The following is a 144,179-nucleotide window of genomic DNA, read 5'->3' as shown; positions in this document are numbered from 1 at the left end:
CCAGCGCTTGAGTGTAAACGACGTTCTTCAAATGCCCCCACAAGAAGAAGTCTAGTGGCTTCAAATCCGATGATCTGGTGGACAAAGAAACAGGGCTTTCTCGTTCTATCCATTTACCTGGCAGTTGCTCGTTCAGATTGTTATGAACGGGCGAAGTCAAATGTGACGAAACTCGATCCTTTTGCAACCACATCGTCAAACGATCGTGCAAGGGCACATCCTTCAGCAGCAGTGGGAGTTCCTGACGCAGAAAGTGCAGGTAGCGTGGGACCGTCCAATGGCCCTCAAAGGAATAAGGTCCAATCAGGCGATTCCCCAAGATTCCACACTAAACATAAACACACCATCGTACTTGTTGGGCCGTCTCTCGCACCCAGTGAGCATTGTCCGGACTCCAATAGTGCATGTTGTGGTGAATGACCTTCCCATTATTGTGGAGGCGCGATTAGTCCGAGAACAAGAAATCCGATACGAATGCTGCATCATTGTCCAGCCTTCCTAATAGCCTCCGACAGAACTCATGCGAGCTTCAAAATCCCTCCCATGGAGCTCTTCGTGTAGCTCAAGGTGGTATGGGTGAAATTTATGTTAATGCAGTATTGCCAGATGGACGGTTGGCTGGTGTTCACCTGTCATGCAGTCGCCCTTGTACTGATGAGTGGATTGTTACGAGCTGCCGCCAGAACGAACTCTTCTGTTTCACTCTATATAACGGACCTATCGGGGACTGGTGTCTGGTTGGAAGGCGTCTATCAACACGGTGGAATGTCGTACCAGCCGTATGATGCCTGTTGGGATAACGCTCCTGGTAGAAACGTAGTGCCTCGCACACGTTTTGTCTTGCTTCCCCAAAAATGAGAAGCATGTCAACGTATTCCTCTGTGGAAAACATACCGAATGACAGCAGAGATTACAGTACATTCAAGCCCTAACCAGCGGAGTATGCGTCGGAATAAAGTTGAATAACAGCGTTATGCTACTGTTTGAATATGGGAAACTTAGGCCTGTGTGTGCGTATTTAAATAAAATACTGATGCAAATATATTTGAACGATGCAGGATTCGAACCACCACTGGCACGTTCCGGTGATTGTCAGACGAACGCTTAACTAACTCCACTACGCTACACTGCTGGAAACACGCTGGTAGTACGACCAGAGAAGACTACATACGCCATCCGGTTCAGTGTTTACGGCATTAATTACTGCACTCTTACTTAGTTTTATGCAGAGATTCCCCTCTTCATTATATCCGGTCACGAGGAACGACACATTAACATACATGAAAAAAAGACGTTGCTATATGATTTTAAGGCGTTACATTTCGCGAACGAACATTATAACATGACACTGGTGTTCAGAGTCGCGTGAAAAATTTGCTCACTGAACATTAGTACCATACAGTACGCCTGCAGGGAAATTGTTGTATGTCCTCGGCTCTCTTCGCTCAGCGCCTGCCAGCCGCACGCACCCAAGCGTGGATCATTCGAGACTCGACGCGCAGTCTTCAGTGCGCGTGTCTGTTACGTCGTGTGCAGTATATAAGGAGCTCCCTGTCTGTCACTCATGAGGATTCTCCCCAGTGTCGTGCTCCAGAATACACTGAACGTCGAACACGGAGGCTACTCCTCTTAAAAATGTGTCTCGACCAGGTGGACGGAATTCTGGTAGTATGAGGTTTCACCTCAGGTCACTACTCCACTTTCCCGTTCCTTCATCCATGTCGAGCCCCGATTTGTATGCCACACATCCCCAAGCTCACTCAAGCTCCGACACACACATTAGATTATCTAATTGTGAACATAGCTTTCATTTAGTACAAGCTTATGAACTCAGACACTTCAAGTTAGAAGGAACTCTCTTAGCTAATCTATGCTAGTGCAAATGATAGTTTTCAACTATCACGAACTATATCTTTCCCAAGAACTATCTTTTCAAGATAACCGTGAGTGTAAATACATTCAGAGTGTACATAGTGTATAGAAACAGAAACTCTCTCAAGATTAATCATCTACTTGCTTCAAGACAATTTTATGTTTTATTCCTGTACATACTGTAGAATTCTGTGTGAAGCAAATAAATAAGTTGTGTTCTTGTAAACCTTATCTTGTTTACAACACAACTAGCACCCCTATAACCATGTGCACGTTAGTTGGGCTGCAACAAACGTCATTGGAAGGGGTTGCTGAATCACACTGTATGTCAGTGTTAGTGTCAGTGAGTTACTTCAAATTACGTTTCGTGCTATTATAACATATTATATTTCTCTATCTGAGGGAGCAGCTTTAAATGTGCGTCTCGTACCGGTATTGATTTTCTTTACATCGTTATGAATTTCAAACTGTCAGATGGACGGAATTTCTATGTTAGGCATGAATCCTACACTCATCAGGAGACTTGCCATAACAAACCTGTAGTTCAAGTGAGAGATATACTCACAGTATAATAGGGCGTGATAAACCAATATTTTATCTCAATTTGTAAAGTGTTGTGGTATCTTAGTCATGTTTTCATTTGCCTTAAATAACAAATTATATTTTCATCTAAAGCTGTTTTCCACACTAAAGCAGGTGGATATGAAACTTCTCCCTGCTTTTTAAAACTTAGAAATTTGTTATATATTAATTCGACATCTGTATAAACCTGAGTAGTAGGGCTGGGCGAGCTTTAAAAGAATGGGAGCTGAATCAGCATTTTCCCACGAGGTCACTGACCCCTGCCAAGCTCATTGACCCTGTGACGTTACGTCACGAGCACGTGGCCTTGTTTACAAACAAAAGCACGTGGTCTTACAGCCTTTGTGTTTTGGAAAGGAATTTGAACAAGAGAACGTCGCTAATCTTACTGCTGCCATCTTGACAGCTCCTAACCTCACTGCTGCCATCTTGACAAGTCCTAACCTAACTTCTTGCCTACGTAGGGTGCTGATTTGAATAATTGACTGCTGTCAAGATGGCAGCTGCCATCTTGACGGGTCCTAACCTTACTTATTGGCCGCATGGGCCCGGAATTTCAACAAGTGGGCGTGGCTAACCTGACAGCCGCCATCTTGACATGTCCTAACCACGTGCACTTGTTTTACTGCTGTTATCTTCATAGGTCGGCCCGGAATTTTGAACAAGTGAACGTGGCTAACCTCACTGCTGCCATCTTGGCAGGTCTTAACCACGTGCTCGAGCTGGGTGCGGAATTTCGAACGACCCTGACGGGACATAGCCACATGCAGGCGCAGAATTTTTGAAAAAGTGTACTTGGATAACCTCACTGCTGCTATCTCGATAGGTCCTCACCACGTGCTTTTGAATCTAACCTCATTGCTGTTATCTTGATGGGACTTAGCCATGTGCAAGCGCGGAATTATGAAACGAACCCTAACCTCACAGCTGTCATCCTGGCGGGACTTAGACATGTGTGATACCATCTTGGAGGGGCGTAACCTCAGAGGACTCTAGTTTTTAAGGCTAGTTTCCCTTCTCGTCATGCCTCTTCCTGAATTTATCTTGGAGGAGCCTAACGTCAGAGGAGTCTAGTTTTAAGGCTAGCAGCCTTCTAGTCATCCCCGTTTCCCGACACCATCTTAGAGGTGTCTAACCCCAGAGGATCCTAGTTTTACGGCTAGTTGCCCTTCTCGACATGTCACTTCCCCGACACCATCTTGGAGGGGCCTCACCTCAAAGGATTCTAGTTTTAAGGCCAGCTGCCCTTCTTGACATACCTCTTTCTGACACTATCTTAGAGGGGCCTAACCTCAGAGGACTCTAGTTTTAAAGCTAGCTGCCCTTCTTGACATGTCCCTTCCCGAAATCATCTTAGAGGGGGCCTAAGGGCCCTATTTGTAAGGCTATCTGCCCTTCTCGGCATAACCATTCCCCGACAGCATGTTCCTCCTCCTCCTCGTGACGTTACGGAGGTCAGCTCAATCCCTCCTTCTCCTCCTTACAGTTTACAGTTAGATGGCTATGCCTCTTTTCTGCTTATCTGACACAGTATTACGGACAGATGCTCTCGTTTCTATATTACGCTAGTTGGCCCTCCCCTTCGCAAGAAGCCTAACTACACAGTCGGTAAGGCTTTACGTCTCCATCCGACCGAGACCTCCCCTCCTGAACAAGACAAAACATGTACAGGTTTAATCCCGTTACAGAGAAAGGGAAAAATTGTGTTGCAACCTCTACCGAGAGCAACGATTTTTTGTGTTTAGTACATATATAGTCGGTTATCTTACATTCCTAACGTGTTCCAAACAGAAAAATTTACCTTGATTATAAATATATGTCAGGAGGCGGAGGCGGTTTCATGTTGATAAAACAATAGAAATTAACGCGCAGGCAGACGATGATTGCATAGAATAAAAACTCAACGGGGAAACTATGTTTCTCCTTATTTCGCGAATACAACATTAACTTTATGACACAAACACATTAGTTGTCAAACAGAATAAAAAATCATCGATTTAAACCCTGTTGTCTCTGTTCAGAATAAAAAATAATCGTCGATTTCTAACACAGATCTCTATGTTGAATGTCAGCATTAACAAAGAAAAACTCTATTACATGCATTAGAAAAATATGTATTACAGTTATCGATACCATCACTGATCTCTCTCTGATTTAGTCACCGTAACAGAATAAAATATTAAATTTATGACGGAAATACATAACAACTATAGCAGAGTAAAAAATATCGTTATCGATTCGACAACTAAACTCTCTCTTGAATGTCGGAATAAAAAAAAAATCTATATTACATGCTTTAGAAAAAATCTGTGTTACAGTTATAGTTTCGAACCCTGATCTCTCTGTTTAGTGTCAGAATAAAAATCTCACTAACAAATGCAACATATGGAATCGAACCCTGTTCTCTCACTGATTAGTGCTAGAATAAAAATACCTTACTCCTTATTTCGTATGCTGTCTACACATGATTAATGAGAGAAACACACAGTTACAGTAAAAAATTACATATATAGAATCGAACACTGAAACTCTCTGATGTGTAAGATAACAACAGACTACACATGTTAACATACGCACTATATCTTATTTTCGCAAGTATACTTCTTTGATGTTACACGCACACAGCACTCTCCATCGTAAAACTGAACGCACACACACGCAAAATACGGAATTGATTGTTACATAGATAAAATATATTCGTGTGGAACAAGCAAATGCTCTGAGCTAGCCCTTACAAACGTATATTTCATCACTACGTGCAAACACACACGAGGTCTAATTCTCTCCACACTTCATTCACAGATATTGCAATTTCAATTTTTTAGTATTTAATTTTGATTACCTGAGATACTTACATGTGAAAAGGGGGAAAGATTAAATCATACTTCTGTATGTGGGGATGTGTGGTCTGTATGAAGCCAAAGAAAGAAATGAACGAGCCACACTGCAAGTTCTGCCTGCACGTCGCTAGCATAACCGGATGTATGTCATAGTATACGCAGCACTTTGACTCTTACCATACAGTTTCATGAAGTACTGAGAATCATACAGAAATACTTATCACATATATTTTAAAAATTGATGTGTCGTAGGGTAGGGGTGGAGATATTGAAAAAATCTGAAAACCAACGATTTAGTCATAGAGCTACACCCTTGAAACTTCCCCATGTTAGCAGCCGTAAAGATAGTTTTACGTGGTTTCGCATTTTCTGACCAGACAAATATGTTGAGGCTGTACCTTTCTACTCCTCTGTTTGCGTAAAGTAACTTTCTAAATAGCTTCCGTAGAGGATTGGTAGAGATGTTTTCTGCGGCCGTAGGCGACCTGCGCGTCCTGATGAACATGACTCGGGACCTCTATGTCTAAAGGCTACGTTGTACTTCCCATTATTATTATTATTATTATTATTATTATTATTATTATTATTATTATTACTATTATTATTATTTTAAAAGTAACACGGTCTATTTATGGTTAAGATATATTTAGCGGCTGGCGACAGTCTCTCGCACAGCGTTGAGTTGGGGACAGGAAACACGATGTGCATCTCTTATTACAATCCTTCTACAGATACACACAAGTATTGTTGAACAAATATCTCCGCTAATCGTTTTAATACAGTAAGAAAGTTAACAATTTAAAATATTGGACAGGGGTTTTTTAGAGGTAGCATTCTTACCTCTTCCTCGGTGGGGCCACGGGTCCGATCCCTCCTGACTAGGTTATGTGTGAAGATAGGATTTTAACTACGAGCACACTACTGGATTCTGTAGTTCAAATCCCCCTAGTCACTCTACGGGAGATTTGTGTAGAGGCGGGGGATAGATACATCATGTTATCCCCGGTTCGATTCCTAACAAGGGCAGGGATTCTTGCTTGCCTAAACTAAACCCTCATAGCTCTTAACCCCCGAAGGCTTGCAGATTACGGGCGGTGTCGTGTAGTCAGCACGACAAATCCTCTCGTCCGTTAGTTGATTCTAACACTGTACAGTAAAGAAACAAACCCGGTATCTTCTAAACTGGAGGTCAAAACGTTGACGATTCAACTACGTGTCGAGGGCACACACCAATGAATTATTTACCCAAAAGGCAGGGTTATTACAGAAAAGAAGAAACACTGCGCATTTTATACATTTTCCCTGCTACGTAGAAAATCATAGAATCGTGGATATATTTCTCAGCTTACAAGACGAAAGAGCATCTCTTAGTAGCCCCTTGGGTTATGCAAGGATGCAGATAATGCATCGTTTGTCTCTTCCTACATGGAAGATAAGCAGAGTACAAAAGAGTAGCAAGGCTTATAAATTGTCGTTAAAAATATAATCCTAATATTATTCATATTGCCTGCCTATTATCCTGAGACCCCGGGTTTGATTCCCGGCGAGGTCAGCGATTGTTACCTATTGGCTACTTCGAGGTCCACTCAGCTTATATGTTCACAATTGAGGAACTAACTGACTGCGACATAGTGACCCCGGTCCAGAGAAACTGAGAATAACAGCTGTGTGGAATCGCCGTGCTGACTACACGACACCCTCGTAATCTCGTAATCTGCAAGCCTTCGGGCTGAGCAGCGGTGGCTTGGTAGGCCAAGGCGATTGGAGGCTGTATAGCACGAAATTGAAGGTTATTCTAGACCCGGCAAAGATAATACTGTTATTATTATGATTATTACTATCGTCATTATTAACATTGCCAGCCTCTTACCCGGACACATGGGTTCAATTCCTGGCTTAGTCAGGGACTTTTACCAAATAGCTAGTTCGAGGTCCAGTCAGTCTACATGATTACAATTCAGGAACTATCTGACTGCGTGATAGCGACCCCGGTCCAGAGAAACCGAGAATAACAGCCGTGAGGAATCGTCGTGCTGACTGCACGACACCTCGTAATCTGCAAGCCTTCGGGCTGAGCAGCGGTCGCTTGGTAGGCCAAGGCACTTCGTGGCTGTATGTCACGAAATTGAAGGTCATTCTAGACCTCGCAAATATAACACTGTTATTATTATCATTATTAATATTGCCTGCCTCTTACCCGGGGACCCGGGTTCGATTTCCGGCGAGGTCAGGGATTTTTACCTCAACCTGAGGGCAGGTTCGAGGTCCACTCAGCCTACGTGGTTAGAATTCAGGAACTATCTGACTGTAAGATTGTCCCCTATGCCTAGAGAACTTGACAATTTCAACAGCATCAAGAGCTCCAAGGCTACTCTAAAATATAGGATAAGAGAAGCTGAGGTATACACATGGATGGTCGTACCTTATGTGCTGAAATGCTGCAGGAACTGTCTATTTGAAAAATAAATTACTTTAATAATATTATCTACAATCAAATACAGTGCAACGAATAGGACGCCAGCCAAAGAATAACAAATCATTTAACTCCCCTCACAACTAGGTAACTAACTAGTCGTGCGCTCCACGCCGGGTGCTGGCTGTGCAGATCACAGCTCAGCGAGAATTTCTAAGCTTCTTGCCAGGCAGCAGGAACTCTGCCTTTTGCGCATGCGTGCCGAACTTTTCCGATGTGCTGTGGAAAGAACGGCCAAGACATCTCTTCACAGCGATCGTTCGTTCGACCACATAGATTCAGCACAGGTCACATCAGCATTTCGACCGAAATGAGAACGTGGCAGGTGGCACGCTCTCGACTCAGCGATATTTAAAAGGGCATCTCTCAAAGCAAACGGGAAACAAAACACTGTAGCCATCAGCTGTTCCCTCCATGTCCTTTAATACACTCAACTTGCCTATTCCATAGCCACATTTGTAAATCGATGAATTATACAAAACATACTGTTTGTGTTGTCAAAATAAGGACATGATATTGTGACTTGCTTTAATTACAAAATGTCTAGTTTATAAATTGCATTATAACAACATAACATGTAATTTTGCATTTCGACGTTGCTGGTTTTATTACAGTGATTTTTGAAAACGGTGAAACGTTCTGTTTTTGCGGGCTCATAACAAGTGTTTCTGAGTTCGTGAATGTTTTGTCATTGCAGGTGTTATTGTGTGTTTAATTAGTTTTGTATGAGGAATGTGTATATGTGTTGGGGTTGTTTGCGTGTTTGTTCAGCATGAAAAACTCAGTGGGGAGCCTCTTGATAACCATCTATATTTCTAAATATTTTTATTTTTTGGAGGGGGGGGTGGGTTACAGCACACAACTGATTTTCTGCACCAGCCACCACTGGGTATACATCCAGCGTTTTATATTGAGTTTATCATTTTCAAACACAATTGAAAGGTGACAGGTGTCCCGTAGTACGTTAAACTTCGATAAGGTTGAAAAGTAGCAATATCAAGAGCACACCTTAATGATTTGAATTAAGTCAGTTTTATCATCTTCTGAGGAAATGTTACATAAATACGTTACAGATTTGTTTTCTCCCACACATAAAACGAGCGGCCGCAGGACTACCAGACGTAACAATATTTATAACAGTTTGTTTATAGACGGACTTTACTGTACGGGAGTGAGATCTGGGTAGAGTTACAATACCTTATTCATAAGTTAGAAATAACAGGTATAGTCCAGCTCCATGGCTAAATGGTTAGCATGCTACACTTTGGTCACAGTGGTCCCGGGTTCGATTCCCGGTAGGGTCGGGAATTTTAACCATCATTGGTTAGTTTCCCTGGCACGGGGGCTGGGTATATGTGTTGTCGTCATCATCATTTCATCCTCATCACAACGCTCAGGTCGCCTACGGGTGTCGAATCAAAAGACCTGCACCCGGTGAGCCGAACCCGTCCTGGGATCTCCCGGCAGTAAGAGCCATACGCCATTTCATTAACTAACAGACATGGAAGTATAGAGAATGATTGCTGGTATAAACAGTTGGGAAGAAGTGCAGGAGGAAACTCGAAGTGAATAAATAAGTGGAACTATATAAATTAAATATATGATTTGATAAAATCTCGTGTAGTAGCATTTGTTCTCCCTCAATTATGCTAAAACTAGCGGACCACTTTAGATATGTGTTACGGATCTACCTCGGATATACAATTCAGTCACATTCCTTTTCTTTTTTGAACTAGCTGATGTACCCGTGCTTCGCTACGGGATTCTCAGAAAGACTGACTTTATGGTTTTTCTAACTGAAGTCATCATCAGAGTGAGAGTCATCTCCGTATAGACAATGAAGGCCCTTGGAGGGGTGGAAGGTAAAGGCTTCCACTACCCGTAACCTCGGCACTTGGTGGGGTAGAGTGGTTAGCTCTACGCTCGGCCTTCTTTGCCCCCCAGACATTAACCTGGTACTCATTTTTGATGTAGGCTGAGTGAACCTCCGGACCATGTGCACCTCCGGAAGTGGAAACGTAGTTTCTTAAATTTTACGACTTCTTGACCGGAATTCGAACTCACGTCCTTCCGGGCGAACCGAGCACACCTTTACTTCCTCGGTCAGGCAACATAGGTCATTACAAAAACGTCGGTAGGAATGTAGCGACTAAAAGCAATGTTATCATATAAAATACTCGATCAAATAAAACAAAAACTGAACGTTTTCTCACTCTTAACGAACAGTACTACGGTGCTGATCTAACAGGCCGCAGACAGCAGTGAATACTCCTCTGCCATTACTCCGTGAAATATGCACACTGATCATTCCAATCAGTGCTTCAGAGTAGGGATTGAATAGCTGGAATACTATGATAAACCAGTGTGTTACGTACCAGTAGTATCAGAAAATTTATTAACCAGAGGAATGGCATGCTTAAGAAGAATGTTATCTAACTCTCTAGCTACTTCCCGCAAATAGTCAGGCAGGCTGTTACACTCGGTACGACCGGGCGAGTTCGCTGTGTGGTTAGGGGCGCGCAGTTGTGAGCTTGCATCCTGGAGATAGTGGATTCGAACCCCACTGTCGGCAGCCCTGAAGAGGGTATTCCGTGGTTTCCCATTTTCACACCAGACACATGTTGGGGCTGTACCTTAATTAAGGCCAAGGCCGCTTCCTTCACACCCCTAGCCCTTTCCTATCCCGTCGTCGCCATAAGAGTCCGACTCGTTGGCTGAACGGTCAGCGTACTGGCCTTCGGTTCAGAGGGTCCCGGGTTCGATTCCCGGCCGGGTCGGGGATTTTAACCTTAATTGGTTAATTCCAATGGCACGGGGGCTGGGTGTATGTGTTGTCTTCATCATCATTCCATCCTCATCACGACACGCAGGTCGCCTACGGGAGTCAAATAGAAAGACCTGCACCTGGCGAGCCGAACCCGTCCTGGGATATCCCGGCCAAAAAAGCCATACGATATTCCATTTTTTTGTCGCCATAAGACCAATCTGTTTCGGTGCTACGTAAAGCAGATTTTAAAAAACCGGTACATAGCAGTAATCCTATCTATCGGAGATGAGTGGCAACAGCAAACACAAAGCACATCAGAACAAACAATGGTCAATGAAATGTTATTGTTGAACAATTTTATGAACTTTCTCTATTATAGCCCTTCCCATTTAGTTTTCTTTCGAGTCTGCGATATCAGGGCGTCTTATGAAATTATTTATAGCGTAGATGGTAGTTCCTCATTCTCCGACTTTACATACCGATTTTTATTAAGTTCGGTTTACCTATTTTCTCGTGACTCGGTGCTGATATGGACGGAGTAACAAAAATCCAAATTCATGAATATCTCTGTGATCATAGCCGGGAGGTAACAATGTATAAGACATAAATGATCGGAAATTTAATTCTATATAGGCTAACTTTAGTTACGTAGGCTTTATCGATAGGACCACTAATAACACACATTTGAGAATGAAATTGTAGTCCTTCCCCCAAACTACCATTTCACTCAACGTGAATACAATTATTTATAACCTAGATGATAGCGAACTATTCCATGACATTGTATACCGATTTTCATTAAGATAGGACCGCTAATAACAAAAATATTTGAAACTAATATTTTAGGCCTTCTCCTAAACTACCGTTTTCCTCAGCGTCAATACAATTATTTATAGCCTAGATTGTAGGGACTTGTTCCTTGACTTCGCCTACTGATTTTAATTAAGATACGACCACTAATAACATAAATATTTGAAAATTACATTTTAGGCCTTCCCCTAAACTACTATTTCACTCAGCGTGAATAAAATTATGTATGGCCTAGATTATAGCGACTAATTCCCCGACTTTACATACCGATTTTCATGAAATTCTCTTCAGCCGTTTTCTCGTGATGCGTGTACATACATACATACAGACAGACAGATAGACAGACAGACAGACAGAAATTACGGAAAAGTAAAAAGTGCATTTCCTTGTTACTGTGGACATGACCGATACAGAAATACCTTCTTTTTTTCAAATTCTGAGCAATGTATAGACAAAACTCTTATTTTATTTATATAGATAATGAACTGTTTTAAAACTACAGCCAATCAGAGGTAGGTTTTATGAACATTTTACATGTTTTATCTGCTAAAAATAAAAACAAATAACAAAAGAGTGGCACCAGAACATATTTTACCATACTCCCACTTAAGAGGCCACGTGCTTGTCCCTTGTAACTCTATTGGTTCTCCAGAAAATTACGCGGTTACGTATTAAAGCAAATGTTCCTGACATCGTGGCTTTTAGACTTATACATATTTTCTCAGCTGCGACGCAAATATCATGTGAATGAAATATTCAAGCTCTTCATGGATTTTACATCGTGAAATTACAAGCGTGTCGCCTCAAGTTGAAATGCCACACCTTTTCAAGACGCTGCATTGTACTACTAATCACCAATGTCATGAAGAGTTGTGGCAATCCAACTCATGAGCCCAGCGCCACAGTGGGTCGAAATTATTGTAATTTCACGAATAAAATAATCTGAGGATCTTTAACACTCACAATCAGTAAAATATAATTATGGTCACTTTCGGGGAATTTCATGTTCGAATGGGAAAATGATGACTTCTATCATAAAATGACGCCAGGGCGTGCACTTAAAAATCAGTCTTCTACAAGATACGTCCTATGCATTTCTTCGTAACTGTAATAGTTCTAGCAATAATATCACTCTGTGCTCAGTGATAGTGTTGCACATGAGCAGAAATTAACCAATCAAGGACGGGGACCTCACCTAGTATCATATAGAGTCCTCTAAATGTTATTTCTTGTATAGAACATGTTTTAGTTACATTCGTTTTATTACTACGCAATCTGTAAAGCAGATTGCATTGTTGGATGCGCTTGTGAACGGTTGGCTGTTGAGAGATCTCTTGCATTATTGTAGTGAAAAAGTAATTAAAACCGTGATGTGAGTATAATGGTGTGTCATTGCGCATCCAGTCTACCGTAGTGACGTCACGCTGGGAGCAAAGTAGGGAAGGCGGTAACATTTCTCGCGCTGTGGAGAGAGCGCATCGTTCAAAATGTATTTATTTACAATCGAGAGCCTTCAAATATGTTACTACTGTCAATTTATGTAATGAATGCCTTATATATAAGCGTTATAGCTGTAGCAGTTTGTAATTTTTGACATTTTCTTGGACTTTTTCTACGTGAATATAAGAGAATGTTCTTCCTGTTTAATTGTTTTAAGCGAATATAAGATCTTGTGCGCGCTAAGGTTAAAATCACTTCTCGAGGAATTTTCACAGCTGGCGGTAATTGCTTCATGGTTCTCTCTGTCAATTTGTCAAACATGCAGGGTTCCCCTCAAAGGTAATTACCGTGAAGGTCATTAAATTCTTTCTCCAGTATATTTGTAACTTCCAGTAAATCGTCAATGGCACTCAATAAATTTCCTCTTGACATACATTGGAGCCAGTCTGGTTGTTTGTTTGTTGCTTCTGGCTGCTGAACAATTGTGCCTAAGTAGGATTACTTGTTGTTGCGAAACTTGTGAGCGATATAGCCAGCAATGTATTTCAAGCCTTCCTGGGTAATTGTTTCTTTTGATAACATACCTTCAAAAGCTTCAAGCACATTTGCGTGTTCTGGAGTCATATTAAAATATGCCATGTCCACCTCGTTTACACTCTGATATTCAGACTGAACGAAAATATTAGCAGCAGAATGTTTACCCAGAATGCACCACTTTAATCTATGTTTGAAGTCCAAGGGACTTGGATGATCATGAGGACCTCCCATTCCTCTTATATATGAAAAGAAATTTTCAACAACGTCCTGATTCAAGCGATATGTTAATATATATTCCAGGCTGTATTTAGAGACCAGGTACCGATACATTTCTATCAGGGACGCATTGTTAAGTAGGATTCCTTTCGGGAAGGGCAACGAAGACTTATGCTTTCCAACAGTCATTGCTAACACTTGTTCCGTCACCTTGCTTAAAAGAGCAGTCTGGTTTGTCAAGTCTGTGCCAAAAGCATTAACACCCAAATGGGCTCCAAATTTTGCCCACGAATTGAAAAGATCGAACCAGTCATTGAACAGCTGTACCAGGAGAGCTACTTGTTTCCAGTTAACATTTGGCATCAAGCCGTGGCTGCCACAATATTCGATCGCTTTTGAGACTGTACTAGACAATAACTGTGCAGCAGGTCGTACCTTTTGTCTCTGAGATCCAGACACGTCTAAATGGCACCTAGTAACCTTGTGAGCAAGTGTTATTTCACTACTTGATGCGCACAGCAATTTTTCAAAAGCTGATCTGTCTATTACTGCACCATTCACATTGAAACCTTGATCAAGTAGATAATTTCGCACAAGTTTCAGTAAATGCGGCGCATCTGCATAAAAAAATATTTTCAGTGACTCTTCACTAGGATGGTGTATAAAACACTGCTTATTGTATCCAATGTTCAGTCCTAAATAAAGTTTCATATTCCCACCACCCATGTCACAAGTTATGGCAACAGCAGTGAAACCGATATTGTACAATTCTACCAGTAATTCGCGCAGAATTTCTTGTGTCATCACCTGATCAAATTTGTAATAGATAGGTTGTTTCCATGCTTTAACTAAGCCTCTTGCTATGATAGTTTGAGAAGTCTTGTGTGGTCCTACCCTTTGCTGCAGTTTCTTATCGATGCAAATTTCATTCGATATATACATTTCATCAAATACCTGAACAGTTAAACGCTCCTGACTACTTAATTCCTGGGCCTTGGTTTTCATTAAAACAAGCACATCGCGTAGTATACCCTGTTCTACACTTTTTTTTTTGCTAGGGGCTTTACGTCGCACCGACACAGATAGGTCTTATGGCGACAATGGGATAGGAAAGGCCTAGGAGTTGGAAGGAAGCGGCCGTGGCCTTAATTAAGGTACATCCCCAGCATTTGCCTGGTGTGAAAATGGGAAACCACGGAAAACCATTTTCAGGGCTGCCGATAGTGGGATTCGAACCTACTATCTCCCGGATGCAAGCTCACAGCCGCACGCCTCTACGCGCACGGCCAACTCGCCCGGTGTTCTACACTGAAAACATGCCGCCCATGTGCGCAATGTTGAAGGAGCCGTAAATGGGTAGTGATGTGTGTTACGGAGATATCCGTGGTAGGTAGAGGTGAAAGAAGGTGCGGGTGTGAATGGGTTTCAAGCTACGAAATTAACGTGCAATGTAAAATTAATTTAAAATTTAACTAGGTTATATTTTCTTTTCAAAAACAAGAGATAACAATCATAACAGGTACAGAGTAGCAAAAATGTAGGTACAATATTACTGGATTCGGGCTCAGTGCCCTTACTTCATAACTCTTGGGCAATCAGCCCCGCCTTACTCCAAAAAAAATTTTAGCCAAGGGGCAGAAAACCCCATTCATGCCCAGGAGCACTGGCTCCAAACATTACACATAAAGCCTGCACGAGGCATACAGAAACAAATTTCAAAGAGCGATCCGCTCTCAAAATTGTAAGCCTATCACAAGGCCACACCAAACTCTACCTTCAAGCTGTCCTCTAAGGACGTATTCACAGGGGTAAAATACCCAACCTACGGAGGTCTATTACATGAAAAGAAGGTTGATTACATGACCTCTAAAATAACAATTTGAGAGGAGGCGAACTTGCACTCCTAATACACTTTGTTTTTAAAACCTAATCTGGCTCTGGGCCGCTAACGCAAGGGCTAATCCCATACTACAGAGGTGACTTAGAGAAGAACACTTTACATTACATAAACGAAGAATAGTTTGAGAAAATAAGTTCACCTCAAAACAAATGTGAGTGGGAGCTCGAGAGGGTTAGCACTCTCTATCCCAATATGTAGCTTTACAAGAAAAGATGAAAAGAGTAATTACATTTTAGGAAAAGGTTACATGATGGAAATGCTTCGAACCCGCCGCGAGTGTTAAACTGCCGACCTAGCAAGAAAAGAAGTTATTAATAGGCCATTACCTGGTGTCGAACGGCTGAAGAAGAAAGAGGCGCTTCCCGCCTCCTGCTATGTACTTAATACACTGAAAGATGGAACAGAAGTGGCCCGGAGACCCCAAAATCAGCAGTTTAAATACTCTCGCGGAAGTTTCTAGGCGTTAGGGGAATGAAAACACCCGCCCACAATGTTTTTATTGGATAGGACCCCGCAACAGATACAAGTTGGGGGAAGATACACCAGATTGGTCAGAAATTACTAAAAGAAATTCGGGATTGGATAAATCTAAAACAAGGGGAAAAAGAGGGGTATACAGCCAACTTAAACAATAACAGAAAGAAATTTAACAAGAAACAAACTTTTGAAATAAAAATTTCTCCAACAAAATAGTTCTTTGACTCCGCACTAGGGTGCGCTATTGTTGATCTTCAGTAGTGTCCTCTAGAAGAGAAAGTTCACACTTCTTACTTCAAGCGAAACAAAAACACATCAAAAGTGACACAGTTCAAAAACTCAAAATTTTCCACGTGGTGACATCTTCTGAGAAAGTTCAACCTTCCTCCAGAAGAGGAGTTTCAACTGGCGCAACTTTTAAATAAACGGTGTAGAGGTGTACCGCCCGGTACAGACCTCCCCCCCCAAAAGTTCCTCCAGGGGTGACACATGAAATCAGTTTGAAACAAAGTCCAAGTAATGATGTTGATACGAAGATAGATAGCAGAAGCATTTACAAGATTCCTTAATTCAGTTTCAAAATGTTGTTGTTGCAGGTGAATGAAAGTCTTTATGTTTGTAGAATTTGAATTTCTGAAGATAAACTTTTAATACTTAAAGGTGAAGAAACATTTTGCAATGTCCACCAAATATTGTTGTTGAATTCCCAAGTGTAGTTATTGCTTATGGTGACTGTCCATGTAGTTGATGTAGATTGAGTCGGATGGCCAGACCGGCCGTTGCAGCTTGCGTCCAACGGAGGCCGCTCGGACCCCTCAAGTACCCTGAGATACCGCTCGCCCGCACAATGAGGGGAGCAGAGGTGTTGAAGTACGCCGCGCCCGCGGTGAACAGATACAGGCTGCGGGCATGTAGCAGGTCGTGCGCCGCACATCAGCCTTGGCCGGGAGGAGAGCTCCGGCTCGCCGTGCACATGTCGTCCTCGCTGGAGAGGAGGGGGCCCATCCCCCTCCCCAGTCGCTGCACGGCGCTGCGCGGCTGCGGGGGCGCTGAAACATTAAAGCTAGGCGGCAGAATTGTGTTGGACAATCATTTTCTTTGAGGGTACAGGCTTGTGGAGAGGTTGAGGGGCCAGCGGCGTGTAGATATCCATGGCATTTACTATTATGAAGCCACAGTGTAAGGTGGAGCAGGAGACGGGAGCGTGGTAATGGCCGTGGCAAGAACAGGATGGCAGTTTAACGGGTCGGGGCAGGTTATACACAAGGCTTACATCTAAAACCAAAATATTACAGAAGGGGCAGAATGCCTTAAAAGTGAAACTCAAAAAAAAAATATAACCTTCATATCCTTTCAAAATAATATGAAGCAAGTTAACACAGAAATTACACCGGTTTCACCTGGGACAGGTGAACTCTAAATATCCTCTCGGTGGCTGGATTACTTAGCAATAAGGTAACCGGCGTAAGAAAATCGAGAATGATACAAGGCCCATGAAATCTGGGGGCAAGCTTGCCCGCGGGAACAAAATTTTTGACCATAACCTGGTCACCTACCTTCAAAGTGGTGGGTCTCCGTCCACGATCATACCTTTCCCTAACCTTTTCATGAGATACTTTAAGATTAGCTTTAGCCTTCTTCCAAAGATCTTTAATGTTGTCCGGATCTATTGTCTCGGGCAGAATGTCATTCAGAGACCAGAGGTTAGAGAGCGGCGTGTTGGGAACGAACTTAAACATCAAAGAAGCTGGAGTAAATTTGTGAGATTCATGAACCGCCGAATTCAAAGCAAAAGCTAACCAATGCAGGGACGTGTCCCACCTGGAAGGATCTTCATGATGATAGGCAATGAGTGCGGACCTGAGATTACGGTTAACCCGTTCAGCCAGAGATGGTTGAGGGTAATAAGCAGAAGTAGTTACATGAGAGATGGACAAGTCAAAACAGAATTTACGAAACAGATTTGATGTAAAAGCTTTAGCATTATCAGATACAATATATTGACACGGACCAAAAGAAGCAAAAATAGAATTTAAGCAAGTAATGGTTGACTGAGCGGTAGCCAGCTTAGTCGGAAATAACCAGGAAAATCTTGTAAAACCATCTACACACACAAAGATGAACTTGTTGGCATTGCCCTTTGACTGGGGGAAGGGTCCCACATAATCAATATACAGGCGTTCCATGGGGCGCGACGCTTGATGAGAAGACAAAAGGCCTACTTTAGTGGACATGGTGGGTTTACTGATCAAACAAGATTTACAAGCTTTTACGAGTTCCCGAATTTCACCGTCCATACCTTTCCATATGAACATTTCACGAATCTTTTCACGAGTTTTAAAGATTCCAAGATGCCCCCCCAATGGGGTCTCATGATAGTATTTGAAGATCATAGGTACAAGAACCGCTGGAACAACAACTTTCATCAACTTATCATGCCTCGAAGGGCAACATAGAACACCATTCCTCAGAACATAAGGGACAGCATGTTCCCCAGAAGAAAGGGTTTCCATTATCGGAGCCAGCGTAGGATCTTCACGTTGGTATTTCTCGATATCCCTAAAGAGCATGGGAGCATCGGTTAGGATGGCATTAACCTCGGATAGTATGGACTCGGAAGGTGATGAACTGTCGACCGGTTCATGGGTCTCGACCTCGTTTGAAAACATACGGCTGAGTCCATCAGCAACAACATTTTCAGTACCTCTGATATGTCGTACATCGAATTGGAAGGCAGAAATACGGATGGCCCAACGGGCTATACGACCAGTACGACGCGGCCTACCTAAGACCCATCTTAAGGCTTGATTATCTGTCTCCAAGTCGAATTTGACATGTTCCAGATAGAGACGGAACTTTTCTAAGGCAAATAAAACTGCCAAACCTTCAAGCTCATATATGGAGTACCTTGCTTCTTGAGCCGAGAGAGTCCTAGATGCATAGGCGATGGGGCGCCTCCCTAGTTCAGTCTCTTGAAGAAGGACTGCAGCTACCGCCGACGACGACGCGTCGGTTTGGACGATGAATTTCTTCGAGAAATCAGGCATAGCAAGTACAGGGGCATTACAGAGAGCTAATTTAAGGTCTTCAAAAGCGGCTTGTTGAGACGGTCCCCACTCGAATTTGATGCCTTTCCTACGGAGAAGGTTTAAGGGCGCCGCTCTATTAGCAAAATTAGGAATGAACTTCCTGAAGAAATTCACCATGCCAATGAACCTGGCGATACCTTTAATGTCCTTGGGAGGTTTAAAATCACGGATGGCCTGTGTTCTAGAATGATCGACAGCTACCCCATCGGGTGACACAATATGCCCTAGGAATGACATAGAGGGCTTAGCAAAGGCAACCTTGGACAACTTGACAGTTAACCCAGCCTTACGAAGGCGATTCAGAACTTCTCGCAGATGATCTAGATGTTCTTCAAAAGTCTCGGAAAATACGACGACATCATCCAAGTAGTGATATAAGTACTCAAATTTGATGTCGGAAAAGACCCTATCTAGTAGCCTAGTGAGCACAGCTGCCCCCGTGGGGAGCCCGAAAGGCACGCGGTTGTATTCGTATAAATTCCAGTCCGTGGCAAACGCTGTAAGATGTTTAGACTCTTCGGCAAGGGGAATTTGATTATAGGCCTGATTCAAGTCCAAGATGGTGAAGAACTTGGCCTTACGAAACCATGAAAAGCAAGAATGAAGGTCGGGAAGGGGCACAGATTGCAACACCACCTTCCGATTGAGAGCCCTGTAATCAATGACAGGCCTGAAGCCTCCTTGGGGTTTCGGGACTAGAAAAATAGGCGAAGAATACGCTGACTTAGAGGGCCTAATAATACCATCCTTCAACATCTGATCGATGATTTCTTTCAGAGCCTTCATTTTAGGTGGAGATAGCCTATACGGTGGAAAACGGACAGGAATCGAATCCGTGACCTCAATTTTGTATTCAATAAGGTCAGTAACACCAAGAGTATCAGAGAACACCTCGGGAAACGACTGACACAGTTTCCGAATACTATCAGCCTGCTCCTCAGGTAGATGTCTAAGGTCTAACAACATCTCATCCTGGGTAGGCGAAATAGATGAACATGATACAGAATTACACTTTAACAAGGGAATTCTACAATTGGACGCAAATTTGAATGTGCACGACCTACTCTGGAGATCGAGCACAAGACCAGTGTGAGAAATGAAGTCCGCTCCCAATATGATGGGGCAAGACAAACGCTTGGCCACAAACAATTTGATCTTCCATGTAAATTTAAAAACCCGAATTTTGACATGTAAGGAACCTAGAATTTCTAATGGAGATGAATTAGCCGAAACATATTTAACAGGAGATGAGTCATAGTCAGGGAGTTTACAAACAGATTTCAATTTAGAATACCAATCAGCCGAAATAATGGAACAAACACTGCCTGAATCTAAGAGAGCTGTTATAGGCTCGTTATTTAACTCAATCTTAAGAAAAGGAACAGGTGCGGGGGTATCCGCCGCAATCCTAAGACACTCTTTAGGGCATTCAAAAGATGAATTTGAAGGCTGGTCGTTCTCTGCATTTACAACCTGTTTACTAGGGGCTAAGTCTCGGGAAGATGGATTAGTCGGCTCAGCCGACGCCACTAGTCACTTTTTATTATTGGCATAGCTGGAATTTGCACCAGAAGTTGAGCAGGAGGGGGTGCTATTTGAGTTTGGGCAATTCTTGGCGATATGTGAGAAGGCCCCACACTTAAAACAGCCTTGTGATGACCCTGCTCCATTCCTTGTCCCACTTGACTTGATCAGAGGACACTTATTCCGCAGATGGTCAGGCGACCCGCAAGCATAACATTTACGGGGATTGACTGGTCGGCGAGGTGGAGGCCGAGTGTTACTAAAGGAAGGCGGGGGTTCTTTCGCGACACGCAAAGAATCGGCGTATCTAACTCCTTCCGCTGAGACGGCCAATGCTTCAAGTTCAGAGAAGGTTTGCGGACACGCCGCGAAACACAAATATGACCTGTAGGATGGCGAAATACCTTCTACAATAGCCTGCACAATCTGATCTTCAGGAAAGTGCAGAGCAAACACCCTAGTGTAGAATTTGATATCTTGAATGAAATCAGCCAAGTTTTCATCCAAGCGCTGTACACGGTAATAGTACTTCTGAATCAGGGAGGACCTGGCCCTAGCCGGGATGAAGTTAGCTAGCAAATGGGCATGGAAATCCTCAATAGATGATTGCTCGGCAATGGCTCTTACGATTTTATCAGAGAGAATACCAATAGCATACGGATAGATAATTTGCAAAATTTGACATGGCGAAAGAGAAAAAACAAGAGCATGATCCTGAAATTCCACTAGAAATCTTAAAAATGAAATTACATCACTGGTGGTGTTGACGGAAAACTTAGAGATACCTCTAAGCAACATTGCCAATGGATGAGGCAAGCTACTGAACCCAGGTGACGTAGTCGTTAAAGGTTTCAATGGCAAAGAAGTTAATTCAGAGCGGATGTTACCCAATGACGCACGGCGTTCAGATTCGTTGTTCGATGGGGCAGAGATAGTTTGAGCAGCAACGGTTATCCTATTGACTTCTCCCTGAGGAGGCTCTTCCTCGTTACCTACATTCACCGTGGCGGGTTGATCAGTTTTGGGAGGAACTTCGCCGGTTAGCAATTGAGTGACCTTATTAGACAATTCAGAAATAGTTTCAAGGAGCGTATTAGCGTCCTTCCTCTGAACGTCATTCACCTTTAGAGACAACAGATCATTAACTCTATTTGCAAAGTGATACAGCCTGCCTTGCACACGCTTAATTTGATTAGGAGACGGATCGTTTTCATCAAAAAAGCTGACTACAGATGCTAGCCCAGTAATATTCTCGACGATCGTGGAAAGAGAGTCATCAATTTCTTTCTCTCCCAAATTGGGGATGGAAATGGGCAAATCAAGGGACTCTCTAAGCTTGTTGGTGTCGATTGCAACCGTGCCTCCAGATTGCACATTTCTGATAGTTAACTCGTATATCAACTCCTCTTTGCGCAAGTAGTTAAGGAGGAGAACATCGCGAGGGCCGGGCATGATGAGAGAACAATTTTGAAAAACTCAAAAAATTCCAGCAACTGAGAAAATTATTAGAGTTCGAATCAAAGCAATGTTTAGCCGTCAAAATGGGCTAAATTGAGACCCATTCAACCACGCTCTGCTACCACTTGTTACGGAGATATCCGTGGTAGGTAGAGGTGAAAGAAGGTGCGGGTGTGAATGGGTTTCAAGCTACGAAATTAACGTGCAATGTAAAATTAATTTAAAATTTAACTAGGTTATATTTTCTTTTCAAAAACAAGAGATAACAATCATAACAGGTACAGAGTAGCAAAAATGTAGGTACAATATTACTGGATTCGGGCTCAGTGCCCTTACTTCATAACTCTTGGGCAATCAGCCCCGCCTTACTCCAAAAAAAATTTTAGCCAAGGGGCAGAAAACCCCATTCATGCCCAGGAGCACTGGCTCCAAACATTACACATAAAGCCTGCACGAGGCATACAGAAACAAATTTCAAAGAGCGATCCGCTCTCAAAATTGTAAGCCTATCACAAGGCCACACCAAACTCTACCTTCAAGCTGTCCTCTAAGGACGTATTCACAGGGGTAAAATACCCAACCTACGGAGGTCTATTACATGAAAAGAAGGTTGATTACATGACCTCTAAAATAACAATTTGAGAGGAGGCGAACTTGCACTCCTAATACACTTTGTTTTTAAAACCTAATCTGGCTCTGGGCCGCTAACGCAAGGGCTAATCCCATACTACAGAGGTGACTTAGAGAAGAACACTTTACATTACATAAACGAAGAATAGTTTGAGAAAATAAGTTCACCTCAAAACAAATGTGAGTGGGAGCTCGAGAGGGTTAGCACTCTCTATCCCAATATGTAGCTTTACAAGAAAAGATGAAAAGAGTAATTACATTTTAGGAAAAGGTTACATGATGGAAATGCTTCGAACCCGCCGCGAGTGTTAAACTGCCGACCTAGCAAGAAAAGAAGTTATTAATAGGCCATTACCTGGTGTCGAACGGCTGAAGAAGAAAGAGGCGCTTCCCGCCTCCTGCTATGTACTTAATACACTGAAAGATGGAACAGAAGTGGCCCGGAGACCCCAAAATCAGCAGTTTAAATACTCTCGCGGAAGTTTCTAGGCGTTAGGGGAATGAAAACACCCGCCCACAATGTTTTTATTGGATAGGACCCCGCAACAGATACAAGTTGGGGGAAGATACACCAGATTGGTCAGAAATTACTAAAAGAAATTCGGGATTGGATAAATCTAAAACAAGGGGAAAAAGAGGGGTATACAGCCAACTTAAACAATAACAGAAAGAAATTTAACAAGAAACAAACTTTTGAAATAAAAATTTCTCCAACAAAATAGTTCTTTGACTCCGCACTAGGGTGCGCTATTGTTGATCTTCAGTAGTGTCCTCTAGAAGAGAAAGTTCACACTTCTTACTTCAAGCGAAACAAAAACACATCAAAAGTGACACAGTTCAAAAACTCAAAATTTTCCACGTGGTGACATCTTCTGAGAAAGTAGAGAATTAATAGAATAGATAAAGTTCAACCTTCCTCCAGAAGAGGAGTTTCAACTGGCGCAACTTTTAAATAAACGGTGTAGAGGTGTACCGCCCGGTACAATGTGTTCTTAGGTAACGGTATGCCTTTGGACTAACACTTCGCAATGATATCGCTGCTGCTATATCGACAGAAGTCCAACGAACTCTTTTACTTTCACTTTTATTTTCACGGTTCGTTAACACTTTTATTTGCCCTGGAGAAAAGATATGTCCGAATATTGAAGCTGTTCTCTCAGAAATGTCATTTGCCTTTTTTAGTTGTTGTAGTAATTCTCCTTCATTCTGCAATAGCTGTTCACATTTTTTTCCGTAAGTCACTATTTTCTCTTTCCAACAGTAGGATCTTCCTTCTCAAACCTACCAGTTCGTTAGTTCCATTGTCTCCGTTGTAGTCCTCCCTTGCCACAGTTCCATCTTCCCTAAAATCAATATAGACACTTTATTTATTATTTCAGTTGAAAAAAAAAAGTTGGAATGTTACATTTAAGCATATATTTATTGTACCGTATTTCCTCACTCACCTGTTCAAATCAGCAGTCGGCGATCTTAGAAGCTCAGCTACATCCTTATATCGATTTCTCTGTTTTGCCCTCTCAACCCTCCTGTCATTATTGGGAGTTAATATGTTTCGTGCTAGTGGTAAATTCTCAGTGAGAACTGCATCCGATTTTAAAATACGGCTGTTTTTATTCCGATAATTTAGTAGTTGTTGTCTTAGAGGGATTTCAAAGCACGTCGTAGCAAAATGAAGCGAGCAAACTCGACCTAAAGCAATAAGATACTTTTGTATTAATTTAATATAGCATAAATAGAATAACTACAATAATAATTTATCATATATTATAAGTACGTACCATGTTTCAAACTAAATTTGTCATTGCGCCTACATGCGTTTTCCCACACTCTGGCAAGGTCTTCATTTTTCGGGAATGAAAAGTACTTTATGTCTGATTCTTTGGTTTTTCTGGAGTAGCTTAAACAACCTGCTACTGCACAGCCCGGCATTCTCAAAAGTGTGATCCGTGTACATTAACGAGAATACCCACCGGGCGAGTTGGCCGTGCGCGTAGAGGCGCGCGGCTGTGAGCTTGCATCCGGGAGATAGTAGGTTCGAATCCCACTATCGACAGCCCTGAAAATGGTTTTCCCTGGTTTCCCATTTTCACACCAGGCAAATGCTGGGGCTGTACCTTAATTAAGGCCACGGCCGCTTCCTTCCAACTCCTAGGTCTTTCCCATCCCATCGTCGCCATAAGACCTATCTGTGTCGGTGCGACGTAAAAGCCCCTAGTAGCGAGAATACTAACAGAGCTTCAATTTATATATGACACGTATTTCAATAGATAACGCAGGCTTATCACACAAAACATACAGTACAACAGCGGCAAGCCATGTGGCCGTGGAGCCGGTTTCTCGCAATGCTCCCCGCGTGACGTCACCTGCGCAGCAGCAACGCGTTTTCGTCTCTATTACTGACACACCATTATATTCACATCACGATTAAAACCTATTAAAATTTAAATGTTGTGTGTGCATGTTCCATTTAGTGCTATCTATATATTGGTGTTTAGTGCTTGTTGGTAGAAATTGGGAGTAGTATTATTTATTTGAATTTTATAACAAGTAATTCAATTGGTGTTCAGTAGATTACGTTTTCTAGGTTAAGTAGGCTAGCTAGGTGTACTTTATTTCGAATTTAGGTTTAGGAAATACTTTAGGTAATAATATTAGCTTGTTATTTTCCTTTAAGAAATTGCTACAACCTACAACCTCCCCCCCCGCCCCACCAAACGGAACTTCCTTTCCAAATTCCAATTATGTTTCATAATATTTATTCATTTATTTACTGATTTAATTACTTTTTAGATATATATCTTGCAAATGCATTTGATTGCATGTTCCGTGGTCGGATTTTGCAAATACTGCAAAAAAGTACCTTTTTAAATATGTAAGTTTGTAGAATACCTAATATTATTTGTAAAAATATAAATAATAAGCTCACATTGTAAAACACTTCGTCAATAAATATTATTACCGGGCGAGTTGGCCGCGCGGTTAGGGCACGCAGGTGTGAGCTTTCCTCCGGGAAATTGTGGGTTCGAGACCCACTGACGGCAGCCCTAAAGATGGTTTCCCATTTTCACACCGGGCAAATGCTGGAGCTGTACCTCAATTAAGGCCACGGCGGTTTCCTTCCTACTCGTAAGCGCTTCCTCTCCTATCGTCACCACAAGACCTATCTGTGTCGTTGCGACGTAAATCAAATTGTACGTTAATTAATATTAGATATAAAAATCAAATTACTAATATTGCCAATGGACTTCACTTCCTCTTTTAGCTTCATTATCTTTCCATGTTGTCGTAGTTCGTATGCTCAACAATTTTACTCATTTCTCCCTCATCACATCTCCACAAGAAAATCGGAAAAAAACAGCTATCCTCGCGTGTAAGGTCACATCCATGCTTTCATCAAAACATACTGCATACATCTGGGAGTTATCCAAATTAGCTTTAAATTGCTCAGAAACTTCTTCACTCATTCTTATTATTCTATCCTTGACAGCAGTTCAGCTGGCTGGCATTCCTTTAATTCTGTTAATTATTTGTTGTTTGCTGGGGAAGTTCTCAAATAATGTGTCGTACGTTAATTAGAGTCCGCCTCTGTGGTGTAGTGGTTAGTGTGATTAGCTGCCAGGCCCGGGTTCGATTCCCGGCTCTGCCACGAAATTTGAAAAGTGGTACGAGGGCTGGAACGGGGTCCACTCAACCTCGGGAGGTCAACTGAGTAGAGGTGGGTTCGATTCCCACCTCAGCCATCCTGGAGGTGGTTTTCCGTGGTCTCCCACTTCTCTTCCAGGCAAATGCCGGGATGGTACCTAACTTAAGGCCACGGCCGCTTCCTTCCCTCTTCCTTGTCTATCCCTTCCAATCTTCACATCCCCCGCAAGGCCCCTGTTCAGCATAGAAGGTGAAGCCGCCTGGGTGAGTTACTGGACATCCTCCCCAGTTGTATCCCCCGACCCAGAGTCTGAAGCTCCAGGACACTGCCCTTGAGGCAGTAGAGGTGGGATCCCTCGCAGAGTCCGAGGGGAAAACCGACCCTGGAGGGTAAACAGATTACGATACCACGATACGTTAATTAGAAAGGTTATTTCAAAAACTCACCGTCAGAAAGCGGTTTCCCATGAATGCTGTACTATACAGTGAGACAGATGTAACAGCCGCACTGATATTATTTCTCTTCTCTCTCTTAATCTGCTTATCCTCCAGGGTCGGTTTTTCCCTCGGACTCAGCGAGGATCCCACCTCTACCGCCTCGAGGGCAGTGTCCTGGAGCTTCAAACTTTGGGTCGGAGGATACATCTGGGGAGAATGGCCAGTACCTCGCCCAGGCGGCCTCACCTGCTATGCTGAACAGGGGCCTTGGGGGGGGGGGGATGGGACAGGCAAAGAAGAGTGAAGGAAGCGGCCGTGGCCTTAAGTTAGGTACCATCCCGGCATTTTCCTGGAGGAGATGTGGGAAACCACGGAAAACCACTTCCAGGATGGCGGAGGTGGGAATTGAACGTACCTCTACTCTATTGACCTCCCGAGTCTGAGTGCACCCCGTTCCAGCCCTCGTACCATATTTCAAATTTCGTGGCAGAGCCGGGAATCGAACCCGGACCTCCGGGGGTGGCAGCTAATCACAGTAACCACTACACCACAGAGGCGGACTGATATTATTCCTAGGGTAGAAATATGATACAAAAGAACTAGTTTGATTTGTGTGAAGTTCGATAATTTTTTGAAACGTACTCTCTTCTTTCTTCATTTGGCATGGTACAAACATTTGAATGATTAGTCTCGAAATGGCGCTTTACATTAAATGTGTTTTCGAACGCAGGCAATACATCTTTCTATCAGTCCGAATTCCCTTGTCCACTGTTCTTGAAAAATCCGGTCACTAACTTTGTTAAGTTTCTGTTCTTTTCGGCACTGGAAACATGTTTGCAAGGTCCGTATACAAATCCACCAGAAAACGACACTTACACCACTTGCCTTTCAGACCTAGCAGTGTTGCCATAATGCACGTCCGAATGCAGCAAGTATTTAGATTTTCGATATTTATTTCTTACACGTGAAACACTATAAGATATGTATTGTCTGTAGTACAAGACATATATAAAAACATTATTTTGTTCATGTGGCGTGACACCGAAATCATGTGTGCGTGTCACCTAGTGACACGCGTGGCATAGGTTCGCCATCCCTGTGTTAGGGGTTGTAGGATAAAAAGTAGAGTACTATTGCAGTATCGTAGTGTAGTCGTACATTAATTACCTTATTGTTGTGTGATCTTTGAATACTATCCCAGACAATTTATCCCTCCGTTCATTTATTTTTTGCGAACAAGTTATTTTTTTTTATTTTTTATTTTTCCTTAAATGGCCAAGGAGCGCGAGTGTACGAACTGTGGGTGTGGCGAGGCATTGAGGGGTATGAGGGAGGAGTTGGAGAGTTTGAGGGAGATAATTAGGATTCTCACAGGAAGGAATATAGGACTCCCTCAAACAATGTACAGGTTACAGTAGGTGTACAAGAGGGAGGGGAAGGAAAGGGGGGAGTTGTAGAAGACAAGTGGTCTAATGTTCTAAGGGGAAGGAGATTGCAGGCTAAGGGCTCTATTCAGGATCAGAATTCAGGACAGGTGCCTGTGCGAAATTGGTACGAGCCACTCCAGGTAGAACAACAGAGGGAAGATGAAATGTCGTATGGCTTTTAGTGCCGGGATATCCCAGGACGGGTTCGGCTCGCCAGGTGCAGGTCTTTCTATTTGACTCCCGTAGGCGACCTGCGCGTCGTGATGAGGATGAAATGATGATGAAGACAACACATATACCCAGCCCCCGTGCCATTGGAATTAACCATTTAAGGTTAAAATTCCCGACCCGGCCGGGAATCGAACCCGGGACCCTCTGAACCGAAGGCCAGTACGCTGACCGTTCAGCCAACGAGTCGGACAGAGGGAAGATGAGGGACTGGGAAATGTTGCTGAGATGTGTGGAAGTAGGAAGAAGGGAAAGGTAGGAAAATGATATGTAGAATAGAGGATAGGAAAAGACAGGTGGAACAGGGTCATGGGAAGGAGAAAAGGGCGGAGGAAGTAGCTTCTGCAGCTATCAGGAAAGATACAGGAGGGGAGGGGATCAAATGAGGTGGGTAGTGTTGAGGCTCTGGTCATAGGGGATTCCATCGTTAGACACGTAGAGAAAGTGTGTGGAGGAAGGAGAACCAGGGTAGAATGTTATCCAGGAATTAGGTTGAGGCAGATGTTGAGGAAAGTAGAAGAGAGGGAGTAGTGGTAGTGGTAGTGATTCACGTTGGTACCAACAACGTTAGGCAAGCTGATGTAAGTACCAACATAGTTGGAGATGTGTGGGATCTGGTAAATGCAGCACGGGTGAAGTTTAAGGAAGCGGAGATTGTTATTAGTGGAATACTGTGTATGAGGGTTACTGACTGGAGGGTGATTGGGGATTTAAATGAGACTAATGGAGTGGGTATGTGGGAAACTGGGAGTGAAATTTCTAGATCCTAATGGGTGGGTAGGAGATAGGGATCTGCGCTCAGATGGCCTTCACTTAAACCGCAGTGGTACATATAAGTTAAGAAACGTGTTTAGAAGGGAAACGGGGTGGCTTAGTGAGCGATGTTAAGCGAACAGGGAACTGGAAATCAAGTAGGGATGACATAAAATTGTTAGTGTTGAACTGTAGAAGTATTGTGAAGAAAGGAATAGAATTGAGTAATTTAATAGATATATATTTACCAGATATTGAAATAGGAGTTGCATCATGGCTGAGAAATGATATAATGGATGCAGAAATTTTCTCACGGTACTGAAGTGTGTATCGTAGAGATAGGATAGGAATGGTGGGAGGGGGAGAATTCATTCTGCTGAAAGAAGAATTTGTAAGCTACGAAAAAGTTAAAGATGAGACACATTAAATTCTAGGTGTAAAGCTCATTTCTAAAGATAATAGGCAACTTGATATATTTGGAGTGTACAGACCGGGAAAGGGTAGCAATGCCACGGATTGAAAATTATTTGACAAGATAATCAGCTATGTAGGACACGACAAGGAAAGAAATGTGATTGTAGCGGCAGATCTGAATTTACCAGATTTCAACTGGGAAGGAAATGCGACGACAGGAAGCATGACCCACAAATGGCAAATAAGTTAATATGGGAAGGACAGCTGATTCAGAAAGTGATGGAACCAACCAGAGGGAAAAATTTCTTGGATGTGGTACTGATAAAACCAGATGAGCTCTATAGAGAAACTGAAGTAATATATGGTATTAGTGATCATGAAGCTGATTTTGTCGTAGTTAAAAATAAATGTGATAGAAAGGAAGGTCTTAAAGCTAGGACTATTAGGCAGTACCATATGACTGATAAAGCAGGCATGAGGCAGTTTCTAAAAAGTAACCATGATCGGTGGAAAACGGTAAATGTAAATAGACCCTGGGATGGGTTTAAAGAAATTGCTGAGGAATGCGAAAACAGGTTTGTACCTTTAAGGGGGGAGACCCAGCTTAACAAAGGAAAAAAGTAGGTTAATATTCATTCGATTGTTAAATATGCTACAATTGTTGTTGACAATTGCTGCATATATCCCAGTATTGGCATGCTTTCTGGCAACCAGAAGCAACTTTAATAATGTCAGAATTTTAATAATTTTAATATTTTAAAATAAAATGTTCAAAATTTCCCGCGTTTTTAACAATATATCACTGTTTCCCTTATAAATTCCAAGTTTATAAGAATTTTCGTATTTTTCCTTTTTTAAAGTGTATATCAAAACTCCAGCTACAAAATGAACCTCAATCATTAACATAGACTGTGATTTGGATTTTTTGTCACGTTCTTATTCCGAGCACCAGAAAATATTTATAGTTTTTTAAATAAAAATGTTATATAAAATCTAATTTAAATCCTATTGATCTGAACGAGGTACAGATTGTAGTACAACACTATAGGAGGAAACTCTGAAAAATTCATAATTATCCGTGAATCAGTAAGAGGGTTATGAAGGAAACCGTGATATATTGTTAAAAAGGCGGGAAATTTTGAACATATTATTTGAAAATGTTATAATTAGAATTTTTCATTATTGAAGTTGCTTCTGATTGCTCTGAAGCATGCCAATCCTGGGATATATGCAGCATTTGTCAACAACGTTTGTAGCATATATAAGAATCGAATAAATGTTTTCCTATTTTTCCCCATGTTAAGCTAGGTCTCCCCCCTTAAGGGAGGTAAGGAATGGTAAAGACCTACCTTATTATAATAGATAAATAAAGAGACTAAGAAGGAGGTGCAGACTGGAAAGAAATAGAGTTAGAAATGGCTGTGAAAGTAAGGAGAAATTGAAGGAACTTACTAGAAAATTGAATCTAGCAAAGAAGGCAGCTAAGGATAACATGATGGCAAGCATATTGGCGGTCATACGAATTTTAGTGAAAAATAGAAGGGTATGTATAGGTATTTTAAGGCAGAAACAGGTTCCAAGAAGGACATTCCAGGAATAATTAATGAACAAGGGGAGTGTGTATGTGAGGATCTTCAAAAGGCAGAAGTATTCAGTCAGCAGTATGTAAAGATTGTTGGTTACAAGAATAATGTCCAGATAGAGGAGGAGACTAAGGCTAAAGAAGTATTAAAATTTACATATGATAACAATGACATTTACATTAAGATACAAAAGTTGAAAACTAGAAAAGCGGCTGGAATTGATAAGGTTTCATGGGATATACTAAAGACAATGGGTTGGGATATAGTACCATATCATAAGTACTTATTTGATTGTTGTTTGGTCGGAGGAGCTATACCAGATGAGTGGAGAGTTGCTATAGTAGTGCCTGTATATAAAGGAAAGGGTGATAGACATAAAGCTGAAAATTACAGGCCAGTAAGTTTGACATGCATTGTATGTAAGCTTTGGGAAGGCATACTTTCTGATTATATTAGACATGTTTGTGAAATTAATAACTGGTTCGATAGAAGGCAGTTTTGTTTTATGAAAGATTATTCCACTGAAGCTCAACTTGTAGGATTCCAGCAAGATATAGCAGATATCTTAGATTCAGGAGGTCAAATGGACTGTATCGCGATTGACCTGTCTAAAGCATTTGATAGAGTGGATCATGGGAGACTACTGACAAAAATGAGTGCAATTGGACTAGACAAAAGAGTGACTGAATGGGTTGCTATATTTCTAGAAAATAGATCTCAGAGAATTAGAGTAGGTGAAGCTTTATCTGACCCTGTAATAATTAAGAGGGGAATTACTCAAGGCAGTATTATTGGACCTTTATGTTCTCTTATATATATTTATAAATGATATGAGTAAAGGAGTGGAATCAGAGGTACGGCTTTTTGCGGATGATTTTATTCTGTATAGAGTAATGAATAAGTTACAAGATTGTGAGCAACTGCAACGTGACCTCGAAAATGTTGTGAGATGGACAGCAGGTATGTTGATAAACGGGGTTAAAAGTCAGGTTGTGAGTTTCACAAATAGGAAAAGTCCTCTCAGTTTTAATTACTGCGTTGATGGGGTGAAAGTTCCTTTTAGGGAGCATTGTACGTATCTAGGTGTTAATATAAGGAAAGATCTTCATTGGGATAATCACATAAATACGATTGTAAATAAATGGTACAGATCTCTGCACATGGTTATGAGGGTGTTTAGGGGTTGTAGTAAGGATGTAGAGGAGAGGGCATATAAGTCTCTAGTAGGACCCCAATTAGAGTATGCTTCCAGTGTATGGGACCCTCACCAGGACTAACTGATTTAAGAACTGGAAAAAAAAATCCGATGAAAAGCAGCTCGATTTGTTCTGGGTGATTTCCGACAAAAGAGTAGCGTTACAAAAATGTTGCAAAGTTTGGGCTGGGAAGAATTGAGCGAAAGAAGGAGAGCTGCTCGACTAAGTGGTATGTTCCGAGCTGTGAGCGGAGAGATGGCGTGGAATGACATTAGTAGACAAATAAGTTTGAGTGGCGTTTATAAAAGTAGGAAAGATCACAGTATGAAGATGAAGTTGGAATTCAAGAGGACAAACTGGGGCAAATATTCATTTATAGGAAGGGGAGTGATGGATTGGAATAACTTACCACGGGAGATGTTAAATACATTTCCAGTTTCTTTGAAATCATTTAGGAAAAGGCCAGGAAAACAACAGATAGGGAATCTGCCACCTGGGCGAATGCCCTAAATGCAGATCAGTATTGATTGATTGATATTCAGAGAAATCTTATAACCTAAATTGAAATCCATAACCTGTGGGCACAATATGTGATATATTAACTTCAACTCAACCCAACGCAACAACACTTGCTCAAACCTAGTGCTCACACTGCCTGTAAGTGTGTTACCAACAGGACGCCCCGAGTTAAGCGCAACATTTAATCAGTTATAACAATATCAAGTCATATACTGGAAGTTATTAGCTCATGAAGCCACCGACAGGTGACTTATCACTGCAATATTCGATTCTTCACTCAAAGTGACGCTGTGTGTCTCGTGTACGAATGTACCGAAATTGGATATAATATTACTTTTCTCAAGAGCAGGTGATAACATTGAATAGACAGTGTAGTTAATTTGATATGACGGAAGAGAATTGTCCGGAACGAACTGTTGAGAGGTCATTTGTGTAATATCAGGTTAGACGATAATAATGGCGTATGGCCTCCGGAGAGGCCTGGTGCAGGTCGTTTTCTAGTAGACGGCCTGTTAGGCGACCTGCATGTCTGTGAAGATGAAGGCCCTACCTAGGATGATTTCTAATGTTGAACATGCCACACACACCCAACACCCGAAGCATTGCAATTCACCAATGAAGGTTAAAATCCCCGACAAGGCCGGGAATCGAACCCGGCACTCTCTGAACCGAAGGCCAGTACGCTGACCATACAGCCAAGGAGTCGGAAAGTTTGGACGATGACTGAATGTAAGGGGTCGACACATTTAAAACAAATTCGGGCACTAGGGACAATGTACAATGTTGTAAACACAGCCTATTAGTTCAGGAAGGGGTACGATATATAGACCAAAAAAGAAGTCAGTGCTGTTAAAAGGGACAAATGCTGAAGTTGATGCTATGTTTAGCCTTCAAGTGTTATAAGTAGACCTGGGATTTTAATGCAAATGCCTATTTCGTTCCTTACAAAATCACATGATTTTTTAAAAATATGTTGACGTTTCATTATAAATCCCTTACATTAATAGAGTTTTATAGTGCCCTAAAATGCCTATTTGGACCTTTAGAGCCTATTTTACTAGTTTAGTGTCTAAAATGCCTATTTTCTAAATTTAAAATAAAATTCAACTTCTGTAATTTTTACAATCACACAATGGACATCCCTGGAACGAGCAGAACAGCAGAGGGTGGTTTTTTCACAGACATGTGCTATTCCCAGAAAACTGTCACCAGAAGAATGCTGAGTGAAGTGTGGAGGTGGAGGAATAGCTCAGAAGAACAACGAATAGGTAGTAAAGGATGTACTGTGTCGAGTGACGGGGTGAGGGGGAGGATTCTCTAGGAAGAACACGGAGCAGGTAGTAGGAAGGGACATACTGTGTCAAGTCGCCAGTGGAAGAACATCTGTTTAAGTGAATATAGTTCATCATACCTAAAACGAAATCATCTAAGAGTGCGCTTATACAACAATGGCTTGTACAATTTCCAGGGATGACTTTTGATGGCAAGATTATTTTCTGCCAGTAGTGCAATAAACAGGTATGTGCATATATCTTAAATTTCATATTAATCTAAAACTAAGGTTTTGATATTGGCTCCTCCAATTAATTGTAGAGACCTAGTCCAGGTGACCTGGGTTCGATTTCCAGTTCCGGCAGTAGTTTAGATATCTATGAGGTCTGAAAGGGTGTTGACCCAGCATTGTGAGGAAAATTGAGAAGCTACAGTGGACAGGAGTCACAGAGGCAAGGCAATACGGCTGAGGGATGTATCGTGCTGACCACACGCCACCCAATATCTGCAGGCCATGAGCTGGGCAGCAACCATTATTGAAAACCAAGGCCCTTCGGGGACTGTAGTGTTTTTCTTCTTAATTAACTTTAGAGTAATAATGGCTTAATTTAAATAGTTCAAATTTACAAATTTTATTCAACAGCTCACCTTTTCTATTCCTCATCTTAGTCTCTAATTGACATCACTTTATTGTGTTTTAGATTTCACATGAGGAAAAATTTCACCTTCAGCAGCATGCAGATACTGCAAGTCACAAAGCGAAAGCAGCCATGAAAAGTAACATTGAACAGACTCTGCTTACACAAACTAAATCTCCTACAACCCATAATGGTTTCTATGCTGATATGTGTAGAGCCCTAGTTGCAGCAAATATCCCTGGAATGCTGTGCATAATCCGGTTTTCAGAGATTTTTTACAGAAATACACCAAGCAGCACATCCCATCAGCATCTACATTAAAGGAAAACTACTAAGTTATTTGTTACAATGAGGTCATTTTGCCAATCTGCGAGGATATTGGGGAGTCTTGTATATGGTTGTGTGTGGTCGAAACCACTGACTCTGTGGGCAGGTACATTGCTAATCTTATAGTAGAAAAACTGGAACCCAATCAGGCATCTACCGCTCACCTTTGCTCTAAACAGCTTAAGAAATTCAATAGTCAAAGCATTGCATACTTCATCAACAAGGGGTTACAATTGTTGTATCCTGGAAGTGTTGATGATTCTAAAGTCCTTCTCCTTGTCTCTGATGCTGCTCCCTACATGATTGCCACTGCACCTCTCCTCAGAACTTTCTATCCTTCTTTAATTCATATTACTTGCATGGCCCATGCCTTGCATAGACTCGCAGAAGCAGTTAGGGCCGAGATTCTTGCAAAAATACTCTCATTTCAACAATGAAGAAAGTGTTCTATAAGGCTCCATCAAGAATAGCCATCTTTCGAGAGAAACTCCCCTCTATTCCCCTTCCGCCACAGCCAATCATCACCCGTTGGGTTCCTGGGTGGAAGTTGTCCTGTATTATGCAGAACATATTGAGGAAATCATGACTGTGATAGACAATTTGCCTTTAACGGACAACCCTGCATGTGTGTCGTCTGTCAAAGAGCTGTTAAATGACTGTTCCACTGTTCAAAGAGACATTCCGTATATTCAGGCAATTTTTTTATTTATTCCAGTCACCATTACAAAAATAGAGGAAAAAGAAAACAGTCTCAAACAGCAATTTTCTGTAATTGAGGAAGCAGAGAATAACAAAGTGCTAGGGACAAGGTAGGGGATAAAATAAGAGACAAGTGATCTAGTGTACTGCAGAAGATTCCAGGTTATTCAGTGCTGAAAAGGGCACATCAGGTAATGGATGGGGAAAAGGAGAACTTACCAAGTGAAATTGAATTGAAAAATGTAGGTAAATTTTCCTATGCCCCTCTTAACATCTGTGAGTGTGGAGCGCTCTTTTTCTGCTTTCAGAATGATTTTAACAGACAAAAAAGACAGCCTGACTGTGGAAAATTTGGAGAAGATTATTGTTATGTACTGTAAAGGAAACTACGAAAGTACTGTGGGAATGTTCCTCACAAATAATAAACACATACTCCATTCGCGTTTACACCGTTATCGGATGCCTACAGTGCTGTAATCGTGTAGTGATTTTAGTACTAAGGTTTTAGATCAGTACTGATAATGAAATATCATATATTCCATAACTTTTTATCTTGTTTTTGATAAATGTCTTTTTTATTATGTCTCAATTTTGCAGTTATTTCGGTTAAGAATAGGGATACTACGTTTATTAAAGTAAAAAAAGTATCATGTTACAGTTTAATTGTGTATTGTAATATTTTAAAGTCTATTTCCTGCCTATCCACACATTTTAAAAACATATTTTAAGTGCCTATTGTCTCCTTAAAAAGCCTATTTACTTGTTTTAAAAGCCTATTTTAGGAGCCTAAAACTAAAATCCCAGGTCTAGTTATAAGTTAGAAACGTACCTCGTTGTTGCATGACTAATATCGTTTATTTTGAGAGTAATTAGGCCTATAGACGAAAGAGAAAATAAATCTGGTGATATATTACATGATATTCGTTAGATATTTTTCGGTGATCCTTGCATTGACCTCTACATCCCGTTAATATATCAGCCTTTTCGTGACAAAACTTATTTACAATATGTGAATGTGACGAAGTTAGTTTAGATTGACTCAAACACGAGAATTAGGTCCTTCGTCTTAGCAGCATTAATTTCCGTGCAATTAAGTTACCTTTAAACGAATTCGACATACTACCCTAGCATTATTCCTAACTCTGATATATTAGACTAACAATAGTAAAATTGGAAGTGGAGAGTGAATTTACTCCTACATCAGGAGACGGTCCTCTTATTGCTTATAATATACTAATAACGTGACCTCACGCCGTCGCATGAAATTGTAACAGAACACGCGTTGATGGTCAATCAATCACTACTGATCTGTTGTTTTCCTATCCTTTTCTTGAATGATTTCAAATAAATTGGAAATTTATTGAACATCTCCCTTGGTAAGTTATTCCAATCACTACTCCCCTTCCTATAAACGAATATTTTCCCCAATTTGTCCCCTAGAAACCCAACTTTATCTTCATATATTGATCTTTCCTACCTTTAAAGTCACCACTCAAACTTATTTGTCTACTAATGTCATTCCACGCTTTCTCTCCACTGGCAGCTCGGAAAATAACCAATCAAATCGCCATTAGAGTAAGTTTTTGTTATGTTCTAATTTCACGTCCAGTGAATTATGTATGTGATATATTTTATGTCACAATACCTTGCGCAGATGTTAAAAGAGAACGAATGCATATTCCTATTTAAATATATGTAGTGATAGCAGTCATTCAGCGATTGAAAGCAATAAAATTGTGTAACCGTATTCTTGATACATTAATCTCAATATGGAAATTTAGTTTAATATTGTGCTGTGTTTTTAAATCAGGTCTGGAAAGCGAAGAATAACGGACCAGAAGATTCGTCGTGCTGACAATATGAAAAATCTGCAGGCATTCGTGCTGAGCAGCGGTCGCTCGGTTTGCCAAGGCCCTGCCACGGGGTTAGGTTAGGTTTGTGTTTTGAAATGAAAACTTTGAGCCTTGATATTTGAGCAGCATTGTAGCAACCCTTTCATTATTTCTCAGTTTATAGCAAAATTATTCGTTTAATCAATATACAAATATTATTTAGGTGTAGCGAAGAACAAACGTTTCATACAAACCGCAGTACACTCACCGCTACAAGGCGATGACCCGACTCATTCCTCCAACTGGACACCGAGAATTTCAAACTCGGGGACCGGTCACACTGCGCGGAGTCGGCCCATGACTCCACAATCATCGCGAACAAAACTAGAGACAGCAGCATGCTAGTGCCTGAAGACAAAATCAACATTGTTTCACTTAACATTGGTCAGGATGGAACTGAAACACCTACAAGACAAAGGAAAAGTTAGTGATAGAGGTGACAATGCACACTCAATATTAAGAAATCTCTGATGCTACCTGAACATCGTCTCGAAATACCGTTCAAAATTTATCCCACATCAGTTCCCAAGTTCGCCCTCGTTCAGCTGCACCTCGTGAGGTAGTTGGCCTGTGACCTTGATACTCTCTAGACCAGGGCCTCTTCCTTTGGTTGACCAGAGTGCAGACCCCCCCCCCACTCCTCGATTTGGAGCAATAGCGCTTACTCTCTCTTTCCTCACGCCTGTCTCTCGCTCACTCCCCCTGTCTCCCTCTGCCACACTTGCTCCGTGCTGACTTGAGCCGAGTAGAGCCGAGCATTGCCGAGCTTAGCCGAGTAGCCTAGAGACGAAGCGTTGGTCCGAGCTGAACCGAGCGGGACCGATGCACAGTGCACGGAGCTCCTGCGCCTCGATTAGCACGCGTGAGATTTTGGGCGTTTGAGAGGCCCTGCTCTAGACTGTCAAACCTCCTCGCTAAGGTCCCTCGATAACTCTGTGGGAATAAGTGATCATAAGTTTGCAGGTTTGATAACCTCCGAGGTCGTCAACATCTGAACGACGATCAAAAATCTTGACACCACATGTCATTGCTATTGGCATGTTGCAGATCTCTGGAGTAGAACTCAGTGTCACGCACATAAGGTGTCCGTTTTAGTAGAATTCTCCTTTCATTTCTCGATAGTAGAACAATCATAATTGCCAAAATTGGTTCCTAGACCGTCAATATGGCATCACTTGGAAAGGTCTGTGTCACCATAGATGAACCTATAAGATTGTTTGTGTGTACCATCTGGCAGAATAATGAACTACTTTCGAGACTGAACCCATGACTGTGTTTCACTAAATTGTTAATAACAAGACAATTTTGAGCATTGAAAGAACCTAATGCACTCTTTCACCTCTACAATGTAACTTACTAGGGCAGCTACTGCCTGCTATTAGCAAAATATACGTAATGCCAATACTTGTGGTAATTTTCTGAACAAAATAGAATATGACTGATTTCAGATTACAGCACCCTGCACGGCACAGACCTGCAACATATGTTCGAAGACATCAGATTCAATCATACTAGCCTTATGAAACAAGATGCCGCATTCTTCCACGGGAACTGAAATGCATGTGATATAGCAATCAACCACTAGCTCATACTGGAAGTTCCAGAGCTTCATAACTTGCCACCGCGAAGATTTTTTTGGTTAATGAAAACACAGTGGGGCCTCACTAGTTTTAACTGTGGTCGTTGTACGGAGGAGTGTCCTGAAAAAGGTGACCAGTAGGAGAATCGAAGGGGACAGTTTAATATATAATTATAAACACGTCACATTATTTTCATACAAGTACTGAAACACCTCTGTAAAAAATCTGACAATAATTGCACAAACGCAATTAAATAGAGCAATCCTTTATAATAATTCCCTGAATGTTTGTTTGCTTGGTAAATACTGTCCAGCTGAGTGAGTTGGCCTTTCATCGTTCAGTCTGTAAGCGTCTGGGACTTCACTAACCACCACACAGTCCTCTATATGTAACTACCCCTTTGGTTTTGTTTAATTCTCTAACTCTTATCTTTAAATCATTAGAAACATGGTCTTGGTGTTCCTCTACTTCTCTTACTGTCCATTCTTCAAAATAAACTGCCATCCTCCATTCGCCTCACATTACCCAACCACCATAGCCGATTCATGCGTATAGACCCATCAGTTGAGTTCATTCCAAACTTAGCCTTTATTTTGAGTACCCACCATCCAGTGTTCTCACCCTGTTTTTACCAATGTTTATTCTTGCTACTCTCATGTCCGTTATTTCTAACTTAAAAATAAGATATCCTGAGTCTACCCAGCTTTCACTGCCGTAAAGCAAAGTTGGTCTGAAAGCAGACCGATATAAAGATAGTTTCGTCCCGGAGCAAACTTCCCTATTACTGAATACTCTTGATTGCAACTGCGAAATCACTGCATACACTTTTCTGTACACTGCCATCCTGGAAAGGTACACATCCCAAAGACTTCAAATTATCTACCTGCTTCAGATTTGTATCCCCAACCTGACATTGAGTTCTCTTAGATTTCTCACCTACTGATGTCTCTTTAATCTTGCGTAGGATTATTTTCACATCCTTCTTGTTGCACGTAATTTCAAGCTCCAAGATTGCAGGTTAGTCATCTCGTCGACACAGGCCAAAGTGCTTACTACATTTTCACCTAATCGAATCCATCCCAGCCACTTTGTATCCTTCGATAGATGATCCATATAAAATATCAACAACAAATGTGAAAGTGTCAGCCTTGTCGAACCGTTGTATGTACTATGAAACAATAACTCATTCTACCATTAATTCTCACCGCATTCCAATTGTCAACATAAATGGCTTTGATTTATTTTAATAATTAAACTCAATCCCACTGTCCCCTGTAAGCTGAACAATTTTTCCCTCAGTACTCTACCACATGCCTTCTACAAAACATAAACATGCCAGTTTATTCCTCTCGGAGTTTTATTAAATTTACCTGCCGCATACGGACAATCTGATCTGACAGCCCCTTTGTGGTCTGAAACCGCACTTGTTCTCTTCCAAATTACTCTAAACCACTGATCGCATTCTCCCGGCCAAAGTGCCAGTAATTATCTTGCCTTATATACCGCTCTATTAAATACCTCGATAGTTGCTGTAATCCTTCCTGTTTCCTAGCTAGATAGGTGCAATTGTTACGTTTGTTCAATCAGAAGGTACCTTAATAAAATTTGATGCTAACCTCAATTTTCTATTAAGCCATTTCATCCCTGACTTCCCAATATACTTCACCATTTTAGCTCAAATTTTATATATTCGTGCTCCTTTATGACAATGGGGTTTATATACCATCCATTTCACTTCCTAAAGCCTAATTTCCTCTTCGGCGAGAGCTCAGTTTTTCACGATATCAACAGAAGGATTTCCTTTTATGTTGAGAAGATATTACAAATTTTCCTTCTACCTGTCCAGTGATTCCCTGGGATCCATTATGAGATCAAACGATTTGACAAAATGAAAACAGAAAAAAATACAGTTCAATCCAGTTACACGTCACTTCCCAATATACTCACATAAGTTGAAAATGGAACAAAACAAACATCTACTGAGTCTTATTTTATACATTAATAACGGGAAGTCTTCGAGTTTCCCTGTAAGAAGCGAGAGAGCATTGGATCAATGGAATGCTTTATCGTGGCCATATGAGAGCGAGGTCAGAGGGTGTTAACGTTTGACATCCTTGATACTGTAAACGTCATGACCATCTAAAAATCTCATTGCCATTAAATTTACTATAGTAAGGAGAGCGAAGCATCCCCAGTCCAAGACGTGAAGGCCCGAAGGCGTAGATGGTAAAGTCGCCTAACAGGAACCCTGCTCTTCCTACCAACATACTTCACTTATACCAACTGCATCCATTTGGATTTTTAGATTCTCTAACATACCGTAACGATTCAAACTCAAATTTCTAACTTTCCACGCTCCGACTAGAAGAAAGTTACACATTGATATTAGTAAAGACACGCGTTATAGTCTCTAATAAACAAATCAGGTGCTGGTTGTAGAGTTTCTTTGTTTTATGAGGAAGTACAACAAGCCTATCACACTCTATTTGCACAGATCAGACGGAAAAAGCCTCTTCGAAAAATGAAGGTATAGGCCAAAGAACGAAAAGGGCCACGAAGGCCCTGAAAATGAACGACACCCTAGAATTCTCAAACCTAATATCGTCTGTTTCAGAAAAGAACAAGGATTGACGAAGTGAGGTTCGACAGGATAAATGAACGTGAGGAAGTAATGCCAGGACTCAGCTAAGTGTCCTATGTTCGCCAACGACCTCTGACAAGTTAAGAGCTACTGGGGACCTTTCCAGTCACCTCTTACTACAGGCAGGGGATACCGCAGTTATTATTTTTCTGCTCCCTCCCACGTGGGGTACAAACAAAGTTCGTTCGTTCGTAATCTGTTTACCCTCCAGGGTCGGTTTTTCCCTCGGACTCAGCGAGTGATCCCAACTCTACCGCCTCAAGGGCAGTGTCCTGGTGATTCAGACTTTACGTCGGGGATACAACTGGGGAGAATGACCAGTAACTCGCCCAGGCGGCCTCACCTGCTATGCTGAACAGGGGCCTAGGGGAGGGCTGGGAAGATTGGATGGGACAGGCAAGGAAGAGGGAAGGAAGCGGCCGTGGCCTTCAGTTAGGTACCATCCCGGCATTTGCCTGGAGGAGAAGTGGGAAACCACGCAAAACCACTTCCAGGATGGCTGAGGTGGGAATCGAACCCACCTCTACTCAGTTGACCTCCCGAGGCTGAGTGGACCCCGTTCCAGTCCTCGTACCATTTTTCAAATTTCGTGGCAGAGCCGGGAATCGAACCCGGACCTCTGGGGGTGGCAGCTAATCACGCTAACCACTACACCACAGAAGCGGACACAAACAAAGTACTGACAATAATTGCACAAATATAATGAATACGTTAATTTCCCGTATAATTCCTCCCTGAATACTTGTTCAGTTGAATCTAATTATACTTCACTCACCAATAAACTCCCTGGAGTTAAGAAGTGAACATAATAAACACCTGCTAAGTGTTATTTTATATAATTATGATCGAGTCTTTGGGATTCACTGCAAGAAGCGAGAGGGCATTGGATGGGCGGCATGTTTTATCTTGGTCTTCTGATAACGAGGTCAGAGTGTGTTCGCGTTTGCTATCCTTGACACTGTATGCATCATAGTCAACTAAATAACCCGTTTACATTAGATTTGACTACACAAAGGAAAGCGTACGGGACATGAAAAAGCTAGTTTTGGTTTATTGGCAGAAAATTCGCACAAGGTGCATACAGTAGCTCATTCTATGCTCAGCTCAGTCAAACACAGCGTCCCTTTCCTATTTCTTTTGGTGGCAAGTTTTGTAATAGTAAAACCTCGTGTCCTCATCCCGAGGTGGTGCAGCCCATTTTTAGACACAACCGGAATGGAATTAAGCTGCATGCACAATATCAACCACTTACCTGCTCTCCTACCTTTCTTAAATTTCTGGCAGTACCGGGAATCGAACCTGGGCCCCAATGACGACAGCTTATAACACTAAACATTCGCTACGTAATTTTTGTAATTAAAGCCCTGTATACCAAAGCGAGTCACTGAATGTTTTTGGTTCATATCCGTTATTTGTGCACTCGATCGTTGTTACTGCATCAGTAGAAGGAAGTCTTTCATACTATTTCATAATTATAGTAAACGATATGGTGCAAATTTAGATTCGCCTAAATATCTCTTCGGGTTTATTGCTTTGAGCCTGTCTATTTCTTTCAAATATTGCTTGCTAAGATACAGTGGCGAAAATGAGAATGGACGGGTATCCCCGCAAAGTAATATTTTTCGCCATCCTCCTCAAATGCGAACATAGTGTCAGAATGATGTTCCCTACATTAATCATTCATACTAGAGTTATATTATAATTAACTGAAACTTATCAGAACTGGCATCCGTCACAATTTTCTGAAGCTTCGTTATTCCGCTGAAGTTGTAATGACTAATAATATGAGATAAATTTTCAGCTTTGTACATACATCAGGGACATTACTAGCAATGATCGAGTTTTCTAATATCAGAAGTTCGGCCAGTTCTTTTACAGTTCAAAGGTCACAAATTTTATATTTAAAAGTTTGTAACCCACCAATGTACCGGGCACTATCTTCAATTATATTTTCCGCAATACCAGTTTGAGAATCACTCTCTTTCGTCGAAATGTCACTAACATAAATTTCAAAATCATTCTGTACTGAAATGTCACTATAGCAAACATTACACTCCTCTGACTGCTATGCTGCATCCTCATTTACATTTTCAACCGACAGGCCGGATTCGGATTTATCACAATACAGTACCTATTTTTAGAATCTCCACCAAGAATCTCCAACATTTTAACAGATTCTTCCTTTTCACGTTTCCTTTTGCGGTATTGGAAACCACTTAAATACTTAGATGTACCAGTACTTGAACTTATAATATAAACTTATTCACATGGCACCAAGTCAAAGACTGAACTGACCGCGTACAGAAACTTAATTTTCTTCCTGATCTAATAAACTGCGGGTGCGAGATTTCCTTTTTAATGTTGCAATGTCATCAAGAGTCAGTTTTGAGTTCAACAGGAGGGAAGAGATGCCATAATCCGAGCCTACGACCTGCATTAATTGCGGAAAGTACCTAGGCAGACCTGGCAACACTGACTTATAATCAGGTTCACTGTGTTGATATATTTGTGCTGGTGTGTGCATGTTCCGCCCCAGTCCAGCTCACCTGCCAGTTAATACACAGGTCGGTGATTCAGCATATTGTATCAAGACTGCAATATCAAGTGAAACGTGAATCACATCTGTAAATATGTAAATTGGCTCGCTGGCTTTATTTAAAATATAAACTAAAATACGTATTCAGTTATCGATAGGTCTATTGCACTCTAGAATGGTTTTGAGGACCCCCTGAACCCTTGGGTTCTCCGGCACGGCAGGTATAAGCCTACTGCACTATAGAATGGATCAGAGGACCCCCTGATCCCTTGGACCCCAGCACGGCAGGCATAAGCCTACTGTACTATAGAATGGATCTGAGGGCCTCCTGATCCCTTGGATATCCAGCACGGCAGGCATAAGCCTACTGCACTATAGAATGGATCAGAGGACCCCCTGATCCCTTGGACCCCAGCACGGCAGGCATAAGCCTACTGTACTGTAGAATGGATCTGAGGGCCCCCTGATCCCTTGGATATCCAGCACGGCAGGCATAAGCCTACTGCACTATAGAATGGATCAGAGGACCCCCTGATCCCTTGGGTTCTCCCGCACGGCAGGTATAAGCCTACTGTACTATAGAATGGATCTGAGGGCCCCCTGATCCCTTGGATATACAGCACGGCAGGCATAAGCCTACTGCACTATAGAATGGATCAGAGGACCCCCTGATCCCTTGGGTTCTCCCGCACGGCAGGTATAAGCCTACTGCACTATAGAATGGATCAGAGGACCCCCTGATCCCTTGGGTTCTCCCGCACGGCAGGCATAAGCCTACTGTACTATAGAATGGATCTGAGGACCCCCTGATCCCTTGGATATCCAGCACGGCAGGCATAAGCCTACTGTACTATAGAATGGATCTGAGGACCCCCTGATCCCTTGGATCCCCAGCACGGCAGGATTGGGGCTTCTGTACTATGGAATGGATTTGAGTGCCCGCTGATCCCTCGGGTCCCCAGCACGGCCGGCATAAGCCTACTGTACTATAGAATGGAACTGAGGGCCCCCTGATCCCTCGGTTCCCCAGCACGGCAGGCATAAGCCTACTGTACTAAAATAGTTCTATAAATTGTAACTATTTATAGAATGAATCTGAGGATCCCCTGATCCCTTGGATCCCCAGCACGGCCGGCATTAGCCTACTGTACTATAGAATGGAACTGAGGGCCCCCTCATCCCTTGGATCCCCAGCACGGCTGGCATAAGCCTACTGTACTATAGAATGGAACTGAGGGCCCCCTGATCCCTTGGATCCCCAGCACGGCAGGTATAGGCCTACTGTACTATGGAATGGATCTGAGTGCCCGCTGATCCCTCGGGTCCCCCAGCACAGCGGGCATGCGGGCCCGTTAGTTACGTCCCTGCTAAGATATTCCCAGGTAAGCGACAGACCATAAATAACTACTGGTGTTATTTTCATCTTGGATTATACTCTGTCTGTTTCCAGTGAGCTTTGAGGAACTTCGAAAAATTACTTGTAAAGGAACACAATACATAAAGAAGGCACTTGCCAAAGCAGTAGAATATCTCACATTAGTGAAGAACTTAAGAAAACACTTTTAAGTGGCTAACCTGCCAGTCTACAAGTGCTGTGTAACGTGCATGTACTATCTTCTCTCCATCAAAGTGTGATGATAAATTGAAATGTTGTTCCAATTGTAAGCAACGGGAGATAACATTTTCTTGCAGACTTATCTCATAAATGGTTTGTGTATTCCTGTCTTTGTTTGTGAGTAGTTCCCTATGTTACAAATGTGAATAATGCCTGCAGAGCAAATCATTTAGTTGGCATACGAAGTGGGTAGTGTGTGTGCCATATTCACAACTGAATTCCGGGAAGACCGAGTTGAATCATAACATTGTGAACATAGATTTCATACCTGTTTCATTTAAGATCCATCCATATAAAGTGTTTACTGAATGTCTTAGTGTTTTCAACATTTCGTCCCCGTGGTCCAGGGATAGTGCCTCTCACCCAGATGACCCAAGTTCGATTCCCGGCCTGGTCAGGGATTTTTACATAATTTGAGGGTTGTTTCGAGGCCCATCAGCCTAAGTGATTGCAATTGAGGAGCAATCGGACGGTGAAGTAGCGGCCCCGGTCTAGAAAAACAAGAATAACAGTCGAGAGGACTCGTCGCATTGACCATGCGTCACCACGAGCAGCAGTCGTTTGGTAGTTCTATGCCTATCGTGTCTGTAACTCCTTCTTCTTCTTTCCTAGCGTTTAGCCCCTCATTGTGCAGGGTCCGCTTTTAAACATGCCATCCTTCACTTCCTGCGATCAAGGGCGTTGGCGTAAGTGATGGCCCTAATACGCATGTCTTCGTTGATGTAGTCTAGCCATCGCTTCTTGGGACCGCCTCGGGATCGCGAATATCCAGGATCCAATTGTAGTGCTGAGTCTGCAGGGCTTCGGACGACATGAACATGCCATTTAAGTCGTGCTTCTCGCATCTTCTCTGGGATGGGTGCCACTCCCAATCGCCTTCCGACATCTTCATTTCTGATATGGTACAGTCGTGTAATACCCAGTGACCAAGTTAAAATGTCCATCTCCATATCATTTAGAACCTGCTCATTCTTCTAAGTTGTAGGCCAAAATTCCAACCCATAGAGTGCAACTGATCGGACCCTGGATTTGTAGACATTTCCTTTCAGGCGGGCGGGAATTTTCTTGTCGCATAGCACACCAGTGACCTGCTGTCACTTCCGCCATGTAGCATTTACTTGTGCTTGGGTGTCTGGTATGTCTGAGGTGATGAGTGATCCAAGGTATTTAAATTGCTTGCCTTTAACTAGGTCTTGCCCGTCTTCAAGCAACATTGTGCATACCCGATTTTTAGTGATGTTAAGGCGCAAGCCATATTCCCCCGAAATGGTCTTTTCAAATTTGCTGGAGATTTTCCAGATTCCTTCGGGACTGATTTACAAGGAACAAAACATTAGCATATAAGATCGTCCACGGGTATGGCGTCTGGATGTCAGCTGTTACTGTATCCATTCATAGTATAAATAAGGGAAGTGACAGTGCTGAATCTTGATGAACCCCAAAACTGATAGAAAATGAGGGTGAGATCTCTACCGGACAGCGAACCACACTGGTGAATTTGTCATAGAAAATTTGGATCCATCGGACATAGGCTTCTGGAAAATTATGAAATCGGAGGGCTCTCCAAATAACCTAATATGGTATTCGGTCAAAAGCCTTCTCTAAGTCCAAAAAGGCTAGGTGTAGAGGTTTGTTTTCTCTCTACGTTTCTCCACCAGGAGACGAGCTGTATGAATAGCGTCAGTTGTACTGACACCTTTAGCAAAGCCGCATTGGTTTGTGGAAATTTGTACGATGTTTTTATAGGCAACGATCAAGAATACGTTCATCGTCTGACATAACAAACGTATTTGTCGGTAATTGACGCATTCATCAATATCACCTTTGCCTTTCGAGACAGGGACTGTAGTGCTGGTCAACCAAATTGCTGGTATGCTACCATCGTGGAGAATTCTGTTAAACATTTTCATGAGAATCTCAGCTCCACGCTGTCCAAGGATCTTCCAGACCTCGATGGAATATCATCTGGTCCTGGTGCTTTGTTATTTTTCATGCTTTGCATAGCCCCTAAGAATTCCTGAATGATAATGCCTGCGATAGGTCCATAAACTGGGCGTCCACGTACTACCCTGTATTGGTGGATGGAGAAATTCCTCATTACTCAAACCCTTGAAATAATCCATCCACAATGTAATATTAATGTAATTTAGAATATTACATATTATAGTATTGAAAGGTGGACCATTACTACATTAATTTAATAATTACATTGTACTTGCAATTCAATACGGATCAGAACCATGAAGTTTATAACCTATAATCCATCCACCATCCACCTATGAAAGATAGCGGTCTGATCACGTAGGGTTTGATTATTGTTGTCTTTGATTTACATGAAATGACCAGTATCTATGGTCGCTCTCTGACGGAATTTGGCAAGGCGATAAATCTTGTTTTCTCCATCTGATGTATCCAACTGCTTATATAAATATCTTGGTAATGGTAGTTATTTGCAGTAGCGACTGCATGTTTGGCAGCTGATCTGAGTGTTTTATACTGTTGGCGATCGTCACTAAGTCTTGTTTGTTTCCAGGTCTTAAAATCTTCTCTCTTTGCTTTGATAGCTAGCTGAACGTCCTCATTCCACCACCCAGTCTGCTTATCAATGTACCGTTTCCCTGGTTTGGTCCTGCCAAGTGTTTCAGCTACTGCCCAGTGTATGCAATCAGTGATTTCGTTCCTCATGGTCTCAGCTGGCTGGTCAGTATTTATGTCAAACAAACTTAGCTTTGATATCAGTTGCTCTCTGTGCTGTATTAGTTTTCACCATCTTATCTTCTCTGGACCAGTCATATCGACACTTGCTGAACGTAGCTGCCCCATAGTTTTCACATCAAGAACAAGCCGGCAATGTTGTGGGGCTATAATATCAGAGGGAATTCCTTTGGCATTTGTTACTATCTTGAGGCCATGCCTATATATCAGCCAATAGTCAATCAGAGTGGACCTTTCTCCACTGGTATAGGTTATGAAATGGGTAGGCCTTTCTTAAAGTGTGTATTGGCTGTAATTAAGTCATGGGCTTCAGCACAGTCTAGAATCCTATAGCCATCATCATTTCTACTTCCGTAGCCATAGCTAACGTGACACTGAGTGTACCAATCCTTGGCTTCTCCCACTTGCCCATGTAGGTCCCCACCAATGAACAGATGCTCCTCAAGATTGGATGTGAGTGCCGATTTGTTCCCAGAAATTATTTTTATCCTCATCAGGCATCCCGTTTGCGGAGCGTAGCAGGATATTATTCGCATATTCATTATTGAAGAGTCGATCCTAATTCGATCTCATACACGATCAACCTGAGTCACATACTCTCACAGCTTTTGACCGACAACTACCGCAACACCATTCCGAGCTGAACTTGTGCCATGATATATTGCCTTGTATCCTTCACTGATTTCTCTTGATTTTGAACCTTACAACTTTGTTTCCTGAATGCAGGCAATGTCTACATTCCGGCGTCTGCAAGCTCACTGCTTCTTCCAGTGAGCATTCCAACACTGATGGTCGCTAGTCGGAGATGATGGACTCGCTTCTTCGGCCCACTCTGTCCATGAGCGGGTAGCCGTTGCCAATTTTTCACGTCACTCGGACGAGGACGACGCGCGTCGCTTGAAATTGGGGACGCCCTAGCATTTGATCCATTTCGTATGGCCTTTCTTTCATTGATGCAATAAAAACTACTCCAACCGATGTGTCGCTTCACCTGTCATTGGAAGTATATATAGAACTACTGCCATCGTACAGTTTGGCCGCCCCTAACAAGGAGTACAGACACCATTTGTAGCCGCCCAAGCCGGAACAGACGCTACGACCGCTATCTGCCCCTTAATTGGGACACATACCTTCAACTCAGTTCATCTCCAGCCCTGCGCTGCCACTTCCGCCATCTACACTGCACCAAAGACTTTATTTTCCACTGCAGATGCCGTTGAGGTCTTTACTCATTACCCTGATCTAGGGCCCTCCATATGTATGACCCCTGAAGAGAGGGTGTCCTAGTAATTTTGTGTTAAAACTTGTGAATAAACTGAGAAGTTTTATATGTGGGGGTCTTCCGAAAATTGATTACGGATCTAAAGGGTACGTTCTTTTTGTGTAGCTTCGGCGTGGCCCTCGCCCTTGGGTGTTTCGGGTTCGTATTTACAAGTTTCTGTGCTTCCTGATCACTTAAAATAAAGATGTTTGCTTAAGTATTCCCCTCAAATATTTTTGTATTCGTGTGGTAGGATCCTTATATCCGACCTTGAAATTATTATTAATTTTAAAACATGTTCCGATATTTTCAACGTAATCAGTTTTATTTAATATGACTACTGTTCCTCCTTTGTCTGATTTTGTTATGAATGCATTACCTTGTCTGATTTTACGTTGGAGTTATTTATTTGCCTAGTATTATCACGGGTCTTCTTTAATCCATTCATTAGGGAAGGGATTTTTTCTTTGATTCGTATCTCAAATCGTTTTTGACTTCAGCTGGGAGAGTCTGTATAGCCGCTTCAGTTTCAGCTAAAGTAAGGATAAAATCAATACCTTTGTTAGCGCTATGCCGATTAAAATTTGGGTATTTACCTAATGCTTGCAATTCCTGTTCTGCAAAGATTGTGTCCGACAAATTTTTCACTGGGAATTGGTATCTTTCTTGGTTAAGGGTTAATTTAAAATGTGGCTTGTTTTCCTTCTTCGAGTCATGTTATCTAATTTCTAATTAAGAGGTAATTGTTTCTTTCCCATTAAATTATTCACATTATTTCTATTGTGTTTTAGAAAGGACGGTAATAAGGCTGTTGATGCTGACAGGTGTGCTAAATAAATTCATGATTAAGGAAATGTTTCTTTTTGTGCATGAATTTACTCGTAATTTCTATTTTTATCCAATTTTGACTAACCATTTTTTGTATTGCAGATTAAATTTCTGGACGTGCATTATTTCTCTGAGTCCCTTTTAGAAATCTTGGTGCCAGGCCATTTTGAGGCATTCTTTGAGAAACACTATAGCTTTGCTCACTTCCCCAGTTTCACCTGTAGTTTTAGATAGGTGTCGCATTACTTCCTGTCTTCCTTCCTATCCACTTCATGTCCGTATAGATATAACAATCTAAAAATCCAAGAAATATTTAGTCACATAATCGATACCTTTATTTGCCATTGCCAATTTTATAAAATCATTAAGAGTACATGTTTCGCCTGCTTCGCAGTCATCATCGGCTACATTCACACAAGCGTACGTGTAAATAAGGTAAAAGTATGCGAAATATATGGTCTCGTATTAGCCCTGGTAACTTCTCATCGTAAACTTAAAACTTTGTCTATTGGGGGAGGATGGCGGTAGTGAAGGGGGGAAATTTGGGGGAGGGGGGAAGAATGTTTCAAAAGTGATTAATAGCTTGTCCTTAACTAAAATATTGTTAAACATTTTTTCTTTCAATAAGATAAAAACGTCTTTTAAGTCCTTCTTTAGCTTTTGTTCGGAAGCGTCTTTGAAAAAACACTGATTAACGTTTTACCAACTAACTAATTGAGATGCTATTAAAGTATAATTAAAATTTATTCTTAACTCAAATACTAGTAAAAACATATATCAGCCTCCAGTTGAGGACTTAAAACCTTTTATAAGTCCCATTCATGTTTATGCTTGAAATCATGTGGAAAAAGCTGGGTAGCTTGCTTTTATATTGCCAAAAGTAGATTCTTAAAATGCTCTTGGAGCCCAACTTTGGGATGTGCTTAGAATATTATTGTCCATAAACCATATAATTGGGCAGCTTGTGACACGATCTGCAACCCGCGGAAAAAATAGGGATGGTGTTTTGAAAAGTCCTAACTTCAGTAAGAAATCAGAAGCATGTCAACGCAGAGAAGTATACAAGGATTTTCACAATGGGGGCTCACATGAAGGAAACAGGACATAAATTCACCAATATTAAACAGGACCTAGAAATTATAAACAGGATAAACAAGGGAGTCCACCTCTGTGGTGTAGTGGTTAGCGTGATTAGCTGCCACCCCCGGAGGCCCGGGTTCGATTCCCGGCTCTGCCACGAAATTTGAAAAGTGGTATGAGGGCTGGAACGGGGTCGACTCAGCCTCGGGAGGTCAACTGAGTAGAGGTGGGTTCGATTCCCACCTCAGCCATCCTGGAAGTGGTTTTCCGTGGTTTCCCACTTCTCCTCCAGGCGAACGACGGGATGGTACCTAACATAAGGCCACGGCCGCTTCCTTCCCTCTTCCTTGCCTATCCCTTCCAATCTTCCCATCCCTCCACAAGGCCTCTGTTCAGCATAGCAGGTGAGGCCGCCTGGGCAAGGTACTGGTCATTCTCCCCAGTTGTATCCCCGACCAAGAGTCTGAAGCTCCAGGACACTGCCCTTGAGGCGGTAGAGGTGGGATCCCTCTCTGTGTCCGAGGGAAAAGACGACCCTGGAGGGTAAACAGATGATGATGATGATGATAAACAAGGGAAGACTTATTAATAATTTAAGAAACATTCACAACCTTCTTGATGAAAATGAAAACCTGAAACCTGTTTTTCAGTCAGTGACCGGGTCAGGGATGGAATGAATGAAGCCCCATCTAGCGGCGAGGATAGGAATTGTGCTGGCTGCCGAAGTCTGTCGCATTCGTCTGGGGCAATGATTAATGACTGCCAAATGAAATGATATTGGAGAGTTGTTTTGGAATAAAAGAAGACAGGGAAAACCGGAGTACCAGGAGAAAATCCTGCCCCGCCTCCGCTTTGTCCTGCACAAATCTCACATGGAGCATTCGGTATTTGAACTACGGAAACCAACGGTGAGTGGCCAGGGCACTGCCGCCTGAACCACGAAGGCTTTATCCTTTTTGATAAGTTAACGAATAAGGTCCGGAATTTAAACGTTACGAACGAACAAGGACACCCTCTATATGAAAATATACTTAGATATAATGAACTATTAGAAAGGAAGTAAAAGAGCTTAGCAAATAACAGAAACAAGTATGACGTCTCTAATTCGCAGACAGCATCCCCTCCTCCCGAGAAAGAACAACCAGTGACGACACGCCCTTATCTCCCCTCTCCCCGTCGTACCATGGTAGCAAGCAGGATACAACACATCGCTACTGTATCAGATCGAGGACGGAGAACAGTGGCACAGACCCCACACCCAAGACAGTGGAAAGTAAAGACGGATATCCAGACTGGGGTAAGTTAGGACTTTTCAAAACACCTTCCCCCTTCTTTCATAAGATATATTTCTAAATGCCAACACTATCGAAAAATGTTTTTAAATATTTTTACCTATTTTCTGCCGGTTGCAGATCGTGTTACAAGCGACTCAGTTATATGGTTTATGGACAAATAACTTCTAAGCACATCCCAAATTTGAGCTGCAAGAGCATTCTAAAAATCTACATTTGGCAATAAAAAGCAAGTTATCCAGATTTTCCCCACATATTTTCAGGCACAAACAACAATTCATCACTTTAATAATGTTGTTTGCCAGTCTGCACACAGCAGAAATTGGCGTGGCATCTGCTGAACTGCTTTGGTAGGTGATGATGTCACTGTCATGTTTCCATTCAATCAAATATGTCTGTTCTTTGCAATTACGCGTCCATGGGATGGGCCAACAGACCCACCCCCTCCCTCGTGATATATTTATACAGAATCCAGCTTTATGATCTACCATATTTCTGAATGAATTTATAAAGCCTCTTACGGACTAATATTTCAGTACCGGACTGTCAATGAGCAACATTGTATGCTTGTATTGGTATTCGTGATAGTACTGCAATACTGCCGACAAGTATAAGTTTTGTTATTCTTCTATGTTTAATCTGTTTGTGAGTTCTGTGATGGTGGCCAGTCTGTTTACTTTTGTGGGGTAACGCAGTGAACACCGCGCGGAGGGCACAATACTCCGGGCCACACCGGGCGGTGGTCGCTGCGTGGAGGGTCTACTTTACTTACCACATCATGTTTGTCTATTTTAACGGTATATTTATTTGGTTAATTACTAACAACACAGGGTCCAAGTTGAAGGCGACCTCTGTATAGACCCATTGGAAATAAATAAATAAATAAATAAATAAATAAATAAATAAATAAATAAATAAATAAATAAATAAATAAATAAAAAATAAATAAATACTTTTGTGGAGTACGCGCGCAAGTAACCTCTAGTAGCTGCGAATCAAGATACTATTATTATTGAAAGATAATGTGCTGTAATAATTGATAGCTTGTTTCCAAGGAATGAAAAATATGCGTAAACATAAATCAGCCTTAACTAAGCGACGAATTGCAGAACGTTTGATAGGAAAGAGATGGGGATCAGCTATTACGGAACAGAAGGGACAAAAGGTCATGAAATGTTATCGGAATTAGATTGTCCTCATCAAGACAGTGTGGCATCAACTTCAAGCCATGTAAGTCCTATAGCTAACAATCATGACATGACAGGAACTACAATCCCCATAACTTCGACTCAGGAAAAGTTGCATCGTGAAAAACAAAATGCAGGTGAATAATTTTCCGTTCTTTGGAAGAGGAGTAGAAGAAGAGATAAGTTTCCAGAGTTACCAGTATTCGCACAGAAGCTGTTAAGAAAGAAAATACCGGGCAAGTTGGCCGTGTGTTTAGGAACGCGCAGCTGTGAGCACGCATCCGGGAGATAGTGGGTTCGAACCCCACTGTTGGCAGCCCTGAAGATGGTTTTCCGTGGTTTGACATTTTCACACCAGGCAAATGCTGGGGCTGTACCTTAATTAAGACCACGGCCGCTTCTTTCCCATTCCTAGGCCTTTCATCTCCCATCGTCGCTATAAGACCTATCTGTGTCACTTGAACTTTGCTTTAATTTTCCCGCCGGTTTTAATTTTACAGTTAAATCCCATTTCGTCCCAAAATATACTGCCAAATGTAACAACATTTGTATGGTATATGTATCACAACTATATTAGGAAACCTGTGCATGGAATTATTCATTGCAGTAGTAGTGATTTTTAAGTCTAAAATGTTCTAACATGAAAATTACACAAACTTTGGTACGATATATCTCCTTATATAAATTATGCACAGAAAAATCGACATGTAGTGATTTTTAAAGAAGTATTATCTACATAAATACAAATTTCCATTATCATGTTAATTAAATTTCATGAAAAAATGGAATTAAAAATTTCAAAAATTTCAAACAAATTGTTTTGGAAACACTAATAATTGTACTGCACCCGCCCCCTCTCTATATGGCACCGGCGTGGAATCTACAGGGTCGCTGACGGGTCAAGAAGTATGAAATAAATAGGCGCTGAACTAAAGTCAACTTAGAGGCGTACAAGGGAGGAGAAGCGGTGCATATAGCTAAAAATGAGAACACATTCGAATTTAAAATATAAAACTCACAAACCGGTTTACTGAACCTTAATGATGATGGGAAATGACGCATGAAATAACCCTAATGAATTACATTAAAATTTACAAATGTTCGTTGTAGTTTGTTTGGCGGACGTCTGTCCGTTATGCGTGATAGAAACGAGTACGTTCATCGCGAAGCGATGTATCGTGACATATAGCGAATGGTAATTTTATCATAACACTGAGGCTATATTATCGCTAACACATAATCTAACATGCGTCCGACAACACATCTGAGCAATCCCTATTCTAATAAAGACCTAGATTTCCCCATGAAATGACGTAAAATAAAATACACACATATGACACAACATCTGGGTTCGAACCCGACCCTCGCTATCCTGGACGTCGCCAAGCTGATGGACAGAACCACCACTGACCTTATGTACAACCACACATGACATAAAAAAAACACATAAATGGTACATGATATGCAAGAAAAATACATAAAAGGCACTTGATCTTTCTTCTGACGTTGTAGGCCTCCAATGCCTACGTTGAGCATCGAAATGACAACCTCTTGCGATGAAGGCAGGGTCCTGTAATCCCTATCTAATTATACTCGCACAATTAACAACGATTCATTGGCAAACATTACCATTATCGGCGGGTCGCTTGTTAATTATTACACTGCTCTGCTGTGTTAGGTAAATCACATTATTTTTGCCGTTGAAAGAAACCAACTTCATTTCCACAGCCAAGTCCCTCCTTCCTCGCTTACGGAACATTCAAACAAAAAAAGAAACACACTGGGCCAAGGCCAGACGGCGGTTGACCACCCTCATGGGGTCAACACCCACACAACCTTCCCTTTCCAAAGGGAACCGTAACATTTCACTCGGAAGTACATCTCCAATATCCTGCGGCCTTACCAGACTCGCGCAAATCACTTTGAATTAAACACATATCTACCCAGCAGTATCATATCATTTTTTACAACACGACTCCCGTATCATAATGGTAATCTTTGCCTGATTGTTATTAAAATTATTATTATTATTATTATTATTATTATTATTATTATTATTATTATTATTATTATTATTATTATTATTATTATTATTATTGCCGTTCTACATAGCTTACCCGCTACCTTTCTTATACAAGGTCATCGCGCGGAATCTATACAGCAATTACAACACAATTAAGCACTCGCGCGGCAATTAACATCTGATTACTGACTGCTAATTAATCGATGGTCGGCACATGGCTACTTTATCGTCACACGGCAATACATGCATTAATTAATTAATTTTCACACGAATCCATGTTTAACACACTTATTATGATCACTTCCTGGTATATTTAATCACAGAATCAATTTAAACTTATCACTCCCTATCTAAGTATTTCAAAGGGTGGAGTTTTTGTTGTGGGTGTCAGTCCGGCCGTTGAATCTCGCAGCTGCGTGCCTTACGTACTATAGCACTTACCGTTTCACATACCATACACTTATCAAATTAATGAATACTCTAATAACTACTCTCACTGCACTCCCATAAACTAATTATTCCTGGTCTTCTGACGCAACTAAACAACCAGAATCTCCCAAGAAAGAAATAATCGAATGAATCTCAATCCCATGCAAAGCTAGAGTATTATGTTCCCTAAATTATTTACACTCAATTACTCAGACCTGTTGTCGGTTTCCTAAACTAAGGATTAATAACTACGCGCCCATTCCGGCGCTCTATTTCAACAAGACTACATCTTTAATCTCTTATAGCGTCAGTTTACAACAAATATTCCCATCCCTTCTATGCATGCCAGATATTAGAATTTTGTACTCATCTCTATCACATGATGATGACACCTGCGCCAACTCAGGAGGTCCATCCTGAGCTTACTCCTCCTCCATGGGCACCACGGTGGTTACTTCAGTTTCCATTCCATCTTGGAGTTGAAGATCCATTGTTCGATGCTGGTGGAGTCCTTGGCAGCTAATCCTGTGTACACACAACGTCACTGTTTAATTCACACTTCGGTTAACAGCGTTCACTGTGAACGTCCGGTTCACGATCTCGTAAGCTATTACGTAGCCCGCGGTTCAGTACCGAATCTCGTCTATCTCTCGGTTTTCCTATTCAGTCTGCTGCTACGTCAGATTATTATACTACCGTAATGATAACAATATTACTTTACACATTACGGTTTTCTAAAAAGTTAACACAGCCGTCACAGAGATCGAACTATACACTGTTTATGCGAGCTGTATTATTTCACTAAAATAGGAGTTAACTTCACTTGAACAAAGAACTAACGAGGGCTTAACCGAGCGTAGCTTCGCCGCCGATAAGCCTCTAACCCCGACTGAAGCTTGTCCGTTCCTGCAGTAGTTTTTACAAGGGAGCAATAACCCTTCCACTAATTTGCGTAGCGCCTATTCCCGGCGTACTCGAGGTAAGATAGTACGGGTAGTCGGTGACCAGTATCTAGTTGGTGCGATTGAGACATAACCACTCAATTATCCTTCAGTGAATCTCTTTAAATTAGTTAAAATCTTTTCTGCTTCCCCTACCACACGGGGTGAAGTCCCTCCGTCGAGGACGTGTCATGAGAATAACCAGATGGCCTCAGTACTTTTCCACGCAGAAACAACACAGTATTCTTTCTTCTGCTGAAAGTTATCACGGAAGAGGACATTAAACATTCTAAATAAATGTCCCAGTGACATTTATCCCTTTTAAATCGGGAGATGAGCCCCTAATTCGAGTTTCATTGATTTTCTAGATCGTAGGTAATTAAGTTGGCCAGGCCGAGTCCAAGATGGCTCCTATATTTCGTTTCGAAAAAGTTAGTTTCCCCTCATTCTGTGAGTCTTGAGGAGGGATGTCTTCTCTCGAGTGATGTCACAGGGAATCCCCATTCATAACCCCTCCCGGGTCTAAGTTGGCTTGGCTTCATCTTCGGGGCCCCCGCTACACAAAGGATAATACTGCGCAACAAGTCGCAGACAAAGAAACCTCGTAGAATAATTTTAAAAGACACAATTTATATCTCTCAATGGTATGAATATTAATTAGTTTCGGTATGACCTCCATTAATGATATGAATATTAATCATTTTCAGCATTCTTTCCCTTTAATAGCATTGCGTGCGTAATTACAGAGATCGATATCAACCCAAGGTCCTTGGATCATGCCCCTGTCGAGTTCATATTCCCCTCTCCCCGAAAAGAAATGGGTACAGGCACTGGACACATTTCGTCGCTAAATATTCAGTTGACAATATCGATTCACAACTGTTTCCAAACCTTTGCTTTCTGGCGTAGTTCCTGGTTCTCTCTTTCCAAATAATATGATATCTGACGCAATGCTTCACTGTAGTTCTCCAGGTACTGACATTCTGGACAGTCTTCATCCCCAAGATCTCTCTGTGAAAACAAATTCTCCAAACAATTGACCTCTTCGGCTTCCTCATTTGGTCCCGACTCTTCATCCGACACGTCACGTCGATCCTCTTCTCCGTCTTCCTCATCGTCTTCTTCTTCCGTTGCCCCAAGTTCTTCAGCGTTGTCCACGTCTTCTAAGTCCTGTCACGTTCGGGTAATTAATGTAATTCATCTGCTGCGCCTGGGTGATAATATTTACAAATATTTACATACATAAGATGACCGTCGATAAGTTACATCTGCCTTCGGTCCTCCATTCTTCCTCCTGGGTCTGCTATCCCCTCGTCGGTAACCTTCAGGTTCTTCCGCCTCGAGTCCCCACGTGCTTCGAACTCAAGACTTCCACTTCTTCTAGTTATGGGCAACGTGGCAACATGCCGCTTCTCCTTGCTTCCTCGTTTACGTTTCGATTGCTCCACATAGTGTCTGGGTTTCAGAACTCGTCCATCTCTCATCTCGTCTCTCCAGTTCACATGCTGTAGCTTCGAACCTCCAGTATTCCAAGTTCTCCATCTTAAGCATGTCCTTCTTTGACTGGTAAGCCATCCATACTTAATTCGACGCTGCTTGTTGCGTTGTCGCCTCTTGTATCGACTTGACGATCTCTTCCTTTCTGCTCCGTCCTCAGCTTTCATCTCGTCGATCGCCGGTAATTTATATTCTTCATTGCCAGCTAGTTGCTCCTTGAACAGACTGTAGCCCAACTGATGTGATCCGCTACCTAAATCCATTTTCTTCATTCCAGCCGTTTCCATTTTGAAATGTGGTTCATCCTGAATGTCTAATTTCTTTATTCCCTCTATTTCTTCACGAAGTGCATTAATTTGTTCTTCGTGGATCTCCAATTTCACCATCATTTTCGAGCCTTTCTCTTCGCTCCATTCATGGATCTGTTTAGCAGTCTCTCCTACTATTTGTCCTGACACTTCCTTCCGTAACCTGGCAAAAGTTAGTTTCGTATCGGACTGCGCTGCTTGCGATACCGACGTAATTTTTTCGTCCAGGGCCTCAATTACCGCCAATGCTTTCTCCGTCCTTTCTTCAACGATCCTGATATTTATCTGGTTGTCCTTGACCTGCTCCACTATCTCTTCGATCTTCGTGTCGCGGTCATTCGCTTTGGACCTGACCTGTTCCATTTCACCATTCAGCTGATCGATTTTCCCTTTAACATCCACGATTTCGCCATTCACGCGAGTTATGTCTCTCTCGATACTGGTCTCAACCTGACCAAGCCGCTCAACTATTCCCTCGACCTTTATTTCAACAACGGCATTGAGCTGAGAAACCGCGTCTATTTTGTCGCTTAGTTCCTTAGCCCCATTTTCGCATTGTTGTTGAACCTCCTGAATTTTGTTCATTAAACTACTGCATTTCTCCTCGATCATCTGACTAGTCTCGGTTCGGTTTTCTTCCAATTTAGCCTCAAAATGCCTTAATTTGCCGTCAAAGAAATCTAATTGATCTCTGACCTCTGCACGCCCCTGCTTGCATTCATTTTCAAGCGTCTTAATATCGTCCTTCACGCTGTCCCTAATCTGCGCAATGTTCTCTTCCATCCTATTTTCAAGTGTCTTAATATCGTCCTTCATTTCCTCCCGATTCGCCTTTAAATCGTCCTTCATTTCCTCCCGATTCGCCTTTAAATCGTCCTTCACACTGTCCTTCATCTCCCTAATCTGCGCACTGTTATCTTCCATCCTATTTTCAAGTGCCCTACTCTGCGCAATATTCTCTTCACTACTTTTCGTTAAATCGTCCTTCAACTCCCTAATCTGGTCCATCAAAGCCCGCATGGCTTCACTATCCATGTCGCTATCCTTTGAGATGACAGGACCCACCTCGCTAACGTCGGTGTCAACAAACCACAACAATATGTAATTATTATTTATTTTAAAAGAAAAGATTCCTCTATCCAAACGTTACGTTCCTTCAGCTTCACGAATTTTTACTTTAATCATTATTGCAAATTAAGCCTCAAAACGGCTATCATTGAAGCTGCCTAACTGCCTAACATCATTAAGGTTCATGAAATTTATATGAAAAGCAACGGGAAATTTCCGAAAAATGATTATAATAGTAGCCCTCAAATTCAGTTAATAAAGTTGCCGGTTGACCTGTGATTCTAAAATTGGGCTCGATTTTAAATACCAACACATGTGGTATAGTGCCAGTAAATCAACCCATGTCCTCAGCATTGAGGTTCTTCAAACACACAAAGTCATCAGAATCTCAAACTGAACCCATGAAATCAACCTACTGCCACTCGAAAAAGAAAAGTAGGCGTGAGGTTACCTCTTCTCATCCACGGTTATACTAACGTAAAATATATTTCCTAATAGCAGGTTGTTTGGTGACGAAACACGCACCACTGGCTAATATCCGTGAATAGATATTCACTAAGAAAGAGCCATTATTCACTTCGAACCTCACTTACGGGAAATTCATTTTATTGTTCCCCGGGAGTCGAACTAATCCCCTTGAATTTTGGATACGCCCCTGCTTACGCGAATGTCATGGCTCTGCCCATATCATTGGACCATGACTGTGTTCTCATTCATAAAACGATTTAAGATTGACATTAAGGTGTCACTTATTCAACTATAATGAACTGGGCTTCACGTGGAAAAGTCAGAAGCAGACACGGGTTACCAAAATAATCGTGCCCACTCCTGGAAGCCGCACAAGTATGCCTTGCCTATTAAACAACACAACACGCCCCTATCTTCGCATTAATGGTATGCAATAAGTGGGATAATTATGCGCCTATTAAACATCAAAATACGCCTATTAAACCGTAGAATATGTCACACCTGGAGCGTCATTTATATGCCACACATTGGATGTCATTTTATATGGCGCTAAATTTCCTAAATCTGGGTAGCCCTTATTTACGGATATATCAAGCCCCACAGTTCACTTACGCCCTTTTATCTCGCCACACGTTGGACGCGCCATTTTGTATGGTGCACAACGTGTACAAATACCCTCCTAGCTATCGTGACTTAGGCCCCTCTGTTGAGTGACTCGAGCCACACGTTGGATGCGCCATTTTGTATGGTGCGCAACGTGGAAATGTCAGGTAGAATAAATATACGCGCCTATTTAACAGTAAAACACATCCCACGTTGGGCCGACATTTTGTATATGCACCCGCCCCCTCTCTATATGGCACCGGCGTGGAATCTACAGGGTCGCTGACGGGTCAAGAAGTATGAAATAAATAGGCGCTGAACTAAAGTCAACTTAGAGGCGTACAAGGGAGGAGAAGCGGTGCATATAGCTAAAAATGAGAACACATTCGAATTTAAATTATAAAACTCACAAACCGGTTTATTGAACCTTAATGATGATGGGAAATGACGCATGAAATAACCCTAATGAATTACATTAAAATTTACAAATGTTCGTTGTAGTTTGTTTGGCGGACGTCTGTCCGTTATGCGTGATAGAAACGAGTACGTTCATCGCGAAGCGATGTATCGTGACATATAGCGAATGGTAATTTTATCATAACACTGAGGCTATATTATCGCTAACACATAACCTAACATGCGTCCGACAACACATCTGAGCAATCCCTATTCTAATAAAGACCTAGATTTCCCCATGAAATGACGTAAAATAAAATACACACATATGACACAACATCTGGGTTCGAACCCGACCCTCGCTATCCTGGACGTCGCCAAGCTGATGGACAGAACCACCACTGACCTTATGTACAACCACACATGACATAAAAAAACACATAAATGGTACATGATATGCAAGAAAAATACATAAAAGGCACTTGATCTTTCTTCTGACGTTGTAGGCCTCCAATGCCTACGTTGAGCATCGAAATGACAACCTCTTGCGATGAAGGCAGGGTCCTGTAATCCCTATCTAATTATACTCGCACAATTAACAACGATTCATTGGCAAACATTACCATTATCGGCGGGTCGCTTGTTAATTATTACACTGCTCTGCTGTGTTAGGTAAATCACATTATTTTTGCCGTTGAAAGAAACCAACTTCATTTCCACAGCCAAGTCCCTCCTTCCTCGCTTACGGGACATTCAAACAAAAAAAGAAACACACTGGGCCAAGGCCAGATGGCGGTTGACCACCCTCATGGGGTCAACACCCACACAACCTTCCCTTTCCAAAGGGAACCGTAACATTTCACTCGGAAGTACATCTCCAATATCCTGCGGCCTTACCAGACTCGCGCAAATCACTTTGAATTAAACACATATCTACCCAGCAGTATCATATCATTTTTTACAACACGACTCCCGTATCATAATGGTAATCTTTGCCTGATTGTTATTAAAATTATTATTATTATTATTATTATTATTATTATTATTATTATTATTATTATTATTATTATTATTGCCGTTCTACATAGCTTACCCGCTACCTTTCTTATACAAGGTCATCGCGCGGAATCTATACAGCAATTACAACACAATTAAGCACTCGCGCGGCAATTAACATCTGATTACTGACTGCTAATTAATCGATGGTCGGCACATGGCTACTTTATTGTCACACGGCAATACATGCATTAATTAATTAATATTCACACGAATCCATGTTTAACACACTTATTATGATCACTTTCTGGTATATTTAATCACAGAATCAATTTAAACTTATCACACCCTATCTAAGTATTTCAAAGGGTGGAGTTTTTGTTGTGGGTGTCAGTCCGGCCGTTGAATCTCGCAGCTGCGTGCCTTACGTACTATAGCACTTACCGTTTCACATACCATACACTTATCAAATTAATGAATACTCTAATAACTACTCTCACTGCACTCCCATAAACTAATTATTCCTGGTCTTCTGACGCAACTAAACAACCAGAATCTCCCAAGAAAGAAATAATCGAATGAATCTCCATCCCATGCAAAGCTAGAGTATTATGTTCCCTAAATTATTTACACTCAATTACTCAGACCTGTTGTCGGTTTCCTAAACTAAGGATTAATAACTACGCGCCCATTCCGGCGCTCTATTTCAACAAGACTACATCTTTAATCTCTTATAGCGTCAGTTTACAACAAATATTCCCATCCCTTCTATGCATGCCAGATATTAGAATTTTGTACTCATCTCTATCACATGATGATGACACCTGCGCCAACTCAGGAGGTCCATCTTGAGCTTACTCCTCCTCCATGGGCACCACGGTGGTTACTTCAGTTTCCATTCCATCTTGGAGTTGAAGATCCATTGTTCGATGCTGGTGGAGTCCTTGGCAGCTAATCCTGTGTACACACAACGTCACTGTTTAATTCACACTTCGGTTAACAGCGTTCACTGTGAACGTCCGGTTCACGATCTCGTAAGCTATTACGTAGCCCGCGGTTCAGTACCGAATCTCGTCTATCTCTCGGTTTTCCTATTCAGTCTGCTGCTACGTCAGATTATTATACTACCGTAATGATAATAATATTACTTTACACATTACGGTTTTCTAAAAAGTTAACACAGCCGTCACAGAGATCGAACTATACACTGTTTATGCGAGCTGTATTATTTCACTAAAATAGGAGTTAACTTCACTTGAACAAAGAACTAACGAGGGCTTAACCGAGCGTAGCTTCGCCGCCGATAAGCCTCTAACCCCGACTGAAGCTTGTCCGTTCCTGCAGTAGTTTTTACAAGGGAGCAATTCCCCTTCCACTAATTTGCGTAGCGCCTATTCCCGGCGTACTCGAGGTAAGATAGTACGGGTAGTCGGTGACCAGTATCTAGTTGGTGCGATTGAGACATAACCACTCAATTATCCTTCGGTGAATCTCTTTAAATTAGTTAAAATCTTTTCTGCTTCCCCTACCACACGGGGTGAAGTCCCTCCGTCGAGGACGTGTCATGAGAATAACCAGATGGCCTCAGTACTTTTCCACGCAGAAACAACACAGTATTCTTTCTTCTGCTGAAAGTTATCACGGAAGAGGACATTAAACATTCTAAATAAATGTCCCAGTAACATTTATCCCTTTTAAATCGGGAGATGAGCCCCTAATTCGAGTTTCATTGATTTTCTAGATCGTAGGTAATTAAGTTGGCCAGGCCGAGTCCAAGATGGCTCCTATATTTCGTTTCGAAAAAGTTAGTTTCCCCTCATTCTGTGAGTCTTGAGGAGGGATGTCTTCTCTCGAGTGATGTCACAGGGTATCCCCATTCATAACCCCTCCCGGGTCTAAGTTGGCTTGGCTTCATCTGCGGGGCCCCCGCTACACAAAGGATAATACTGCGCAACAAGTCGCAGACAAAGAAACCTCGTAGAATAATTTTAAAAGACACAATTTATCTCTCTCAATGGTATGAATATTAATTAGTTTCAGTATGACCTCCATTAATGATATGAATATTAATCATTTTCAGCATTCTTTCCCTTTAATAGCATTGCGTGCGTAATTACGGAGATCGATATCAACCCAAGGTCCTTGGATCATGCCCCTGTCGGGTTCAGTACGTGAAAGGGAAGGTTGTGATATCTCTACATTTATTCAAGTGACATTAACACAAAGTTTCGTCAAAATCCATGCATTACGTAAAAATATCTGTTTATCTCAGGAGTGTCGTAAAACCGTAGATTTTAACTCCCCAACTGGAAGCTTACATATGATTGTATTATTATGTTAGTTAATAATAAGTTTTAATTATACTTTAAAAGCATCTCAAGTAGTTAGTTGGTAAAAAGTTAGTCAGTGCTTTTTCAAATACACTTGCGAACAGAAGCTCAAAAAGAGACTCAAAAGACGTTTTTATTTTTTTATTGGAAGAATAAAGGTTTAATGATATTTTTTTAGGAGGTACACCCAACTTAACAAAGGAAAAGAAAGGTTAATATTCATTCTGTTGTTAAATGTGCTACAATTGCTGTTGACAATTGCTGCACATATTCCACTATTGGCATGCTTCCTGGCAACCAGAAGAAACTTCAATAATGTCAAAATTGTAATAATTAGGCCTATAATATTTTAAAATAAAATGTTCAAAATATCCCGCCTTTTAAACAATATATCAGTGTTTCCCTTATAAATTCCAAGTTCATAAGAATTTTCGTACTTTTCCTTTTTTAAGTGTGTATCAAACATCCACCTAAAAATGAACCTCAATCACTAACATAAACTGTGATTTAGATAGATATTATGTCGAGTTTTTATTCCGAGTACCTGAAAATATTCATATTTTTGTAAATAAATATGTTATACAAAATCTAATATAAATCTTATTGATCTGAATGAGGTACAAATTATAGTACAATACTATGGGTGGAAACCCTAAAAAAAAAAATCATATTTATCCGTGAAAGAGTAACAGAGTTATCAAGGAAACAGTGATATGTTGTTAAAAAGGCGGGAAATTTCGAACATTTTATTTAAAATTTTTATAATTTACTTTTGACATTATAGAAGTTGTTTCTGACTGCTAGGAAGCATGCCAATGCTGGGGTATGTGCAGCATTTGTCAACAACGTTTGTAGCGTATATTAGAATCGAATGAATATTGAGCTATTTTACCCGTGTTAAGCTGGGTTATTAATCTCTATTTCGATATTCTTCCCCACCCCTCACTACCACCATAGACAAAAATTTTAAGTTTCCCAGGAGAAGTTATCAAGGCTAATATGAGAACATATATTGTGCACACTTTTACCTTATTTACACCTAAGCGTACGTGAATGTAGCTGATGATGACTGCGAAGCAGTCGAAACATGTAGACTACTATTAGTGATTTTATGAAATTGTCAAAGGAAAATAAAGGTATCGATTAGGTGGCTACATATTTCCTTGATTCTTAAATTGTCATATCGATACGGACATGACGTGGATAGTTTGTGATATCTTTCCCGTACAATACAAGAAGGGACTAAGAAACACCACACACGATACTACTGATTTGTGTTAATGATATTTCAAAACGAATATTGAACGGCAGATAGGAACCGCCACTATGTGTGTAAGCAGATATTTTTCTATGCCTAGTGAAGTCCAAAACTGGGATAAGAATTTAAGAATTTTACGGGCTCCCATCATCAAACCTGTGACTAATATATTTTGCCGTCCATATTTTTCTTCATAATGCGGGACTGCAGGGCCATAAATACTCTTTTTCTCTACATTCACTTCTTCCGGTTGACCAGAATGTGATTCAAATTGCACAGTTGGGCCAAAGATCATGTCGTTTATGCTTTCCGGTAATAAGACTATGAAAGTGCTTCCATTTGCCGCCAATCCGGACACTTCCTCGTTCTTTGAGGACGCCGGCTGCCATGTGTCGAATCTTGTAGTGTCGACTATTCCATAAACAGAAACACAACCACTTACCGGCACAAGCATACAACATTTACTCGGCCAATTTATAGTTCAGGAAATAATTTCCCCAATCCTGTAAGAAAAGGCTAGGAAAACAACAGATAGGGAATCTGCCATTTGGGCGACTGCCCTAAATGCAGATCAGTAGTGATTGATTGATTGATTGATTGATTGATTGATTGATTGATTGATTGATTGATTGATTGATTGATTGATTGATTGATTGATTGATTGATTGATTGATTGATTGATTGATTGATTGATTGATTGATTGATTGATTGATTGATTGATTGATTGATTGATTGATTGATTGATTGATTGATTGATTGATTGATTGATTGATTGATTGATTGATTGATTGAAGTAGATCTAAACTTCCTCAAATTCATAGATTTTCTAATATTCAGTGGAATAAAGTTCCAGATTCTGGCACCCACCATTGGAATGGCCGGTTGAAAATTGTATATTACTTTTGGAAATTCCATTGGTATGGGAGCTGGAACGTTTGTTACGGTCGTTAAAGGAGGAAAGTGAGTTAAATAAGAAAGAGAGATAGTAAGGCTATGACTCATCCATCAGTCTATGAGTTACAATAACTGTGTGTAGCTTACGTAGTTCGTCGAATATTAACCGGCCTACACTCTCAAAATAGTGTGTTTGTTAGAATAATTTAATGTAAATATGAATCTTAGTCATGAATTTAATGCTCCCTGTAGCTTATTGGTCTATTCAATTGTCGCATCAATACGTACAACATCACAATAATTAAATACCGGGAGTATGAGTGTCTGAAGCAATCTAGTTTTTAAAAGTTAGTAGAACTTAGAATTGACGATATTTGAGAGGACCAAGAGATGCATGTTCTCTCCAGCATGCACTCGTTATGTGTTCATTTCAATTCGCATTTCCAGTCATAATGAAACAGAGGACTTTACTGGGTTTGAGAAAAAAGATATTAACACCATTTAGCTCTAAGTTGGCGATATTGCTGCTTTCAAGTTTAGTTAAGAGTATATTTCGTCCAAGGATTATTTGTCGCATTTTATTCGGATTAATAATGAGAAAAGCTTCGCCGATATGTTGTTTTAATTGTTGAGATCGATATTAATCTGCTTTATTGAAAAATGGGCGTTTTAAACTGGGGATTGATATTTTATTTGGATAATATCATCATGTAGACGGTATCTGAATAATTTAAGTTGTTTTCAGATATTGAAATATTAACTTAAAAGAATAGGCACAAGGGCACGGCCATGGAAGGTCTCAGTTTTCCTTACACTGCACTGAGATCTGCTCTCGTTAGTGAAAACACGTTACCTGCGGTTTTGAGATAAGATGAAAACAACTAGGGGGCCATGTGGCTAAACATGCATGGCTTGTATTTTTTCCAAAATTATGCCTAAATTTGCTGTATGAGAACACTACTGAAGTTAAGGAGGGTAAGGATCATACCTTATCTTCGATCCATGGCTGTAATCTTCAGTAAGGCTGTTTCAGTACTGTGTCCTATTTTATAACTTGGATGAGGGGGATCTACAAAGTTACGTTTGTTCAGGTATTCCATCAGCTGTTGGTGAATCAATATTTCAATGACTTAAGACAATGCTGCGATAATTTAAAAGGAGTACTAATCAGATCGTGGGTTAGGATAGGATTTCTTTGGCAGGGCGATTATCACAAACGTCCCTGCGTGTAAGCAATAACTTAATATGTGCACGAAGTTTGGGAGTATTACATCTATAATATATTTTAGAATATAAATAGAGATGTCATCGGGGCCATGATTAGCTCAGTGGCTTAGCTACTGGCTTTCCACCCGGAAGGCTGAGGTTCGAATCCTGGTCGATCCTTGATCGAGATTTTCATCTCAAGAATCACGTGGCTTCAGGAAAGGCATCCAGCTGTAAAACAGGGTTAAATCCACATGTGAGACGCAGTTCGCACCAGCGACCCCACAGGTGTGGGGAAAAGTGGTAGGAAAATAAGACGTAGAGATATCATCGCTGCCACAGGCTTTTCAATTTGATGGAAAATATTGCTTTACTTTATGCTTGGTAATAGTGCAAAACGTGACAGGTGGATTGTGGGGTATTTTTTGTTTTAGTATTTCTGTGATCGAGTTTTTATTGTTATGCGATCTGGGTGTACTCCATGAGCTGAGAAAAACGAACATCTGGTGAAATATTTAGTTCGGTACGTTTGCTCTTCGGTTTTCCAATGCCGGTGTCAGGTATACCTTGAATTCACGTACCAGGCACGCTTTTGAATGTAATCAATTTTATTATTTGTGTTCGCCGGGGGTATATCCTTATTCTCCAAAGAAATAGGCATCCACCGAGTTTTTATACCCAAAGTTGCATAAGGACCCATTTTAATATCAATAATCTGAAGCTGGATAAATGAATCTCAAGAATAGCCCTGAATTTTGTTTATTTGTAACTTCAGTAAGAACATCTGCTCCAAGTCTTAAATTACCAAGGAAATCCTGGACCACTCTGAACAGGATTCCAACTAACTACTTAGTTTGTTCTGGGAATTATTCAAGAGGGACATAGTTCTGTCTCCCCAAGGCGACGGTGGAACTCCTCAACGAACCATTCAGCACATTACCACTGAGTGTTGTCGAGGGCTTGAAGAAGGCATCGGAATGACTTCCTGTTGAATACATCTGACGCAGTCTAAAGGATAAACTCATCCGATCTGAAATTAGAGATTGTTAAAATAATGTGCAGTAGATATAAATGCTTTATGTTCTGTGAGCCTCATAATAAATGCTTTTCAGAATGGTAAACACAGTAAGTGCTGCATGACAAATCTAGGTCTATGAATAATGGATTAAACTCTCCATGCCCCTCGCAACAATTAACAATTACTCGACGCATTCTGAAGGTTTGTTCCTCATGACAGCCCTTCTGGAGTCTGAATCCACACAGGATTGATCGCTCTCTATTTTCAACGTCTCCGTGAATGCACTGCCTGGCATATTGATCAATTAAATACCTCAAAAATAATTATTTAAATCCTTCCCGTTCTTTTAGTTATTATTTTTATTAACAGATACATCGCAACTAAGAAATATCCCGGTGGCAATGGCCACTACTGTAATAATAAATTACAGTTAAAACATAATTACTCACCAACAAAAACAAAAGAAAACTACAAAAACAAAAGTACAACAACTAATTCGATAGAAAGAAAATATTCCAAAATACTACTAGTCTAACATTCTAAATCCTGCATCATCATACACAGTTCCATACACAACTTCATTTGCTCGTAGATAGCTATAATTACTGCTTTCAGTAATCAGAATGCACTTTACATTTCGAGCCAGTTCTATTAACTTCCAAAGCCATTTCATCCTCGCTTTCTTGACATATTTCACAATATCTGCTCTAATTTCACCTAATATTGCTGTGGTATTACAATAAAGTTTATTTACGATCCTTTACGCTGACAAATATTTAAATTCATTGCCAACAGTGTTATCGTTCGAATGACCCCACAAAACATGGTTTCAACAGAAAGATTTTTCATGTTGAAAATATCTTTTCATATATTCCTTCAATCTTTCCAAAGATTCCATAGTATATATAATGAGTTCACCTGACTTACCCTAAACACTACTCATTCCTATTTTCTCCCTTACGTTATTTACTACAGTCGACGAAAGATTCCCTGTCTTCACTGAAAAATTCCAGGTTATTTACAAAACTTCTCGTGATTTATATCCCGGCTTTGCTAGATTCTGTATTTCTTTCATTTACGAACGGCTTCCTATCAACGTATGTTCTGGGTTAGGGCTATTGTTGACATTATTTAATATGATATTTACTTCTTTCATGGTATGTACCCCGGAACTCAGGAACTTTTACTAGCCCTAGGAACTTTTCCTAGTTCAACGGCTTGGACGTGACTACACAAACCGACCCCACGAACCATATATGATACAAATACTCTATGTGTATTTGATCTTTATTTAAATTCTTATTGTTTTTTCTTTTATTCTTATAGGAAATTCAGTCCGATTGGTTTGAATTGATTGCTTCGGAATCACATCCTATTTTTCAGTACAAATCACACCTCATTATCTTTTATGGGTGTTTCGGAAGAAGGAACGTAGGTCTCGTTGAGTCCACAAGGAGTATGCTTCTGAATATGTTAGGAGTAAATGATAATCGGGTGAGGAGAGGTAACTAGGAGTAGGTGGAATTATCAAGAGTTATTAAAAGGGGAAGGGTAAGAGTGTCGGGTTGGACTGTTCATCAGCAAAGCAATAGCATGCAACATATCCTGTGAATAACGTGTATAGTTAGTTGTTGCAGAAGTTACGGAGGGAATTCTCCCAGGGTATTCATCATGTGGGGGAGCAGATGCGACGATGTTAACACGTTTTATTAACCAATGAGTGGCGTTGTAGTCTGTATCAGAAGCAAGTATGAAAGAGTGAAAAAGGACGATTTCACCGAGAGAACTGAAATTAGGTCTGACGGAAATGGGACATTTGTGTAAATATGGGGAACTGATGAAAGCTACAAAGAATTAACAATAACACCTGAGCGGGATAGAGCCACTAGATACATAATAGACTCCATCACAACTGACTAATAATTCATTAAATCTAAATGGAATGTAGGCATATTGTGAGGTATATTCGATGAAACAGATCACTACCTGGTCCGTAGGGAATTAAGTACTACTACTCCTGGCTTATCAAAAGTGGAGTTTGTCTACAGACGGATAATGGTGGATAACCACCAGGACAAGGAAATTGTTATATGAACAAGATACGTGAAAATTTCCAAAGGAGAGTGATCAAAAGAAACATGATCTTCTTCAATACAGACACTACTGAAAACATAATTCCGTTCGACTAAGGTTATTTAAACAACACATGTGGTTATTGCGTTTCACTGTTCTTTCCACAGGAAAAACATGCGGCAGTTTACTTTAGCCTATATTGTTGTATTTAAAAGTTATTATCATCCGAAATTCGTATTCCTTACGATATGTAAAAATTATCCACAGGGAATTATGTCATGAAAAAATGTACAGCCAACATTCGCCAGTAAAATAATATCGTCTTTCGTATCCCCTGGTTCAAAAATAAAATTTCCTCCTCGGTATGGTCCCTACTGTTTCAAATTCTCGGTGCAGTACATGCCGTGATTCTTACGGCGAACTCTATATTTTGGATTTCAGTGAAGCAAATAAATTTAGATTTCAAAAGTTCCTTGAAGAAAGGTCTTTTTGAGCTGATAAACGATATTTTAACATGATGTAATCCTAACTCACGGTCGTACAAAATTATCTACGAAAAGATAATCGAAGAAAATAATTCTTTTCAAAAGAATATCGTGACTTCAACAAAGTTCCTATGGGAATCTCGATTGGAGTTAAAGCGCTCAGTAGCACTCTCGATTCTGTTGTCGGGGATCGAACTTTCATTTACGGGTTTTCGTACCTGGATAATGTGTTCATCTATTCCCGTTCCTTTGATGAACACATGTCTCACTTACATTAAGTTCGAAGCCGTATGAGGAGGCATGGTTTCACGTTCAACTCTGGCAAGATCTCTTGGTGTTCAAACAGCATGAGTTTCCTTCGACACATAATCTCTGACTCCGCTATCAACGTGAGTCCCCACAAAATAAAGTGCATCAAAGATTTCCCTAGACATAAGAATGTTCGTGGAGTAAGAAGATTCCTTGCTATGGCAGGGTGCTATAGCAGTTTCATCTACAATCTTTCTGATATTTCGGCCCCTTTTAACCAACTAACAACGAAAAACACCCGTTTCGTTTTGAGTGAAGCCCAAGACAAAGGCTTTTGCAAGTTAACAGATGGTCTTTGTAAGGCTCCTATTTTGTATAGCCCTGATTTTTCAAAAGATTTCATATTGCGGTGCGACGCAAGTGACATTGATGTCTCGGCTGTTTTGAATCAAAAAATGAGTGATGAGTGTCTGGGTCCAATTGCTTACTTCAGAAAATTGTTCCCACAGGGATGAACTTCGGAATTCCGTCTAAGAGAAGGAATGCCTGGCTGTAGTTTTAGGGGTTGAAAACGTTCACCCACATTCGGAACATAGGCATTTTTAATTTTTTTAATTTTTTGTAGAAAGATGACAACACCCTGTCTTTATTGAACGTCTGCCGATGTAAGGAAACTTGGAAGAATGGCTCGATGAATTTTACTCTTGTCGGTCTACAAATTTCTCATTATGAATGCAAGTTAGAAGGAAGATATTGCCGCTGATTGTCTGTCCAGAATGTTCGACGGGTTTGGGCCATCTGCCGACAACCCGGACGAAAATTCTTGATATTTTGAAACTCTCAATAGTCTTCGAAATTATCCCTGGAGTTAGAGACATTTCGGAATAGCAAAAGGACGATCCAGTATGCGCCGAGTATGCGCCGAGTTGGTCACCAATCATACCAGATTACACGGAGTTTTTGGTTCGTCGCAACGCTCGAAGTAGAGCTGTCAAAATCTTTATTCCTCGTGATTTGAGACTCATAGTCGTGAATTACTTCCATAATTCTTATATAGGTGCTCATCTGGGTCAATATAAAACTGCACAGGATTTTACGTGATTTCTTCTGGCAAGGTATAAAAAGGGGCGCACGTGAGGAACTGCGATACCTGCCTAAGGTGTAAACCACCTCAAAATGCCAAAGTAGGTTTTAATTCTGCTGAAGTCGCTACCCTTCGCGGGAAAAGCTGTTTATTGCATTTTCGGCCATTTCGTGCTGTCTAAAAGCAACCAAATCGGAATGCTGTCCGTCGCCGATGCCTATAATAAATTCTTCTGGTTGTTCCATGTTACAGTTTTGCCCCTGACATGCTGTTCCGGTATACAATCACTGTTTCTTGTTTCTTCGCCAATGCATGGTTTTGGAGAATGCCTCGAATTTTACGTGTACCAAATTTCGTAACTTGTGTTTTTCTTGGGGCGTCGACCAGTGGTGCTGGGATACTAAAGTCTCTTATTTCTAGTTAGCCTTCAACAGTACCAGCCACCAGTCGAGTGGACATATACCAGCGGAGCTGTTTGTTGGAAAAAGTATCACCGAACCTTTTAAACTAAATTATAAAAATGATTATCTTTCGCAGCCCGCTAGGAACCAAAGTTTGGAAGAGAAGTGGAAATAAGTAGATGAACATCTAAATAAAGCCCGAGAATGTGTGGCAAGAAAGTTAAATAATGGAATTCGTCCAGTTTCCTTCAAGATCGGGCACCTTGTATTAAAAGGATATCCAGCAAGCTCAGCCATTAAACACGTCAGGGAGAAACTCTGCCAACGACGGTCCGGTCCCAAGCTGACCGTTTAATTCATCGGTACGGGGCCGTGACGTTAACCGTGGGTAACAACAAACTATCCAAGGGATTCGTATTTCTTTTAAAATTATATCATCACCGGGAGGTACATTTTCACAAATGTCCGAACATCTTGGAATTGTACCTGTAGTCCTTTTCTCTTGTAACTTGTTTAAGTTGAATTTTACATTCAGAATCATGAGGGTTATTTCTGTATCAGAAATTCGAAATAATTATGGTTTATGTGGAATGAATAGGCCACATGCAAACAGCAAGAATTTGTTTTACATGAGTCGTCGAAAGAGAGAGTAAAGATACGGACATAATTGTTTGGCGTTATTGAGGTTGGAGAAAGCTTTTTAGATGATAAGGCCTGCCACCGAAATTACATGAGGAAAGGCGATTATGTAATAAAGTGAACAATCATGAAATATTGTGAATAATGTATCAACTCACGAATTCAGTAGTAAATAACAACAATGTGTGAGCCTTCCAAAACAATTTCTTCACAAGAGGGTACAGAAGCGTCCATCACCCATGAGGGCCCCTCCTCACCGCACATGATATGGCAAAAAAGGCAGACGTGGGCAAAAGGAATATCGTCATTGAGCACTAAAAGCATGGTTTTTGATATAATGGACAGATGAGTCGTGGTATTAATTGGTACATGTCGTTATCAGGTGCAAGTACGTCACCAAGCACATGAAGCAATAGTTCTGTCTAACTAGCGGGGTGCGGTCCAGGCTGGTGATTGTGGCATCCTCTTGTGGAGGCTGTTCACGTGATATAAAAAGTTGAAAAGTGAGTATATGTCGGTGTCCCTCACCGACGAACGATACACGAACCTCCCCTCAGAACATGTCCACCCATTTGTTCACCTTCAACACACTGCAGAATGCTCCTACACCAACATTATTCACTTGTTTATCGTACCCGAATTGGGCTGTTTGCTTCGATTAAAAATCCATGTGATGTTTGCATACAAAAGTCATCTGCTCTCAGTCCTATCGAGGACATCTGGAATGCTGTCGACAGGGATTCGCTTGCCCAGGATATCGTTCCAATAAAGCTCCGTTCATTATTATCGGAGGATGTGCAGCGGTCGTGTATCCAAACGCTTTCAGTGTCTTGGCAATTCCATTCCAAACATCATCGCCGCCATGATCAGGTTGAGAGGTGGTCCTACACGCTAGCAAGCAAGCATCTCTAATTCAATTGCGCGCCAGTGTACACTTCACCTTTATACATAAGCTTGCTGTTTCTAACCAAATGTCTGTAGATGACTGATACATTACCTCGACCAAAATCAAACATAGGTCAAACAAATGCAAAGTATTTTCTCAGTGATCTAATATGGTATTTCACTGTAGGAAATCTTAATGTGTTTTATTAAGAACGAGAAGAAGCAAGTGCCATTGTATATCAAAGGCTGTAAAGAAAATAAAAATAAATACTGAAATAAAATATAAGACTGAATAATTAAAGCTTTCTTGATCTCTAATGTTAATTTGTGAACAATTCAGGCACTGGACAGCTACGAGGAAAGCATTGTTCTACGTGCTTGTGTCTCGAAATAGCTCTGCATTGCACAATCACAACAGTTGACACCGTGTCACTCATTCGCGTAGACGCAAACAATAACCGTCTCCATAAAATAGTGTAAGTGACATTATTTGGCACAAGTCAATAAAATAGCATCATACTTGTAACCTACAAATTGACTATGTAGATTACATCGCCACAAGGGTAATGGCCATCTACAACGCTAGGAAGAGTAATTACTATCGACTGTGAATTACACACCTATGAGGAAAGATTAGAACTTGAGCTATGATATACAAGAAAAATCCTTCCCTATAGTTGTAGAGATATGTCTCAGGAATATATCTAGACTTATTATAGCTATACTTACCACAGGCTGAAACTGATGGAGATATATGGACTCATGTTCCCACATAACGTCTATAAATATCTGGACAAATGATACCACTTAACTAATTAAGAGATTTCTGGACCAGTGTCATCGTATATCTACTAAGGAGATGATTGGACAAATGACACCACCTAACTGCCACAGATATATCCCGTCCAATAACATCACCTAAATACTCTGGAAATATCATTACCAATAACATCACCTAAATACCCTGCAATTATCCTTACCAATTTCTAGACCAATGTAATCGCATAACTCCTAAAACATCACATTACTCCTATAGATATATCATTACCAATCACAACATCTGTCATCATGTTCTCTATTCCTATAACACCACCTACCACCCATAAAAGTATCTGGACTACTCACACCACCCAACTCTTACAGAGATATTTGGACCGAGGACAGCTCCTAACACCATTGACCAACGACATCAGCTGGCTCCTCTAGATACAGTCCCGACCGATAACACCACCTAACACATATGGAGATATATCCTGTTGGGGCTACAGTAGGGCTGACTGACGATGGCTCCTCAGACTGAGTTGGCACTGTAGTGGTGCTGACAGGTGGTTGCTCCCTAGGCTGCGTTGGGGCTACATTGGTGCTGACCGACGCTTGGTACTCAGGCTGAGTTGGCACTGTAGTGGTGCTGACAGGCGGTTGCTCCCTAGGCTGCGTTGGGGCTACACTGCTGCTGACCGACGCTTGGTACTCAGGCTGAGTTGGCACTGTAGTGGTGCTGACAGGTGGTTGCTCCCTAGGCTGCGTTGTTGCTACACTGCTGCTGACCGACGCTTGGTACTCAGGCTGAGTTGGCACTGTAGTGGTGCTGACAGGCGGTTGCTCCCTAGGCTGCGTTGGGGCTACATTGGTGCTGACCGACGCTTGGTACTCAAGCTGAGTTGGCACTGTAGTGGTGCTGACAGGCGGTTGCTCCCTAGGCTGCGTTGGGGCTACATTGGTGCTGACCGACGCTTGGTACTCAGACTGAGTTGGCACTGTAGTGGTGCTGACAGGTGGTTGCTCCCTAGGCTGCGTTGTTGCTACATTGGTGCTGACCGACGCTTGGTACTCAGGCTGAGTTGGCACTGTAGTGGTGCTGACAGGCGGTTGCTCCCTAGGCTGCGTTGGGGCTACATTGGTGCTGACCGACGCTTGGTAATCAAGCTGAGTTGGCACTGTAGTGGTGCTGACAGGCGGTTGCTCCCTAGGCTGCGTTGGGGCTACATTGGTGCTGACCGACGCTTGGTACTCATGCTGAGTTGGCACTGTAGTGGTGCTGACAGGCGGTTGCTCCCTAGGCTGCGTTGTTGCTACACTGCTGCTGACCGACGCTTGGTACTCGGGCTGAGTTGGCGCTGTAGTGGTGCTGACAGGCGGTTGCTCCCTAGGCTGCGTTGGGGCTACATTGGTGCTGACCGACGCTTTTTACTCAAGCTGAGTTGGCACTGTAGTGGTGCTGACAGGTGGTTGCTACCTAGGCTGCGTTGGGGCTACATTGCTGCTGACCGACGCTTGGTACTCAGGCTGAGTTGGCGCTGTAGTGGTGCTGACAGGTGGTTGCTCCCTAGGCTGCGTTGGGGCTACATTGGTGCTGACCGACGCTTGGTACTCAGGCTGAGTTGGCGCTGTAGTGGTGCTGACAGGTGGTTGCTCCCAGGCTGCATTGGGGCTACATTGCTGCTGACCGACGCTTGGTACTCAAGCTGAGTTGGCACTGTAGTGGTGCTGACAGGTGGTTGCTCCCTAGGCTGCGTTGGGGCTACATTGCTGCTGACCGACGCTTGGTACTCAGGCTGAGTTGGCACTGTAGTGGTGCTGACAGGCGGTTGCTCCCTAGGCTGCGTTGGGGCTACATTGGTGCTGACCGACGCTTGGTACTCAGGCTGAGTTGGCACTGTAGTGGTGCTGACAAGTGGTTGCTCTCAGGCTGCCCTGTACTACTGAGTGTCTTGAGGATGACAGCCATCCCGTCACCACACTTCTTGGACAACAGTTCTACGGTTAAGGAAACTCTATCGTTGTTTGATACTTCAGAGTGCACATCAGCCTAGAATAGTAATAACGTTATACAGTTTTTTACTCCATCTCATTACAATTACTAATATAATTATGGAGCATGCGAGCTGTTCTGGAAGGAATTCACTCTTGGACCATTTAAAGCATGACAGACTTGTTCACTGTCGTGGCAACTGCTGTATTTTGGGAAATGGAGGATGATGTCTTAATTATCCTCATTTCTAGTATGTATATCCATATTAGACTTCACTACCACTCATATCAAACATACACTCAGGTAAATAATGAGAGTGACTTATGTCTGTACCTCTCCTGTAATGGTCAGTTGGCACCTATAATTTCTATGTGATACATAGGTTTCTATTAATCCATAGAAAACATTAATACTGTACCAGGAATGCCTAAGTTCGTATTTTACCCCCTGGAGCATAGTTCAATATGTCGCCAAGTATTTGCAACAGGACGGCATGGAACAGCTGATTACAGCGTGCAATCTAACGAGATGGCGTGGCAGCTCAGAGCGGGTGAGAGGGTACGTCATCGGCTGTGACGTAATCGCCACGTGTAGCTTACTCGCTATCGTCTGGAACATTCCAGAAACCTTTTTATATCTCGAAAACCCGTTGAGATATTAAAAAAATGAAGCATATCACCGTAAAGCCTAATAATCGGGAGGTTGCGGGTTCGGATACCACTGGTGTCCGGTTGGCCATTTTTGTTCTGTACTTAACATCTCTTCAACAATTACTAAATGTACGTAACGCAACCTAATAAGTTGAAAATCGGTATCGAGGAAATATATATATTTTTTTTATAATTGTGTAGAAGTAGGGGGAACATCTCTCTGCGATTTTAGTGGTGTAGCTATTTTTTTTTTTTTTTTTTTTTGCTAGTTGCTTTACGTCGCACCGACACAGATAGATCTCATGGCGACGATGGGACATGAAAGGGCTAGGAGTGGGAAGGAAGCGGCCGTGGCCTTAATTAAGGTACAGCCTGGTGTGAAAATGGGAAACCACGGACAATCATTTTCAGGGCTGCCGACAGTGGGGTTCGAACCTACCATCTCCCGAATACTGGATACTGGCCGCACTTAAGCGACTGCAGCTATCGAGCTCGGTGTGTAGCTATTTTATTAGATACTATCTTGATTGCATTGTTGTTGTATAACCCCTGTGTAGTTCTTTTGATATGTCAATATTTAAATATAGTTTCCATTCCAGTGTGAACGTAATAATAATAATAATAATAATAATAATAATAATAATAATAATAATAATAATAATAATAATAATAATAATAATAATAATAATAATAATAATAAGAATAATAATAATAATAATCAATCTATGTATTGACATATTTAATGTAATATGTCGCTGTTACGCATTCTAAGCAACATACAAATATATGGAACAAAGATATGGGCAGTATGAGACAGTGATGTGGTAGTGATTATTGTTTTAAGAGGAAGTAAACCTGGGCAACAATTGTCTATTTACACTTATCAGAGGAAAAAGTGGAAGGGGTCCAACATTTAGAAGAAAGAAGGTTTCTGCTAAAGAAAGGGCCAGGGCAGTAAGGGCGTGAGGATGAAGGACTTACTGGCCTTCGAATATCTAACTCCGGTGGAGTCGGAAAAGAACAAGAGTTGACCAAAAGAGGTCAATTAGGTAATACTAAAGTGAGTAACATAACACAAGTCAATGACTGACTCAATTATGGGAATCGTGTGCGCCAACCCATGCTCCAATGCTGAGAGCACCTGTTTCCCGAATTAGTCACCTTTTACGACAGGCAGGGGATACAGCCGATGTTTTTCTACCACCCCCATCCACAGGAGAAACCGTTTGAGACAGTTCGCTCGAAGCCCTGTAGAGGGAAATAATGTGGAGGAGCAGAGAGGGCTTACGATATGAGGGTAATGTATGATCATAACAAAGAACTAAGAGGTCAAAATACAGCATATGACAAGATATTTTCATCTTATAATTTACGATACTAGCTCCAGAAAAGGATATTAACAACGTTTTAATACTTATGGAAAAATAAAATGGAACGTTCACAGCAACTGATGAACGAATACGTACACAGATGTTCACATTAGCTCACAAAAGGAAATACTGTATTGAAGAATATATTCCGCAGGGAAACACAAATGTTGTGCCGCATCGCGATAATGAAGTCATCATCAGGGACGCTAAGAAGCCACAGATGAATTTAGATTATAATCCAACAGTGAGAATTCTGAAGTACAGTACATGCGAGTAGTATAATGGGAGAGTTCGGGCGCCTCCTCCTCCTCCCGCCGCCTCCTCCGCCTCCTCCTCCGCCGCCGCCCGCGGGAAATTTGAATTTTGGCGGGAGATTTGAATTTGTAAACAAAGCCACGTGCTTTTTGACAGCTGTCATCGACAACAACGCAACGCTAACCTCACTGCTGCCATCTTGACGGACCTAAACCTCACTAGTACCAACCTAACCTAACTAGCGTGAGGTAAACAAACCCACGTGTTTTTTGACAGCCACGTGCTTTTTGACAGACAACAACGCATCGCTAACCTCAGTACTGCCATCTTGACGGGCCTAAACCTCACTAGTGCCAACTTAACCTCACTAGCGCGAGGTAAACAAAGCCACGTGCTTTTTGACAGCCACGTGCTTTTTGACAGATTTGTAAACAAAGCCACGTGCTTTTTGACAGACAACAACACATCGCTAACCTCAGTACTGCCATCTTGACGGGCCTAAACCTTAGTGGTACCAACTTAACCTAACTAGCATGAGGTAAACAAAGCCACGTGCTTTTGACAGCCACGTGCTTTTTGACAGCTACCATCCGCCATCTTTAAACTACAGAGCGCTGTGCTGCCCTCTTGCGTCACCTGTCATCGGCAGTGCTGCCATCTTGGCGGGCCTAAACCTTAGTGCTACCAACTTAACCTCACTAGCTCGAGATAAACAAATCCACGTGCTTTTTGACAGCCACGTGCTTTTTTTTTGACAGCTGTCATCAGCCATCTTTGAGCACCGTGCTGCCCTCATGCGGGGCAATTTCGTCAGCTATCATCCGCCATCTTTAATCCAGAGAGAACAGTGCTGCACTCTATGTGGTGGCGGCAATTTGAAAAATTCTATGTGCTCTTGTTGGGAAACAAAGCCACGTGCAGCTGTCATCGGCCATCTTTGAGCGCTGTGCTGCGGGCAATTTCGTCAGCTGTCATCCGCCATCTTTAATCCAGAGAGAACAGTGCTGCACTCTATGTGGTGGCGGCAATTTGAAAAATTCTATGTGCTCTTGTTGGGAAACAAAGCCACGTGCAGCTGTCATTCGCCATCTTTGAGCGCTGTGCTGCGGGCAATTTCGTCGGCTGTTATCCGCCATCTTTAATCCAGAGAGAACAGTGCTGCACTCTATGTGGTGGCGGTAAATTCCACGTGCTTTACAAACCTATGCGCTTTTCTGACAGCTGTCATCCGCCATCTTTGAGAACAGTGCTGCACTCTATGTGGCGGTAGCAAATTCCACGTGCTCTACAAAGCCACATGCTCTTTTGACAGCTGTCACCCGCCATCTTTGAGCACTATGCTGCGGGCAATTTCGTTAGCCGTCATCCACCATCATTAATGAACAGAGCACCGTGCTGCCCTCATGCGGGGCAATTTCGTTAGCTGTCATCCGCCATCTTTTAATGAACAGAGCACCATGCTGCTCTCTGTAGTAGCGGGTAATTTGAAAAGTTCTGTTAGCTGTCATCCGCCATCTTTAATCACCGTGCTGCCCCGGTGACGGCAAATTCCACGTGCTCTTGTTTGGAAACAAAGCTTTTAATCCAGAGAGAACAGTGCTGCCCCGGTGGTAGCAAATTCTACGTGCTTTACAAAGCTATGTGCTTTTTTGACAAAAAAAAAAATTCTGCTCTCGAGATACTTACCGAACTATACTTACGAAACTGCTCATCACCTTCTTTCTTCCATGAGTAATAAACAAAAACTCTATCCTGCAAATAAGGAGCGGGAGGAAGGTGATACCTAACCTAAAATAAAAGAATATGCCAATTCTACATTATTTATTTACATCTTGTATGTACAAGTTTTATCTCGAATCATTTTACCCTAGCGTACTTCTCGATGCAATTCTTGAATGTACAAGTTTAGACTTGCCGTACCAGCGTTCCTCTCCCGAATTGTGATGTAAGACAGCGTAACGTAAGTACACACACACACCTCTAGCATAATGTTTATGTAAAGTAGTACTTATCAATACTACTATGCCCCCAGGCTAGCGTGTTGGTAGAATTTGGGATGACAAACCGTTTACAATCATCGCTATTAAGGGCTACCTTACTAATTAAATGTGTGTACAACTGGTGCTTCTTGCTTCTAATGACAGACATTTGCTTATGCAAAACAGGTGGATTACTTTTAATGCAATTGTTATAGTTTTCAAAACTTAGCTGATTCTGAACGACATTCTTTTTAACCCCCTTCAATCTCTTTATTTGTAATTCATTTAAGAGTTTTATGCAATATGACTTGGATTTAGTACCTACAAATGAATCGATAATATTCCCAGCACATTCATCTTTCATTTTACCTAGAACCTTTTTGTTCACTAGCGGCAGATGATATTGATTATCTGCAGGATAGTTACTCGTATCAAACCTACCCAAGTCAGGATTTATATCATTGTAATAGTCATCAGTTTTGATTTGATAAATAAACGAATCGGTATCTGTGTAGAGCAATTGCGCATTATGCGCGTACTTCTTCATCATATAATCGTAATGGAATTCATACATGAGTGTTTTAGCCAATTCAAGTACTGTGAAGCCGACGTAGGTAGGTTTGTCATACTTAACCTTGACACGATTCATCTGTATAATAACTAAATTCTCATGTATGATGGTGCAGCTGTGGAAATTTGGTTTACTTATTAAATAGTTAGCACCATACCTTTTCTTAATATTATCCCAGTTTGTAATCAATTTTACATCAACGCGTTTGTCAACATTCTCCATAGTCTTACCAAACACACTGTTATTCATGAGCTTGTAGAAATCTTTTTCAAACTCGTTAACCGCATTCGTTCTTAAATTATTGTTCAGATCGATATATGGCTTTAGCCACGGTGACTGATTAAATTCTAGTACGCGATGAATTTTGGATAACTTCAAACCATGCTGCAAACACTGTTTTAGATTTCGGTAATGAATGATATACTTAGATTTATCGCATAAATTAGCAATGAGCATTTTCGTCGTTGATGCAATGTACGGGGACTTCATATTTTCAGGGCAGAACGGTAGGTCATTATGAGAAGTGTGTAACTCTTTAGGATACTGTAAGTCAACTTCGAGGAAATAACCTTTATCAGCTTCATCACCTAGGGCGTGTAGCTGTAAAGCATCAATTTCGCACTGCGTCAGCCAGCGGAAACCACTCACCGGTAGATGCTGACTCATCGCCCACCCATACTGATTATTAGCATCGAGGTAAACGATATACCGAGATTCCTGACTGGAATCGAAACTCGGCATGTACTTATTATTAGCACTCGAATACCGGCCGCTGCACTGACTCAGACCGCCTCGAATGGATGCTTTTATAAAGTGCACCATATCGATATCGGACAGCAGTTCCAAATTCACACGCGTGTATTTTAACATCGCGTCCCAACTTAACCCAGGTGCAGTAAAATACTGACATGGGTCAAGGCTGTAGGTGTTCATGCAAACACAGCGAAAATTTTCAAAAACATCAGCTAACAAAAGTACATCTGTCTTTAAATATAAATCAGAGTATTCACCCAGCGTTTGAATGTGGAACTGCTCCCAGATATGTTGCGCATGTAAATAGTCATCATCACTAATATCTGCTGAATTCAGCGAGCTGTAAAAGGATTGTTTCGATGGTAAGGCACGTTCTTCGAGGCGGTCTAAGCAGTCGAGATATTCATAACAAAAAACACCCTTACGCCGAAGTAAATTAAACTGCGCTTCTTCAGGGAAAACGCGTCGAATTTCTGTAAATTGTTCAGGCTGTAAATGACTAGAAAGTTTATCGAGGCTACTCGCCATAAAGCGAAACGAGTCAAGGAATCTCAGTTTTATAGAATGCTCAGCATCTACTTTTACAGACTTTGCAAACGCAATGTACCGCTCTTTATTCTGAGGGATTATATCTACTTTTTCATCCGAAGCTCCAAATTGTGAAATGATGAAATGAGAGTCGTAACCAGATAAGTTATGAAAAATTACAGGGATAAATTTAGGAACTCTATACTTAAGATTACAGCTATAATGAGCGGCACATCTGTAGAAACCAGTTAAATGATCATGATCAAAAACTTTAGGGTCATTTTCGGAAAATTCCCCATCACAAATGCTACACTTTGTAGCACGTTCATGATCATTTAACTGAATTTCGGTGAGTGGCTTCACAGGAATATTACTATTCAGAATACGACCGAGACGAACTGCATCACTTTCAAGTATTTCTAAAAATACTTTAGCAGCATCATGTCCTCGATACAGCTCTAACTTGTTAAGCGTACTATCGTAACTACACTTGATGTAATACGCGAAGCTATACGGGACATGCATGTGCGTAGTATTAGTGAAAGAGTTGTCAGGATTAGGTGAGCATGTGTTGCATGGCGTGAGGATGGCTTCAAAGTCTGCATAAATCACGAACGGTACCCACATCTGCTTGTGAAAATTTGTAAATTTTAAAACATTATTACCTGTAGTAGGTATCTCTGTACGTACATGAGTGCAGTCATTCTTGGAGTGCTTCGTTAACTGATCTTCAGTTTTAAAATACTGCAAGCATCCATCACATAGCCACTTTTTACCATTACGTTTTGACAACTGACTGCCAACAAGTCTACTCAGATTTTTAATCCAGCAAAAGTGGCTATTCTCACTGTTTTCAATATAGAGTAAATTAACGTGAGTACTCTTCTTATGACATGTATAATACAGAGGACCTACTACAGACTTTTTCTCTACACCATTTACATTAATACTAATGTTATTTAGTTCCTCAAAGTGCTTAATATCCTTTATCTGTACAGGAAATTCTATACTATCGAAATTTAGCTGCGTTGAATAGTGTGGATACGATGATGTTCTATTCGCTACATTCCGTTTCACAGGATTTAAAGCTGACATCACCGCCCATGCAAAACATGCTTCGTCATTGTTTTGGATGTTTACAACAGCTTCTTTTCGCTGAATCCATGTCGGCAGCTCAATGTACGATGAACCTCGCATGGGATTGTACTTATTGATGTTAACTTCTAGATACATTATTTCAACTAAAGCCCACCCTGATTCCTTTTCCTGAAATTCCTCGCTCTTAGTTGAAATAATGTTAGAGACATCCCTAAGTACATCACCAAAATTAGTCGACTGACTTATGATAAAATTCTTCGTATTAAATGATTTAATGTCCGTTATTTCGGATTCATCCGTGCTTTTAATGTACAAGGCGAAAAGTTCAAAATTAACTTTAAATAAACTATGATTGGACAAAGATTTAGCAAGAAGCTGTTGTACATCCGGTTGAACGCAATTTAAAAAGTTTGAAGTGCTCTGAAACTTTTGACTCGTGCGAATTCGGTAACTAGCAATCCTACTTTTAAATGCTGTATTAATTTCCTCGATGTTTGCGTTACTACCACTTCTACACGCATTATTTTTATGCGCATTACTCCGTAAGTGCCCCTGAAAATGCGAAGATGGTACATCAGTGTTACAGTGCTCGCAGTGAATAGTTTGAAGTTCATGATTTTTTCTAGGTTTTTTACTACTAGTACTTTCTACAGCTACATCAGTAGCTGCACGCTTTTTCCCTACTACTACCTGAGGGCAAGTAGATATTTGATGTACCTCTGCTAAGTGGTCCTCATATCGCTCTACGTTAGCGAAATACACACTACAAACTTTACATAAAGCAGATGTTATGCTAGGGTGTTTTGATTTCATATGGCGCATGAAGTTATCACGCCTTGAAAACGTTACATTACATTCCTCGCAGCAGGGGGACATCTGTTCATGATTTTTTCTAGGTTTTTTACTACTAGTACTTTCTACAGCTACATCAGTAGCTGCACGCTTTTTCCCTACTACTACCTGAGGGCGAGTAGATATTTGATGTACCTCTGCTAAGTGATCCTCATATCGCTCTACGTTAGCGAAATACACACTACAAACTTTACATAAAGCAGATGTTATGCTAGGGTGTTTTGATTTCATATGGCGCATGAAGTTATCACGCCTTGCAAACGTTACATTACATTCCTCGCAGCAGGGGAACATCTGAAAAGAGAACGACCGATAGAGATTAGGTGAAAGTTACGGAAGAAACCAAGTTTCAGCGTATAGAGGTTGGACATGGCTGTGAGTTAGGCCTATAGCATGAGGATTGAAGAGAACAACTAAAGTTACGATGTTCGGAAGAAACCAAGTTTCAGCCCGTTGAGACTAGACATGGCTATGTATACGTGTTTGAAATTATACCACGTCTATAGTATGAGGATTGAAGAGAACAACTATTTATCAATACTCTAAAGTTACGGAAGAAACCAAGTTTCAGCCCGTTGAGGGTAGACATAGCTATGTACGTACCCCGCGTGAGGATTAAAGAGAACAACTATTTATCAATAGACTAAAGTTACGATGTTTTAGAAGAAACCAATTTTCAGCCTGTTGAGGGCAGACATAGCTATGTGCGCGTGTTTGAAATTATACCACGTCTACAGTATGCGGGTTGAAGAGAACAACTATTTATCAATACTCTAAAGTTACGATGTTTTAGAAGAAACCAAGTTTCAGCCTGTTGAGGGCAGACACAGCTATGTGTGCGCGTGTTTGAAATTATACCACGTCTATAGTATGCGGGTTGAAGAGAACAACTATTTATCAATTGCTTAAAGTTATGATGTTTTAGAAGAAACCAAGTTTCAACCTGTTGAGGGCAGACATAGCTATACCTCGTCTATAGTATGCAGGTTGAAGAGAACAACTGTTTATGAATAGCTTAAAGTTACAATGTTTTAGAAGAAACCAAGTTTCAACCCGTTGAGGTCAGACATAGCCATGTGTGCCTGTTTGAAATGATACCCCGTCTATAGCGTGAGGATTAAAGAGAACAACTATTTATCAATAGACTAAAGTTATGATGTTTTAGAAGAAACCAAGTTTCAACCCGTTGAGGTCAGACATAGCTATGTGTACGTGTTTGAAATTATACCACGTCTATAGTACGCGGGTTGAAGAGAACAACTATTTATCAATAGATTAATGTTACAATGTTTTAGAAGAAACCAATTTTCAGCCTGTTGAGGGCAGACATAGCTATGTGCGCGTGTTTGAAATTATACCACGTCTACAGTATGCGGGTTGAAGAGAACAACTATTTATCAATACTCTAAAGTTACGATGTTTTAGAAGAAACCAAGTTTCAGCCTGTTGAGGGCAGACACAGCTATGTGTGCGCGTGTTTGAAATTATACCACGTCTATAGTATGCGGGTTGAAGAGAACAACTATTTATCAATTGCTTAAAGTTATGATGTTTTAGAAGAAACCAAGTTTCAACCTGTTGAGGGCAGACATAGCTATACCTCGTCTATAGTATGCAGGTTGAAGAGAACAACTGTTTATGAATAGCTTAAAGTTACAATGTTTTAGAAGAAACCAAGTTTCAACCCGTTGAGGTCAGACATAGCCATGTGTGCCTGTTTGAAATTATACCCCGTCTATAGCGTGAGGATTAAAGAGAACAACTATTTATCAATAGACTAAAGTTACGATGTTTTAGAAGAAACCAAGTTTCAGCCTGTTGAGGGCAGACACAGCTATGTGTGCGCGTGTTTGAAATTATACCACGTCTATAGTATGCGGGTTGAAGAGAACAACTATTTATCAATTGCTTAAAGTTATGATGTTTTAGAAGAAACCAAGTTTCAACCTGTTGAGGGCAGACATAGCTATACCTCGTCTATAGTATGCAGGTTGAAGAGAACAACTGTTTATGAATAGCTTAAAGTTACAATGTTTTAGAAGAAACCAAGTTTCAACCCGTTGAGGTTAGACATAGCCATGTGTGCCTGTTTGAAATGATACCCCGTCTATAGCGTGAGGATTAAAGAGAACAACTATTTATCAATAGACTAAAGTTATGATGTTTTAGAAGAAACCAAGTTTCAACCCGTTGAGGTCAGACATAGCTATGTGTACATGTTTGAAATTATACCACGTCTATAGTACGCGGGTTGAAGAGAACAACTATTTATCAATTGCTTAAAGTTATGATGTTTTAGAAGAAACCAAGTTTCAGCCTGTTGAGGGCGGACATAGCTATGTACGTACCCCGCGTGAGGATTAAAGAGAACAACTATTTATCAATAGACTAAAGTTACGATGTTTTAGAAGAAACCAAGTTTCAATGAATAGAGGTCAGACATACCTTAAAATCTTCGCGCTGCAAACTGTTACTCGGATGAATAAAATGCATGCGTTCAAGCCTGAAACTCGAATGATAATATTCTGCTCGTACCTAAAAAAAGAAGAAACATATATGAATGTAGTGTAGGATGCATCATCTAACCTAGTTATCTTTATAACTCAAAGTTCGAAAACATACCTTTTTAAAAAATGCACGTGCTGCAGACTGTTACTGGGATGAATAAAATTGTGTACTTTCGAACGGTACCTAAAAAGAACAAACATATATGAATGTAGATGTCTAGCGTAGAAGTTGCTTTGCGAATAAAAAAAAGTAACTAACACTTCTACCTTACCTTAAGATAAAGGCTGAAGAATAATATTCACAGCAGACGGGAGATGTGTGTTCGTACGTAATAAACGCATACAGAGAACTGTAAGCACTTCGCGCAGGCTGCAGCGGCTAAATATTCTGCTTGTTACCAAGCGGATGTGGAAAAATCGCTGAGCTGACAACTGCGGTACAGTCGGAACGAATGCAACAAGAGCACCCACCTGCAGGCTGACGTATTCGAACCTCCTGTTGATGCCGAGGTGTCAGAATTTAAGAGTTCGAGCCTTGGAAAGTTAGCGTGTGATCCTCGACTTCTCGAGGGTACATCCGCGGTATTCCTTACCTGTAGGTATCGAGCTAAAGCTAGATCATGTAATGACGATCGCGCAGGCCCCTCGCCTAGCATTTACGGCTTCCAGTTCGAACCCGCTATCTTCCGAAGTAGCGAGAATGATTGAAGAGTGTTGAGGGTGATTCATTCGTCGGATGGAGGCGTTAAGCTATGTGCAGTCTTCTTCTAGTCGGGGTACGCGATTCAAATCCTGGCAACTTATACCGTCGGGAAGGGCATCTAGCTAGATCATGTTATGACGATCGCACAGGTCCCTCGCCTAACATTTACGGCTTCCAGTTCGAACCCGCTATCTTCCGAAGTAGCGAGAATGATTGAAGAGTGTTTGAGGGTGATTCATTTGTCGGATGGAGGTGTTAAGCTGGCTTCTTCGGTAGGAGTAGGCTATGTCGGGATATCGAATTAAAATCCTAGTCAGGAGGGGCAACCGGTCGTATAAAACTATGGTGTGAGGACGTTAAACCTTGTGCAGACTCCTTCGAAAATGATTTTTTGAGTACAAGACTTGACGGTGATTCATTTGTCGGATGGAGGCAATAAGCCTTGTGCAGGCTTCTTCAGCGGGAGTAGGCTATGTGTCGGTACCGGGATATCTAGTTATAAAACCCGCTACAACAAATTTATCACGTATACTGCGATTTAAAATCCTAGTCAGGAAGGGCAGCCGGTCGTAAAACTATGGTGTGAGGCGGGGTGTGCAAGAAAGCCAGCATTAAGTAAGGGCTGTTGATGGGGGCGTTAAACTATGTGCAGGCTCCTTCACCAGGAGAAGCCTACATGCCGGTACCGTGCAGGTTCTTTCGATAGGAGTAGGCACTGTGTGTGTTTTAACCTCTCCGTACAATCATGATATTTTACGTTAGGAACTTACATAGGCTAAATGCTACACATTCCGTGGCAGAGCCAGGAATCGAACTCGGACCTCCGAGGGTAGCAGCTAACTACTACACCACAGAGGAGTACTATTTAGAATATTTTACAACCTTAATTAGTACTGTGTTTTAAGAGCTTACATAGGGACTCAGCTAAGAAGACGTTCGCGAGTTACAAGCACGCAGTGTCCTCGTTCAAGGTCGAGCCGGAAGATACGTGTACAATTTCAGCTAACACACGCATTCCACACAACTCGCTCAGAATGACTGTGCCGATGCTTCAAGGACTGTAGAACAAATCTGTAGCCTACAGTATGCATGCCTCTCACCCGGTAGTCTCGGGTTCGATTCTCTTGGGAATAAAAATGTGTTTAAATCGCATGAATTTGTTGAGTTGTCCTTCCTGATGCAAAACTAGCAGTATCTAACCTCATACACTATAGTTTTCAACCGGTTGCCCCTTCCTGGCAACTCGGATTAAGAATCTGTTTTACAACGTCTAACACGGGGAATCGGGGATTTACAGCTGGATGCACTTCTTAGATTTTAAATCACGAACTATTGTTTTACGGCCGGATGCCCTTCCTGACGCAAAACTAAGATTTTTAAATCACAAGAATTTGTTTTAAGACTAGTCGCCCTTCCTGATGCAAAACTGGCAGTATCTAGCCTCTCACGTCATACACTATTGTTTCGACCGGTTGCCCTTCCTGACGTCAAAGAACTCGGATTAAGAATCTGTTTTACAACTTCTAACACGAGAATCGGGGATTTACAGCTTAAAGATGGCGGATGACAGCTGTCAGAAAAGCATATAGGTTTGTAAAGCACATAGAATTAACCGCCACCACATAGAGGGCAGCACGGTGATTAAAGATGGCGGATGACAGCTGCACATAGCTTTGTTTCCAAACAAGAGCACGTGGATTTTGCCGTCACCGGGCAGCACGGTGATTAAAGATGGTGGATGACAGCTGCACATGGCTTTGTTTCCAAACAAGAGCACGTGGAATTTGCCGTCACCGGGGCAGCACGGTGATTAAAGATGGCGGATGACAGCTAACAGAACTTTTCAAATTACCCGCTACTACAGAGAGCAGCATGGTGCTCTGTTCATTAAAAGATGGCGGATGACAGCTAACGAAATTGCCCCGCATGAGGGCAGCACGGTGCTCTGTTCATTAAAGATGGTGGATGACGGCTAACGAAATTGCCCGCAGCATAGTGCTCAAAGATGGCGGGTGACAGCTGTCAAAAGAGCATGTGGCTTTGTAGAGCACGTGGAATTTGCTACCGCCACATAGAGTGCAGCACTGTTCTCAAAGATGGCGGATGACAGCTGTCAGAAAAGCGCATAGGTTTGTAAAGCACGTGGAATTTACCGCCACCACATAGAGTGCAGCACTGTTCTCTCTGGATTAAAGATGGCGGATAACAGCCGACGAAATTGCCCGCAGCACAGCGCTCAAAGATGGCGAATGACAGCTGCACGTGGCTTTGTTTCCCAACAAGAGCACATAGAATTTTTCAAATTGCCGCCACCACATAGAGTGCAGCACTGTTCTCTCTGGATTAAAGATGGCGGATGACAGCTGACGAAATTGCCCGCAGCACAGCGCTCAAAGATGGCCGATGACAGCTGCACTGGCTTTGTTTCCCAACAAGAGCACATAGAATTTTTCAAATTGCCGCCACCACATAGAGTGCAGCACTGTTCTCTCTGGATTAAAGATGGCGGATGACAGCTGACGAAATTGCCCCGCATGAGGGCAGCACGGTGCTCAAAGATGGCTGATGACAGCTGTCAAAAAAAAAGCACGTGGCTGTCAAAAAGCACGTGGATTTGTTTATCTCGAGCTAGTGAGGTTAAGTTGGTAGCACTAAGGTTTAGGCCCGCCTAGATGGCAGCACTGCCGATGACAGGTGACGCAAGAGGGCAGCACAGCGCTCTGTAGTTTAATGATGGCGGATGGTAGCTGTGAAAAAGCACGTGGCTTTGTTTACCTCATGCTAGTTAGGTTAAGTTGGTACCACTAAGGTTTAGGCCCGTCAAGATGGCAGTACTGAGGTTAGCGATGTGTTGTTGTCTGTCAAAAAGCACGTGGCTTTGTTTACAAATCTGTCAAAAAGCACGTGGCTGTCAAAAAGCACATGGCTTTGTTTACCTCATGCTAGTTAGGTTAAGTTGGTACCACTAAGGTTAGACCCGTCAAGATGGCAGTACTGAGGTTAGCGATGCGTTGTTGTCTGTCAAAAAGCACGTGGCTGTCAAAAAACACGTGGCTTTGTTTACCTCATGCTAGTTAGGTTAAGTTGGCACTAGTGAGGTTTAGGCCCGTCAAGATGGCAGCAGTGAGGTTAGCGTTGCGTTGTTGTCGATGACAGCTGTCAAAAAGCACGTGGCTTTGTTTACAAATTCAAATCTCGCGCCAAAATTCAAATTTCCCGCCAAAATTCAAATTTCCCGCGGGCGGCGGAGGCGGAGGCGGAGGTGCGGCAGAACCATCCAATTATACTACTCATGCGCATGCAAGGTGAAGACAGAATGATAATCAGTCAGGAATTTTTACAGTATACTTGATCAACATGCTTACAATGCCTATGTCTTCTGGAAATCGATATGACCCAACAAGAATGCAATCAATCAATCAATCAATCAATCAATCAATCAATCAATCAATCAATCAATCAATCAATCGATCGATCAACCCATCAATCACTCACTCAATCAATCAATCAATCAATCAATCAATCAATCAATCAATCAATCAATCAATCCATCAATTGATCAATCTTCAATCAATCAATGACACAAACAATAATTCATTAAATCAATCACTCACCAGCGTGGCTGATACCCGTTTTGTTGCTATCCTTGTCTTTTCTTGAGTAATTCCAGAGAACATGAAAATATATTAAACGTTTTCCTTGGTAAAATAACCGATCTCCAACTACTCTTTCTATAAAACTCTATTTACCCTAATTTGTCCTCTCAAATTCCAACACTTTCATAGTTGTTCTTTCCTACTTTTAAAGACACCACTCAGTCTTGTTCGTTTACTAAAATCATTCTTGCCATCTCTCCGCTGACAGCTCGGAGTTGAACAGCTTGCCTCCTTTCTCCGAAGTCCACCCTGCCCGACCTTTGTAAAGATATTCGCAACGGTACTCTTGTGTAGGGAATCACTCAGAACAAATCGAGCTATTTCCTTCTTTTTTTGGGGGGGGGGGGGAATTTTCCAGTTCTCTCTTCAAGTAACCTCGGTGGGGGTCCAATATGCTGGAAACATGCTATAGGCTAATTGTGGTTTTTTTTTTCAGAATCTTAAATTCCCTCTCTTTTACATCCATACTAAATCTCTAAATACACACAAAACCATATGAAGAGATATGTACCTCTTAGAGGTGAAGCTTCCATGGTGTGAAGAATTATTTAGTTTAATTTCCGGGTTGAACCGTGTAGTACTTGCTGCGTGGGAGACTGATTACCTCGGATCGAGTAGGGGTATTTCAGTCGCCTTGACAAAGAATACTGCAATGTATTCGAAACGTCGGCAAACTGTACCTGATGTATAGAAAACTACTACACGGTTCATCCCGGAAATTAAACTAAATAAAGATATGTACCTCTTATTTACAATCCAGTTTATGTAATTTAAAAAGAAGAAGAGTATTCCTTGAGGAACTTTGAGAAATTACTTGTAAAGAAACACAATGCATGAAGAAGGCACTTCCCAATTCAGTAGAATTTCTCACATTTATGAAGAGCATTGAAAACCATTTATAAGTGGCTAACGTTTCAGAGACTACAAGTGCTGTTAAATTGTGTAATGTGCAGGCACTAATTTCTGTCCATCGAAGTGTGATGATAAATTCAACTTTTGTCACAATTGTAAGTATCGTGAGAAAACATTTTCTTGCAGACTTATATCACAAATAGTTTGTGTATTCGTGTCTTTGTTTGTGAGTTGTTCCCTATGTTACAAATGTGAGCAATGCCTACAGAGCAAAACATTTAGATGGCATATAAATGGGGTAGTGTGTGTGTGTGTGTGTGTGTGTGTGTGTGTGTGTGTGTGTGTGTGTGTGTGTGTGTGTGTGTGTGTGTGTGTGTGTGTGTGTGTGTGTGTGTGTGTGTGTGCCATATTCACAACTGAATTCCGGCAGGACGGAATTGAATCATAAAAATATGATCATTGATTTACACACTCTAGAATACAATTCTTAGTTTAAAACGGTTCCTTTAGGATCCATCCATATTGTACCGGTTACGACCTGTACATGCGTATTTTTTGATAGTTAATTGCATTTAATCATCACGCGTAATACTCCGAGCAAGCCTGGTTTGTTTACATTCGGCGGAACGAGCGAGCAAGTCGAGGACAGCTGTGTGTGTGACGTAGCTGCAGGGGCTAGTTAGATCACCCGCCTGCACGTCACGTGTAGCTGATATGACCTGGTATGTTCTAGATTCAAGCGTCACACCTTCACGAACATTCGACGGAGAAAATTTTAAAACTCCTCTAATAATCATGGTAGCGACTTGAGCGACATGTCATTTTAAAGGAACATAAACGTTGCAAAGCGTGAATCTCAAGAAAATCCGTAGAGGGGTTCATGAGATAACCAGCTTCAAGAGATCACTCTGTATGATGACGTAGATGCCCCCAAACCGAATATAAGGAGGGCTCACTTTAGCCTGATCGTTCAGTCACAGCCGAGTATTCAGCCTGGCTCTACTCGCTGCCGTAATCGTCAGAGGCTATCTTCGAGTGGTTACAGTCTTACTGAGGAACAAATTCTTCTAAGTCTTTATAAACAGTGAATCTTTGCCGGTGATGAACTCAAACATTATTCAAAGTCTTTATGAACAGGGACTTGTAATAGTCACGAGTGTTGAGGGACAAATTCTTCAAAGTCTTTATAAACAGTGACTTGTAATGTTTTGCCAGTGACGAACTCTACATTTTCGCCTGTGATGAACTCTAAATTTATTCAAAGTCTTATGAACATGGACTTGTAATATTTACGAGTGTTGAGGGACAAATTCTTCAAAGTCTTTATAAACATTGACTTGTGATTTTCGCCAGTGATTATTCAAAGACTTGTAATTTTTGCCAGTGATGAACTCTAAAATTATCCAAGTCTTTACAGATATTGACTTGTAATTTTCGCCAGTGATGAACTCTAAAATTATTCAAAGTCTTTATGGGCATTGACTTGTGATTTTCGCCAGTGATTATTCAAAGACTTGTAATTTTTGCCAGTGATGAACTCTAAAATTATTCAAAGTCTTAGTGGACATTGACTTGTAATTTCTGCCAGTGCTGAACTCTAAAGTTATTCAAAGTCTTCATGAACATGGACTTGTCATTTTCACGAGTGTTAAGGAACGAATTCTTGAAAGTCTTTATGGACAGTGACTTGTGATTTTGTTAGTGGTGAGAAACCAATTATTCAAGGTCTTTATGAACTTTGACTTGTAAATTCTGCGAGTGACGAAGAATACATTTTCGAAGTCTTTGTGGACATTGATTCTATCAGCCACATTGGACTTGGGTAATGAGTGATTACCTGCAACATCCTCAGGGACCATCGGAGATCACCCCGAACATCGGAAGTTCGAGACTTATTCATACGCAACCAACCTGGGTGGTCCGGCCGCATCTGAACGGAGTATTTGGCATCTTCCGGAACGTGTTCCAGCCTGTTTGGCCCGGTGAGCTGGAGACCCGGACCATTTAAAGGACGATGTTGAAGACAACCCCTATCGACAATGAGGTGATGTGCAATTTGATATGCATTTCATGAATAAACTCTTATCAAATCCGATTAAAATGTTTCTTGTAGATAGGACCCTGCCTCCTGTACCAAGCCCTAGCTAGTGTTCATCCAGTTTAGCCCTGAGAACTATTCCATGCTTACGTTAAAATAAAATCTTAAAGTCGGGCTCTTTTACTGGTACAATATAAAGTGTTAACTGAATGCCTTAATGTTTTCAACATTTCGGCCTAGGGTTTAGGGATAGCGTCTCTCACCCGGAGGACTCAAGTTCGATTCCCGGGTTGGTTAGGAATTTTTACATGACCTGAGGGTTGGTTCGAGGTCCCGTCAGCCTACGTGATTACAATTGAAGAACTGAGGATATATCTGACGGTGAGATAGCGGCCCCGGTCTAAAAGAAACAGAATAATGGTCGAGAGGATTCGTCGCATTGACCATGCGTCACCACGAGCAGCGGTCATTTGGTAGGTCTAGGCCAATCATGTCTGTAACGCCTTCGAGTTTTCAATTTTAAAAAATAGAAAATAATATTGAAAAATGTGTTGTAACAATTACGTAAATGTTTAGAAGTATGATATTTTATCCCTAACCTTATGGTGTTGGTGAATATAAATTAAAATTTTAACAGTAATATATACCAATCAAATTAGACGAAAGTTAATCATTATAAGGTAGCATTAGGCTAAAATTTTCTGGAACCGCATTCTCAAAAAAGAAGTATATTTAAGATTACTGGGATTTATCAATCGCAAAAAGACTAAAGAGCTTAAATGTTTTTAATATTTGCATTCGATGAAATTGAATTATAGTTTGAGATGGAAACGATTATAATACTAAATGTTTAATAAAAACGTAAAATAATGCAAACTGTGCTCTAACACGTAAACGTTTAAGAATATGTTTGTAGATGATTTCTTAACGTAAAAATGAGGAAAACAAATAAACAAAGATATATAAATTATAATAGAGCAATGTTACTGCTACGAACAGCACGGTGCAGTTAAAAAGAACATCCGAGTTAAAACAACCACCACCACCATCAAAACCACCCAATACCAGGTTATGTTGTGACGGTTTTCAAGAATTTTTTATTAGAGAAATTCGCACAATGTGCATACATGTGACTTTGTAGAAATGAGAATTCAGCGTCTGCACGTCATGTCAAGAGTTCGGTCAGCCCACGACGAATATTAACTCCAGCTGAAATCATGGGATAAGGACGGCTGGTCAAAGAGCAAATGACCTCATTATCGCATGGCCGCGATAATCAGTTCAGCTACTAACATCTTCTCTCGTGTGCTGCGGGGAATGTCAAATACCCGCTGTCTTCACTATATAAGATAAGAAATTATGAACTGTCGTCATGTTCCGCTGCTGCCATCACTGAATTTCCTGGTGAGTATTTGTAGATGTAGTGCGAAAATTCTTCGGAATATTATCTTTGTATGTTTTCATTGAATTCTTTGTTAGTAGTAATTTGGGATGTCGGGGAACAAAATTCATTTCGACTGCAGTCTTGGTCAGGTATCTCGGTACTCGACAAACTATTGAACACATTAGGAGGACTGCAGCATCAGGGCCATATGAAGACTTCTTGTTAGCAACCCCAAAATGTATTGAGTACATACAAGGTCTAGATGTTTGTTTGTAGTTTACTCCCTTGATTATTGTTGTTCATTTGTAATAATGTATTTGTATGCCATACGCTAAATAAATAAATACATAAACCTCAGTACTTACGTGGCTGACTCCTGTAGCAATTCGCAGAGGATAACGTGAGATGTTTAATGACAAATATGTAATTGAGGAGCTTTCTTGCAAACACCACTTAAGTCGCTTCTAAGAATTTCCTTTTTATGCTAAAAATTATTGGTAGAATAACATGCTCGCACGTTTTCAAATGTAATTAAGTCGTGAAGTAAATGATCTCTACACGATTTAATAACGGAAAACGAACACGATATTCTAACAATAATTTCTAACACGGGAACAGAAATGTATAAAAAAACTTATTAAGTTGTATTTGCAAGAAAGTTCCTCAATTGTCCTCCCGAAGTCAAACTTATCCAGACATCCGTTTGTGATAATCAACTGCACCTAGAATAGATGTTTCTGTTACACACAAACTATTACCTAGAGTGAGAGTAACAGGTAACCGTGTTCTGTTAAGGAAATTTTAATCTTGTTGTCGCCATGTGCGATTGTGTAATTGTTTAATTTTGTGAGAAAATAAATGAAGACGTTCGTTCCTACCTGTCCACTCAACTAGTGCACCCGAAACAAAGGTGATAATGCTCGTAAAACTGCTGCCAATGCATTTCCCTCAGCAACAGACGCGGTGCGATAACAATTTAACACATATATTACACTAACAACCCTAAGAAAGAAGCCGCATAAGTCTTGACAGCGGAAACGTACTACGATTCAATAATGATCACGGATGTGGTGGAATACAAATCAGTACCACATCCTACATCACAGAGATCGTTCGCAGTTCCCCAAATGATTGTCCAGAGTGAAACAATAAGAAGAAGGGAACAGTTCTTTGTATATTAGAGTTTTCCATACAATTTAACAAGCACATTTTCTATGACACCTTGCTTGTATGTGAAGATCTTCAAGGCAGGACGGTCAAGAACTAGATTCTTTCAGCATTTTTCTGTATTTCTTGTGAGGCTACGGTACGTTACCCCATAGAGACCCCAATGGTAAGTGAGTACGAAATTAGTTAGTGTTCCGTAAGGAAGCTGAGGTTTAAGCAGTACTCACAGTGAACTACTAATATAATTATCTCCATTAATAACTTCGCCTAGAAAACCATCCATCTGCCCCGTTCTCTTGAAGAACTTCAGTTCCATCCTGAATAAAAGTTAGTAAGTCTATTTTATTTTTTACTTCAGGTGTCGCTATGCTGCTCTTACTAGTTCTGTCTGCGATGATTCTGGAGTCTCCGACCGTCTCCGGACAATCCGAACGATCTCCAAGTTCGAAATTCTCCGTGTCGAGCTCGAGGAATGAGTCCGGCCATCGCCTTGTAGCGGTGAGTATACTCTGTTCTGGAAACCTTATGACTATTTTTGATTTATATATTCAGTTATTTAATATTCTCGGCGTATTACCCGGCTAAAGTGAAAGAATTGCTAGAAGTTACCTGCAAGAATCAGTCGCACTGCCACGCGTGATGGAGGGTGGTGTATATAATTGTGTAGTCATATAACACACTTGGATGGGTTTCACTGACCAAGTATGAAATATGAACAATAATTTGTGCTTGTGACTCCTTCGCATTAAAAGAATAACTTACAGGCAATGTAAAACGTTTGTTATTGATTGCTTCATGTGACGTTGCTACATTACCACGTCTGGTACAGATGGCCGACTGCATTTCATTTGAGGTTCCTCGGAAACGTAGGAAAGAGAAACCGGTTGATGTTTTAAGAAGTAAACCTGAGCAAATATTCTATATTAATACTAATCAGAGCGAAAATGATGATGATAATGCTTGTTGTTTAGAGGGGCCTAACATCTAGGTCATCGGCCCCTATGGTACGAAATGAGACGAAATGCGATTACAATTTAAAAGTACAAAACTCAACCACTGACCAGAATTCAAAACGTGATGATGAGGAATGAAGTGATGAATATGAATTTAAAACACTCAGTGGATCTGACGCGAAATGCCTCACATTCCCAGAAACAATATTGCAGACCAAGGGACTGCTTCCAAAACCCAATCCTGAATCGAAGATGCTTGTCTAAAGGGGTGAATATCCATGTCAACCGTCCCGCATAATGGCACTTATCGCTAGTAAAGAAGAACCATAGTATTTCTCAAGTTGCGGTACTAATCAAAGGTAGCGTAAACTCACGGTGTTCCACACATGACGCTACTAGTCACAAGTATTGGACGTCGTACAGGTAACGCAGACCTATGGTGTTGCTCACATAATGGCGCCACACATAGGCAACGCAAACCGATGGTGTTCCTCACCTAGGTGTACTAATCACGGGCGCCAGTATACCCGTGGTATTCCTCACATAGTGGGTACTAGGCACAGGCAACGCCCAGACCCGTTGTGTTGCTCACAAGGGTACGACGCACGGGTACTGGAAACCCACAGTGAACCACTCTCGGCTACTACTAATCACAAACCTATTTCGTACATAGTATAGTGGTACTACTCGCAAGTACAGGCAACCCATGGTGTTCCCCGCGTGATGGTACTAATCAAAAGTAGTTTCATGGTTCAAATACAATCATCAGTTGGTCGCCCCCCTTACGACAGGCAGAGGATACCGTGGGTGTATTCTTCGTCTGCGTCCCCCACCCAAAGGGGCTTAAGAAGGGATACGTCACTTCAAAAAATGAAGTAACAGACGAAGAAAGGCAAGGGCCACGAAGGGCGTGAAAATGAAAGACTCCTTACGCCTCGAATGCTGTAATACCGTCGGGATCAGAAAAGAACAAGAGTTGACCAAGGGAGGTCGGACAGGATAGATGAAAGTGAGGAGCCTGGCACAAGTAAGTGGAAGCAATTCCAGGACTCAGCTAAGGGTCCGGTGGTCGCCAACCCACATTGAGAGCCTCTTGGGCCCCTTTTAGTCGCCTCTTCCGACAGGCATGGGATACCGTGGGTATATTCTTCATCTGGGTCCCCCACCCACAGGGGGTCAGAGCGAAAATAATACGGGGTCAAATCGTTCTAAGAATGAAGGTATGGGCAAGAGAAAAGCAACGGCCACGAAGGACGTGGAAATGAAAGACTCCCTAGGCTGCGCAAACCTAATATCATCGAGAACAAGAAATGACAAAGGCCCGCTATACAGGACCTATGCCAGACTCAGCTTTTGGAACCGTATTCACCAGCGCACTTTCTCATGTTGTGACGTCCCAAAACTCCTTTATCTCGCCCCTTACAACTGATAGAGGATAACATGGAGGTCTTCTACCCCATCCACAGGAGGGACAAAGGAGTATGAAACGCAAGAAAGTGAAGGATTCGGGAAGCCTTTATGAAATGAACAACTTGGAAGTCGTAACAGTTGGAAATCTAACACGGATATCTGATAGAAAAGTATGTGTGAGGACCCGGACGAATATGTCAGGCACACTTGGTGCCGTACAAACCTTGCGACCTCCAGGTTGGGCACATTTTGTTGAATGGGGTGCATGGTTCATTTCGTAAACTGATCGCAAGGGACATCAGAGGAACGGAGTCATACGAGAGGCAGAGTAAACGTGGTCATGAAACTCACCGGAATTGATGACGTTTACCCAAACAACATTCTCTAATACCTGATAGTACAGCAGTGGCCATGTCAATATTAAAACGGCTTCCTCCCTAATTACTCAACACTTCTTCGTTTATATCACTAACGCTAACATTTATGTCTGTTCCAGGTTGAACTGAAATCACAAGAGAAAATGAAGGATGGCGTTTCCCTTAGGGCAGAAATGTTCACTGACGACAGTAGATCACTCATCCTCAGAAGACTGAGGAGTAGCGGACTGCCCGAGGAGCAGCCACCTGTCACCACCACTGTAGCACCAACAGGTAATACATTCTTTAGGAGGACTGTGATGACAGGAGCAGCCACCTGTCACCACCACTGTAGCACCAACAGGTAGTACATTCTTTAGGAGGACTGTGATGACAGGAGCAGCCACCTGTCACCACCACTGTAGCACCAACAGGTAGTACATTCTTTAGGAGGACTGTGATGACAGGAGTAGCCACCTGTCACCACCACTGTAGCACCAACAGGTAGTAGGCTATATACTTTAGGAGGACTGTTCGGACAGGTGCCCAGAAAACCTTCGTTCTCAGTTTATGTGCGGATATTGATAAGAAGAAATGTATAATAATATGTTAGGTAGAAGTAACGTCATAAAATAATGTTCGGAAGAATGATATGAAAATTTCATTTCTTCTATGAAATTATTAAATAAAGAAATAAACTACACAAAGTGAGAAGTCGTATTTTACATGCTACTGTCTGCAAACAGTATCCATTAAACCTGTGACATGAATGCACGCCAAAGGGGAACTTTATCGAATCAACGGAAACCTACCTACCAAACTGAAAGCATAATTATGGTAAAAGCAACAAAGATAAATGAATTTAAGCAAATGTAGTAGGTACCGAAAATAATGTAAATTACCAAAGTCGTACGTTCACGTGAATCCAGCAACAATTCGTTCCTATTTTATTTTATAATTATTAAGCCAAAGTATTACTAATATCTACGTACAATCAATTCTACACAAGAAATGTTATTGTATAGATTTCAATTGATCCTAGTTACTAGAATGGTACCAACAATTTAAAATTGACTGAGGAGGCCATCGATGGAAAAGTGAATTGACGGTAGTAGGCATGAGCTACTATGGACAGAGAACAAACTTAATGAGCATTAGAACACCATCCAGTGTGAGTCTCTCACCAATGACAGTCATGACACCTTAAACATTATTGGATCTAGAAACAAGTAGTCAAACTGGGAGTACAGTTCAGCTTAGGTTAAGAGAATTTAATATCATAGCTAAGTTATATCATCCAGATATTGGCTACGCAGTGACACTTCGGAATCATTAACACCTCCCAACTTCGCTAACATAGGGAACTTGAAAACGTCCCTTGTTAATCTCAACCAAAGGACTGTAAGCAATAACTAAATAATTGGTACTTACTTCTGGTGAAGGAAATTTTCTAATGCTATCTAAAACTATTATGAAATGAAACGTCCTAAACAACAGTGTCTAAATCATCTGCACTGACAATTGAACCTCATTGTTAGGTTTCGAAAAATCTATATAATGTATTTACTATGTTTTCATTAGGAAGTGTATTAATTCTACTGCCATAAATTCACATCGAAGAAGCGTAGAGGAGCAACATTCACCTTTCCTTTACTACGGAGAGGCACTAGGAATATGTGGAAAACCTGGTTATTTGTGCTCCAAAAGAGTAATATAGTTATAAAACGAGGTGAGTTGTCGCTATAATTTTTCGCTAATTCTGTATACGCCTGGATTTTTCCTTAATGCTGTAAATGTCGTCGTTTCTGTTCGATCTTTACTAAGGTAATTCACACTGTTCCGTGGATTTTCGTGAATCGCGGAGGTGAAAGAAGGTGCCGGGATGAATTGGTCTAACTACAATGTCAAGAATGAATTTAAAACTTAAACTGAAGGTTATATGATCAAAAAACTTAAAACATAACATTTTTCACAGGTACAAGTGGCAATCCTTAAACAATAGGAAACACAAGATTGGTGGTATAAACAGATCATGGGCTTCAAGCCCTCACTTTACTTTTCCTCAGCTCCTAGCTCAAATTTACAAAAGAGCACAAATTTTCACGAGGGCAGAAATCCCCTAATACATGGAGCAAGTGCTCCCTAAATTACAATATCAAGCCTCTCAGAGGCACTTTTACAACACTTGAAAATGAGCTAACGTGCTCTCAGTATTCCAAGGCGACATAGCATGAAACTCTAATAATCGGTGGCCTTACGAGGCACTATTTAGAAATCTTATTACACAGAGGTATCTAGTGTCCAACCTACAGGGCCTTAGTGAAAAAGACGAGGTTAAATAAACGGCCCGAGTACAATTTGAATGGAGTCGAAGACTGAGCTCCAAAAACAAATTTAAGACTTATAGGGCGCTTGGCCGACGAAACAGGGGCTATTCCCAAACTACTGAGGATGCACGGATGGAAATAACTTTAATACATTGCAGAAACGAAAGGTTACAAAAACGTGGCACCTCAAACCAAGATGAAAGGGAGCTCGAGAGGGTACATCACTCTCTATCCCCGATTTACAGTTAAAGTTTTTATGAAGTTATTACATTAGCCGGCAGAAAGTTACATTTTTAGAAAACCCAGGTCACATAGTTAATGATTCGGACCTTTCCCTCAGGTTAAACTGCGGAGGCTAGCAAGAAATAAAGTTGTTATGTGGTCGATGTACTGCTGCCTGATGAAAGAGGCCGCCCGCCTCCTGCTTGGACAGACACACTAGTAAGATGACGATCAATTGGCCAAGAGACGTGAAAAGCCGCAGTTTACAAACCCTCAGAGAAGGTTCGAGATCAGTCATGAATAATCAAGACACACCCACAGAATTTTATTGGTTGAGTGCAAAAGTGACACACAGAATCGGAGAAGAAACCTGTGATTGGTGGAAAATTAATGACAGAATTTATTGATTGGTTGGATTCAAAACTGGCGGAAAGAAAAGATAAATATTGCCAACCCAAAAATAAATTAACATCAATCAGTAAAAAACTTATGAATACAAAACTTCTTTAAATCAAAAGTTCTTTCACTTCGCACCAGTGTGCATGATCATAGTTTTTAGTAGTGACATCTGTGGAAGAATGTCCAAACTTCTTGCTGAGTGGCAAACAAAACAAGCAGAAATACAGTCAGTTCAGAAAACTTCACAATAAAAAATTATATCATATTTTAGTGGTGACATCTTCTGAGTAAATGTCTAAGTAAGTACAGTTTCAGTTGCGCTGTTTTGCCAATAGAGGAGTGCTTTTAGGCACTAGATTTAAATGCGTGGCGTTGGGGTGTGTACCTCCCGGTACAGAACTCCCTCCCCCCAAATGTCCTTCCTTGGGGTGACACGGAAGAATTTTGGAAAAATATACATTTCCATTTGAAGAAAATGACCAAGTTTTTGTTTTGTTGATAGGTATAAACTTGTTCAACTCCAGCTTTAGAGTGTCTTTGTAGTCAAAGAAGGTTAAATACATGTGAACATTTTTGACGGCAAGTCCTGCCGCCCCTGCCGATATCCAGTTGAGGTCGCCCGGACCCCTGAAGTACCCTCAGGCACACCTCTCCTGCTATTATGAGAGGGGTAGTCGTGGTGATGGTTGCCGCAGATTAGAAGTATATATACAGTCCCCAGATGAGTTGGCGGTAGAGGCACCGCACTTCAGGCTTTGCCGGGAAGATGCACTCCGGCGCGCCGTTCAGAAGGGGGCCTTCCTGGAGCGAAGAGGGCCCTTTCTACTCCCTTGTGTCCCTCACAAGATGTTAAAACACGGCGGCAGCCAGCTGATGGGTCACTGAAACAGTAAGATCTCGGCGACAGAAAAGTTTTGTTGGGGACATGGGAGTACGATCTTTATTGGCGATGCTGAGGGGCGGGCGGCGTGGAAGATGTTTGTCTGCCAATGGTGTGGATAGTGGATATGCAGGAGACGGGGGGCTTGGTAATGGCCACTCAGGAATGGACAGCAGGAAAACCAGAGGGGAAGATCGTACATACAGTTTATATATATTGCACCCGCTGTCGCAACGGCTTGCAAAATAACTCCCAGCAGCTCAGTTTATTCTCAGGGTATACCATTGCATATGAATAATCTGCAAATTTTGCACTTAGTTTCGCTTTACGTGAATTCATGAAGAGACTAGTTCACCTGAAGACGTAATAGTATGCAATAGTTCGCCTATATCAAGTACTAACGTTGTCATTCCATCATAAATTGCATTCAAACACCCACGCAATAAATTAATTACTTATCTTACAAACTAGCTAAAGGAGTGAGTAAGATGAAAAAATCAACACTCATAAATTATATAAAATAATATTCCACATTTTATTTAATAAGGAGATTGCCCTAGGGATTGTAATTAAATGTATGATTGTATTATCTTCATCACTATATACAATAAATATTTCTAAGTCAGCGCTGGCTTATAGAATAGAAAATAAAATATAATGTTAACTTATTTTGAACCGTTTCCGAAATGAAATCAAAATATAAACATTATTGTCCATAATTAATCCTGGGACATCCAAAGTGTTAATGGAAACACCTTTTCTAATTGCAGTTCATATTGTAATGACGTCTCAAAACCTTTTAATCACCTATAGGCCTATATCACCATTCTGAACAGGTTAAATAAATAAAAGTTGAAATAAATGAATGAAATTTGAATAAAAATGAATGAAATCTGAACTCAGTTAATTCGGGTTTCTTCTTGGATATTATTTAGTAACGACTCACGTTCTAAGTCTTTACATCCCTAATGCCTGCTAAATCCGGCTCCTAGTCTATCATTTCCCTATATATTAACCTCTTATAAAATGCAAATTCAAATAAACACTGTTCTAGAATAAATAAACTACCTATATATATCCACATAATTCTTGTTTTATATATTCAAGGCTCAGTATGCTTTCAATTCTTCATTTACCAATCATTACCCTGCTGTGCAAGTTACTTGGCTCATTTATGCAGTGTAAAGATGAATATCACTCATTTATGCTTTGAGATTACACTACCGCGTACATATATATATCATGTCTTCCATATGGCGTAAATACAGTTCGAGAATATGTCATAGAACTCTCATGCTTCCAACACAACATCTATTATTAACATAACAATTCATCTAAATCTCAATTAAAAGTCAATATATAATATTCATATCTTGGTTTTGGTCATTCCCGCGATGAACTTCCTATTACGTATATGCATCGTTTCATAAGATCCTTACCTTTTAAGTGTGATATATTATTCCCTTCAACACATTTATTCCTAGCATTTACCGTAAATCATAATATATCCTCTTATTTCGCCGTCTTACGATTCAGAAATATCATCTCAACTATTCAATATCACACCTTAATTAACATAACCCTCGGTACGAAAACGTCGCGATTACACATATATCGCTTTGATAAATATGTCACAATTGCATTTCACACAAAACACTTCTCAATAAAGTTATGATGCATAACCCAAAATGAGTTTTCAATATTACAGTATCGCTGTACAAGGAGTACATAATTATACTCATCCACTTCTGACTCGCGGTCCATCCGTGACGTAATCCATGAGTATGTTCAATGCGAGATTTATCGAAATTCCACAACATAATATGTTAACTCTTAGCAATCAGCTGTTATGTCAAGACACTTCAATCATATTCTCAACTACCTCACAGATTTATCTTACCAAAATGCGGTAATGTGTTCGCAAAGTAAATACAAATATAGTTCTATACTGCCTTATTATAGCATTAAAGACTTAAATATCTCACACTTCACTGCATATTATCACTTGCACACTTAATTAGATGGTTTGTGTCACCAATTTCAAAGCACATGCCAAATTAGAAATATATATAAATCAAGAATTATGCTACTAAATGTAAAGACTTAGCTCGTTCGTTGTTACTCCGGTGTCAGTTGTTCATCTTTGTCCGTCGTATGGTTAGCTCTGCGGTCTGGATCTGGGGTTGACCATCACTCCTCCTGCCGTTCTGAACCGAATTCTGGTGGGTAGTATTCCTCTCTCATCACGGCCTGGTCATCTGGCTGGATGATGCCTTTCTCATCACGGGCTGGTCATCTGGTTAGGCGATACCTCTCTCCAGGTTGGTCCATCTTACACGTTTAGCAGTTCTTCATCTTGTTGGTTCTGCTGGTAACAAAACATATTCCCGAGAAGAACATTGTTATAATCAAATTCATCTGAGACTAATATTTTTCTCAGTTACTGTTCTTATTCTTCCTTTGGGTTATAATCTCCTATCTCTTCAAAATTACGTATTATATATATCAGCTATCTCGGGGAAGTTTCTTGATAATGTTTAGAGTTATTCTTCTTCCAGCTTTTCGTTTATATTTCTCTAGCGCAGTTCGTATGGTCCCTTCCTGCGGATATGATAAGCTTGCTCTCGGGATTCCGCTGAGCGTATTTAATCGTATCTCGCTTAACTATAATATTTTAGCTAATTATGGTTTCACTCTAGGTTGATTATGCTGTTTGCTTTTCAACAAAAATAGCCTTTCTTCAGGAATTTCTCCAAATCTGTTATAATTTCGTCAAATATGTTGCACGATCACAGGTCACGTCTTCACTCCCACGATTCAATTTTTTAAGTAAGTTTTTAAACAATCTCTTCTGTTCTATTTTTTTCTTCAAAACTATCTACCTGACTTTTCGCTGTTCCGCACCGCCTTTGGCATATGTCCGTTCCCAGGTACGCATGGCCTTCTGTTATACATCGTATCATATATTCATTGCATATTCTTTTAAATTGAGTGGGCCATACCTTCCTTCGGCGCCATTTTGTAAATGTCTACGAGATGCAATGGGCACAATATATAAATATATATACAACAAAATAAAATATTTTGGGGCAGAAGGCCTCCAAAAACATATTACCTTCAAATTCCTGTTAAACGTTGATGGCTAAGTTAACAACGATATTACTCAGGTTTAACCTGAGATAGGTGAACTCTGGAGATCCTCTCCGTGGCTGGATTGCTCACTAATAATGTAACGGGAGTCAGAAAATCCAATATGATGCACGGCCCATGAAATCTGGGGGCAAGCTTGCCCGCGGGAACAAAATTCCTAACCATGACTTGATCTCCGACTTTTAAATTGGTGGGCCTCCGTCCACGATCATATCTTTCCCTAACCTTTTCATGAGAAGCTTTCAGGTTGTACTTAGCTTTCTTCCATAGATGCCTAATATTATCGGGATCTATTGCCTCTGGTAGAATATCATTAAGTGACCGAAGTTTATAGAGCTGCGTGTTAGGCACAAATTTAAACATCAGAGAAGCAGGAGTGAACTTATGGCACTCATGAACTTCCGAATTCAAAGCACAGGCCAACCAATGCAGGGACGTATCCCGCCTGGAATGATCTTCATGATGAAATGCAATGAGAGCTGATCTAAGATTACGAGTGAACCGCTCAGCCAGAGATGGTTGAGGATAATACGCCGATGTAGTTACATGTGAAATGGACAGATCAAAACAGAATTTACGGAAGAGGTTGGAGGTAAAAGCTTTAGCATTATCAGAAATTATATATTCACAACGATCAAAAGAAGCAAAGATGGTATTTAAACAAGAAATGGTGGACTGAGCAGTAGCCAACTTAGTCGGAAAAAACCAGGAAAATCTTGTGAAACCATCTACGCACACCAGAGTGAATTTGTTGGCGCTCCCCTTTGATTGGGGGAAGGGTCCGACGTAGTCTATATACAGGCGCTCCATGGGGTGGGACGCATGATGAGAAGATAGTAGACCTAGTTTAGTGGACAAGGTGGGCTTACTAAGCAAGCAAGATTTACAAGCTTTTACCAATTCACGAATTTAACCGTCCATACCTTTCCAAATAAACATCTCTCGGATCTTTTATCGAGTTTTGAAGATGCCTAAATGCCCCCCTAATGAAGTCTCATGGTAGTACATGAAGATCATAGGTACAAGCACGGCTGGAACCACTACTTTCATCTTTTGATCATGCCTCGACGGGCAACACAAAACCCCGTTCCTCAACACATAAGGGACGACATGTTCCCCAGAAGAAAGGGTTTCAATGATAGGGGCCAGCACAGGATCTTCACGTTGATATTTTCCAATTTCCCTGAACAACATGGGGGCATCAGTTAAAATGGCATTAATGCCCGAGGGTATGGGCGTGGGAAGAGAAGAACTATCATCCTGTTCGGCGGTCTCCACATCATGAGCAAACATGCCTGCTTAGTCCATCCCCAACAGCATTTTCAGATAATCCGAGATGTCTAACATCAAATTGGAAGGCAGAAATCGTGATGGCCCACGGGCTATACGACCAGTACGACGCGGCATAGCTAAGACCAAACTTAAGGCTTGGTTATCTGTTTCCAGGCCGAACTTGACATGTTCCAGATAGAGGCGGAACTTCTCTAATGCAAATAAGACTGCCAAACTCTCAAGTTCATAGAGAGAATATTTGGCTTCTTGAGCCGATAATGTCCTAGATTCATTGGTGATAGGTCGCCTTCCGAGTTCAGCTTCTTGAAGAAGCACCGCAGCCACCGCTGACAACGAGGCGCCTGTTTGAACGATGAATTTCTTCGAGAAATCAGGCATCACAAGGACAGGGGCGTTGCAAAGAGCTAATTTCAGGTCTTCAAAAGCGGCTTGTTGAGACAGCCCCCACTCAAATTTGACGCCTTTCCTACAAAGTAAGTTCAAGGGCGCCGCTCTGTTAGCGAAGTTAGGAATAAATTTCCTGAAGAAATTTACCATGCCGATGAACCTGGCAATACCTTTGATGTCCTTAGGAGGTTTGAAAGCACGGATGGGCTGTGTTCTGGAATGATTGATAGAAACAACATCGGGTGACACAATATGCCCTAGGAATGACATGGAAGGTTTAGCAAAAGCTACATTAGATAACTTCACAGTCAATCCTGCCTTACGAAGGCGATTAAGGACCTCTTTTAGATGATGAAGGTGTTCTTCAAAGGTCTCGGAAAATACGACGACTTCATCAAGATAGTGGTAAAAGAATTCAAATTTGATGTCGGAGCAGACCCTATCTAGCAGTCTCGTGAGCACAGCTGCCCCCGTGGGGAGCCCGGAAGGCACGCGGTTGTACTCATACAAGTTCCAATCCGTGGCAAAACCTATTAGATGTTTTGATTATTCGGGTAGAGTGATCTGATTGTACGCCTGATTACGGTCTAAGATGGTGAAGAACTTAGCTTTCCGAAACCATGAAAAACAAGAATGAAGGTCGGGAAGAGGCACAGATTGTAACACCACCTTCCGATTTAAAGCCCTGCAGTCAATCACAGGCCTGAAGCCACCTTGGGGTTTCGGAATCAGGAAGATGGACGATGAATACGCGAACTTAAATGGTCGATAGTGACGTCCTTTAACATCTGATCGATGATCTCTTTTAGAGCCTTCATTTTAGGTGGAGAGAGCCTATAAGGTGGAAACCTAAATGGGATCGAATCAGTAACCTCAATCTTGTATTCGATAAGGTCAGTAACATCAAGAGTATCGGTAAATACATCCGGAAATGACTGACACAACTTACGAATACTATCAGCCTGCTCCTCAGGTAGATATCTAAGGTCTAACAACATCTCAACCTGGGTAAGCGAAACAGATGAACATGACACAGAATTACACTTGAGCAAAGGAATTTTACAAAATTTTGCAAATTTGAAGGTACACGACGTCCTCTGAATATCTAGCACTAGACAAGTAGGAGACATGAAGTCTGCTCCTAATATTATGGGGGAAGACAAGTGCTTAGCCACAAACAATTTTACTTTCCAGGCGAACTTAGAAATCCCAATTTTAGCAAAGATGAAACCTAAAATTTCTAAGGGAGATGAGTTAGCCGAAACACATTAAACAGAAGAAGAAAAATTGTGAGGAAACTTAAAAATGTTCCTTAATTTCGAATACCATTCAGCCGATGTAATGGAACAAACACTCCCTGAGTCTAATAGAGCCATGACCGGTTCATTGTTCAACTCAATTTTGAAAAAAGGTACCCGTGCGGGGGAGTCCGCTGCAATCCTAGGGCATTCTTTAGGACCTTCAAATGATAAATTAGAAGAACCTTGATCCACTGGGTTTAAATGAACACGCCGACTCAGCTGATGACACTAGTCATTTCCTATTATTAGATTTCGCGGAGGTTGCACCAGAAGTTGAACAGAAGGGGGTGCTATTGGCGTTAGGGCAATTCTTGGCGATATGAGAAAACGAGCCACATTTAAAACGTCCTTGGCGTAGAGGCGCGCGGCTGTGAGCTTGCATCCGGGAGATAGTAGGTTCGAATCCCACTATCGGCAGCCCTGAAAATGGTTTTCCGTGGTTTCCCATTTTCACACCAGGCAAATGCTGGGGCTGTACCTTAATTAAGGCCACGGCCGCTTCCTCCCAACTCCTAGGCCTTTCCTATCCCATCGTCGCCATAAGACCTATCTGTGTCGGCGCGACGTAAAGCCCCTAGCAAAAAAAAAAAACGTCCTTGTGATGCCCCTCCCCATGCTTTGTCCCTCTAGATTCAATCAAAGGGCACTTGTTACGGAGATGATCTGCCGAGCGACAAGCATAGCATTTGCGGGTGGTGAAAGTTCGGCGAGGTTGAGGCCGAAAGGTACTCGAAGACGGGGGGGGGCTCCTTAGCGACTCGCAAGGCGTCGGCATACTGCACTCCTTTGGCTGAGACAGCCATAGCCTCTAATTCTGCCAAGATTTGGGGACGAGACTCAAAACATAAATAAGATCTATAAGGTGGTGAGATCCCTTCAACGATAGTTTGCACTATCTGGTCTTCCGAAAATTGCAGGGCGAACACTCGGGTATAAAATTTGATATCTTGAATGTAATCAGCCCGATTTTCGTCCAGACGTTGTACGCGAAAATATAACTTCTGTATTAGAGAGAACATTGCCCTAGCCGGAATGAAATTTGCCAAAAGGTGAGCATGGAACTCCTCTATAGATGATTTATACGCTATAGCCTTAAATATCTTGTCCGATAGGACCCCTACGGAATATGAGTACATAATTTGAAGAATTTGAGAGTGGGAAAGGGAAAACACTAGAGCGTGATCTTGAAATTCAACTAAAAACCTTAAAAAAGATATGACATCGTTAGTGGAATTTACTGAAAATGTTCAAATTCCCCTAAGCAACAACGCTACAGGGTACAGCAGAGTACTAAAACAAGATGGCGAAATTGGTGACGGCCTAGGGAGTTGATAAGCTTCAGACACAGCATTATTAAAAAAGAACGGAGGAACTGAGGTACGCCGATCCGACTCTTTTTCTAATGGGGCAGAAGTTTGTTGAGTTGCCACGGATTTTCTGCTTTCTACAGTTTTGGATGGATATTCCTCACTCCCCGTATTTATCACCGTGGCTTCGTCGGTTTTGGGAGCAGCTGTCCCAGACAACAATTGACTGACTTTATTTGACATTTTTGATAGATGATCAACTAAATTACGCGCCTCCTTCTTTTAACTTAAGAGACAATTCGCTAACTCTATTGCAAAAATGAAACAATTTTGCCTGCACTCTTTTAAGTTGTTTGGGAGATGGAGAACTCACTTCAAAAAACTTATTACTGCCGCTAGCTCAGTAGTGTTATCAGTGATGCGCAAGTAGCCGGGATGGAGGACTTCCCGGGGGCCAGACATGATGAAAGAAATTTAAAATTTAGAAAACAGAAAAAAATTCCAGCGACTGAGAAAATTCTTAGAGTTCGAAACGGAACTATGATTAGCCGTCAAAAGGGGCTTAATTGAGACCCATTCAACCACGCTCTGCTATCACTTGTTCCGAGGATTTTCGTGGATCGCAGAGGTGAAAGAAGATGCCGGGATGAGTGGGTCTAACTACAATGTCAAGAATGAATTTAAAACTTAAAATTAAGGTTATATTTTCAAAAATATTGAACTTAACAATTTTACAGGTACAAGTAGTAATCCTTACACAAGTCTAGGAAACACAAGATTCGTGGTAAAAACAGATCGTGGGCCCTTTACTGAACATAATGGAAAATTACTACATACACCTAGACCAATACTTTAATGCCAGTCACAATCTCAATGAAATCTCAGAGAAACCCAACATACTCTTCGATCTATTTATCACTTTCCTCAGAAACAATAATGCAGCCAACCTAAACTCAATCCTAAATTTAATCAAAGGTACTTTTCCAAGACAATTACACTTTCTCCCGCACCCTTCAGCCCCACCTTAAGCCCTCTTCCTAAGCCATATTTCATTTCAATACAAGAACTTACTGATTTCCATGATTATAATTTTTACAACACCCCATTTATACTTTATTCTTTGTTAAAAACCTCTTATTATGTATATTCCTTGTATTATTAACTATTACCATAACATCTCATTTCACTTGTTTTTCTTTAAAATAATATTGTCTTAGGATTTCGCCACAAATGATCTTTGCTCCAATACGGCTGATGATGACCCCTAGATGGGTCGAAACTAGTACCGTATAATTTTGTAATTTTGTGAATATATTGTATTGAAAAGGTGGAAACATTTAAGTTATTATTATTATTACTCAAATTTACAAAGACCACAAATTTTCACAAGGGCAGAAATCCCCTAATACCATGGAGCAAGTGCTCCCTAAATTACAATATCAAGCCTCCCGGAGGCACTTTTACAACACTTGAAAAAGAGCTAACGTGCTCTCAGTTTTCCAAGCCTACTCAAGGCAACATAGCATGAAACTCTAATAATCGCTGGCCTTACAAGGCACTATTTAGAAATCTTATTACACAGAGGTATCTAGTGCCCAACCTACAGGGCCTTAGTGAAAAAGACGAGGTTAAATAAACGGCCCGAGTACAATTTGAATGGAGTCGAACACTGAGCTCCAAAAACAAATTTACGACCTATAGGGCACTTGGCTGACTAAACAGGGGCTATTCCCAAACTACTGAGGTTGCATGGATGGAAATTTACGACCTATAGGGCACTTGGCTGACTAAACAGGGGCTATTCCCAAACTACTGAGGTTGCACGGATGGAAATAACTTTAATACATTGCAGAAACGAAAGGTTACAAAAACGTGGCACCTCAAACCAAGATGAAGGGGAGCTCGAGAGTGTACATCACTCTCTATCCCCGATTTACAGTTAAAGTTTTTATGAAGTTATTACATTAGCCGGCAGAAAGTTACATTTTTAGAAAAACTAGGCTACATAGTTAATGATTCGGACCTTTCCCTCAGGTTAAACTGCGGAGCTAGCAGAAATATATATGTTATGTGGCCATTACCTTGTCGATGTACTACTGCCTGATGAAAGAGGCCGCCCGTCTCCGGCTTTGACAGACACACTAGTAAGATGACGATCAATTGGCCAATAGACGTGAAAAGCCGCAGTTTATAAACCCTCAGGGAAGATTCGAGATCATTCATGAATAATCAAGACACACCCACAGAATTTTATTGGTTGAGTGCGCAAGTGACACACAGAATCGGAGAAGAAGCCTATGATAGGCGGAAAATTAATTACAGAATTTATTGATTGGTTGGATTCAAAACTGGCGGAAAGAAGAGATAAATATTGCCAACCCAATAATAAATGAACACCAGTCAGTAAAAATAACTTATGAATACAAAACTTCTTTAAATCAAAAGTTCTTTCACTTCGCTCCAGGGTGCATGATCATAGTTTTTAGTAGTGACATCTGTGGAAGAATGTCCAAACTTCTTGCTGAATGGCAAACAAAACAAGCAGAAATACAGTCAGTTCAGGAAACTTCACAATAACAAAATTATATCATATTTTAGTGGTGACAACTTCTGAGTAAATTTCTAAGTAGGTATAGTTTCAGTTTCGCTGTTTTGCCAATAGAGGAGTTCTTTTAGGCGCGAGATTTAAATGCGTGGCGTTGGGGGGTACCTCCGGGTACACGAACCTTAGACGATAATTATCCGATATCCAACATCAGTTTCCACACAATGATGATAATATTGAACAGATGATCTGACAGGTAAAGCGTGTACCCTAGTGAGTGTAAGCGGTGGTGATGGTGGTGGTGGTGGTGATTATTGTTTTAAGAGGAAGTACAACTAGGCAACCATCCTCTATATAACACCAATCAGAGGGAAAAAATGGAAGGGATCCCACACTTCGAAAAATTAAGGTATCGGCCAAAGGAAGACAACGGCCACGAAGGGCGTGAAAATGGAAGACTCCCTAGCCCTCGCAAAGCTAATAGCGTCGGGGTCGGAAAAGAACAAGAGTTGACCAAGGGAGGTCGGAGAGGATAGATGAAGGTTTTGAGCCTGGCACAAGTAAGTGGAAGCAATGCCAGGGCTCAGCTGAGGGCCCCGTGGTCGCCAACCCACGCTCCAAAGTTCAGAGCCCCTTTTAGTCGCCTCTTACGACAGGCAGGGAATACCGTGGGTGTTATTCTACCGCCCCCACCCACAGGGGGAGTGAGTGTAAGCAGTGAATGAAGACATTACTAAAGCTGAATGATGGGGCTATCCTGAAAAAATAGCACCTTATTATCTGGTAGGGGTTCTGAACGAAAGCTCTGTTGCAATATTTCTTACAGCGCCGGCTACTCACAGAATTTGGGTGGCCATCGTGGTGTATGTTTTTCTGTATTACAGTTACCGTAGCTATCGTGCATATCAAATCGCTGTTGAAGGTTCTTCGTCCAGGATAATCTTTTACGACCTCGCCTACGATTCTCTTCTACGATCACTTGCAGCTCCTCAGGCTATAGAGTGACATATCGATACAACGGTATCGTGAGGAAAGTAACACTGTAGAGGGAATTATCGTTATAAAGGAACTTTTAGGATAATGAGTTCTCAAATCAAGTAGTGAATATCATATTTTATTAACTACCTGCCAAATCAAATAATTTAATTCCCACCGATATGAGGTTTCTGACAACAGAAGCACAAATAAGATACGAAATGACCACCTACCTACGCCAAGCAGAGTACATTCATACGATAAGAAAATGAGTATTTGTAGGAATAAATAGAGACTAAATAGATGTTGATTGGAAAGAAATCTAAGCCAAAATAAAATCACATATTTAAAGCATGAAATATGTCAACAAGTGAGCACCACTGTATTCAATTTAAAATGCAAATTTAGGAAAATGTATAGGTGATCTTCCTTAATTGCACTCCTCTTGCTCAACAATTGCAGGAAGAGGTAGGATTTCCATATATCCTTTACGATCCCTGGTTTCACAACATGTTATTCTCTGCAATCACATGTTTCATTGAAATTTTCTTTGAATTTCACATCATCTGGTGTTCAACCACCAACGATGTAGCATTCCAGACTTTCAGGGAATAAATTTTTTGACAGCTATGTTGTTTCAGTAATGCTAACAATTTTCATCCAATTTTCAGGATATTAAATGGTCTAGATGGTGTCGAATCTTAAATGGCAGCTACCAACTTAGTTCCAAACTTAATTCTCTGTTGAAGTCTTCGCAAATCGTTCAATGAGAGTCTTGATCGCAGAAGCAAACCAAATGCTTACTACCAGGAATTTCTCTTCAATAATGTGAAATAAACCCACTGGAAACTGATGTAAGTTTAGAAATAACATCATACGGCCCTTCTGTTGTCCACTGTAGTTGTGTATCCACCTCTCCAGTTTCTTCTTTGTTGCGATGGGGTTCTCGTTAGGTGCACGCAGTCAGCATGAAACTAGATGGTTGTCTCGACGTATTGCTTCATGTTGCAGTACATTACTGCATCTGAAGTGTCTTGAAAGTGGATGCTAAAATTAATGTTTCTGAGTAGAGTGTAGTGAAACACGCTGGTGCATGTGAGCCTATGTATTTGAGAAACACACTGCAGATCCACCTTAAGCAGTACGTACCACCCTTTTGCCTAGATTTTAAAGCGTTCTAATATCACCTGCTACAAGTTTGGTACATACCATTAGATCTTTTCACTATTAATTGGGGAGTTTTGAAATGATGGCGCATAGCTCTTTCTACTTTTCAATGCCTCAATAAAACTTCCATAGACATCCTTGATATTTATTTTAAGCAAAATACTTACATTGGATTGTAAACATAGTATTGCTATGAAAATGGACGCATCATCCCTTATCAACATAATTTTCCCTCTTTACTCACGATCTAGGAAGGTATAAAACAGATGTTTCTAATTCGCTATTTAATGTTCAATTTCCTACAGTTTCTGACGTCACATTTAGTATACAAATTGTCATCTGTTACTGATATTTTGTCATATCAATATGTATTCCTCGATGTTTCACAATCAGCATTCAGTAACTGATGATGATATTATGTCTTTAAGATGTATATTGAATACGACGTAACTGAATGGATAATATTTGGTAAATGTTTCTCTAACAGATGAAGGTAATCTTTTTCTAAGTGAATTGTAACGCAGAAACATAGAGAAAAAGGTACCTAAAAATTACCATATAATTGCAATCGGACTCTTTATCATTCATGACCTTTGATGTATTCTCCCTTTTCATCATCAGTTGTACCACTACCGGGCTACCATCACTTTCCCGGTTTTGGATATTACAAAATTCTTCCTAAAGAGATGACCTGGAGAGATGGAGTGGAGGCTTGCCGAAAGGAAGGCGCACATATGGTGGTCCTGGAGACCCAGGAAGAGATTGACATTGTCTACCAGTGGGCTAGATGTTGTCCGTGGGTCGGAGTACATCGGGAGAGTTCTTCAGGACCTTGGATGAATGTCTTAGGTAAGTCTAACACCAGTTAATTCCGTATGACAACAATTTATAATTACTGTAATACGTGCCGCCCCTTAATGCGATAAACCGCATAAGACGCGCTTCTTTTCCCGAACAGCGCACTTCTCATGTATCCAAGTTTTAAAATTTACACGGCACTGTATTCTATCGTTTTAATTAATAGCAGGAGGAAATTTTTATTTTTCGTTAATTGTTTTATCTAAAGTCATTAACCTGTAAAGAAGATCATCTCCTGTTAACGGTGCTCTTTAAACTTCCACCACTGTGCAGAAGGCTACCGTGACCTACCTTCTATATCACAATCACACTCCTCAGTTCCACCTCTCCTCGGGGCATTTGACAATCTCTGTGATCAGAATTAGGTGTTGAACTCACTTAGTAATTTCTTGAATTAGATGCTATCATGGAAAATAATACCACTGTTAAAAATCTAAGAGGAAAGGTATGGAGAGGTTAATAGACGCCAAGCTGCTCTTTCAGCGATGGAGTGAACGAGAGTTTGAGTACCACCCCCTCTTCCTAAAGAATAACTTACAGAAAGAAACACACATAAACATTCGCAACAGAGATACACGCATAACAGTAGCATGCGAAAACAGGGCACTGTTCCGTGAATCCCCGACCAGAACGAACAGTTCGGAGTTGATCTCACGTTTCCTAAGTCGAAGATACAACTTATTCACAAATTTACAAAATTATACGGTACTAGTTTCGACCCATCTAGGGGTCATCATCAGCCGTATTGGAGCAAAGATCATTTGTGGCGAAATCCTAAGACAATATTATTTTAAAGAATAACAAGTGAAATGAGATGTTACGGCTGATGATGACCCCTAGATGGGTCGAAACTAGTACCGTATAATTTTGTAAATTTGTGAATATATTGTATTGAAAAGGTGGAAACATTTAAGTTATTATTATTATTATTACTTATATATTGTTCAATACGGACCAAAAACATGAAATTCATAACCATCGAAGATACAACTACCTAAGGAAGCCTAAGGTACCAAATTAAAGGAGGGATACATAAAATATCAGGTTTATTGAAAACAATAATAAAAAGATAAACGCAGGCCATATATTTGAGCATTAAAAAAGGGGTTATTATTATTATTAGCGTATGGTAACGTACACAAAACAATACAAAGGTTAAATATAAATGAACAGTAAGCACAAACCATTATATACATAATTATAAGATATACACATAACATTGAAAACAATCATGCAAGCAAAAGGGTTCAAAGATTTAGATCCAAATTCTCTAGCCATTGTGTGGCCTCAGCAGAAGCCACCACAAAGTCCTGGCTAGATCCAGCGAATGCCCTTCCAATGCATTCGGTGACGATATGGTCGATAGTCTGTTTAACTGCCCCACAGTCACAGGCTGGGGAAGATCTCATACCCCATTTAAACATCATTGAACCACATCTCCCGTGGTTAGTACGGACTCTGTTGAGGGCTACCCATGTCTTGCGGGGTAAATCAAAGCCAGCTGGAAGATTCTTATAATTGAACAATGCCCGCCATTGAGTCGGAGCTACGCTGTACCACTCTTATTGCCAATCTGCTTTTGGATTGAAATCCCTTCTAACAAGTTCCTGTGCTGTTTGGATAGGAGGAGATCTTGATTTGAGGCGGCTGAATCTGACGTTAGCATCTTCATGGATGGGGAGATCAGGATTGGTTAATATCTTGCTGTATTCTCTAAACAAGTTGTTCAATCTTCTAATTCTAGGAGGTTCTATGTGGCTGAGCACTGGCAACCAGAAAAGAGGAGTAGATTTTACTGTGCCACTTATGACACGCATTGTTTCATTCAGGACCGTGTCCACCTTTTTAGCATGAGAGCTGTTGATCCATACGGAAGAACAGTACTCAGCTGTGGAAAGCACCAGCGCCATAGCTGAAGTACGCAAAGTAGATGCAGAGGCTCCCCATGTGGAGCCAGCAAGTTTGTGAATGATGTTGTTGCGTGACCTTAATTTGGCTGCTAGGTTGGTTAGATGTTTCCTGTATGATAGCGTTCGGTCGAGAGTAACTCCAAGATATTTGGGGTTGGCATTGTCAGGGAGAAGACTTCCATTAAGTGACACTTTCAAGGTGATATTCGCTTGCCGGTTATTTAAATGGAAGAAGCAGGGGTGGAGAACGTACATTCAAACACACATATAATTCCTCAGTGGAGTGGAATTCAACATCTCGCAGCAATATAAATGCAAGTCGTGTAAACTACACCTCGTTTAAGACGTTAATGTTCCCTCTGGGCTGACAGACTCACACCTATTGTAGGAAAGTGATATATGCCAAAAGTATAATACATTATAAAGATGAACCCCATAAACACGTCCACTTAGAATGAAAGCGATTCTTACAAGAATTAACTTTCCCCGAGAACGAATATCAATAACAGAAGGGAAAGTTAACGAAATAAAAAGCCCCAAATCCAAACAGAACAAGGAACGATCATGGCAATGCCCACATTCAAAATGGAGGGCCGCCTGAACACAGATAGGGCAAGGATAAACATGAGGTGTTACCATAGCTAGGAATGAGAAAGTCAAAATAAATGGACAGAAAAAAGACACTCATAAACAAACGTATGTATACATAAGATGAAAAGGAAATGAACAAAAAAGAGCTTTTGCTGGTTATGAGCGTTATGCAACCAACCGTCACAAACCCTCCCAATACCAAGCAGAGGTCACATTCATGAAAGGTCAGTGCCATCGTCCATATCACCAATCAATCACTACTGATCTGCATTTAGGACAGTCGCCCAGATTGCAGATTCCCTATTTGCTGTTTTCCTAGCCTTTATTGTTTTAATGTTTACAAAGAAATTGGAAATGTATTGAACATCTCCCTTGGTAAGTTATTCCAATCTCTCTAACTCCCCTTCTTATAAACGAATATTTGTCCCTATTCGTCCTCTCTAATTCCAACTTTATATCCTTATTGTGATCTTTCCCACTTGAAAGGCACCACTCAGACTTATTCGACTACTGATGTCATTCCTCACCATCTCTCCACTAACAGCTTGGAATATACCACTTAGTCGACCAGCTCGGCTCCTTTCTCTCAAGTCTTCTCCGCCCAAACTTTGCAACATATTTGTAACGCTACTCTTTTGTCGGAAATCACCCAGAACTAATCGAGCTGCTTTTCTTTGGACTTTTTCCGGTTCTTGAATCATGTAATACTGGTGAGGGTCCCGTACACTGGAACCATACTCTAGTTGAGGTCTTAACAGAGAGTTATATGCCCTCTCTTCACAATTTTACTACAACCCCTAAATATCATCATACCCTTTATTTACAATCATATTTATGTGATTACCCCAATGAAGATATTTCCTTATATTACCATCTAGGTACTTACAATGATCCCCAAAAGTAACTTTCACTCCATCAACGCAGTAATTAAAACTGAGAGGACCTGACTTTTAAGCCTCTTTAACCATTGCCCCCTGTCCATCTCACAACATGATCGAGGTCAGTTTTCATTGCTCATAATCTTGTAACTTATTTATTATTCAGTACAGAATAACATCATCTACAAAAAGCATTATCTCTGATTCCACTTCTTTACACATATCATTAATATGTATAAGAAAACATAAAGGTCCAATAATTCTGCCTTCAGGAATTCCACTCCTATTTAGTACAGGAACAGATAAAGCTTCGCCTACTCAAATCTCTGAGTTCTATTTTCTACAAACATAGCCACCCATTCAGTCACTCTTTTGTCTAGTCCAATTGCACTCATTTTTGCCAGTAGTCTCCCATGATCTACCCTATCAAATGCCTTAGATAGGTCAATCGCGATACAGTTCATTTGACCTCCTGAATCCAGGATATCTGCTATATCTAGCTGGAATCCTACAAGTTGAGCTTCAGTGGAATAACCTTTCCTAAACTCAAACTGCCTTCTATCAAACCAGATATTAATTTCGCAAACATGTGTAATATAATCAGAAAGAATGCTTTCCCAATGCTTACATGCAATACATGTCAAACTGAATGGCCTGTGTAATTTTCTGCTTTATGTCTATCACCGTTTCTTTATACACAGGGGCTATTATAGCAACTCTCCACTCATTTGCTATACCGCCTTTATGCAAACAATAATCAGATAATTACTTTAGATGTGGTAATAAATTCCAACTCATTGTCTTTAGTATATCCCCCGAAACCTTATTAATTCCAGCTGCTTTTCTACTTTTGAACTTTTGGATATTACTGTAAATGTCATTGTTGTCATAGGTAAATTTTAATACTTCTTTAGCATTAGTCACCTCCTCTATCTGGAAATTATCCTTGTAACCAAAACTCTTTACATACTGTTGACTGTATACTTCTTCCTTTTGAAGATCCTCGCATACACACTCCCCTTGTTCATTAATTATTCCTGGAATGTCCTTCTTGGAACCTGTTTCTGCCTTAAAATACCTATGCATACCCTTCCATTTTTCACTAAAATTTGTATGACTGCCAATTATGCTTATCATCATGTTATCCTTACCTGATTTCTTTGCTAGATTCCTAATAAGTTCCTCCAATTTCTCCTTACTTCCACAGCCATTTCTAACTTTATTTCTTTCCAACCTGCACCTCCTTCTTAGTCTCTTTACTTTACTGTCATAATATAGTGGATCTTCACCATTTGTTACCACCTTTAAAGGTACAAACCTATTTTCACATTCCTCAACAATTGCTTTAAACTCATCCCATCGTCGTTTAATAAATGCGGTTGTCACATATTCCAGGAATAGTAACAATTACGTCTAGCACAAACAGCGTCTGTCACCAACGCACTACCGTACCTAATATCTTAAACACAAGAACCTCCAAGAAATATAACCCTGCCTCTAGCAATAGGTTTCAACGATAGTACCCAACAGGTTATTTATACAAGCGTGCCATAGAGAGAATTACTAAAAAATGGACTTTGGACAGATCTCATAAAACATTCCTGACGCTGGGAATCAAACATGTCTCTATAAGGGCACATATCAAATAATTACACGAACACTCAACCATACAAAATAGCACGTACTCGAGGTACTAAACCAAGAGATAACTAAGTAATGATAACGAGGCAACATCACGTCCAAAAGTCAGGTTAGACCCATGGTTGATAAAATAATAATGAACAGTGTCCAAACAACGTTACAAAGTAGCTATGGTAACAACACAAAAGGAAGGGCAAAAGAGGCCACTGTAGTAAGAGAAAGAAGTTATATAAGCGAACTACAGCGTCCAAAGAAAAACAGACCTTAAATCAACAGCGAGATCCGTACAACTATTCAATTTTAAAACGGAACAAAACCCCGGAACGGCACAGGAAAGTAATCCGGCGATTTATCGCCCCCATTTTCTTTTTGGATTAGTGAAATATTAAATTGAAGAACAATAAAAGGCCAGCAAGGTAAAGAAAACTATCTCCGACACGAGATGGGACACCAATGCCATCTATCCACACAAAGTGAAAGGAGGATGAATACAAGTACATTAGACGATGTTATTGAAATGAGTTCAAATCAACTCGAAATAATAAGAACCCCGACACTGGCGTATCGAGGAGGCCGGGGTGACGGAAGAAGGGGGGATGGCGATGGCTGGGGTGCCGAACGCCCCAAAAGCTTTCCTGAAACTTAAGTGACGATCAGGTGTTTCTTTCGTGCGATATGAACAAATTAATAAATGCAGAAATATTAAATTAAATTAATAAAGAATCTGCTATCAAGACTCAGTAGGGCCATACATAATTGTCCATGTCTGTACTGCTTGAAGGAGCTTGAATAAAAGGAAAGCACTTATGATTGTGATGCGCGGGTATTTCCATTTAGAAGGCTCAGTATTGGGAATATAACTACGCGTTGACAAATGTCACGAGATCACCAGAAGCCCAATTAACAAGGGATTACTCTGTAGGGGGCCGAAACGTGACCACAAAGATAACGGGGGCCACGGCTAAAAACAGTTGCAAGTTTACAACTTCGTGTAATGTTTTGTACCTCGGCTCCTGGAAACAACAACACAGCTTGGTCACGATTGTCGGGTTGTACCGTGTTTGAGAGATGTGCTGTATTTAAGGTGCAGAATTTGTAAGACTGTGACATGATTGTGAACTGAACGTTAGTTACTCATTTTGTGCATTATTAGTGACTTTTTTTAAAGATGGACCGTTTTTCATAAAGAAGCCAAAACTCTGTAGCCCCTACATCCTTGGTAAGTTATGAAAATTGTATTTTTAGTCTAACAGCATCACTAGCATATGGTAACAAGACATGATGGCGGATGCGTTCGTAAGTTCCATAACTGGGCATGTCTGGTTTGTCAAATGCCCGGGGATTAAATGGAACAAAAAAGAGTACCATCGAAAATGAGGGTAGCTGTTTTGCAATTCGCGGGCGTGATAGCTCAGTTTCAAAGCCAAAAAACGTAACACATTACGTAGTCTAGCTCAGTGAGGAAAGCAACGGAAACGACCTCACTTCTCATTTCCCTAGTTCGCTTCTTCAGTGATGTCTAGGTCATCTATAACAGATTAATGGTAGAGCTGTTTACAATTCAAACCACGCCCCTCTTTTCCTATGAACAGGATAACAAAACATCAGGGAATGCATGTGATTAAAACACTTACAAAAGTGCGTGTTAGTCATCTTGTTTGCGTGCGCTAACAAGCTAGTGCGCGATCTGTTACCCATTTTAGCAACTAGCTCCTAGGCAGCGTTTCTTCTCAGCCGCGATTATGACTCTAGCGGGATCTGATAGTCATTTGTTTCCAGTAACTCACGGAAGTCGACATGAGAGCGCACTGTTATGTCGCTAGCGGAATATTCGTTTATAGTAACTCAAAAAGACGCCGCGAGAGAGATGTGTTAGCATTCAGGTACACTACCATTCGCCCATGCTCCACCCACATCCTCACCCGCACGACAATGCAATAAAAGTCGGAGCACAGAGGGATTAGGTGCCAGTCTTCCCGCAAGCAAAGGCGGCAATGCCTGGCTAAGACGCTGGCAATATTTTTGGTCGAAGACCGGTAATTAGCCCTCTGGGAGAGAGAGTGAGCAATCCCTCTCTCACCCTTCCCCTATTTTTGTTAAGGGGCTATGTGGTAGTCCTAGGGAGGGAGGAGAGGACCCTCTTCATCCTCCAAAAAACAAAAATCTCGGTCCCTAACCTAATCCAATGTGGTTAGGTTAGCGTCCGTGGTTGCAAGTTAGGTAAAGACGTCATCGTGACGTCATAACGTCTGTGACCTGACGTCATTGACTTAGGATCAACCACCTTGCCTGCCCCAAATATTTCTGCTGACTCAGCAAAAACTCAAATTTCCAACCAAAAGCGTGGAATAATGCTGACGAAGCACCCATTGTGCTAGAACATACCCAGTGCATACTACTCGCACGAATCCACCACTCTTACTAGGAGCCAAGGACACTAATTTCCTTACTAAGTATTTCATATGACGTAAAATCTCTGGAAGTTTGGACACCCCCACAAACTGAAATTCTGGCTGCGGTGCTGATTACCCAGGGTAACGTAAATACATATGGAGACATATTTGTCATTGCTTCCGGCGATTCCTCAAAGAGCGGAAATTAACAGTTTATAGTATAGAACGATTTATTACTTATCCTTCGGGTTGATGCACGTGACAGATTACAATTAGTGTGTATTCTCCTAGAAGAATTAATTAAGCGTAGCCATTTTGGCATTAACATGTCCAATGTTGCAAAATATAAATACTGTGCAATATCTTGGACGTTAGTACATTGTATAAGCAACATTTCAATATAAATATTAAAAAACTGAATACGCGTTGTTTCTGTTATACTGTACGCATTTGGTTGTCCTCCGCTTAATCTTCAGTCCTGGTTAATACACAGTCATAAACTACCCCTGACTGAGCGAGTTGGCCGTGTGGTTAGGGGTGCGCAGCTGTGACCTTACATCCGGGAGATAGTGGGTTCCAACCCCGATGTCAGAAGAACTGAAGGTAGTTTTCCGTGGTTTCCACTTTTCACACCAGATAAATGCTGGGGCTGTACTTTAATTAAGGCCACGGCCGCTTTCTTCCCACTCCGATTCATTGTCGCCATTGCCCCATTGTCGGTGCGACGTAAAGCAAATTGTAAAAATAAAACTAATACATTAAACATTTTACTGACGTGCTAGTGTGTTGTTAACGAAACACTAAATGAAAGCTTCTTTGTACTTTATTGTGTTATTTGTGGTTAGACATTCGATCATGTTATATTTACTTCTTTATGTACCAATAACATGGAACTTAGGTCAAAATCCACCCCTAATTATGAGGTTATTAACAGAATTTATTTTAATTCACAGGTCAGACGATGAACTCCACAGACTTCTTCGGCTGGCTCCGCGGGTTTCCAGAATCCGGAGAATATAACTGTTTGTTATTTAATGCATATGAATCATTCAACGAGAAGGGGACGAGTAATGATTCGTGTGATGATACAAGAAAGGTCATCTGTGAACAAACACTGTAGAATGCTCACAGATGGAACAGTGTGTAATAATGTAATAAAGGAACTGTATTCAATAAATATTACAGTGAAACCTGTTCAAGACGGATGTGGTCGGGCTCCAGCATTTTTCCGATTTGGACAGGTTTCCGTGTTATTCGGGTAAATCAAATACAGTATTTAATGTGGCGTTTTTTTATACACTGTTATTTTCTGAAAAGTCTTAAAAACGAAATGCATGCTATACTTTATGTGAAAATTTTCACACTAGACAACTGTACTTATGTTACGAGAACTTCCGGTGTCTTATCCATCAGTGAATCTTGATGCAATTCCATTTCATGGTACAAATTTTGTAGGCACTTAAAATACAAAATGTTTAATAAGCACATTAAATTAAAAATGAACGCTAAGACTACTACAAAACTACTTGTCAATACACGCGAATTTGTTTCTTGTTACTTGACCTCCAAATGTCAGTTATATTCACCTGCTTGGTGTTGCGCTGGATTGAATTTTTCTAGACGGATTCATTAACCTGGTATAAATATTCGTATAGTTCAAGCAAATTCCGTTTGATAGCGAATTTTTGTAGACCCCTTACGTGCACGAGAGCTTTACTAACGTTAAAGATTTCTTTGCCAGGATAAATAAAACATATTACTTACTTAGTCTTCCTCGTAACCTTCATCATCATTTTGCCCCGTTATTCCCTCGAGTTTCTCACCAATGATTTCTGTCGCAAAATCAGCGGTTTGATATGGCGACACATCACAATCGTCGTTGATGTATTGGGTATTATCCATGTCAAAGTTTCCAGATGAACACATGGATGATATGGCCTGACATCTTCTTCCACTTCGTCCAAGAGTTCGTTATCTCCAGTGATGGGAAGAAAATTAGCCTTCCTGAAGCATTTTGTGGGAGTTCTTATTTTTGCTTTATTTTCTGCACTTCCGTGAGGATCCAGTTCACAGTACCCATCACAGAAATAGATTTTGCCATGTCAATGGCATTAGCTGCCTCCTCCATCTTCGCAGCTATTGCCTGCAGAACTAGTCTCCTGTAGTGACTTTTAAATGTGCAGATAACACCTCGGTCCATGGGCTGAGTGACACTTGTAGTGTTCGATGGAAACCATGCTAGTATTACGTTGGTCAATTTAATGTATGGATGGCATGTAGCATTGTCAAGGAACAGCAACACATTACGATTCTCTCTCTTAATTTGGCAATTAAATCTAGTGAGCCATTCCTCCATCAGTGCAGCGGTCATCCACGCTTATTTGTTTGCTCTCAATATGACTAGAAGGTTACGAGGATCTAAATGTATGAAGCACCATGGCTTAGCCGATTTTCTTATCACCAAAGGTGTTTCAAGTTGCCCCGCCATATTCCGGCAAAAAAAAAAAAAAACACTCAACCGTTTTTGGACATTTTTGCCGCCTGCACAAATTTCCCCGCGCAACGAGAGCGACTTTGAAGGAAGCGATCTATAGAACAAAGCCGTTCTTCTCCGTTGTAGACGTCGTTTGGTAGAAACCCGTCCAATAACGTTGTCAGTCTTTCCTGCCACTCACTAACAACAGGAAGCTTCCCCACACACCTGATTCCAAACGATATTATGCCTATTTCTAAAACTTTCGAGCCAAAAATTTGAAGCCTTGAATTCTGGCTTGTTCAGTTTTTTGGCAAGTTGAATGGCTTGGCTTTGAAGAATAGGTCCAGAAATAGGCATTTTCTTTGAACGCACATCAAAAAACCACACCCATAGCAGCTCATTAATTTCTTCATACAGTGTTAGTTTCTGCTTCCTTTTCATGTCACCATTATTACCCCCCAACAATTCGCTCATTATACGACCTTTGTTTTTCAAAGTGGCATACACCTGTGTTTTATCGCAATGAAACTGTAACATTATATCCCGAACACTTCTTTGCTCTTTTTCTTTCATTTCTATCACTTTGACTTTGTCTCATAATGAAATTGAAGGAACTTACTAGGAAACTGAATCTAGCAAAGAAGTCAGCTAAGGATAACATGATGGCAAGCATAATTGGTGGCCATACTAATTTTAGTGAAAAATGAAAGAGTATGTATAGGTTCTTTAAGGCAGGAACAGGTTCCAAGAAGGACATTCCAGGAATCATAAATGAACAAGGGGAGTGTGTACGCGAGGATCTTCAAAAGGCAGAAGTATTCAGCCAGCAGTATGTAAAGATTGTTGGTTACAAAGATAATAGAGGAGGTGAATAATACTAAAGAAGTATTAAAATTTACCTATGACACCAATGACATTTACAGTAAGGTACAAAAGTTGAAAACTAGAAAAGCAGCTGGAATTGATAAGGTATCGGGGGATATACCAAAGACAATGGGTTGGGATATAGTACCATATCTGAAGCACTTATTTGATTATTGTTTGCATGAAGGAACTTTACCAAATGAATGGAGAGTTGCTATAGTAGCCCCTGTATATAAAGGAAAGGGTGATAGACATAAAGCTGAAAATTACAGGCCAGTCAGTTTGACTTTTGTATGTAAGCTATGGGAAAGCATTCTTTCTGATTATATTAGACATGTTTGCAAAATTAATAACTGGTTTGATAGAAGGCAGTTTGGGTTTAGGAAAGGTTATTCCAATGAAGCCCAACATGTAGGATTCCAGCAAGATATAGCAGATATCCTGGATTCAGGAGGTCAATTGTGCTGTATCGTGATTGACTTGTCTAAGGCATTTGATAGGGTAGATCATGGGAGACTACTGGCAAAAATGAGTGGAATTGGACTAGACAAAAGAGTGACTGAATGGGTGGCTCTCATTCTAGAAAACAGAACTCAGAGAGTTAGAGTTGGTGAAGCTTTATCTGTCCCTGTAAAAATTAAGAGGGGAATTCCTCAAGGCAGTATTATTGGACCTTTATGTTTTCTTATATATATCAATGATATGTGTAAAGAAGTTGAATCAGAGATAAGGCTTTTCGCAGATGATGTCATTCTGTACAGAGTAATAAATAAGTTACATGATTGTGAGCAACTACAAATTGACCTTGATAATGTTATGAGATGGACAGTAGGCAATGGTATGATGATAAACGAGGATGAAAGTCAGGTTGTGAGTTTCACAAATAGGAAAAGTCCTCTCAGTTATAATTACTGCGTTGATGGGGTGAAAGTTCCCTTTGCGGATCATTGTAAGTATCTGGGTATTAATATAAGGAAAGATCTTCATTGGGGTAATCACATAAATGGAATTGTAAATAAAGGGTATATATATCTGCACATGGTTATGAGAGTATTTAGGGGTTGTAGTAAGGATGTAAAGGAGAGAGCATATTTGTCTCTGGTGAGACCCCAACTAGAGTATGGTTCCAGTGTAGGGACCCTCACCAGGATTACTTGATTCAGGAACTGGAAAAAATCCAAAGAAACGCAGCTAATTTGTTCTGGGCGATTTCCGACAAAAGAGTAGCGTTACAAAAATGTTGCAAAATTTGGGCTGGGAAGACTTGGGAGAAAGGAGACAAGCTGCTCGACTAAGTGGTATGTTCCAAGCTGTCAGTGGAAAGCTGACGTGGGAGGACATCAGTAGACGAATAAGTTTGGATGGTGTCTTCAAAAGATAAAATTGGAATTCAAGAGGACAAATTTGGTTCAAATATTCGTTTATAGGAAGGGGAGTTAGGGATTGGAATAACTTACCAAGGGAATTGTTCGATAAATTTCCAATTTCTTTGCAATAATTTAAGAAAAGGCTGTTAAAACAACAGATAGGGAATCTGCCACCTGGGCGACTGCCCTAAGTGCAGATCAGTAGTGATTGATTGATAGAACATTTTTACGAGAACTTGCACAAGAATAACCGTATTTGTTCAACCACTTAGAGGGACTGGAAATCCAGACTGCTCCCTTGTAAACAATGCAATAAAACGGAGGTTCTTGCCGCGAGTGTCGTCAACAAAGGAAGGTTGTGTTTACCTCCGCGGCCTACAGTTGCGAGTCGCTTGAAACTACACACTGGTTTAACATAAAATTTACTTGAGCATAGCCTGTTCAAAATGTGAATTCTATTTTGAAAACTCATAAACAGTTTCCGTTTCCGCGTTGAGCAGTTTCCGTTTTATTCAGAAAAAATAATATGTTATACATACCGCTACCGTATGGTGTTCATAGGGATCAAGAAAATATTCCGTAATAGACAAGATTCCGTGTTATCCAGTGTCCGATTTGGACGGGTTTCACTGTATTTCATAATACCGTGGTGCAGTGGCGACTCGTGTTCGTTAATTTGGCTGGGGATAATGTAAAGTAAATTTTATTCGTGAGAAAAAAAATTATTAATACGATTACAGCTTTAACTTACTAGAAATAATTGGCAGGCTTATTCTTCCACCATTGAAGTTATGAACAATCTTGTTGAAATCCTTAATGGAACAAAGTAGCTTTATTTATGGCATGCACTGGAACCACATTTAGAGTAACCTGTATTATTCCATTATTTTTCATAAGTACTCGCTTTAGTGTACTGACAAACATTTCAGATTCAATGTTGCAATTGAATATATTTACTGTTCCTGACTTATTTTACAATCATTTTGGTGTGAAGCTAGAGCACGCGTGTTAAGCTGGTGTGCTTGGAGAAACAAGAAGTGAGAAAAGTGGTAGAATTTCTCACAAAATACTTAGACACATTTTGCGTCATTACTTGCCATTAGGATTATCTGATTACATTGCTGACAGAACACAGCATGAAATCAGTTCAATTGACCTATTATTTAGTTACACAACGCTATGGATGCTCTTCTACTTTCGAGTCATGCTCAAATGGACAATGACTACCGCTGGAGTGTTTTGTTAGAAATATACTCAGATGGTGGGATGATCTCTCTACTCACGGTTGACCGAGTGAGTTGACGAGCGGTTAGAGTCGCGGGACTAGAGCTTGCATTCCAAAGGTAGTGGGTTCGAAACACACTGTCGGCAGCTCTTAACATGGTTGTCTCTGGTTCCCATTTTCACACAAGGCAAATAACACAGCAACTTCAAAAACATCTGAAAAGTATTGTACAGGAAGGAAGATGAAGTTTAATGTGGTTGTTGACATCTCAGTTTAGCCACAGACATTTGGAGGAGCGATAGCTGGTTGGCGTAGTCACTGGATTCTCGTTATGACTGCTGTGGCCGGAATCGCAGTGCTAGTGAGAAAATCCATGCCGATATTTGTAACGAATTACTTCAGTGTACTCCGTGAGTTGATTTTCTTCTTTTTCCTTTTAGAATTTACTTGATGATGATAATGATGATGATGATGCTTGTAATTTTAAGGGGCCTAACATCGAAGGTCATCGGCCCTAGAATTTACTTCACGTCTCACTGACACAGACAGGTCTTTTGGCGAACATGGAGTAGGGAAGTTTTTCTTACCACCTCCATGTGGTCTAGAGCTTCATACTCTTCCATAAATTGGGAATATTGTTGTTTAATAAAGAGGTCATTCCTAAATTTAGATTGGATGGAAAAAGAGCCTTAAGCGCGCGAGGTTTAGTTTTGAATTAAACAGGTGGATGTAAGATACGAGGAAGCTGAACCACAAATCTACCCTCTGAAGTGCAAGAAGTAGTTTGCTGGAAAAGCTGTTCACAGATTTACTCCTGAACTGTATAACTTGGGATCTCTGTAAAACAATTTTCCTATTTACAAAAGCTTTCCAAGTTAGGCTGGTCACTAGGAGTGATTAAATGGCATTGAGAATTGGATTGCACCAAGTTTTTTGGAAGACGTCGTATGAGAATCCAACCTAATTTTGTTTGGCGTGCAAAGACATTAGGTAAAATTCCAACTTCTTCGGATAGTTGTATTTTCCAGAAAATGTCAGCACTTAAGAGAAGTTCGACTGGAGCAATTTTGAAAAAAGTAGGGTCAGGCAGCTTAACATAAGATGAAATTATCCATTTATGTATGTTAAAGGAAAAAAGAGGCGTATTATTGCCTATTACGTCAATAGCTAAGCAATTTAAATTAACGATGACGTCATTTCTCATTGAATCTTTAGCACAAATTTTTTGAAAACTAGTTGAATAAATTATGTTATTATTAAAGCCTGTAACTTCAACATCAGTAGGATTTTTTCCAAACCCAATCGTCTTATTAGACTTTCACTTGTGAAATCATGGGTAGGAGCATGTTCCAACGGACATCTGACCTATATCCATCGACCACTAGAGACTTTCACCTTAATAATGGCTGTGGATAGCAAAACTTGAGAGCCCCTAGGGGACGAAGCCCCTTGGATTAGCGTCTGCACGTTATTATATGGAACATTACCTTGACTAGACTCACAGGGGCCGGAACTGGAGCGATTACTTTTCTGTCTATTAAGGAATGGTGCTTTGCACCACAATGTTGACAGGAGTTTATAGAATTACAATTATTTAGCAGATGATTCCCAGATAAACAATTTAAACATCGCTTATTTGTTCGAAGCATTTTTTTCCTGCCATCTATTGCATCCATCAGATCGAGCCTGTTTAGAAAATAATATTAATTTTATTCAATATTACATGTGAATCGACCATACAACTGATTTAAATTCAAAAACTGCAGTATATTTTCAAGATCACCAAAGTTAAACAGGGAACAACTCGAGTTTATTTAAAAGCCAGGTTTTGTTTTGATTGTAAAACTCATTATCTCTGCAAAGTAAGGAGGCAACAGCCGTTGTAGATGACAAGGAGAGAGTAGGGGAAATACGCATTAACAGCGGAAACTTCCACTTGGTTAGGCAAAGAAACTCAAGTTATAAAGAGATAGAAGATACAAAAATGTCTACCAGAAACCCCTCAATTTGTGTTGAACCCGTCCAGATAAGTGAAGAACGAATATCTCTCAGCCAATGATAATTCGCATTGCTATATTTCTAAAAGAAGCGGGATAAAATATTCAGGTCATCTGCGATATCTAACATTAATTCACGAAGATTTTATGAGAATAGAACACTGGATGTTACCACAGGAATTTAGGAGTAAATATACATGTTAACTGAATAACAGATAATTAATTACGACTAAGTGTGCATTCAAAAAACAGGTGTAGATGGTTACCGTCATACAGTCACCACAGGAATAAGTCCGCGGAAGGAAGGGTAACTACCCAAACCATCATAATTGTGCAGAATTTGACAATCAATTATTCAAGCACACCATATAAATCGAAAGGCAAGGACTTTATGTAATTAAAATGATAGACAATTAGTAGAGGAGCAATAGCGATCCAACGGCCTCGCAGGGTCTGCCCTTTTCTTCAGCGTCATTACGGAGGTCATTGACCCCTAGTAGTGTACCTAGGCCAGTTCCGACTCCGCGGTCATTGATCGAGGTCATTGACCCCTCGTATAGAAGTAGGGCAATGACGATTTGCGGATTTTGTGTAAGAGAGCAAGCCTAACCTCACAGTCGCCATATTGAGGGGCCTAACCTCACTTTAACGGCTAGTTGCCCTTCCCGCCGCCTAAGAGAGCGAGCCTAAACTCATATCCGCCATCTTGAAGGGACTATTCATAGTTTTATGGCAAGATGCCCTTCACGACGCCAATTGAACAAGATGGCCGCTGTACACAGCTCCTTATGAGATGGCCTAGGAGCGCTTGCGCAAGATGGCGGCTATACACGGCTGCTTATGGAGAAAAGATGCCGGCCATGGGCGCTTGCGCAAGATAGCGGCTGCTCTTATGAAACGGCCTAGGGGCGCTTGGCAAGATGGCGGCTATACAAGGTTTCTTATAGGGAAAGATGCCGGCCATGGGCTATTGTACAAGATGGCGGGTATACATGGGCTCTTATGGAGAAAGATGACGTCTATGGGCGATTGCGCAAGATGGCGGCTATACATGGGCTCTTATAGAAAAAGATGCCTACCATGGGCGATTGCTCAAGATGGCGGCTCTACATAGGCTCTTATAGAGAAAGATGACAGCCATGGACGATTGCGCAAGATGGCGGCTATACATCGGCTGTTATGGAGAAAGATGCCGACCATGGGCGATTGCACAAGATGGTGGCTATACATGGGCTCTTATGGAAAAAGATGATGGCCGTGGGCGCTTGCGCAACAAGGCGGCTATACACAAGCTTAGGCCCTATATGGAGAAAGCTAGCTTAGAGGCTACTGTGCAAGATGGCGGCTGTTCTTATGAGACGGCTTAAGGCCGCTTGCGCAAGACGGGGGCTATAGAAAGACTCTTATGGATAAAGCTGGCTCAGGGCCTACTGCGAAAGATGGCGGCTATACACAGGCTTTTAAAGCTAGCTTAGAGGCTACTGTGCAAGGTGGCGGATATATATAGGCTCTCATGGGACGGGTTAAGGGCGCTTGCTCAAGATGGCGGCTATACACAGGCTCTTATTGAGAAAGCTGGCTGAGGGAGCCTACTGCACAAGATGGTGGCTATACACAGGCTCTTATGAAGAAAGCTAGCCTAGAGGCTACTGCACAAGATGGCGGCTATTTATAGGCTGTTACGACCTACTCTCCCTCCTCCTCCACCTCCAAAGCTGGCTGAGGGGGTCTACTGCGCAAAATGGTTGCTATACACAGACTCTTGTGAAGAAAGCTAGCTTAGAGGCTACTACACAAGATGGCGGCTATACATAGGCTGTTATGACCTCCTCCTCCTCCTCTTTCCCTGTCAAGGCATAGTTTTATATCTCTATCGAACAAGTTTCAACATGCATTACTATGACGACGCGATCTTATGCTTAAGGCTAGAGTGAGCACTTGCTATTATTCTGTTTTTAATCTGCAGCGATGACGTCATGATAGTTATGCTTGTTTAGATTTGTTCGTTATGAATGTTACTTACTGACTAAAGGCTTTATAGATAATATGAGTGACAATATTTGTTTACTCTCCGATATACAGTAATACAGTAGAGAGTAGGGCGCTTTATTCTAACATGACGAGAACATTAATAGTTGATGTACAAGGGTTTAAAGTAACGGCAACAAATCTGTGTTTAGAGAGGTGGCTGTGTTAAATTGCAGTGTGTTGTTGGCACCAAAACTTGTTAGTTTAGTATTTAGTCCGCCTTTTCCTTACTGTTTGCAAACAGATGAAGATAAAAAGCAGACTCAATAGATTTTAAAATATGTAGGATTGCATTGGGAAGAAAAAGGAATATCTTATCGTTTTCTATCTTTAATGATGAACGCACATTTTTCAAGGAAATGAATGAATGAATGAATGAATGAATGAATGAATGAATGAATGAATGAAAATAAGGAATGGTTGCGTATCTACCATCATCGTGTGAAATGATCGACATGCATGATTTAAGGTGTCCATCATTTAAAACTCTTATTAAGGAGCATGGGTGAGAAACAAATAAACAGTCTTTACAATATGTGTGCATGCTCTTTGATTGGTTGTGTTGCAGTTCATACCGGGAGGTGAATAACGTATGTAATTTGCAGTGCCGAAATAACGTTAGTGTGAAGGAAACATTTGTAGAGTAAAGACATCACGTCATTTCTAACGGACACTAAGTGTAACGCAGTTGAAAAGCCAATCGTAAAGTTTTATGCATGCAAAAATAAACACTTTTACTGAAGAAGAGTTAAATGCATTACCAAAGGCATTTTTGGATAATGTAGCTGAGAATGCTGTAAAGAAGATCTGGGATAAGGTGCCTCGTGAGTGGACACAAGATCCTGTTTTGTCAGAGCTTCAAACGTATAGTTTACATCATGAACAAGTGATTTTAGGTACATGTCAATTTATTAAACTGTGTCATAGACCAAAAACCAACGAGTTGTCATCGCATATAAACACTTATCATGGCTGCGAAAAGAGTAAACAAATTGTCTAAGAAAAAGGTGAAGAAACATGCTGGGGAATAGGTGAAGAAGCATGCTGGGCATGGGCTCATCAACAAAGAGATTGATCTTCTTCCCTTCGAGCTTCATCTTCCTAGTTACGAGTACTGCGGCCCTAGAACACGACTTGAAATTCGCTTGGCACGTGGTGTTCCCGGTATTAATAGGCTAGATGCTGCCTGCAAAGAGCATGACATTGCTTATCGATAAAACAATCCTCAACTAACGAGAGAACACATACATGTGTTACACTCGGATTCGGTTGAAATTCGAGTTCTTGTTACTCCTTGTGATTTTTCAAACCTTATTGGCATCGTTGTTCAAACATCGTCCTTTGTATACTTGTTTCATGTGCTGTTTTCATATTTACGTTTTGCACATCTCATCGGGAAGTTAGGGGAACGCACTAACTATACGCTGCCTGGCTGCTGGCGCAGCTCGTTACAGCTTGGTTCGTTCACGTCCGCTGCTTCTCTCCTCCCTACCTCTCCGTCACATCCCGATACTCCCGCGGCACTTCTAATTTTACGACTATTTATTTGTTCAATTTTGGCGTTTAAACTTGCGCTGGGCACATGCAGTTTTCACCTTAGCATTCTACTGCCTCCCACGAATATTCCTACCGAATTTCAACCGAATCCGAGTGCAACACTTGTATGTGTTCCCTCGTAAGACGTGTAGCTGATGAAAATCTGCTTCGTAGAGCTATGCTGCGTATGTCATCACCTAGTGCTTAAGTTACTGAGAAGATAGCCGCACTTGTCGTTTCCTTTGCAATAAAAGGAAAACTGTTACTAGGTAGTGGAAAAGACAGTAAAATAAAGAAAGGATAAAACAGATTTAATTGAAAAAGTATATATTCTAAAATAAATATGAATTGTAAAACATAATGCAGGTGTTGTTTAATATTAATCCTATTCTACAGCATGTCCTATATGATCTAGTAGTAATAATGTTGATGTGTATTGACTTTGAAGAAAGGAGAGGAAGAAGATCGAGAATTTAAAAAACACAAGATTTAAAGTGCATCCTCTTTCTTCTTCTTCTTCTTCTTCTTCTTCTTCTATCGATTTTGGCTAGCTGTGGACCACGTAAATAACTCCTCATGATTTAAACTTTCTTTGGCGCCAGTACTCCTTCATCCTCCTGCTTGCTGCTTCTTTTCTTTCAGCCGTCCATTGTTGTTTCTTCTTGGTCGCTGTTTCTGGCTCTAGGAAACCCTTAAATGTGTGTAACTTGTTTCTGAAGGTGGTTCTATTGTGGATGTCTTGACGTGTGATGTTCATTTCTTGCAAATCCTTCTTCGTGTTAACAAACCATTTTTCATAAGAGCTGCCTTTCCTATTGGGCTAAAGATTTTCTTGGCAAGTCTGTTATCAGGCATTCTTGAAATATGTCCAAAAAATTTAACTCTTCGCTTTCGAATGACATCTGAAATCCTACTGCATGTTTTATATATTTCTTTGTTACTGCCTAATCGATATGTGTCCGTACATTTCTTTGGACCGAGGATTTTTCTTAGATTCTTTCTTTCCTTCTTCTCGATTTCTTCAGTGTCTTCCCTGGTTGTTAATCCCAGGCATTCTGAAGCATATAAGCACTCTGGTTGAATTACTGCCTGATAGTGGCGTAGTTTTGTCCTAATAGAGATCGCTTTCTTGTTATATGTGTTTTTTGTAAGGTGGAATGCAAGCTCCATTTTTCTGGCTCTCTCGCGGTTTGCTTCTTTATCAAGCCCATTAGGTTGTATAATCTCACCAAGCTATTTGAATTTAACAACTTTATCTATCTTATCATTGTTTGTTGTTACTATGTATCTTGGGGCTTCTTTAATGTTGGTCATGAAATGTGTCTTTTCAAATGATATCTGCAGGCCAGTTTTCATTGCTACCTCTTTTAAAGTGTTAAGTTGTATTATCGCCGATTCAATGTTTTCTGATAACAGAACAAGATCGTCAGCAAATGCTAAGCAGTTGATAGTGATGTTCTCTTTCTTGTATCCTATCCTTATTTGGTCTTTAATGCCTTTTTCTGCGAGTTCTTTTTCCCATTCTTTGATGACTTTATCCAGGACACAATTGAACAGCAGTGGGGATAGGTAATCTCCTTGCCTTACACCTGTCTTGATTTCAAGGGGTTCAGATATCTCTCCCATAAACTTAACCTTTGAGTATGTGTTTGTTAAGGTCTCCTTTATTAGTTGTAATGTCTTGTTATCTGTACCCATTTCTTTAAGGATGTTAAACAATATGCTCCTATCAACTGAATCATATGCTTTTCGAAAGGAAACAAAAACTGCTACATACTTCTTGCCCCTGGCAACTCTGTCCTTCAGTATTGTCTTAAGGTTCCAAATTTGTTCCACATATGATCGTCCCTTCCGAAAGCCTCCCTGGTATTCGCCGATTTTGTGTTCAACTTGTTGTTCTAATCTTGATAGCAATGCCATAGATAGTATCTTGTATGTCTCTTGAAGGAGTGAGATGCCTCTGTAATTGCTGACATCTGTTCTGTCTCCTTTCTTGTGTAGTGGGTGTATTAAGGCTAATTTCCAATCATCAGGAATCTTACAAGTGTTCCAGATTTCTTGCATTAACTGGCATAGGTTCTTGATCATTTGGGGGCTCACATGCTTCCATAGTTCACTCGTTATTGAGTCTTCACCAGCTGCTTTGTTGTTCTTAAGCTTCTTGATTAGATTTGTGATTTCTGTTTCATCTGGCGGTGTGGAGTCTGGGTTCTGTTGAGTATGTTCTGTGGCGAGCTTCTCCTCTGGAACTGGGCAGTTAAGTAGCTGTTTAAAGTATTCTGCTAACAGTTGGCAATTTTCTTCATTGTTTGTTGCGATGGTGCCATCCTCTTTCTTGAAACACAAGCTCGGTGGTTGGTATTTAGAAATACTCCTCTTAAATGTCTTGTAAAAGTCCCTCGTGTTATTCTTTTGGAAGTTTTGTTCTATTGCAGCCAGTTGTTCTTTCTCAAATTTTCTTTTTCTCCTCTTATGATTTTTGCTGTTGATTTTCTTTGTTCTTTGAAGCTGTTGTAATCTTCCTCTTTCTTTGATGAGTACCACTTCTTCCATCTTTGTAGTCTGAGTGATATTGCCTGTTCACATCTTTCATTCCACCATGGATGTTTTCGTGTTTTCTTGAGTAATGCTGTTTCTTTGGCTGCTCCTATCATGGTCTGCTGCATTTGCTTCCATTCAGTTGTTTCAATGTTCGTCAGTTCTTGGTACTTGTTGCTGTTCTGTTTCAGCTTTTGAGTGTCGAATCTTAGTACTCTGTTGTTTGTGCGTTTCTTCTTGCTGCTGGGAATAAACTTTATCTTGATGATTGTTAAATAGTGATCTGTTTCTATGTTGGCTCCTTTCTTAACTTTAACATTCATGATTTCTTTTCGACTTCTATGGGAGATTGCAACGTGATCAATTTGATATTCTCCTAATAGTTTGTTTGGTGATGCCCACGTCGTTTGTTTCCTAGGAAGCTTCTTGAAATGAGTGGACAGCAGTTTCAAATTAAAGTTCCTACAGAACTCTATAAGTCTTTGCCCATTTCTGTTGGTTCTTCTATGAGCTGGGAAGTCCCCCACTATTCTCTTGTAGACTTTTTCTCGTCCTACCCGTGCGTTGAAATCCCCAAGTAGTATTTTCACATGATTATCAGGAATTTCTGATGTCACCAATTCTAATTCTTCCCAAAAATCATCTACCTTTTGTGGGTTAGTTCGATTGTCGTCATTAATTGGCGCATGGGCATTAATGAGGGTGTATATTTTCTTTGCACACTTAATGGTTAGTAGTGAGAGCCTTCCATTTGGAGACTGGAAGTCTATAACCGAATTTAGAATCTTTTTATTGATTACAAATGCTGTTCCTAAGTGTGGCATATTCTTCATGATCCTTATGCCAACCTTGCCTTTCAGGATTCTATAGTTGCTTGATTCCATCGCAATGTCATCCATGAATCTTGTTTCTTGAAGTGCCATGATCAGAATATTTTGCTGGTCCATTACGTCTGTAAGTTGTTTAAGTTTTCCTGTTTTTAGGAGTGAATTTATGTTCAGCGTGCCAAAAAAGTGTTTCCGTTTAGGTTTTAATTTTGTTGTATTCAGTCTGGATGTGTCTGATGGCAATGGGTTTCCTAGATGCTCCGACTCATCTATGCATGGTGGTTTGGGCTCTCCAGAATCCGATGGCCCAAGTGCACTGCTTGTAGCAGTGGTGGATTTCCTCTTGAAGCTGCCACCTGGAGTAGTTTCCGTAAGAAATGTTTCCATCATGCGAGTTAATGGGAGTTGTTGGGGGAGCCGACCGGGGTCAGCTCATGATACCACTAAAGTTGTAAGCCTTAGGGTTGCTCCTTTCCAGCAGATGTATCTGGATTGTAGCTCAACTGTCGGGGAGAGATTATTTTTCACCTTCAACAGCATTGAGGTTATTGAGGGTATTCTATTTCTGTGAAAGATGTTGATCGCCTTCTTCGTCTGTAACCCAGACAGGGGCCCTTACAGGGTGCTATCGTCCGGAGCCAGATGAACCCTGGTTTTTTTACGAGGTGTTACTCCTCCCCTCCTCCTTCCTCATCACTTGCGAGATGAAGCCCCGGGCTTGGGACCGGCACTGGCGGAGTGTACATCCTCTTTATTAATCCATGAATTAAAGCCTTTATTAAAACCAAGCCATTTAATATACAGTTTATTTCCACGACGTCGATTAACACTTTCAATTAAATAGTGATCAGGATATTTTGTCTTCTGCAGTGCGATGTAGAATCCTCCCTCAATAGGCTGTCCTCTGAGATAGAGAAGTAAATACGTAACTGGATTAGTAAGCTTAACACTCCTGATTTGAAAAATTTCTGTGCTCCAGTTAGGGGTGTATCCTTTTCCAAAGATAGACTTGTGTTTGCTGACGAGAACAAAATCACCTTCTTTAAAGCGATAGCGGGGCGGATCAGCTGTTTTAATTAGAAGATGAATAGCATCTAGGCGTGGTGTATTCCTTGTAACGAGATGCAGGTAGACACAACTAGGTAGCAGATCAATCCAACGATATGAACCTTGCGCTGTAAATTCTCGCCACATCATTGTTTTGAGTGTATGATTAAAGCGTTCTACAACACTTGCCTTAAAATTGCTGAACGTAGAGTAGTGTTTAATGCAAACTAACTTGAGGTAAGAAGAAACATCCTTGTTGTAAAACACTTTACCTTGATTGATTTGAAGAAGCCTTGGGCAGCGTTTCGATTCTTCAACAGTATGTTTAAGTGCGTCTTTGACTTGAGCTGCTGTTTTAGAACGCACAGGTTGTGCAAAAGCAAACTTCCAGTACACATCGAAAACAGTAAGTGGATACTTATACCCCATATTGCTAGAGGCATACGGAATCATTTCTACTAAGTCTGCTTACCAGAGATCATTTTTCCACGTGTAATAACGCGTCTGCGACAGTAGGTACGACGTGCTGGTTTATGTAACTCGTGTGCGAAGCTTACCTTTACAGGTGAGATCTTATCTTGACAATCCATTACAGAATATTACCAGCATGTTGTAATACTCTCTCTATTTCTAGAATTTCTAATTCGTGACCTGTGTGAACAGCATCTTGAGATGCTCTTAGAAGTTGTAATCGTTCAACGAGTAAGTTTGGGTCATTCCAGTATCTTAAGTCTACATAGGGCAACAAAGGCTTGTAGATAACATTAAGATCACGTGCAGTCGGAAGCAGCATAGAAATAAACTCACGATACTTGTAACTCTTATTTGCATTTACAGCTGCTGTTCTCTTGTGATTACATCGTGTTGTGTCAGTAGCAAAACGTATTGCTTTATATTTTTTAAGATCATCTTGTAAAATTATATCTTTGTCAGGAATTCGTGAGAAAGGAAGTTCTAAGAAACCTTTCGTATTTTAAAAGTAACACCTTTTACAATAAGTTTGTTGTTATTAATCTTAACATTTGAATTTCCTATCGAGAAACAGTCGTCTTCATAGCGAATACCGTAGGTGGTGTCAAATTGTCCTGTAAAGAGTTGTTCTACATAAGGTGCAAATAGAGATCCATAGGTATCTTGAATAAAAGTTCTAAACTGATTACGATACTCTGGCGTGATCATAGCATCAGACGAAGATGGTAGATCTTGTGTTTATGTAGCAGATGTTTCAGCAATAACATCGCTAGTTAAAAAGTCAACACGCTTAGATGGTGAAGTATCGTTAAGTTCTTTTTCCTTATTCTGTTCTTCTTTATTCTCTTCTTGATCTATATGTTGCTTCATCTCTTCCTCATCCTGCTTCCCTTCTTTACGCTTTTCTTGTTTATGTTTCTCTTCTTCTTCTTCTTCACGCTTCTCTTTATTATATAATGTTTGTATAGAAGCAAAACTTGAAGCAGACTGCGGCAATGAAGTACAATAAAAAAATTCTTTCAGTAGTGTACATAGTTGTGTTTTTAAAAATAAATCAGTGTCTCCTTGAATACGTTTAAGCTCTTTTAATTTCCGTCGAATATTGTTTCAAGCAGGGATGATATGTTTTTTAATCTCCTTGCTAGATGTTAACATGATGATGGTTTTTGATCAAGTAGTCACTGTAATGCTGTGTTAATGCAAATAAAATGATCGAAATCCATGCGATATCGTCCATGCTGAATATCACTTGCTTTATCAATAACTTAAAAGCTGTAACGATGTGATGACCAACATGTAGCACACATACGTTCAATGTCATTGAATGTCATATCAGTGTTAACATGATCGTCATACACATGTCGCATGTTGCGCTCATCTTGCCGAAAAAGCACAATAACATTTGCGTTGTCGCGTATCAACTGCTTAGGCACACGAGAATAGGTTTGGCATAAATAGATGTAATAAACATACTTACGTCGTCCCATACTAAAGAACGCACGAATAACGTTTTGCTGTTCTGTTGCAACATCGTCAAAGATCATAAGAGAATTAGGAAGCACATCTTCCGGTGATGGTACTTGCTCATGTGAATTAAATTCAAAACATTTTATTCCATCTTCAACCAGATCGTGCATTACAATTTGTAGAATAATATATAGCGGTTTATAGAGTGACTTTGCAAAAACGTAAATATTCTCGAAGTGTATACCATTTAAAGAAGTAATGAGTGTGAGTAAAAGCATTCTTTCTGATTATATTAGACATTATTGCAAAATTCATAACTGGTTTGATAGAAGGCAGTTTGTATTTAGGAAAGGTTATTCTACTGAAGCTCACTTGTAGGATTCCAGCAAGATATAGCAGATATCCTGGATTCAGAAGGTCAAATGGACTGTATTGCGATTGACCTATCTAAGGCATTTGATAGGGTAGATCATGGGAGACTACTGGCAAAAATGAGTGCAATCGGACTTGACAAAAGAGTGAATGAACGGGTGGCTAAGTTTCTAGAAAACAGAACTCGAGAATTAGAGTAGGCGAAGCTTTATCGGCCCCTGTAATAATTAAGAGGGAATTACTCAAGGCAGTATTATTGGACCATTATGTTTTCTA

The 144,179-nt window shown here is 40.9% G+C and overlaps 1 protein-coding gene across 1 annotated transcript; it reads left to right on the top strand.

Annotated features, from left to right (window-relative positions):
* Positions 1-46,551: 46,551 nt before the first annotated feature.
* LOC136872789 (hemolymph lipopolysaccharide-binding protein) lies at positions 46,552-126,956 on the top strand. The gene is made up of 7 exons (XM_067146630.2): positions 46,552-46,602; positions 50,922-51,039; positions 53,011-53,196; positions 99,104-99,243; positions 101,605-101,758; positions 118,039-118,266; positions 126,642-126,956. Exons 1-7 carry the CDS (start codon positions 46,552-46,554, stop codon positions 126,806-126,808), a joined length of 1,044 nt encoding a protein of 347 aa, XP_067002731.2. The 3' UTR covers positions 126,809-126,956.
* The last annotated feature ends 17,223 nt before the right edge of the window (positions 126,957-144,179 follow it).

Source organism: Anabrus simplex, chromosome 4 (genome assembly GCF_040414725.1).
Source record: "Anabrus simplex isolate iqAnaSimp1 chromosome 4, ASM4041472v1, whole genome shotgun sequence".
Taxonomy (NCBI): Eukaryota; Metazoa; Arthropoda; class Insecta; order Orthoptera; family Tettigoniidae; genus Anabrus; species Anabrus simplex.
This window is presented reverse-complemented; position numbering and strand designations above follow the sequence as displayed.

Coding starts and splice junctions, on each gene's coding strand:
- LOC136872789 (XM_067146630.2), top strand. CDS start 46,552: ATGCGTCACCACGAGCAGCAGTCGTTTGGTAGTTCTATGCCTATCGTG. Junction 51,040..53,010: donor TCACTTCCCCAGTTTCACCT/GTAGTTTTAGAT, acceptor TCTAATTCGCAG/ACAGCATCCCCTCCTCCCGA. Junction 53,197..99,103: donor AGACGGATATCCAGACTGGG/GTAAGTTAGGAC, acceptor TTTTTACTTCAG/GTGTCGCTATGCTGCTCTTA.